This window comes from Aethalodelphis obliquidens, unplaced genomic scaffold (genome assembly GCF_003676395.1).
Source record: "Aethalodelphis obliquidens isolate GAN/ISIS:26980383/991018 unplaced genomic scaffold, ASM367639v1 scaffold6, whole genome shotgun sequence".
Classification (NCBI taxonomy): domain Eukaryota; kingdom Metazoa; phylum Chordata; class Mammalia; order Artiodactyla; family Delphinidae; genus Aethalodelphis; species Aethalodelphis obliquidens.
In genome coordinates this window covers 18,817,339-18,961,517 of record NW_020837950.1, presented here as the reverse complement: position 1 = coordinate 18,961,517, position 144,179 = coordinate 18,817,339, and the positions used below count along the sequence as shown (strand labels likewise).

At 34.6% G+C, this 144,179-nt stretch overlaps 1 pseudogene; it reads right to left on the bottom strand.

Annotated features, from left to right (window-relative positions):
- Positions 1-97,654: 97,654 nt before the first annotated feature.
- LOC113619241 (protein-L-isoaspartate O-methyltransferase domain-containing protein 1-like) lies at positions 97,655-98,624 on the bottom strand (annotated as a pseudogene).
- Positions 98,625-144,179: the final 45,555 nt, after the last annotated feature.

Genomic DNA, 144,179 nt, shown 5'->3' with positions numbered 1-144,179 from the left:
TGTTTGACAAACTAAAACTTTGAGACTTTTAAGTAATTGGCTCAGAAAAAAAAAAAATTCAGTAAGTGGCACAGGCTGAAATTCAAATGTAATTCTCTCTGATAAAAATCTTGTACTCTTACATGATTGGTTGTGCTTTGACAAACATTTATTAAATGCTTACCTTGGACTACAGGTTATTTTAGGCAAGAGAGCAATAAAGATGTGTTTGATATGAGTCTTGACTGCGGGGCAGTATCCTAGATACACATAGTAGTAAAAGAGAGCAATAATTTCTTAAGAGAGGAAAAGCAGAAGTGCCAAATCACTAAGGGTTAGAGGGTTCAAAAGGTCTTCACAGAAGAGGCACCCTTAAGCTAAATCTTAAAAGTTGGAGTTTGCCCTGTAGAAAATAGCTGCATGTGAAAGGACATTGCAGGCAGGAGGAGTAACACATAAAGTAAAATTAAGGACTCAAAAGGAGACTTATATAACTGAAGAATGGTATGTATTATTAGAACATTTTTCTGAAAAAAAATTATATATAGGGAGCTAGAGAGCCAGTGTCTTTGCAAATAATGGCAGAGTTTTAATTAATAATTGGTTGTTGATTCTCAATATGAGAAAGAATTTACTATATTCTTAATTTTTATTTTAAATATTAAAGAAGTCTGCTGTCTTAATTTCTTTCTTAATATGCAATTTATCTAAACCTCAATTTGGAAAAAGTCTCTCAGTTGGGTAGGAATGTACATCTGTTTTGTGGAAAGAGTAATAGATGACTCAAAGCAATCGATTACACAAATTGTTTGCAGTTTCAGGTTTGCTTTTTCTATGTATTTATTAAATGGCTTTGAGAGAATTTGTTTGACATGAAATCAAAAGAGGTTTGTGGAAATTGTATTATCTATTTCATGACAATGCATAATGAGCTACAGAATGAAGGATTAGTTACCTCTGTCACTGAATAGTTATAGGGAATGTAAGTTTATTTTGTTGTCAGCAAAACACATCAACTTAGGTGTTCTTTGCATATTTTGACATTCCAAAAGTGTTTTTCTTTTGCAGTAGATAACATCTAAATGCTTTATCAAAAGCCAAGATTACTCTTCATCTTTCCAGTTTGGCATGTATTTCTATTCAAGAATATTTTTATGTATACCAAAAGCCTGTTTGAGCAATTGCAATTATCATTTACTCCTCCTTGTGCCCTCATCCATACTTAAATCATCAACCCTTGTTAGTGAGCCAGTTATTTCCAAAGGGAGTGTTATTCTCCTCTTTCTAAAGATGGAAATAACAGGAATGATTAAATGCTACATGGTAAATGTGAGATCACAATTCAATGTTGCAATGGATTGAAATGTGTCGTCCCCCACCCCCCAAAAAAATTCCTATGTTAAAACTCTAGTTCCCCATGTGATTGTATTTGAACACAGGGACTTTAATGAAGTATTAAGGTTAAATGAGGTCATAAGCCTGAGCCTCTAATCTGATAAGAGAACTGTCCTTACAAGAAGAGAAAGAGACAGGAGAAGTGTTTTTCTTCCTGTGCACAGAGGAAAGACCATGTGAGGACACAGTGAGAAGGCAGCCATTTGCAAGCTAGGCAGAGAGATCTCACCAGGAACAGAATCAGCCGCCACCTTGATCTTGGACTTCGAGCCTCCAGAACTGTGAGAATAAATTCCTGTTCTTTAATCCACCCAGTCAGTGGTATTCTAGTATGGCAGCCCTAGGAGAGTAATTCAAATTGTTACTAGGCATTTTTTTTTTTATTGGAGTATAATTGCTTTACAATGTTCTGTTAGTTTCTGCTATACAATGAAGTGAATCAGCTGTATGTATACCTATATCCCCTCCCTCTTGGACCTCCCTCCCATTCCCCGCCCCCATCCCACCCATTTACGTTGTCACAGAGAGGCATTTTCTAAGATACAGGAATAAGAAAAACTTAACCTCCCACAATTTAGGAGCTTCAGTGGAAGTACCTCTGGCAGCATTTGCAGATGGGTTTATAACACATAGAATCTGTAAAGTGGGTTTAACTCTACAGAATTTGTCTTTGTGTAGTTTCAACAAAATATAGAGTTGTGCCACTCCAGACTGACCTCTGGTGTTCACCCTCTGAAGCTAAGATACATTAGCCTCTCGCCAATGAATCACCAGCAAATAAGTCCTAGGTGCAACTTATACAACTGTTTTCCTGTTCAAGTTGTCAAAGATCTGGAAAATGGATTAACAATTTTATAATGTTAAAAAAATGCTACCATATATAAGATATCAAATCATATCTACAATTATTAGTTTGACAGATTATTTAGCATAATTGATTGGAAAAATATAGTCAAATACTTGATTTCCACTTTCAATTTGTCTTTGAGAAAGTGATTCAGTAAAAGTTTTTTTATCAAAAAATTAAAGAAAATAACAATCACTACCTGGATTTTGTGATGATTAAATAAGAAAACTACATAAAGCACATATTAAGTATCTGATACATAATAAGAGGTCCATCAATGCTTAATATGAACCATTAAGAGAAATGTACTGCAATATACATTTTGAGGTGTGTAGGGACACATCATTATGTTTTCTTCTATTATGATTATACGTCTCTAGTTCTATGCGTTATTCTTTTATAAGAAAAATTCTAATTAATTCAAATTTCCTTAATGTCAATTTCTTATTCACCTTATTCAAATATGACATTAAGTAAAGCACCCCTCTGGAAAATAAATGATTGGTACATTTAGAAAAAAAATGAAAACACTAAAATCCTGAGGAATATTTACTTGGTTTAAATGTGCCATTAAAAAATACCACAGCATTGAATCTTATCTTGACGAACTCTATAACCAATAATCATAGTTCCTGAGATAATATTATTAAACATAATTATTTTCATATTAAATTAAAATCATGGACTCAAAGATTGTGGATGATTAAAATTATAAACAAATAATTCTATTAGTATGGCATTGATGAATTTTTCTCCCCATAGGGAGTGTTAATAACTACAGCCATAAGAGCCTTAAAATATTTAATACTTTATCTCATTTTGTTCTTCAGTCAAATTTATTTCCACTTAAAAAGTGAAGGATCCAAATCTAAGAGAGTGAAAGTTGCTATTATTAATAGATTAAACCGAGGTATGTTAAATTTTTAAGAGTTTCTTTGAGCAAAAATTGATTCGAATGGAGCAGCATCCAATCTAGCAAATAGAAAGGGGGTTTGTGGAGCTCCTCCAAAATGAAAGACTTTGATAGGCAGAAGGGAGCAGGAACAAGTTACACTAAGCAAACAAATGCGTCAGTGATTGCAAAGTTAGTTTCCTTTAGGGTATGGCAGGAGTCTGTCAGGCAGATTACTTAACTAGTGCTGATCAGACAGCTGATTGACTGGTTTAAGATTTCATTTCTGAGAGAGCCAAAACTGTAGTTCAGTCTTGGTCTGGTGACCTGGGCTTAGCACAAGCCAATCCATTTTGGGCCTGTTGTCTTGTTTTTGATACTGTCAAGGTTGAGAGAATTTTGGACTATCTCATCCCAATATCCATGCTCTTTTTACAGCTGCTACAAATTTAGATTTAATAAATTGTTTTTCACACACAATTCTTTTTCAATATGTGTTTTTTTTATTATTTTGATTCCATTTATTATAACTGACATTGAATTGCCTGTAAACAGTTTCAATTGATAATATATCTGAAATGGAAGCAAAATATAGTGATGTTAGCTCTTAGGAAAGTGACTGCAAAATTCTAGTGTATTAATAACATCATTTATAATACATGAGTCTTTAAAAATATAAAATAAATTATAACTGAGAAATCTTATTTTTAAGAGAATGAGTCTGGGTAAAAAAATACTGTTAGTGTCTGCAGCTCAGATAAAGTTAATATTTCTAGCATCTGGAATTACATGTTATATCTAAGTATAAGTGAACCTTAGCTGAGATTATGGAAGAAAACTAGAATTGTAAAGAAAACTCAGAGCCATTAATTTACTAAAGATAAAAAAGAATTTTTAGCACAAATTTTCTTCTGTTCAGATGATTATTTAAATACAATGTCAAAGATTTCAGATTTTACAAACTCAGATAATTAAAGTAGGTGACGCTGACACCATTAGACTGGGTTCTTAAGAGATTAGATATTAAAGTATTCCAAGAGATTCTCTTGTTTTAATCAATGGAAGACCATGCAAAAGGTGAATTAAGTATGGTATTATTTTACTTAGTTTACATGTGATTAACCTTTAAAGATAAGAAGATACAGGTTCAAGTATTTGCTTTCAAATTAACGAGCATTCATTTTTAAATCAAAGGAAGTTCTTTTTTAGGAATATGAATGGAATATTTATTTCATAAAAATTTCTTCTGAGGCTTTTATAACCACCACCCCAAAAATAGATCCTAAAAATATACAAAAATAAATGAAAATACATGAAATCGTGGATTAGATGAACAATTTCAGGATTTCTATAGGATGGCCACATACAATACCAGACACACAGTTACATTTGAATTTCAGACAAACAATAGATACTTGTTTAGTATAAGTTACAAGCTAAATGGTATTCCCCCCAAAATCATGCACTGAAGTGCTAAACCCCAGTACATCCTAATGTGACTATATTTGGAGATAAGGCCTATAAAAAGATAATTAAGTTAAAATGAGGTCATTAGGATGGGCCAATATGACTGGTGTCCTTACAAGAAAAGGGAATTAGGACATAGACATGTATAGAAGGAAAACCATGTACAAACACAGGGAGAAGATGGCCACCTACACGCTAAGGAAAAGGGACCTCAGAAGAAACCGGTCCTGCCAACCAAAGCCTTGTCTTAGACCTCTGGCTCCTGAACTGTGAGAAAATAAATTTCTGTTGTTTAAGCCACACAGTCTGTGGTATTTTGTTTTGGAAGTCCTTACAAATGAATGCAGTATATTTTATTTACTAAATTGGCAATCCTAATTACGAAAAGTTGTAATTGAATATAGTGAAGGCAATACTTGCAAAGAACCAGATAAGCACCTTAGCTTTTAATTTATTGTCATTAACATTCATGCTTGTAATCTTTTCTCCAGATTCTAATCTCCCTTTCATGAAGGGGAGAACTCAAGTGTTTTATATTTACTTATATTTTGTATTTACATTTACTTTAAAAAAATTCCATGGACAGAATTCAACTGAATTCCTATGTTCAATACTTAAATATAGTTCCGTACTCTCTGAATGTAAGATACAACTTTTTAGGACCTTTCTAACCTCAAAGTTCTGGGATTTTATGATATGGACCTGAAGGGAAAAAAATGTCCACTTTATTCATTTATTTGTTACACTGTTTCTTATTCTTTTAAATTCAATCTTTTCCTGTTCATAATAGACTGTAGTTTTTGAAGGAAACTTGTAATATGGAGAACAGAAGAAAGTAGAAAATAAAAATTATTGTTAATTCCACCACCTCAAAATAAGAATTTTAACATGTTTTTGATCATTTGCTTCAATTCATTTCATTGTATTCAATGAATGTTTTGTAGAAAATTATATTTTTATTAAGGGAGGTGTGTGTGTGTGTGTGTGTGTGTGTGTGTGTGTGTGTGTGTGTGTGTGTGTGTAGGTGACTATACATCCCCTTCAAATACCCCCAGCTCCCAACACATACAAATATTATGTGGAACCATCTATAATGAGAGAATGAAAACCTTTAACACTTTTATCTTCTGTAGTGACCATGAGAATGCACTTTTCAGATTTCCAACTGCAGAAAGAAAATTCACTATGCAGCCCAGAACTGAGCTCTTAATTCCATCACCTGATTGGCACCAAGGCTGTGCTTCCCTCTGGCTGCTTTCAGCCGATGATTAAGCATGGCACAGCTATGAAGGCAAGCCAATTTCTGGGGATCATGACCCCTCTGATGTTGTGACCCCACTGCAGCTAAGATGTTTCTGCCCAACAAATTTTCCTCCCTCCCTCCCCTCTCCCTTCCTTTCTTCCTTCTCCCTACCTTCTTTCCTTCTTTCTCTCTTTCCCTCAGGGTCCTGTTTTCCAGAGGACTCCAACTGTCACAGGAGTCACAGCCAAACTGCTTCAGGGGTTTAGACTTACTATTGGAAATGCAATGGTGAAGAAGGCAGACAAGGTCTGCCTTAAAACAGTTCATATTCTAATTAGGAGAAACAGATAATAAAACAGTTCATATTCTAATTAGGAGAAACAGATAATAAATGCATAAGTACATATAAATGTGCCAAAAATACTAGATAACAATAAACGCTATGGTGATATTATGGTGATTAAGGGGAAACTATTATAGATTGGGTGGGTAAGGAAAAAGTCTCAATAAAAGTGGCAGTTAAGGGAGATTTCCCTAATAGGAAGTAGCCCAAGTAGTCAGCCTTGTGAAGGTCGAGGGGAAAATCTTCCAAGTCAAAGATCAGGGCAAAGACCACAGGGCAAAAACTAGGTTGGCAAAATAAAGACCAGAAAGTAAGGCAGAGAGAACTGAGGTTAGAGACACAGGAAGGAACAGGACCAAAGAAGGCTTTACAAAACAGGATATTATATTTGGACATAAACCAGGATAATATGTCTGGATAAGGGATGAGGATCCTTAGGGGAATTTAAGAAAGGGAATTTTAAGGTATGATTTATGTTTAAAAAGACCATGTTATCTGAAAAGGATAATCAGAGGCAAGAATAATAAATAAAATATTAGAAGCCTATTCTAATAGTTCAGAAAAGAAAAGGTTGTGATTTCACCTGTAGCAATAGACAAGGTGAAAAATGGACTAGTTTAGGATGAGTTTTGGAAGGAACTTGCTGATGGATTGGATACAAGGGATGGCAAAAAGAGAGATGTCATGGACAATGCCTAGACTTGGTGTTTACAGATTGGCTGAATAGAGGTCCTGCTTACAGTGACAGAGGTGGGTAATATGTGTGTATATTTTGGACATACTTTCCCCCCTTGATACACAAGGAAATATATACTTATGACCAGGCACATGTTCTGTGGCAGGGCTAGGCTGCTGCCCGGGCAGAAGATAAACATCAGTGAAAGGGCCACATAGCAGGAGAGGTGATGCTTGTTCATACCAGGATGGAGCCAACATGAGAGTAGTCCAGTGTCCTCTGGCCCCAGGAGCAGCCTCAGAGCTCGAGAGCACACAGATAGATTGGCAGATGGCTGGCATTGCAGTACATTTGTGAAATTGGCATTGCTGGAGATGTTCCTGTTTGTACAGCTTGCTCTGCCCAACCAGCATAAGACAAAAGCAAATCTTTTGGCCACAGGGAAAGCAGGCTCAGCATGGAAGAATGGCTGAGTGGTGAGAAGGAAGGGGACCACTTTACTCATCACAGCATTTCTAAACGTAGCATAACATATATAGTCAAGAGTATGTAATAAATTTAGCATTAAATAAACTGTTACATATGCTAGATCCCAAAGAGCCTTCTCCCCTTAGTATATTATATTTTTAAAACTAGAAATTTTATTATAGTCAGGTTAAAATAATTCATCAGTTGTTGCTCAGAGAAGCAGTTTATGAGGTACTGTTAATAGTTATTACCTGGGCATGGGCAAAATTAGTCATGTGAAACACATATCTATGTAGTCAGCCATCAGCTGCCTTAGATTGTTTGCATTGCTATCACCACATATACATTTAAATTTAAATTAGTAAAATGCAATTTTACTTTAAATGTTTTCGAAAAATCACAGCATGGTGCAGTATTGAAAGAAGTATGAGCCTGGAGAAGAATGTCACAAACCAGGCAATGCAACGAAAGCCCGAATTTTTACGTCTTTCATAGTAGATCCCAGAAAAATCATGGCTAGAAGTCCGTGTTGGTATGTCTGGCAAAAGCATAATTCTTATACCGAATATCTGTTAAAAGCCTCTGGATGACTCTTAACACATATGTTTAACTTTTAATTATGTGTAGTTCAATTAACAGAATAAAGTGAAACTGTTTCACCTAACAGGAAATGCAGACAAAATCCTAGAATTGCTCATCTGCTTTGAAAATATGCCATGCATTTTAAAGAAACTAAAGAAGTCAAGGCCCTGAACAAGGTATAGAAAATAAAACCCATCACTGTGAAGTCTCAAGTAATTCAGAAGACTATTAAAACTTAAGAATTTGAATAAAATTTAAACTTGATTTTGTTGTTACTAACTGGAGAAGATACTAATGGGAGAAGTTTCATGTAGTAGTAGATTGTTATCTGGGATATTTTTTATGAAGTTAGGTATATTACATATAATATTTCCATTGTTATAGAATAAGAGCTACTTTCATGAAATAAATGTATTACTATTTATGCAAAATAAAAATATTATTTAAAAATAATAGGTTTTACAATACCTAGGATCTAAAGAACAATGATGATTCTGGACCTAACAAATCTATTGCTAAATCCCTGTGTGATTGGGGGTAAGGGACTTCATCTTTCTGACCTTTAGTTCTACATTCATACCTTCTACAAGGCTTATTCCACAGACTGGTGAATGAAATTCGTGAATCGTGAAACACTGAACACATTAACAACTAGAAAAGAGCCTCTCAGTAGCTGTTTAAATATTTCTGGTTATTAATCCTATGGTAGTAGCTAGAAAGTAGTGTCATTTTCTTATTGATATTTATTTAATGAAGTAATCTAACCTTTATTAATAAAAAAATGTTTTTCATGGAATAAAATAATTTTCTTTTAAAATTAAAAACAAGTAGTCTGTAAACCTTTTTACTTTTCCTGAAATAGCTCTTTGAGTAGACAGTTTCTTCTCGTTATACTGCCTTTCTCATTTTATATTCTTCTAGCATTTCCACACTCTCATATTCGTTAAAAACATGATTATAAAGGCTGCATAGTACTCTGTTACAGAGATGTGAGATAACGAGCATACATATTGTCTTGTTGGACATAGATACTGCTTTTAATTTTTACTCATTAATAATGCTTCAGTGAATGTTGATACACATAAATTTGTGTGGGTGTTCAATTCCTTGGGAAAATTAACAGGAATGTTATTGTATCAAAAGATATAAACATTTATAAGACTTCTGATACACACTGCTCCATTTCCAACAGAAAGTCTATTAGAGTTTACAGCTCCACCAGTAGTATCTAAGGGGTCTCTTCCAGTGAGTGCACCCTCATTGTGCCACTATCAACTGTGTTACCTTAAATATACTTTTAACATCCTCTGGGGGCTTCCCTTCCCTGGCGGCGCAGTGGTTAAGAATCCGCCAGCCAGTGCAGGGGACACGGGTTCAATCCCTGGTCCGGGAAGATCCCACATGACATGGAGCAACTAAGCCCGTGCGCCACAACTACTGAAGCCCGCGCGCCTAGAGCCCGTGCTCCTGCAACAAGAGAAACCACTGCGATGAGAAGCCCGCGCACCGCAACAAAAAGTAGCCCCCGCTCGCTGCAACCAGAGAAAGCCCACGCGCAGCAACGAAGACCCAACAGGCAAAAAAAAAAAAAAAAAACCCTCGAATTTTCTTGTCTTTTTTTAAAATAAATTTATTTATTTTATTTATTATTTTTGGCTGCATTGGGTCTTCATTGCTGTGCGCGGGCTTTCTCTAGTTGCGGCAAGCGGGGGCTACTCTCTTGAGGTGTGCAGGCTTCTCATTGCGGTGGCTTCTCGTTGCGGAGCACAGGTTCTAGGCGTGCGGGCTTCAGTAGTTGTGGCTTGCAGGCTTCAGTAGCTGTGGCTCGTGGGCTCTAGACCGCAGGCTCAGTGGTTGTGGCGCATGGGCTTAGCTGCTTCGTGGCATGTGGGATCTTCCAGGACCAGGGCTTGAACCCATGTACCCTTCATTGGCAGGAGGATTCTTAACCACTGCGCCACCAGGGAAGCCCTAATTTTCTTGTTTGAAAAATGAAATAAGCACTGCTTACTTCAACATAGTCATTATGGGCATTATACTAAGTAATATACTAATAAGTCATAACCCTCTGCTCTTTCTGTTATATGTCCCTTCTCTTTTGGATACCTGATCTGTTTTAATGGTTTCACATACACATCACCTTTTTCACTTTGCTGATATCTCCCAAGTCTCTCATTGAAATTCTTCTCTAATAACTTGAAATTGTTTCCTGGATATATTTTTTTGTATAGTCCATGATCACATGAAATACTAAACTTCAATTATTTCATCAGTTCTTCATCTTAGCTTTGTTTTCTCTTTCCAAATAATAGTTAAATTCCCAGTAGGTAATGCAAACCATAAAGCCATCTTTAATTCATCCTCTGATTATACCTAATGCATATTCTTTTTCTCACTAAATATTGATATTTATGATTTATCTTTTGAAATAGCTCTTTTATATTCTTGTAGAGTCTCTTTGTCACTAGTGTTTTCCAGGGTTTCATGGACTCATGTTTGGATGTAGCAGCATTTTTCTAGTGAGCAACCATAATTCATTCCCTTTCCATTTATTTATAGCTTTATTTATATATTGCCAATTCAAAAACAGATGTGTATTATTTTATCTCCCAGGTAAAATAAAACTGAAGATATAAGTAAGGACAAGTGTAAACTAATGAATAGTTTGGGGTGTTATATATGTATACTTTTTTTTTCAAAAAATCTAGGCTAAGTGAAATTTTAGATCTGAGAACAACATTTAGCTTTGAGTTATGGCCCAGACTCAAAACCTTCCAATTCACTCTGCACATAGTTTCAGGACAGAAAACTACCAGAAATGTTTTAAGTAATGTTGCTCCCCAGGGTAAAAATCTTCAATGACTCCCTTGTCCTATCACAGTAGTCTCAATTATCTAATTTTAAAGCTGCTTATAATTTGATTTCATACAATATATCTAACTTAATTGCCCACACACAACCATTACTCTCCAGTCTTGCCAATTTCCCCATTATTCCATGAGATTGCTATAAACTGTCATGCTTTCTTTTGCTTAATTTGTCACTTACTCTGGAATTCCTTTCACCTCCACTTTTTTCTTGGACTCTTTATATTTCAACATCTTTCTAGGTTCCTTCTAGCCTTACCACCTCTGCAAAAAATACTCAGACTATTCAAGCCTCCATTGGTTCCTTTCTCCTATTTGTTGATTCATCATGTATTTTTGAGGATCTATTTATCATAATGTAAAGTCTTAGTAATAATAACAGCAAGCCAAACATGATTTCTGCAAATCACATAGTCTATTGAATATATGAATGGTGTGTGTATATGTATATTACATAATCATATATATATATATATAAAAATTCAAGATATATAAAAATATACATATATATGTTCAAAAATTCAAAAATATATAAAAATTCAAAATATATAAAATTATAAGCCATAATTTAAACCATAAAGTAAGAAGACAAAGTACTATGATGGCTTATAATATAGACATCTTAACTATTCTTGGGGACCAGATACATCTTTCTTAAGGTGCCGACTTTTTAATTTTTTCCCCAGCACTGGCTTTTGAGCTGAAGTCTATCAGAACTTTTGTGTCTCAAGGCATTTAGGTACAGTTCAAAGTACAAGATAAGATGCTTAATAAACTTATTGTTTATTTATATTATGAAAAGAAAAAAATGCACATATTTCTGTTTTAACTTACTTAGAAACTAAAAATACTTTTAGAACTACATTTAAGATAGTAGTGATATTGACACTTCCAAAAAGGTTAGCTTCCTGGCGTTAAATTTGTGAAAGCTACACATTCAAAATGATGATTCCCAGAGGAGTTTACTGTGCAAAGGAAGAATTACACTTTATAGGGCAAGCATTGCCTGATTCTCTGCAAGGACTTTGGTGTGGACATTGGAAATGTGGAGTGCACATCTCACTTTAATTTGGATCAATTACAATACTAAGAGAATGATAAATGTGATATTTGTGAAGACAAAGGCCTGAGCTGGTTAACAGATGGCCAGAATGCTTAATAAGTTAGAAAAAGAACATCTCTCTTAGTTGGAAGCAACCAAGTTTGAAATTACAAAATTAATAGAAAGAGAGAGATGATAAAAATGAGTGAGGCAAGTAAGTAAGGATTGTAGAGAATCCCAAGGAGTGACAATATCAATAAAGAGGTAACCAAAATGATTAAAGAATATTACTCTAAATTAAAATAAAAGAAGATAGAGATGTTTCTAAACTTATAATACCTTATATAACACTGTGCACTCTAAGACATAACTTTGGTTAATTTAAGTGATAAAGAACTATAATTAAGATAATTTTAAAATTTATTGGTGTTTGCCTTTTGGAGAAGTGACCACAGTTTATGTTTATTGTGAAATATTGGCTCTATTTGAACTTCTTACTAAAAAGCATTTCTGATTAACACTGAGACAGCCAAGTATGAAAAATGGAAAGAGAAGTAGTTGTTGATAATTGAACAAATTTGAAAAGTTACAATTTCTATACATATTCTGTAAAAGATTAATCAGTTAAGATGTACTGATTGAAATGTGTGTGAGTCAGAATGCAGATTATTATAGGAGAAGTTTGTGCCACGTTGTCACAAAAGTAAAGATCTTACCTATCTAAGGTTCAATTTTAAATTAATTCTTAGGATTTTAGAATTTGAGGATAACATTAAAATTATGTGTGCCTATATCCCACATATACAAAAAGATATTTTAAAACTCAAACATTAAAAAAGAATAACTCAATTAAAAATGAACAAAGTATCTAAAAAGACATTTCTCTAAAGAAGATACACAGATGACTAAAAAGCATGTGAAGAGAGGCTCAATGTCATTAGCCATCAGAGAAATGCACATGAAAACCACAATGCATTAGCACTTCACAGCCACTCTGAAGGCTACAATAGAAAAGACTGGTGATCACATGTGTTGGCAAGGATATGGAGAAACTGAATCTCTCAAACACTACTGGTAGGAATGTAAAATGGCTCAGCCATGTTGGAAGGCACTCTGGCACTTCCTCAAACGGTTAAACTATATGGCCCAGGAATTTCACTGTTAGATATATAGACCCAAGAGACCTGAAAACATACATTCTGGCAAAAACTTCCACATGGATGCTTATAGCATTATTGTTCAGAGTAGCCAAAAATTGGAAAAGACCAAGTGTCTATTAACCAATGAAAGGATAAATAAAATGTGGCATGCCTACATAATAGAATATTGTTTGGCAATAAAAAGAAATGAAGTACTGATACATGCTACAACATGGATGAACCTTGAAAATATTATTCTTAGTGAAAAAAATCCAGTCACAAAGAACCACATATTGTGTAATTCCACATATGAAATGTCCAGAATAGGAAAATCTATAGACAGAACGTAGGTTAGTGGTTGCCTAGGGCTGGGAAGATGGGGGTTGCAGAGTGATAGCTAGGTAGAGTTGGGATTTTGGTGGGAGGGGTAAAAAATGCTCTAAATTGATTATGGTAGTGGGTGCACAACTCTGTGAATGTATTTAAACCGTTGAAATGTACCCTTTAAGTGGGTAAGTTGTATAGTATGTGAATTATATCTGAAAGTTGTTAAAAGTTGTGTTTGCATGACTAAAACAAATTACATCAAAAATAATTATATCCCATCAGATTTGATACCAGCTTTACAATTTAGAGTACACTTTTTACATAATATCGGAGAAAATGGTAATCAGTAAAGAACCAGTGATCGTCTCTCTCCAAATAGGAACAATAAGATTAAAATGGCTCTGCAGTAGCCCAGTTAGTTTAATCATAAGCAGAATAAGAAATGCCACGTTCAAAGTAGTATTTCAGACTGAATGAACTAGTGCAGGTTTTAAAATCGATCATTTTATTCTTGTAAAGTTCTCGATGTCCTGAGAAACTGTAGTTCAATGTGTTGTACTTGCCCTGATAGAAGTGATTCTGATTTTTCATACTTAAAATCTGTACCTTGGGATTTTAGGCACACCTAAATGATGGGCAGTGTTCTTTTGATAAAGTAAACTGGAAGTTTTCATGTGGTTTTTTAAACATTAATTTTAGTTTACAAATAAAGAGCAATTAAAAAAAAACTTTCCAGCTTCCTGTTATTCATTTCTAAATATTTTATTTTACAAAAGAATAGTGCTTCTGCTGTGGAGAGTAATGACCATTTTTAAGCTTGTTTTTGTCTTTTTCATTTTTAATTTGTCAAGTGAAAAAATGAGGATCTTGCTAAGCGTTTAATAGAATGTAGAATTTCCCTTCAATTTTGAATCAGTAAACTAACACAGTGGAGCATGTTCTTCATAACCTTGAGTCAATAACAGTGACTCAAATCTAACAGTCTCTTTTTTTTTTTTTAGAAAATGGAAGTATTCTCTGCTTGTGATTAGGATTGTTTTAAATATACCAAAAGACACCCGTCCCCATCACTTCTTGAATAAATATTTCTATTATTGATAGCTCTCCATAAAAATGTATATTTACCATGTTTTCTTCTTTTTTCCTTTTTCCTATTCTTTTTGGTTGGTTTGAAAGTTCTAGTTTCCACATCTGTTCTTCCTGGACTTTGCTCATATCTTTAACATGCAAACTTTAATTTCTTCAAGTATTTTGGAATTTGGTATTCTTTCACTTAGAAATCAACAGACTTTGAATAATTTTATGTCTCACTGGCATCCATCAATATATATTTATACCACTTGTAAATTCATGAATGTATAATTCATAAATTCAATCTATTATTAACATTTAGACTTTAAATGTAGTTTAGCTTTATTTTTATGTAGCACTTTGACAATATTTTCTCATTCTTCTTGTATCAAATATTGCTGATAAAAATACAATACTACTCATTTTCATTCCATTGTTAGTAATTTGTCTTTACATCTTGTAGCTATTAGAATTTTATTGCTATAGCCTCAAAGTTTATATGAGATTTACTACAGTGTGTCAATGTATGCGTTTTCCTTTTTCCTTTTTTTCTTCTTCTCAGTTACTGTTCAACACTTGCTGAGTTTTCTTGTACAAGAAATCTTCACTTTTTCAGTTCTAGAAAATTCTTAACTATCTTTCCTCCCATAATTTTTGCTTTTTCTTTTCTGAAAATCTTATTAGATAACTATTGCTAGTCTGGCTCATTGGACATTTCTTGATTTCATCTGTGCATATATTTGCCCTGAATTCCAGGAGAATTCCTAAGCTTGATCATTAGTCACCAGTTCTCTCATCAATGGTTCCATTCAGCCTATTTGCCTCATATTTTTAATTATTTCAGAAGTTATACCTTATTTTTAAGAACTCTTTATAGTTTATTGTATTGCTCCTTTTCCCTTTTGTCATAATTTTATGTTTTTATTTCATAATCTTCATTTATTGTTCCAAGGAAGTAATTCCTTCGTCTTTCTGAATGTTTGTTTGAAAAACCTGTTCAGATTGTTATATTAAGTATTTTTTTTGAGTGTAAGTTCTTCCATTTCTTTAAATTTATTTTTTATTGAAGTATAGTTGATTTACAATGTTGTGTTAGTTTCTGGTGTACAGAAAAGTGATTCAGTTTTTTATATATATATATATATTCTTTTTCATATTATTTTACATTATGGTTTATCACAGGATATTGAATATAGTTCCCTGTGCTATACAGTAGGACCTTGTTGTTTATCCATTCTATATATAATAGTTTGCATCTGATGCTCCCAAACTGCTGATCCGTCGTTCCCCCACCCCCCTCCCCCTTGGCAACCACAAATCTGTTCTCCGTGTCTGTGAGTCTGTTTATGTTTCATATAAATAAGTTCATTTGTGTCATATTTTAGATTCTGCATATAAGTGATATCATATGGTATTTGTCTTCCTCTTTCTGACTTACTTCACTTACTATAATGATCTCTAGGCCCATCCATATTGCTGCAAGTGACATTATTTCATTCTTTTTTATGGCTGCATAGTATTCCATCATATGTATATACCACATCTTCGTTATCCATTCATATGTTGATGGATATTCAGGTTGCTTCTGTGGCTTGGCTGCTGTAAATATACTGATATGAACATAGGAGTGCATGTATCCATTTGTTGAGTATTTTTTTTCCTTCTTTTCATTGTTGATCTTCTTCAAGTGTTCGTCATGTTGGACTATGCTCTTCTCTTCTGCAACATAATTCTTGCACTTGAACATGAGACTTTTGTGGTTTCCTGTCACGTGAATAGCCTCAGTGTTCCAAAATTGGGATAAACTCAGTTTAATATGAAGCTTCAATAACTCCTGCTTAATTGAGAGTAGAAGTGTCTTCTTAATTTCTTTTTTTTTTTTTTTTTGCGGTACACAGGCCTCTCACTGTTGTGGCCTCTCCTGTTCTCCCGTTGCAGAGCACAGACTCCGGACGTGCAGGCTCAGCGGCCATGGCTCACGGGCCCAGCCGCTCCATGGCATGTGGGATCTTCCCGGACCGGGGCACGAACCCGTGTCCCCTGCATTGGCAGGCGGACTCTCAACCACTGCGCCACCAGGGAAGCCCTGTCTTCTTAATTTCTGATGAAGACAGATTGATCATAGCAAGATAATACTTGATCATCTTCCACAGTATCTTTACCAAATGGATTTTAAACTGCTTATGGTTGTGGAAGTCCTTTGTAAGATATAAAAACAAGATTTAACACTTACTTGAAGGCTTCTGAAAATAATCAGGACATGAAGAGGAATAACTCTGCCAACAAAGCACTGACATCCAGAGTATATACATTGTATTCTGTTTGAATGTTTTATTTTTGTTTAGACTAAAGGCCAAAAAAACAAAAGCATGTCTGGCTTTAAAAAACATCTACATTCAGATATCAACCACTTTATACTTGCTCCACACTGACCTAAGGGTACAGTTTTGGGAGTGCTGTAGTCTACTTTTAAATTATTTACCTTCCAAAAAGAATAGTATAAAACCAAAAAGCTTATTGTGAAATGCTTAGACTTTTTTTTTTTTGCCTGTCAGAAGAGAATAAAGATAAATATAAACAGCTACATACTAGATGATACAGTATAAAATGCTAATCTTTCATTTTTCGAGATAAAATTGGAAAGATGTCAGATGTATTGAACAGCCATAGCTTACGTTTAAAAAGAAAATCACTAAACACAGAGCACATTAAGGTTTACAGCACATTTTAGTACATGTGAAATCCTGATCCTCTAACTCAAAATTTATAGTGTGGGGAGAAATATGCTTCTGCAAATAAGCTGAAAGCCAGTAGTCCATTCTTGTGTTTTAATTCAATAGCCAGCATCACATCAAAACTTTACAGAGGAAAACAAGGCATATAGCATCAACAATCAATATAAAAATAAAACCACACAAAAAATATTATGTGACTACACTTTTAGTATCACATGGGGAAAAATCATCATTATTTTGTCAATATAAAAAAATTAAAATTCCCATATATGCCTTAGAATTCTTAGAATTTCCGTCACTGTCAATAAATACAGCGGTAGTTAAATGGATGAAAGGCATGATGGCAAAAAAGAGAAAGAAAGGAAAGTTGGCAAACCACAAGCTGAAGGAATAGATTAATATTAAAATATTTACAGAATTTTGGGGGGAGTTTGGATAACAGGGGCCCAGATTCTACTAATAAAAACAACTTTTCCTCAAAATTATCAACCTCATATTAACCTCTACTTTATACATAAATTTTTATTTTATCATTTCTCTTCAATATTACATACAAAAATACTAATAAAGTAGGAGTAAACATTAAAGATAAAAATATAATAATCCATTTTGAAGAAGAGAGAATAGTAACATTAAAATCACCTTGTATACACATCTCAATCTTTTCTTTATCATTAACCATTAACTGAACGTGGGACTTATCATTTTAATTTATTTTTTAGAGGTTTACTACTTAGGTTTATATCACTAGAAAGTTTATCTAATTTTGGAAGTTTGGGGAACTTCATGAAAATGGAATAATTTGCCTTTTCTTTCAATAGTGTTTCTGATGTTCATCCATGTAGTTGAATGCAGCATTGATTAATTCATTTTTACAGATGTATAGAATTCTTTTGATTAACTATGTCACTCTATTTATCCATTATACTCATGATGGTTATTTCCAAGTTGTTTTCACCCAACTAGTGGGATTGAATATTTTTATACATGTTTAGGTGTGCATACATGTAAGAGCTACTCTAAGTGTAAAACTAGGTGTGACTTGCTTATGTAAGGGGTATTTATATATTTCATTTTATAAATTAATGCTGACTTGTTTCCAAAAGTAGTTACCTCAAATGATACTCACACCTGTGTGTAATTAGTAAGTGTCTCACTGCTTCATATCCTCTATAATACATTATTATTGTAGTTTAAAATTTTTGTCAATCTGGTGTTTGTAAAATGGTGCCCATTCTGGATTATTATTTAACATCATTGATCATTTGACTCTCCTCTTCTGTTTTTTTTTTCCCTTCCTTGCTTTTTTTGGTGATGGATTTTTTTTTAAATTTTTTATCTTATTTCATTTTCTCCCTTTACTCCTTTTCTTTTAATGATTATTCTAGAAACGTTAACCTGACAATTTAATATATCAAACTCTAAAGTTTTTAAAAACTTCATCCTTCCAGATATTTCAGGAATATTGGAACAATTTAATCACTCTCCCTCTAATTTATAAAATTATATTGTTATTAATTATTTCTATTATAGACTTTCAAGACATTAGTATATTATATAATTAATTGAATTATTCATATGCTTACCTTTATCCTTATCTTACTTTTAATACCTTTCACTGAAATTAATGTCATTTTGCCTAAAGTACTCTTATTTAGAATATTCTTAATTATTAAACTACATTTGCTTAAAATTTCTACACTATAGAATTTCCTGTTGAAAAAATCTGTTCTTGGCAACTCTTGGGTTTACCTGTCTGAAAATGTGTATGTTACTCTCATTTTTCCCTCATATTGAAAGTGTTGTTTTGTATTGTTTTGTTTTTGCTATTTATAAAATTCTGAGTTGACAGTCTTTGCATGTGTTGTGAGCTCTTATTCACTGGAATTTTACTAGTGAGAATTATTTTAAACCTGATTGTGAAGTAATTTTTTTCTATTTCTCAAGACGATTTATATTTCCTACTTACTGGACTGGGGACACTGACCACCCACGAAAATTTTAAACTAAGTGTTGCATTATTATTTTTTTTTCTTCCATATCCTCTATCAATTGTTACTTTAATTTCAAACTTGGCTTATAGCTAAGATATCTCACTGGAAGATTATTTTTCCATTCATTTATTTTTTTCCCCTCTACCACTAGCACAAGTGCCCAAGACAGGTGTACTCTTCCCTTCTTACCAACAGGTACAGGAACATGGGAGTTGGTGAATAATGTCTTTCTGCTTCACTCTTAGGCCAATAATAAATAACCTCATGGGGTTCTTGTTTGGGAGAAACCTAGGTTTTACCACCTGTGTCTTTTCTCCCAAAAGGAGGCAAAAACTAAAACTAAATATCACAATTGGGCAAATAGCCTCAAGGTGAAGGCTGACCTTATGGTTTACTTACCTCTGTGAGTTCACTTATATTTTGGCCTTAAGATTCCAATTTATTGGTCATTGATAAAATGAAAAGTTATTTTAAATGTTTAATAATCAAGGATTTTTAATGGTTTCAGCAGAAGAGTTAACAAATTGTTCATTGGTTATAGTCAGCTATAATTCTGGAAATAAAGTTATTGCCAAAATTTATATGCTTCAGTAAGAGTTTTTGTTTTCCAAGCCTGAGTGGTAGCAAAATAATGAGGGTTGAAAGTGAATCTTTACAAAAATGTGAACTTGTTGGACTCATGTTTGTTTCTTATGTTAAGAAGAGTGAGATACAGGCAAGGAAAGACTGAGAAGTAGACTTAAGACTTTTAGTCTTAAATCTTAAGTCACAGATTGTGACTTTTAGTATGCATAGTTTATTTTTCAGTATGAAAATAGGAAAAAGAAAGAATATACAATAATTTCACACAAAAAAATTTCCCCAACACAGACTTTATATGATGTGCCAATAGCTCCGCTTTTGAAAATAAAGGAGCTATGTAGATTTGCATTTAGAATAAAAAGTGGAAGAACTGCTGAGAAAAATAAGGATTTACCTGGGGAAAACCTGGAGTAGTTAAGAGTGGTGCTGCACATATGGTGGAACAGAATTGTGGATGCAGGCCAGAGCCAGGAACACTCACGAGTTTCTTTTCCTTTATTTTTCTTTATTACTGCTTTGCTGACACTAGTTATGGTGGCAGTAAAAGTAGCAGATCAGCAGGGAAATTAGTCACCAATGAACTGACCTCATTTATATATTTTTTCCACTATAACTAGGACGCACACTTTAGGTTGAGTAAATTATTAGCGTTCTTGAAATTTATCTAAATTCTAGAGGTATAGTGTAGTGCTGTCCCAGAAGAGTCAAGAATGTTATTTCTGAGACAGATGAGGTGTTTTATTTTAATATTAAGAGATTAAAATCTCAGTTTTGTATCCTTAATTGGACTGAAGGAAAAAGAGAGAAAGAAAGGATAAAGACAAAAAATATGTATTTAGGATGATTTAATGATGGCTTTGTAGCAGTGTATATGTATACATAGCAAAATGCATCCAGTCAATGGCCATTGTCCTCATGACTCATATATGTGCATAACCACTTTGCTAGGTTTTTGTTTTCATTTTTTTGCAGAACATCTGTAGGTCTGTTTTTTTTACCAATTTTCCTTAAGATGCTTGCTGATTTTGGAGCTACACATCTAGCTGAATGGGTGTAAAATGTTTTCAAAATTCTACATTTATTATGTTCTTTATAGGAAAATAGTGGAAAAAGCATAAGCAAAAACTGGGAGCAAAAATTGCCGTTGTGAAATATCTCAGAATTTGAAGGCCTTGATCCAATTATCTTAGGGAAATTTCAATGCTAAAGAATTTATCTTGATAAGATTTTCTTTTGACAATCAGCACTATTAACAGTAGAGCTTTTAGCTCTTTTGAGACACTGAAAAATATTGGGCAGTTTACATTTTCCTCATTTTCAAAGAGAAATCAGCTAAATAAAAGCCTTTCAGAGATAACATTATTTGTCAGTATGGCACAGGAATAAAACAGCGATAATACTTCAGATACGTATTTTTAAAAATACACTGGTTCAATTTTCAGGCTAACTTAGGTTAGATTCAAAAATTCAAGCAGAGTGGAAATGATCACAAACCTAATTCTTAAAGTGCCTGACTTCCTTTCTAAGTTCAATGTGACAATTCTATTCCTTGTGCGCCATTATTTATGGCCTATACTGATGTGGTACTGAAATATAAGGCATTAATAATAGATATATTTAAATTAAATGTATACATAGTACTGATATTTTACATTAGAGGGTTGTGTATTAGCTTGATAAAAACATGCTTTCTCTTTCTTTATATTAAGTCCTTAAAATTGTTTTTATGCACAGAATCTATTTTTAGTTCTTTCTAGAAAAATCTATTTTTAGTTCTTTCTAGAAAAATATTCATACTTATCAAAGAAACAGCTTATACTATTGATTTGGAAAAGGTCAGTCAGCATAGGCTAAATTACTCTGTAGTAACAAACACCCTCCAAAAATCTCAGTGACTTGAAAATCACAAAGTTGTGTTTCCTGCTGTTGATGATCCCCACTGAGGCTTGCTCAGTCACTCTACTCCTCATAACCACCTATGACTTTGGACACCATCTCAAATTTTACTGGTCACTATTTCAGAGTCAAAGGAAGTTACACATAAGCCCTTCCACTCACAACTTAAAAGCCATATCCAGTTCCGTGACTATACCCACTTAGAAGTGGGTTAAAAAGTGTATCCTACCAAATCCCGAAAAGAAGAAGAACTAGAAACATTTTCTGAACAGCACTTATATCTACCTCAGCTTATCTTTCTGCTCATCAAATAGCTCATTCACTCTCCTTTCTGCATATAATGTATACTTACTCGATTCTCAAACTACACAACCTGTAAGCACTAATTAATCACAATATTAGTCTAAAACCTGAGAATCTTTGGGTGATACATGCTGGTTTTGCATTCAAGTGATATGTGAAATCCTCTATCTTAAAATCAGAAATTACTTACCTTGATCCAGATAAATACATGTTATCTGTCCCCACAACCTGATATGTAATGGTCTAACAAATACTGGAAAACTGCAATCAATACTCTCATTTAGAAAAAGGAAGATGTGAGACACAGCATGTAGTAATATATAGCAATTCTGAAATCACCACTGGGCAAACTTTTTGAGGTATCACTACCCTAGAGGTAAGGAATGTTTTTTGAATATTCCCTGATTCTGCTTTGTGGAATGAGTGCTTTAGTCTCTTGTTCTCTATGGCTCTTTGCAGCTCTTTCAGAGATTTTACCCTTTGTTATCATTCTCGGCCACATCTGAAGTTCAAATTGGAAAAATATATCCTCCCGGGGGCTGAGTAGCATTGTCAGCCTGATTTCTTTCCGGAGAAAAATCATTTTAAGCCTTGGACAGTCAGTCTTTTTTTAGTCTAGGCTATGGCTCTTTTGGCACTACAACCCTTTCAATAACTTACCTTTTTAACAATTGGAGTCCCATCAGTGCCAATAACTACAGTCATAGTTCTATTTGGGACACCTTCTCTTGATTTAATCACAAAAAGTTTATCAGTTTTAGTGGGTATGTTATACCACTAAACCTTTTCCTAAACCATTTTCTCAACAGAAGAGATTTTCTGGGAACAATATTAATTCTTTCAGAGGTTTTAACAATCAGTGTAATGGTTCTCCAGTTGATGTGATCTTTCTGCAAGTTATACCTTAATTGATATTTTTGCTTATATTTCTCATTTTAATGTTCATCTCCTTAGGGTTGAGAAGCTGTAGCCACTTCCTACTTAAAATTTTCTCTATATCTGAAATATCTTTATACACCCTTTTATCTCTGCTTTCAAATGGCCTAATTATTTACTGAGGTCATTTATTAATTGCAATATCTTGTCAAATGCACCTAATAGCATCCAACATTGGCTACTATCATTCTAATGTCCAATCTTTTTTCTGAACACTACATTATTAACTATATATTCTGAATTTCAAACTATCTTGGGTGATCGATTAGCCAAATGTATTGCCACTACATTACATAGATTTCTATTTTTCAGTTTCCTTATCTTCAGATGACCCATCCTTAAGACACTGCATGTGTTCAGGTTTGTTTGTTTTCTTCAGAAACATCTCTCTTCTGGTTTTGATTTCTGTGTCATTCAGGATAGACTAGGTTATACTGTGGCAACAGTCAATCCTTAAATCATGGTGGCTCAATAAAGAAATATTTATATTTGCTCATTCTACATGTTCATCATAGATGAAAAATTCTGCTATTTGTGTCATTCTGCAACCATGACCGCCAGAAGGGCAAACACTTTGAATATTTCCAGTGACCTTGCCAGAGTGGAAATGGAGCTCTGAAGGATCTCACAATGAAACTTAAATGTTCTGCTCAGAAGTGACATGTTTCACTTATGCTCATGAATCTTTGGCTAGAAGTAGTTACAAGGCTTAACCCATCCTCACACGGGGCAGGAAATGATTCTTACTTACTCTGAGGCAAGAAAGAGGGAAAACTAAAAACAGAAACAAACAAAAAAAAAACAAACAAAAAAACATTTATGAGCAGCATTAATGTGAACTATATATGTATTCTGTGTTGGTCATGGGTGCAAAAATCACAGATAAGATTTTAAAACAGCAGTGAAATATGTACAAGATAGATAGCACATGCAAACATTTGTTTGAAACTGAAAGTTCTCCAACCCAAAAAGCATAAACTGGTAAAGTACTAGAGAAAGACACTGTTACCAAATTCATAAAATATTTGCAGTTAAATGATAAGCTGAAAAGTTCCTGTGGAGATAAAAGGCAGTGCTCCAATAGAGTAGGAGGTATTTTCACATTTAGATAGTTCAGAAAACCTTGCCAGTAACTAAACAGGGATCTTTTTCAACAGAATTAATACTTTGACATCAGTGATGAAGACAAAAATGCTGAAAGATGTTGGTCAAGATGGATACTACCAGCATGATAGTGATCCAGTTAAGCCAGTTAAAATTGGTCATTTAAAAGATTAGATACAGCTGTAAGCCATAGGCTGTTCAGCTCTTGGTAGCACTATATTTCAAGCACTTATTGATTCCCTGGGCATAAGAGTTTACTCTTTTGTTTCAATTAATACTGAAGGCATTTAATTCAATTCAATAGATATACTATTCTGTGTCTCAATGTTTTTTGTCTGGTGGCTACAAAACATCAAACTATACAAATAAGTAAGACCCTCAAGTAATTCAAAGACTAGTGTGGAAGTGGGGAGAAACACAAAGTGATATTAATATATAGAATGTGAGTGGTAGAAAATGGCCTGGGTATTCAGCAGTGAGGAATAGTTCAAAAGAATCAGAAAATGATTTCTGCAGGATGTATATTTTGAAACCAAAAATAAGAAATGGATATAAAATCAAGGCAAAGAGATGAACCTTAGTGTGGGAAAGAGAATCAAAGGCAAGGGGGCAAAGAAGCATTCCAGAGGTTGGGGAAATAGTAAGTAGGTTAGCTGGGCTGTAGAGAGAAACAAATATAAGGAAACAATGGTTCCAAAAAAGATGCGCAAAATCATGTATAGACCAGTTCTTTTCCTTGCTCAATATCTGAATAAATTTTCTATCCTGGCTGATTCTCTCCACTACCTAAATCTTCGCTGATCTCTTGACCACTAAAGTACTTACAGCACATAATTTACAATACAATTATGAATGGTGTTTGTACATGTGTATATGAATATTTAATTTTTGCCCTTCTGTTGGTTAGAACTCTATATAGATTTTCTTATATGCTCATGTTATATAGCACAGTATAAACTATTGATTAATTTTTTAAATGTTAAAATTGCTGTGTAAAATATAGTTCAGTGCCCACTGCTTATTATTTAAAATAGAATTTTATTGGAACACAGCCACATTCATTTATGTACTGTCCATGACTATTTTCATAATAAAAAAGGAGAGTTGAATAGTCGAGACCAAGACCATCAGATCTGCAAAGTACAAAATATTTACTATCTGGTTCATAACAGAAAAAAGTTCACCAAAACCCATTTATCTAGTGCATTTATAAATGTGATCAATACATAAAAAGTACTTTCACATACATTTTATATGTAAAAGTATTTTCTCATACATTTTTATCCTGATAACCAACAGTTGTTGATATTTCCATTTTATAGCTTCTGAAAACAAGAAAGATATTTTATGTATTGGAAATTATTTTGAATAAGTCTTTTTACCACGCAGTTTTTTAGGTCATTATTGTTAAAAGGAAAGCTAAGAAACTATGGACCTAACAATTATTTAATGAAAATAATCAATGTATATTTAAGATTTAGTTATCTAATAGGAAGAGAGTAGGATGATCAAATTGTTAAATGGTAAAGCAATTGATGTTTTGCTAAAAACTCTATTGGGATTTAAGATTCTATCTAGCCAACATGCTACCACATCTACTTGATTTTCCTCTGAGGAAAGAAAATATACTTCCAAATTTATTGATAAGGCAGAAAACCTTTTGCTTTATTAATACAGCTATTCTTACTGAGTTCAGCATAGCAATGGTAAAGATAAGCTGCTGGCCTTAAAATTTCTAGTAAAAATAGTCATTGTTTAAGAACTTCACAGATTCCCAGTAAGATCTTAAATCCACAGTGTTTGAGAGAAGTGAGATCTAATCAACACAAAATACAGTTGTAGAAACATTAGAACATTCACTGATGAGAGATTGCATGCACAGGCTGTAACTAATATTTGTAACTAATATTCTTTAAATTTTGCTCCACATTATAATGTATATTATAACAGAACATTATATTGATTTCATTTAATAATTAATTTTCTGTAAATATGTAAGTTAAATAAAGAAACCTAATGTTGATACCAAAAAGTATAATTGAAGGAATAATGTGCCAATATCTATTCATAGTTAATTATCACTCAGAAAAACTGTACTTTTAGACATTAACATAAGTAATATAGTGAATGGTTAAGTGCATAGGCTCTAGAATCAGATAACCCTAACTTAAAATTCTGGTTTCTTCTGCATTTAGCTGTGTAGCCTTGATCAATTTAGGAATCTTCTGAGCCTCAGTTTCTTCACGAATAAAATAAAGTTAATAATAAGACCTAACTCACTGGCTTGTAATTAGGTTTAAATGACATAATGAGCACTTGGGAAAGAATCAGCACTAAATAAATGTATGATTGTTGTTGTCATTTACATTGTTATGGTCTCTATCTATTTGGTGGAAGACTATATTAATTGGATTTGCTATTCCTAGAAAGAAATGAAATGGTTGGTTAAAAATAATAATAATAAAAAGCACAACATGGCAATGCACAGCATATTCATGCAAAGAGTTGGTGAGAGAAAACCCTTGTAAATAAGTAATCTTCAAGTTCATTTTCTTCTTATGCTTAATCCACTCATATTTTACTATTACATTATTTTCAAATTTTGTCACTGGTTGTACTATTATTTTTATCTTCTAAATTAAGCTTAAAAAATAATAATGAACACCTGATTGTAACCAAGGAAGCCTGTGAAATGTGCTACACACAAAAGATACAGCAAAGCAAAAACTAGTCTTTTAAATTTAAAATTAGGTTAATTTCTCCACAAGAAAACACATTAAAATACGTTATTTTTAATAACTACATATAATGAGACTAGCATATCTACTCTTTTGAGCAAATAGTGAAATGTACTGATATCAGTGCATTTCCAAAAATGAAAAAAAAAGTTAAATGAAAAAGAATATGCACTAAAGTTGATTGATTATAGTTTTTATCATGTGCCTTTTGAAGATTTTGAACAAAAGTCATGTCTCTGTATTACTTGAAATTGAAAAACATGAAACACCAAGCCTTTCTCACATTACAATATACCAAGTTTTAATTTTCTAATCTCTAATGAAAATAATATGATTACACTGAAACACTTATGAACAAAAGGGATAAATAGTTCAAAACAAAGTAATGTATTCTAACAGTACATGGATAAAACACACACATCAAATTGGAAATGTGCCTCTATGTAGTTCTCTTCTTTTCAACTGCTTGAAAATTAACAGATTGGAAACATTTTAGAGGATTAATTGGTGAATGCTCATAGTTCATCAGAGAAATATTTAAATATGTTCATTATGGTACTTTTGAACTTGGTGTCAATTCAATTTTCTTATGGGAATCACTAAATGAGGGACTACATTAAAATAATCTCAAATTCCAGTTTAACCTTTTCTGGATGGTGTATTTTGGAACGTGTTAATCACATATTAACAAAGAAGACAAGCTAACAAACAAAGAAACCCTTGTTGCATTACACAAGGAGCAAAAATAACTAAGTTGCAACCTCCATGAAAAATGTGTGTATGTCTGTGTGTACTTGAGTTGGGGGTGGGTGGTGTGGAGAAAGTGTCTATATACCTGATTTAGAGTTAAATTTACATTTTTTAAGTTATAAACTAAATCAAAGTCCATTTGATTTTCTCTTTTGACTTAGCCAAAGTAAGGGGAATAGTCCTAGCTTTATTCTAAAAGCTGTAAGTACATCCCCATTGGGCTAGAATTTTGTGAAGAAGATACAAAATATGTGGAATGTACCACCGACAGAGACAGCATCACTCTACAGTTACTTCTTTAGCCACTGGCAGGATTGAATATGATGGCTTCATTTCTGTCAGGCCTGTGGAAGAGGTGATGGCAAAATAACTATAGGTTTCTGTTCTGATACAAGGAAATCCTAAAAAAAACAAAAACAACAAGCAAAACAGAGTAGACAGCTTTCTATGTAATACGTTTGCCCTGCTATTGAGCAATTTTTATAGAACAAAAGTATCTGCCATTTATCTGCCATTCATTTGAATTATGAGGTTTTTTTTTTTTAACGTTTTTTTAAGACAATATTTTTTAGAGCAGTTTTAGGTTCAGAGCAAAATGAGAGGATGGTACAAAGATTTCCCATATGCTTCCTACCTCCCATACATGTATAGCCATCCCTATTATCAACATCCCCTACCAGAGTGATACATTTGTTAAAATTGATGAACCTACATTAACACATCATAATCACCCAAAGTCCATAGTTTACCTTACAGTTCTGTCTTGGTGTTGTACATTCTATGGGCTTGGATACACATATAATAACATGTATTCATCATTATGGTATCATACAGAATATTTTCACTGTATTAAAAATCCTCTGTGCTCCACCTACTTATCCCTTCCCAGGCTCAGTGCCTGGCAACCACTGATCTTTTTACTGTCTCCATAGTTTTGCCTTTTCCAGAAGGTCATATAGTTTGAATCACATAGTATATATCCCCTTTGGATTTACTTCTTTCACTTAGTAATATGTATTTAGGTTTCTTCCATGTCTTTACATGGCTTAATAGCTCATTTATTTTCAGCACTGAATAATATTTCATTATCTGGTTGTGCCATAGTTTATACTTTCTTCTACTAAAGGACTTCTTGGTTACTTCTAAGTTTTGACAAGTATGAATAAAGCTGCTATAAACTTTCATTTGCAGGTTTTTGTGTAGATATAAGTTTTCTACTCCCTTGAATAGACACCAAAGTAAGTTTTATAAGAAACTGCCAAACTGTCTTTGAAAGTGACTGGACCATTTTCTATTCTAACCAGCAATTATTGAGAGTTGCTGTAGTTCCACATCCTTGCCAGCATTTTACGTTGGCAGTGTTCTGAATTTTGGCAATTTTAATAAGTGTGTACTGGTGTATCTCACTGTTGTTTTAATTTATGTTTTTCTACTGACATGACTTGGAGCATCTTTTCATATGCTTACTTGTCATCTATACACCTTCTTAGCTAAGGTATCTTTTAAAGTATTTGTCCCCCTCCTTTTTTTTATCACGTTGTTTTCTTAATGTTGAATTATACTGTGGATAAATCTCCTTTACAAATGTGTCTTTTGAGCAAATATTTTCTCCCAGTCTGTGGCTTGACTTCTCGTTATCTTGACATTGTCTTTCAGAACAGAATTTGTTTTTTTTTTTTTTTTGGCTATGCCAGGTCTTAGTTGTGGCATGTAGGATCTTTAGTTGTGGCATGCAAACTCTTAGTTGTGGCATGTGGGATCTAGTTCCCTGACCAGGGATCGAACCCAGGCCCCCTGCATTGGCAGTGCAGAGTCTTAGCCACTGAACCACCAGGGCAGTCCCAGAATCGAAGTTTTAAATTTTAATAAAGTGCAGCTTATCAATTATTTCTTTTATGGATCATGCCTTTGATGTTGTCTCAAAAAGTCATTGCCATACTCAAGGTCATCTAGGTTTCTCCTTTGCTATCTTCTAGGAGTTTTATAGTTTTGTTTTTCATTTAGGTCTCTAATCCATTTTGAGTTAATTTTTGTGACAGGTATAAGGTCTGTGTCTAAATTCCTTTCCTTTGCATGTGGATATCCAGTTGTTTCAGTCTTATTTGTTGAAAAGTCTATATTTTCTCCATTGTATTGCCTGGGCTCCTTTGTCAAAGATCAGTTGACTATATTTATGAGGGTTTACTTTGGGGCTTTCTATTTTATACCACTGTTCTGTTTATCTGTTCTTTCACCAGTACAATATATACTGTATAAATCTTGATTTCTGTATCGTTATAGTAATCTTGAAGTTGGGTGGTGTCAGTCCTTCAAATTTCTTCTTATATAGTGTGCTATCTATTCTGGGTCTTTTGTCTCACCATATAAACTTTAAAATCAATTTGTTGTTATCCACAAAATAACTTGTTGGAATTTGATTGTGATTTCCTTGAATCTATAGGTCAAGTTGGAAGAACCTGCATTTTGACAATATTGAGTCTTCATACCTGTGAACATGGAATAGCTTTCCATTTATTTAGTTCTTTAGCTTCATTCATCAGAGTTTTATAGTTTTCCTCATAAAGATCTTGCCATATTTTGTTAGATTTATACTTAAATTTTATATTTTTTGAAGGTGCTGATGTAAATTTTGTTTTGAATCCATTTGTTCATGTTAGTGTATAGGAAAATGAATGACTTCTGAATGTTAATATTGTATAGTGCAACCTTGCTATAATCACTTATTAGTTCCAGGAGGTTGGTTTTGTTTTTTTTTATTTTGGGTTGTTTTCTCATCAATTCTTTTGTATTTTCTACATAGATGATCATGTCACCTGAGAGCAGACAGTTCTATTTATTCCTTCCCAATATTTTTGCCTTCTTATTTCCCTTTATTGCCACATTGTTTTGGCTAGAGCTTCCAGCACAATATTGAAAAGGTCTGGTGAGCTAGACACATTCTTGTCTTGTACCTGATTTTAGTGAGAAAGCTTCAAGTATCTCACTATTAAATATGATATTAGCTGTAGGTTTTTTTTTTCGTTTTTTTTTTTTTTTTTTTGATACACGGGACTCTCACTGTTGTGGCCTCTCCCATTGCGGAGCACAGGCTCCAGACGTGCAGGCTCAGCGGCCATGGCTCACACGCCCAGCCACTCCACGGCATGTGGGATCTTCCTGGACCTGGGCACGAACCCGTGTCCCCTGCATCGGCAGGTGGACTCTCAACCACTGCACCACCAGGGAAGCCCAGCTGTAGGTTTTTTGTAGATATTCTTTATCAAGTTGAGGAAGTCCCCAATATGCCCAGTTTTCTGAGAGTTTTTTTTATCATGAATGAGTGTATTTCATCAAATGCCTTTGAAAGGTTTAACTTTCTATAGAATATTTATAACAGTATTCATAAAATTAAAGAAAGAACATTTCTCTAAAAATGAAGAAAAATTTGTGATTAAATATGTGGTGATGCCCTTCCATTTTCTTCATATTTCTTTGTGCATATTTTGAGTTCAGTATATCAGGAAAAAATATCATTTAAATAGCATCTACTTATTAAAATATATACTACAAAATAACTGTTGGTTTCATAATAAAAAATCACCTTTTATTTAATTCTTACTATGCACTAAGCAGTATTCTAAACCCCATACATAAATTATTTCACTAACCTCTCATTACAAAACCATGAGATATGTATCTCTATCATCATCATCATCATCTTAGCCATTTTCAGTTTTTTAACTGTTTTAAAATTTTTATACCTCTTTATTGGAGTATAATTGCTTCACAATACTATGTTACTTTTTGTTGTACAACAAAGTGAATCAGCCATATGCATACATATATCCCCATATACCCTCCCTCTGGAGCATCCCTCCCACCCTCCCTACCCACTCCTAGCTCGTCGCAAAGCACCGGGCTGATATCCCTGTGCTATGCTGCTGGTTAGTAGGGGACTTTAACACCCCACTTACACCAATGGACAGATCATCCAAACAGAAAATAAATAAGGAAACACAAGCTTTAAATGACACAACAGACCAGATAGATTTAATTGATATTTATAGAACATTCCACCCAAAGTGGCAGAATACACTTTCTTCTTAAGTGCACATGGAACATACTCTAGGATAGATAACATCTTTGGTCACAAATCAAGCCTCAGAAAATTTAAGAAAATTGAAATCATATCAAGCATCTTTTCTGACTGCAACACTATGAGATTGAAAATCAATTACAGGAAAAAGACTGTAAAAAACACAAACACATGGAGGCTAAACAGTGTGCTACTAAATAACCAAGAGATCACTGAAGAAATCAAAGAAGAAATTAAAAAATACATAGAAACAGGGCTTCCCTGGTGGCGCAGTGGTTGAGAGTCCGCCTGCCGATGCAGGGGACACGGGTTCGTGCCCCGGTCCGGGAAGATCCCACATGCCGCAGAGCGGCTGGGCCCGTGAGCTATGGCCGCTGAGCCTGTGCGTCTGGAGCCTGTGCTCCGCAACGGGAGAGGCCACAACAGTGAGAGGCCCGCGTACAGCAAAAAAAAAAAAAAAAAAAATACATAGAAACAAATGACAATGAAAACACGATGACCCAAGACCTATGGGACGCAGCAAAAGCAGTTCTAAGAGGGAAGTTTATAGCAATTCAATCTCACCTCAAGAAATAAGAAAAATCTAAAATAAACAATCTAACCTTACACCTAAAGCAACTAGAGAAAGAAGAACAAAGAAAACCCAAACTCAGTAGAAGGAAAGAAATCATAAAGATCAGAGCAGAAATTAACGAAAAAGAAATGAAGAAAACAATAGCAAAGATCAATAAAACTAAAAGCTGGTTCTTTGACAACATAAACAAAATTGATAAACCCTTAGCCAGAATCATCAAGAAAAAAAGGGAGAGGACACAAATCATTAAAATTAGAAATGAAAAAGGAGAAATCACAACTGACACTGCAGAAATACAAAGGATTACAAGAGACTACTACAAAAAACAATATGCCAATAAAATGGACAACCATGAAGAAATGGACAAATTCTTAGAAAGGTACAATTTTCCAAGACTGAACCAGGAAGAATTAGAAAATATAAACAGACCTATCACAAGTAATGAAATTGAAACTGTAATTAAAAATCTTCCAACAAACAAAAGTTCAGGACCAGATGGCTTCAAAGGGGAATTCTATCAAACATTTAGAGAAGAGCTAACACCTATCTTTCTCAAACTCTTCCCAAAAAATGCAGAAGGAGGAACACTCCAAAATTTCTATGAAGTCACCATCACCCTGATACCAAAACCAGAAAAAGAGAGCACAAAAAAAGAAAATTATAGACCAATATCACTGATGAACATAGATACAAAAATCCTCAACAAAATACTAGCAAACAGAATCTAACAACACAGTAAAAGTATCATACACCATGATCAAGTGGGATTTATCCCAGGGATTCAAGGATTCTTCAATATATGCAATCAATCAATGTGATACACCATATAAACAAATTGAGGAATAAAAAGCATATGATCATCTCAATAGATGCAGAAAAAGCTTTTGAAAAAATTCAACACCAATTTATGATAAAAACTTTCCATAAAATGGGCATAGAAGGAGCCTACTTCAGCATAATAAAGGCCATATATGACAAAACCACAGCCAGCCTCATACTCAATGGTGAAAAACTGAAAGCATTTCCACTAAGATCAGGAACAAGACAAGGATGTCCACTCTCGCTCTTCTTATTCAACATAGTTTTGGAAGTCCTAGAAATGGCAATCAGAGAAGAAAAAGAAATACAAATTGGAAAAGAAGTAAAACTGTCACTGTTTGCAGATGACATGATACTATACTTAGAAAATCCTAAAGATGCCACCAGAAAATTACTAGAACTAATCAATGAATTTGGTAAGGCTGCAGGATACAAAATTAATGCACAGACACCTCTGGCATTCCTATACACTAACTACGAAAAATCAGAGAGAGAAATTAAGGAAACAATCCCATTTACCATCACAACAAAAAGAATAAAATACCTAGGAATAACCTACCTAAGGAGGAGAAAGACTTGTACTCAGAAAACTATAAAACACTGATGAAAGAAACCAAAGATGACAAGCAGATGGAGAAATAGACCATGTTCTTGGATTGGAAGAATCAACATTGTGAAAATGACTATACTACCCAAAGCAACCTACAGATTCAATGCAATCCCTATTAAACTACCAATGGCATTCTTCACAGAATTAGAATGAAAAATATTACAATTCATATGGAAACACAAAAGACCCTGGATAGACAAAGCAATCTTGAGAAAGGAAAACAGAGCTAGAGAAATCAGGCTCCCCTACTTTCAACTATACTACACAGCTACAGTAATCAAGACAGTATGGTATAGGCACAAAAACAGAAATATAGATCAATGGTATAGGATAGAAAGCCCAGAGATAAACCCACACAAATATAGTCACCTAATTTATGACAAAGGAGGCAAGAATATACAATGGAGAAAAGACAGCCTTTTCAATAAGTGATGCTGGGAAAACTGGACAGCTACATGTAAAAGAATGAAATTAGAACACTACCTAACACCATACAAAAAGTAAACTGAAAATGGATTAAAAACGTAAATGTAAAACCAGACAGTATAAAACTCTTAGAGGAAAACATAGGAAAAACACTCTTTGACATAAACCACAGTAAGATCTTTTTTAACTCACCTCCTAGAGTAATGAAAATAAAAACAAAAATAAACAAGTTTGGCCTAATTAAACTTAAAATCTTTTGCACAGCAAAGGAAGCCATAAATAAGACGAAAAGACTTCTCTCAGAATGAGAGAAAATCTCTTAGCCATTTTTAGATGAAAATTTATTTTTAGATAAATTAACTTATTTAAAGTTACACAAAAATAAATGGAGCATATTAGAAAAAAAACATATGCACATAATTTAAAATTCAGTGGTATTACCAACATTCATGCTTTATGATTCGGACTGTAGATGAATTTCTTCAAACTGTGGAGCAAGTTTCTATTTTGCTTGCTCCCCTCATGTTGCTCATGGTATTTTGCTACATATGAACAATGTGCGTTCAACAATGGCCTGTTAATTAATGGTCAGAAATACACAATTTTATTATAATTTAGAATCTATATAAGCCAGTGTAGTAGTAATTGTAAAAGTTTTTCCTTTTGTTGTATTAGGAGGGAAGTTTTGAGATGCAGTTTATTATTTTCAAAAATGTTTCTTTTTTTGTTACTGGAATGGCATTCTAGCAATAGTATTTAAAAGAAATGTTGGTTTATATATGCCCAAATTGATGTTTCATCACTTCTTATGTATCCCATGAGGACAGGGAGTTCACATGTCAGTGCATAGCTTGACCCATGTAACTGTATATTGGAAACTGGAAGTTATAGAAAGTCATTCTCATACTCACAAGCACTGAGAAGTAAAAATCTTCTCCTATTTTTTTTTCTTGGCTGCAGCAGTAACACCCTGCATGACAAATGTACACTCAAGTAGGAAGAAGATAAAGTCTAAATGACCAAAAAACAGCTATAACATTTTATTGAAATATTTGAAAAATTACTGAAAGTTGTATTTATCACAATTCCTTAATGTAAATTGACTTTAATAAAAATAATATATTTATCATTTAAATATCAATCAAGTATTCTTCCCCTTATAATGTTTCTTTTTCCTTTCAAAAGGACAATGAAAATAAAATGAATATTTTATATTTTTCCACTAATTATGACGATTAATTCTTTGTCATATGAATATTTTATTGTGAAAAGCAATAATGTTGCCGTTCAATAAATAGGATAATCATAGCTATTCTTAGGCAACTTAAGTCATTTGTGACAGTTCATACTTCAATGTAGTAGCTTTGAAAATACATGTAACTTCATTACATTTTAGTCAAAGTTTCTAGTAAGATTCTTCTCACTGATGCTTAGATCAACACACTGCACATGATTTTGAGTTAGTCTCCCTAAAGCCATATGATAAACCCAAGGACACATTGAATATTATGAATAGTTAGTTAGCTCTGCCTGGAATACTAGTCCCTCCTCTCATATACTACAGACCTAACCCACTCGCCCCCAAACTGGGTTCTGTAGAGCAATATTCCATGTAATCAGTAATGATAATGAATAAGGCTTAAACTGTGCTGTACCCATTATGTACTTCTTTTATTTCCTCCTTGCAGCAACCCTATGACATGGCTATTATCTCCCTTTTACAAATGAGGAAATCAAGAATGAGGACAGTAGTAAGAAGCAGAGCCTGCATTTGTGCTCAGTCTAACTGATTTCAAAACCTATGTCAAAACCCTCTGAATCTCTTCATTGCAACAAAATTAATTATAGCCTATCCACTAATTTTACACTCCTCCATTCTGAATAGAATAGAAAAATAATGACAATGTGAAAACATCTCTTAAAATATTCATAGCCATAATGCCTCATGTATCTCATGTGTTATTTACTTATGTATATGCGTATCTGTATGGGCTGTTTTTTACACATGTATCTAATATCAATTACATCTTTTCTGATTAATCACTTTTAATAGTTGGTAATTGTATATATGCTTTTCCTCAAATTATATGGTTTTTGTCAAAACTTCTTCATAATTGCTTTTGAAAACAGTAAAAATCAACTATAGTAATTATAATAACTACATATAAAATATTTATCAATATTATGTCTTGTCACTATGCTAAATACAAAGGTTAGATTCATATATGCCCTTGTAGTCTTTCAAAACATTCTTAAGGATGCTACAGCCAGAAGGATTTAATCTAGATCTCATAATCCCCCTGCCCCCAGTCTTTTTAATCTCTCATCCTCATTGTTTTACAGGAATGTGTACTCTGAAGAAGTGACAGTAAAGGGACTTAGTGACAGACTCAGATATTGAATCAAGACTAATTAACTCATTTTTTATAATTTTGCATTACCCTGTGCTATTTCTAAGCATTTTGATAAAAATATACTTATTTTACCCAATTTTTTTTCCTTACATTTAGAAAATGAATGCATAACTTGTTAACAATGGTATATTTTTAGGGTTAAAATATTTTCATCAAAAATGCATTGTTCTTAAATTTGGTAGATATAAGATGTTTATCTAGCTATTTTTTCTTTAATTTTACTGACAAATTAATAAATAGAAGAATGGGTTCAAGCTAAAATGAACTTTGTAGAACAGGTGCTTTTGAGTGAATATTTCCTTAGATGAAAGATAGCATACTTCTTAGTGAAAGGAGGTTAAATTATGTGAGAACACTAAGAAAAAAGCAATCAACAAAGTTTGGTGATAACAGAGGAAACATCATTTGGCAATATTAGTAATGATTTGATCAGAGGATTTTTTTAAAGCTTCACTTTAGATGCCAATAAGAGAGCCACAAAGTATATTGAATTATAACTTTCTCTTGGTTATATGCCTCTTAAGGAAAAATGATGGGTGGAAATTATTGTAAATTGTAGATCAATAGAAATGTTGAACAATGAAACTGCAGAAAGGCTAGAGACCAGGTTGTCCCCAAGTGCTCTGCTGTACAAAGCATGTCTATCTTCTTTTTGCTTTGCGGCACTCTCATTTTGTATCAACACAATTTTAATGTATGTGTCTTTTTGTTCATGCTTCAAATTACTAATGGATATAGAATCTGACTGGCTTAATTTACTCCAGGAGTTTTTATTCAGTTACCCATCACTAGCAGAGTGGATGAGAAATAGTCACTGGAGGAAACATTATGAGCCAAGCATTCACATTAAATTGTAATGCACAAATAACTCAATTTTGTTCCTTTTTATGGCTGAGTAATATTCCATTGTATATATGTGCCACATCCTCTTCATCCATTCATCTGTCGATGGACATTTAGGTTGGTTCCATGTCCTGGCTATTGCATATAGTGCTGCAATGATTCACTTTGGTGTACAACAGAAACTAACACAGTATTGTGAAGTAATTATACTCCAATAAAGATCTATTAAAAAAAAACTGTGATGCACAAAGCACTTGATGACTAAGTACTCGGAAGCAATATATAAACAATAAGTATGATTCTAACATGAAGGTGTGTAGTATATTAGAAAGGCAGACTCAAGTAGGCCTGGAGTATGGACGAAAAGTACAGGATGGAGCCTGCAAAGCCAGCTTCTCAGGCATCCACTAAGTACTACTAAGAAGGTAACTACACTCTTTCTATTCCTCACTTTTCCATCTGGAAATTGAAGATAATAACAGTACCCTGTAGTTTTGTCACAGGTTTGTGTGTGTGTGTGTGTGTGTGTGTGTGTGTGTGTGTCTGTATGTGTCTGTGTGTGTCTGTGCGTGTGTGTGATTTAATGAAATGTCTCTAAAGGCATTTTCACTCACTAAAATAAAGGTATTGTTTTCTCAAAAATGCTGAATGTATTACAGAGGAAAAATAGAGAGTTCAGGATTAGAATTCCTACTCGTCGATTCATTTTTAAAATAAGTAAGTAATTGGTATTAAAATTAGGCAGAAGAAATATCAGGAGATTGCAGGCAATGTCTTAAAATCATGATGATTCACACAAGCTGAGGCCCACTATCTTTGGATGTGCAAAGATTTGGATTTTTCTATCTCTGTCCTTGTACCTCTCTCGTAAGTTTTGGTAAAGGTAGTAATTTCTTTGGATACAGGAGTATATTGATAAAAATTGTAAGTTACTCATGACAGTATACCAGCATCTAGCTCAACAGTAAGTCTAACAAAATATAATTAGGTAGAGTAACTAAAGTACAGATGGCTTTTACATAACTGTGACCATATATATTTGAGCCTTTGCAATTCAAGTCTTGCAAATTATTTCCCAAAACAGTTTGTATGAACGTGTACCAACATTTACTATGCAGTAGCCTCCCTTAATTTGCCACGTCCTTCCTTCCTTCCTTCCTTCACATATAACTAGGTTGAAAGAATGTATGCAACTTCTCTCCCAGGAGTAAACACAATCATGGAGACTTCGAGGGTAGCAGGTCAGTCTATTCAAATAGGTCATTTTATTAATCAAAAATTAACATTTCTTCTGGAATGAGTTTAAATTGTTTGATACTATTAAACATGTGGGCAAAAACTATATTTTTATGACTGTCAATAATTCTCTCTCTCTTGTGCTCACTTTCTCCCTCCCTCTCTTTCCCTCTCATTCTCTCTCTCATGTCAAGTTTTGAGCAGTTGGCATTGTTCTGTGAAACTTTTCACTACAAACTAGAGAAGTTGAGCACAGTTTGTGGAGCAGAATTCAATTTAGTTTTTACTTTAGGATCCAGAGGCCAATATCTAATACTTCTTTCCTAACTCACCTTCTACAAACCACTTGTCTTAATTTTATAGCCAAAAATGTTTGATGAGAGAAAATCTAGAACAACTTGGAGCCACCATGTGCCAGTGAGTCAGAAAGGCCCTGGAAAAGAATGAGAACTGGGCCTGGCTGCCATGAAGAAAGCAGCTCTGTGGCTGAGAGCACGCCTGGCATCCTCAGGGCATGAGACCAACTTGCACTGGGCAGTGAGTTCTCTCTAAATCAGCCAGATCTGCTAGCCAGGAGGATAGAGACAACCAGGTCTTTGAAACCATTGCCTCTACTCGTCAGATGCTCCATCAGATAGTGTTGGGAAGCTAGAAGAGATTGCTTCTGGAACTAAATCCTTCTCACTCAGTTTTTTTTTTTTTTTTTTGTATTTAAGTCATAGTTATCTCTGTTTCCTTCTTAGTGCCCAACATTGAGATTTTTAATATAACAATTTTTAAGATATAAATTTATGTTTTTAATATAAAGTACTATATAAATATGTCAAAATAAATGTATATAATAAAGCTCAAAGATCCTTACAAGAGGGCTTCCCTGGTGGCGCAGTGGTTGAGAGTCCGCCTGCCGATGCAGGGGACATGGGTTTGTGCCCCGGTCCGCGAAGATCCCACATGACGCGGAGCGGCTAGGCCCGTGAGCCATGGCCACTGAGCCTGCGCGTCCGGAGCCTGTGCTCTGCAACGGGAGAGGTCACAACAGTGAGAGGCCCGGGTACCGCAAAAAGAAAAAAAAAATCCTTACAAGAGACCATATTTCTAGGTATGAATAAATAAATGAAAGTGATTTTCTTTTCCCCAGGAGAATGTGTCCTTCCTTTTTACCCATTCCAGGGCTACTATTACTTGTTTTGAGGTGCAATTTTACTAATGTTGGAAAGATGTCCTTCTCTGAAACTCAGTTTAGGCTGGTAATATTTTCAGCAATTCCACCACTTACAGATAAACATGTGAAATTAAGATACTAACCAATCAATGGCAGGGACCTTTTTCTATACACCTTGAGACACAGACAACAAAAAGTGTCCTTTGGAAGGAATGTAATTGTAAAAGCTGCTTTCTCTGTATACAAAACAATAAAGCCAGTTCATTTGTTAATATTTCTTTTCTCAAAGGACTACATGAGATCCAGCTGTGTGGAGGAAATAGGAGTTAATGAAGGGATGGAAATGGAATAGATTTAATTTCGTAGCCAGATATTTTGAAATAGGTCAGGCTGATGACAGAGGTCTTTGAATGGTCAGAAAACAAGAAGGGAAAAATGAGGAGCTGGGAGGTATGTGCTTAATCTTTATAACAGGAGATGAGGAAAGCTGGAGAGTGAGTAAAGCAAGGAGTCAAGAAGATGGATATTTTTCTTCATGATTTTGTAAAACCACCACACAAACTGTGTTTTTTTAAGGGTTCTATTGAGCTTTCAAACTGGGCCTATGTGGAGTTAGTTGTTGTTGCTTATGTCACCTCATGTGTCATACTCCTTCAAACCTGATCTGAAGGCTAAAGCATCCTGACTGAAATATTCTCAGTGGTGTCTTTAATATAAATTCATAGTATGGGCCTTAATCTCACCTAAGAAATGTAATAATGTAAACTGATAGCTCCTTATTAATTATGTTTTGTTGAGGTGGTTTTGTCTACCTGTCACTGCCTTGTTTTTCTTGTGAATGTAAAGCTTATTATGCAAAATATTTTTAGTGAGAAGAGCACTCATTAGTTTTCAAAAAGCAACAAGAAGCAAACACTTCGAATTTACAGTCCCCATCTGAATTCCCAGAGCCCCTCCTCCCATTTCGCTCAACCACATGTGCTCCATTAAACCTGAAGCAGCACCACAGGAGCCTCTCACATACTTGGGATTTTATATGTATTAGGTGAAGTCTGACCTAACGATAGCATGACACTCTGCATCTAGTCGAAGCTGAATTCATGATTCTGGATTTTATAAGTTAGTGAGGGAGCAGAATGATAACCGTAACAATGTCATCACAGAGTTGAGCATACGACACAGTCAGATGGAAGGAACACATGTACAGATTCAGAAATAGAAAGATTCTAACCATGTCTTTGCCTAGTTCCTTTGATCCCATCTATTTCTACTGGAAGATGAAAAATTTTCATGACCTAAAATTAGCAAGAAATAAGTTGACTTGATTTTTCCAATTATCCATCTGCAAAGTTATTGAAATACCAAAGAGGTGTTTTCCATGGTTAAAGTAAATAATGTAAAGCATCATTTCAAGTCTGCCTTAAAATAAAATAAAATTGTAAATCTACATGGCTTCATCATCCAAGGAACATGCTATTTCTGGGCTTAAAACCAAACAGAAAGTACTTCCTTGACACAAAAAAATGTCTCATAGGCTGACTGGAGCATTATATCAGGAATCCAGACTCCACCTGTCCAAGTTGCACCTGGCATGACAGGAAAGCAGAGTCAGCTGAAGTCTGATCTTCCATTAGGCTGCAGCAAATAATTAAGAGCACGGTCTGTTGTTCTAGGGTCAGAATGCATTACGTTTCTGCTTTTCTCTCCGCCTTCTTAGGTTGAGACTTTCTTTGCTAAACAGAAATAAATAAGACTAAATAGTCTTATAAACTATCTAAAAATTGGAAAAGTAGACAGACTAAAACCTGATTAGAAGGACCACCTCTAGTGTTATAAGTGAAAAGTTCTACACTTAGGGATGCTACATAGCTTATTTTCCTCTATGATGCTTCTATGTTCCCTGAGAATGCTGGCCATCCGTGACCTCCCTGTGCCTCTTGAAGCCCAGCACCCACATTCACTTGATTGTCAGGGAGGCAGATATGGCGCAGTCATTTAATCATTAAATTCTGGGGAGAGTGGAGAGCCTGTGGCTAGAAACCCAACAGAGCCCAGGGCAGTCAGTCCATACATCACTCTGTCAATTGCCCCAGGCCTTCCTCTGACCACTCCCTTCTTCCCAGCAGGCCTACCCTACTTGTCTCCTGCAAATACTTCATGGATTTTCTACTCCATTTATCTGATTCCATCTGCTTTCTATCCTCTAGGAATTTTTGAAAACAATGTTGGCCCATGGATGGTAATAGTTCTTATTTTCTGGCACTGCTGTTAATATATATTTTGAAAGAAAAATATTCTCTGTCATTTTGAGAGATGATATACATGCTAAGCCTGTAATCTTGATCCCAATCTCCTGCCAGCCTTTCTTTAATTCAATCAAAGTCAGGTTATCTTTAGTAATAAGCTCCTAGGACAATGGGAGGTTATGGAGTTCAGATGTTCATGTAAATAATCCCACCACATTTAAGCCCAGAATGTACCTTCTCTAAGTGGGATGGACAGCACACTTTTAAAGAGGTGAGGTTTATGATTTTTAGGGTTTCTAGAAGACAGAGACAATGAATACCTGGCTTAATATTAGGTTAAAAAAGTGTGTTTCTTCCCATGTTACACACAAATGTATATTTGAAGAAAAAAGAAATCCTATCTAGTTTCACCTAACCCCTTGTATGGACCGGTTTTTTTGGCCATGGGTGTAATTTTTATTAACATTAACATGAACTGCCTCTGGAGGGCTTGGCCTAACATTTCCTAAGAGATCATCCACACTGTTCAACACATTTTATGCACTAGGAGGCACAAACACAATTAAAATAGGACAAACTGATCAAAATTATGAGTGTGATGGTGAATGATCCATCAGTCTGAGGTTCATAAAGACTAAGTCTGACCAAGCCTACCTGAAGATTTCATCAAAATTACTAAATGGAAGAGAAATCTTATTAGACAGACATCACACAGACACTGGTAAACTGTTATTTTTTTTTATAAACTTATTTATTTATTCTTGGCTGCATTGGGTCTTCATTGCTGCATGCAGGTTTTCTCTATTTGTGACTAGTGGGGGCTACTCTTTGTTGCAGTGTGCGGGCTTCTAATTGCGGTGGCTTTTCTTCTTGTGGAACACGGGCTCTAGGCACGCAGGCTTCAGTAGTTGTTGCACAGAAGTTGGGCTCAGTAGTTGTGGTTCGGGAGTTCTAGAGCACAGGATCAGTAGTTGTGGCGCATGTGCTTAGTTGCTCCGTGGCATGTGGGATCCTCATGGACCAGGGCTCAAACCTGTGTCCCCTGCACTGGCAGGCGGACTCCCAACCACTGCGCCACCAAGGAAGTCCCAGGTAAGCTGTTAAAAATGACCATCAATTAAGAAGGTAAACAAACATTTAAATTATACATTTGTCTTAGTGAAGTTATGTTTTGAAAGGTGTGTGTATGCTTTCATACATGGGGACAGAAAATATATTAAAATCAGTACCATTTAAAGCTTTTCTCCAGTAATTTTTTTTTTAAATTCTAAAATGTGCATAATCTCCAGGATTGATTCCTAACTCTGATTTGCTATTATGTTAGATTAGCTTCCTTGTTTTTTTGAAATTCTTAAATGAATTATATCAAAGTACTTCAGAAATATTTTAGAAAGAATTGTGCTTGCTGAATCTAACAATGTTAAAATATTGGATCACTGAACATATTGAAATACTTTTCCTAATTATAGGAGGATTTCTACATTGGAATACTATTAATAACCATTTGGTTCTCAATTGTTTTATGTCATCTCTTTAGATTATAAATTTTCCCCATTGAAGAAATATTATCGGTAATTGTCCAGTTAACCCACAGTACCATTTATATAATACACATTGCTAGTATGGGTCCTAAGAATTAGGATGACAATGTTCTGTGCCTGTGTCCCTTTGAGGCATAAACCTCTTTTCAGTACTAGTAGTATTTAAGAGTCAAATCAAATGGGGGCTTAGGGAACTCACAAAACAGAGTCATGAAAACAAAATGGAAGTATGTGTTGTTGGCTATTTCCAAAGAAGCATGGACGGAGTCAAAATGGAAAAATAAAGCACTAGGCATTTCCTTGCATTACCATATCTTACAATTAAGTATCGTTTTTTTTTTTTTTTCCAATTTTCAACTAAATGTATTGAACACTCAATGAACTACAGGTTGGGAGCAACAATTACATAGATAAGCCATAGACATTTCCCTCAAGGGCTCACACATTACTTGGGAAAGAGACACGTAAAAATACTATACTACAATATGATATAGTCAATTAGTTCATATAAGTTACAAAGGTTTCTAACTGGAAAAATGTGAATACCTCTATGTGGGGTAGCTCTGGAGAGTTTCTGGAGGAGCTGATAAGATCATTGGAAATGAAAGGAAAGCCAGGTTGTTATCCACTGAGAAACAAGCCAGAAGGGAGGAACTGAAACCCAAAGGTGCAGATGGCTCTTTTAAGAAGCCTGGCTGAAGGGAAAGGAAGTCTTAGTAGGTTCTTGATTGTGTTCCTTTGTTTTAGCATTAAAGAAACTTAAGCACTAGGTTAGAAAGGAAATAGGAATGCTATATGATAGAATTTGATATTTCATAATTTGAACCCACCTTAAGAAAAGCAAATGAAAAAACATAATTGTTCAATTGTTTGCATTTTGTTTTTTATACTGACCATTTAAATTTTATTTCAAAAAATTCTGATTTAGTGAACTATTTTTTCCTTTAAATATAACAAATGATGCAAATACAGTGATCATCTTTTAAAGCAGCCATTTTATCAAACTGCTCTACTTAGAGTCCAGATTTTTAAAGAAAAACATTAAGAAGTACTTATTAAAGGAAAAGCAGGCAGCAGTTATTAAACTGAGGACTGCATTCTATCCATTATATACCATTAATAATTCTTAGGTTGTATGATAAAATTAATTTAATCAAAATAATAAAAGTAAATTATTTGTTGACTTAATTCACCATTGACTTTATTAATTAATTAATTTATTGTTTTATGGCTGAGTAATATATATATATATATTTTACATCTTTATTGGAGTATAATTGCTTTACAATGGTGTGTTAGTTTCTGCTTTATAACAAAGTGAATCAGTTATACATATACATATGTTCCCATATCTCTTCCCTCTTGTGTCTCCCTCCCTCCCACTCACCCTATCCCACCCCTCTGGGTGGTCACAAAGCACTGAGCTGATCTGACTGTGCTATGCGGCTTCTTCCCACTAGCTATCTATTTTATGTTTGGTAGTGTATATATGTCCATGCCACTCTCTCACTTTGTCTCAGCTTACCCATCCCCCTCCCCATATCCTCAAGTCCATTCTCTAGTAGGTCTGTGTCTTTATTCCTGTCTTACCCCTAGGTTCTTCATGACATTTTTTTTTTCTTAGATTCTATATATATGTGTTAGCATACGGTATTTGTCTTTCTCTTTCTGACTTACTTCACTCTGTATGACAGACTCTAGGTCCATCCACCTCACTACAAATAACTCAATTTCATTTCCTTTCATGGCTGAGTAATATTCCATTGTATATATGTGCCACATCTTCTTTATCCATTCATCCGATGATGGACATTTAGGTTGTTTCTATCTCCTGGCTATTGTAAATAGAGCTGCAATGAACATTTTGGTACATGACTCTTTTTGAATTACGGTTTTCTCAGGGTATATGCCCAGTCGTAGGATTGCTGGGTCAAATGATAGTTCTATTTGTAGTTTTTTAAGGAACCTCCATACTGTTCTCCATAGTGGCTGTATCAATTTACATTCCCACCAACAGTGCAAGAGTGTTCCCTTTTCTCCAGACCCTCTCCAGCATTTATTGTTTCTAGAATTTTTGATGATGGCCATTCTGACTGGTGTGAGATGATATCTCATTGTAGTTTTGATTTGCATTTCTCTAATGATTAATGATGTTGAGCACTCTTTCATGTGTTTGTTGGCAGTCTGTATATCTTCTTTGAAGAAATGTCTATTTAGGTCTTCTGCCCATTTTTGGATTGGATTGTTTGTCTTTTTGTTATTGAGCTGCATGAGCTGCTTATCGATTTTGGAGATTAATCCTTTGTCAGTTTCTTCATTTGCAAATATTTTCTCCCATTCTGAGGATTGTCTTTTGGTCTTGTTTATGGTTTCCTTTGCTGTGCAAAATCTTTGAAGTTTCATTAGGTCCCATTTGTTTATTTTTGTTTTTATTTCCATTTCTCTAGGAGGTGGGTCAAAAAGGATATTGCTGTGATTTATGTCATAGAGTGTCCTGCCTATGTTTTCCTTTAAGACTTTGATAGTTTCTGGCCTTACCTTTAGGTCTTTAATCCATTTTGAGCTTATTTTTGTGTATGGTTTTAGGGAGTGTTCTAATTTCATACTTTTACATGTACCTCTCCAGTTTTCCCAGCACCACTTATTGAAGAGGCTGTCCTTTCTCCACTGTACATTCCTGCCTCCTTTATCAAAGATAAGGTGACCATATGTGCATGGGTTTATCTCTGGGCTTTCTATCCTGTTCCATTGATCTATCTTTCTGTTTTTGTGCCAGTACCATACTGTCTTGATTACTGTAGCTTTGTAGTATAGTCTGAAGCCAGGGAGCCAGATTGCTCCGGCTCCGTTTTTCGTTCTCAAGATTGCTTTGGCTATTCAGGGTCTTTTGTGTTTCCATACAAATTGTGAAATTTTTTTTCTAGCTCTGTGAAAAATGCCAGTGGTAGTTTGATAGGCATTGCATTCAATCTGTAGATTGCTTTGGGTTGTAGAGTCACTTTCACAATGTTGATTCTTCCAATCCAAGAACATGGTATATCTCTCCATCTATTTGTATCATCTTTAATTTCTTTCATCAGTGTCTTATAATTTTCTGCATACAGGTCTTTTGTCTCCTTAGGTAGGTTTATTCCTAGATATTTTATTCTTTTTGTTGCAATGGTAAATGGGAGTGTTTTCTTGATTTCACTTTCAGATTCTTCGTCATTAGTGTATAGGAATGCCAGTGATTTCTGTGCATTAATTTTGTATCCTGCTACTTTACCAAATTCATTGATTAGCTCTAGTAGTTTTCTGGTAGCATCTTTAGGATTATCTATGTAGAGTATCATGTCATCTGCAAACAGTGACAGCTTTACTTCTTCTTTTCTGATTTTGATTCTTTTATTTCCTTTTCTTCTCTGATTGCTGTGGCTAAAACTTCCAAAAGTATGTTGAATAAGAGTGATGAGAGTGGACAACCTTGTCTTGTTCCTGATCTTAGTGGAAATGCTTTCAGTTTTTCACCATTGAGGATGATGTTGGTTGTAGGTTTGTCATATATGGTCTTTATTATATTGAGGAAAGTTCCCTCTATGCCTACTTTCTGGAGGGTTTTTATCATAAATGAGTGTTGAATTTTGTCAAAAGCTTTCTCTGCATCTATTGAGATGACCATATGGTTTTTCTCCTTCAATTTGTTAATATGGTGTATCACATTGATTGATTTGCGTTTATTGAAGAATCCTTGCATTCCTGGAATAAACCCCATTTGATCATGGTGTATGATCCTTTTAATGTGCTGTTGGATTCTGTTTGCTAGTATTTTGTTAAGGATTTTTGCATCTATGTTCATCAGTGATATTGACCTGTAGTTTTCTTTCTTTGTGGCATCTTTGTCTGGTTTTGGTATCCGGGTGATGTTGGCCTCATAGAATGAGTTTGGGAGTGTTCCTCTCTCTGCTATATTTTGGAAGAGTTTGAGAAGGATAGGTGTTAGCTCTTCTCTAAATGTTTGATAGAATTTTCCTGTGCAGCCATCTGGTGCTGGGCTTTTGTTTGTTGGCATATTTTTAAACACAGTTTCAATTTCAGTGCTTGTGATTGGTCTGTTCATATTTTCTATTTCTTCCTGGTTCAGTTTGGGCAGGTTGTGCATTTCTAAGAATTTGTCCATTTCTTCCAGGTTGTCTATTTTATTGGCATAGAGTTGCTTGTAGTAATCTCTCATGATCTTTTGTATTTCTGCAGTGTCAGTTGTTACTTCTCCTTTTTCACTTCTAATTCTATTGATTTGAGTCTTCTCCTTTTTTTCTTGATGAGTCTGGCTAATGGTTTATCAATTTTGTTTACCTTCTCAAAGAACCAGCTTTCAGTTTTATTGATCTTTGCTACTGTTTCCTTCATTTCTTTTTCATTTATTTCTGATCTGATTTTTATGATTTCTTTCCTTCTGCTAACTTTGGGGTTTTTTTGTTCTTCTTTCTCTAATTGCTTTAGGTGAAAGGTTAGGTTGTTTATTCAAGATGTTTCCTGTTTCTTTTTGTTTGTTTGTTTTTGTTTTTGTTTTTTTTGTGGCAGGTGGGCCTCTCACTGTTGTGGCCTTTCCCGTTTCAGAGCCCAGGCTCCAGAGATGCAGGCTCAGCAGCCGTGGCTCATGGGCACAGCCGCTCCCTGGCATGTGGGATCTTCCTGGACCGGGGCATGAACCCATGTCCCCTGCATCGGCAGGTGGACTCTCAATCACTGCGCCACCAGGGAAGCCTGTTTCCTGTTTCTTAAGGTAGGATTTATTGCTATAAACTTCCCTCTTAGAACTGCTTTTGCTGCATCCCATAGGTTTTGGGGCGTCGTGTCTCCATTTTCATTTGTTTCTAGGTATTTTTTTATTTCCTTTTTGATTTCTTCAGTGATCACTTCGTTATTAAGTAGTGTATTGTTTAGCCTCCATGTATTTGTACTTTTTATGGATCTTTTCCTGTAATTGATATCTAGTCTTATAGTGTTGCGGTTGGAAAAGATATTTGATACAATTTCAATTTTCTTAAACTTACCAAGGCTTGATTTGTGACCCAAGATATGATCTATCCTAGAGAATGTTCCATGAGAACTTGAGAAAAATGTGTATTCTGTTGTTTTTAGATGGAATGATCAATTAAGTCCATCTTGTTTAATGTATCATTTAAAGCTGTGTTTCCTTATTTATTTTCACTTTGGATGACCTGTCCATTGGTGAAAATGGGATGTTAAAGTCCCCTACAATGAATGTGTTTGTGTCGATTTCCCCTTTTTATGGCTTTTAGTATTTGCCTTATGTATTTAGGTGCTCCTATGTTGGGTGCATAAATATTTACAATTGTTATATCTTCTTCTTGGATCAACTCCTTGATCATTATGTAGTGTCCTTCTTTGTCTCTTCTAAAGGTCTTTATTTTAATGTCTATTTTGTCTGATATGAGAATTGCTACTCCAGCTTTCTTTTGGTTTCCATTTGCATGGAATATATTTTTCAGTCCCCTCACTTTCAGTCTGTATGTGTCTCTAGGTCTGAAGTGGGTCTCTTGTAGACAGCATATGTATGGTCTTGTTTTTGTATCCATTCAGCCAGTCTGTGTCTTTTGGTGGTAGTATTTAATCCATTTACATTTAAGGTAATTATTGATATGTATGTTCCTATTCCCATTTTCTTAATTGTTTTGGGTTTGTTATTGTAGGTCTTTTCCTTCTCTTGTGTTTCTTGCCTAGAGAAGATCCTTTAGCATTTGTTGTAAAGCTGGTTGGTGGTGCTGAAGTCTCTCAGCTTTTGCTTGTCTATAAAGGTTTTAATTTGTCCATCAAATCTGAATGAGATCCTTGCTGGGTAGAGTAATCTTGGTTGTAGGTTTTCCTCCTTCATCACTTTAAATATGTCCTGCCCATCCCTTCTGGCTTGCAGAGTTTCTGGTGAAAGATCAGCTGTTAACCTTATGGGGATTCCCTCATGTGTTATTTGTTATTTTTCCCTTGTTGCTTTTAATAAGTTTTCTTTGTATTTAATTTTTGACAATTTGATTAGAATTGTCTTGGCATGTTTCTCCTTGGATTTATCCTATATGGGCCACTCTGTGCTTCCGGGAATTGATTAACTATTTCCTTTCCCATATTAGGGAAGTTTTCAACTATAATCTCTTCAAATATTTTCTCAGTCCCTTTCTTTTTCTCTTCTTCTCCTAGAACCCCTATAATTTGAATGTTGGTGTGTTTAATGTTGTCCCAGAGGTCTCTGAGACTGTCCTCAGTTCTTTTCATTCTTTTTTCTTTATTCTGCTCTGCATTAGTTATTTCCACTATTTTATCTTCCAGGTCACTTATCCATTCTTCTGCCTCAGTTATTCTGCTATTGATCCTTTCTAGAGTATTTTTAATTTCATTTATTCTGTTGTTCATCGTTGCTTGTTTCATCTTTATTTCTTCTAGGTCCTTGTTAACTGTTTCTTGAATTTTGTCTATTCTATTTCCAAGATTTTGGACCTCTTTACTATCATTATTGTGAATTCTTTTTCAGGTAGACTGCCTATTTCCTCTTCATTTGTTAGGTCTGGTGGGTTTTTATCTTGCTCCTTCATCTGCTCTGTGTTTTTCTGTCTTCTCATTTTGCTTATCTTACTGTGTTTGGGGTCTCTTTTTTGCAGGCTGCAGGTTTGTAGTTCCCGTTGTTTTTGGTGTCATCCCCAGTGGCTAAAGTTGGTTCAGTGGGTTGTGTAGGTTACCAGGTGGAGGGGACTAGTCCTTGTTTTCTGGTGGATGAGGCTGGATCTTGTCTTTCTGGTGGGCAGGTCCAAGTCTGGAGGTGTGTTTTTGGGTGTCTGTGGACTTATTATGATTTTAGGCTGCCTCTCTGCTAATGGGTGGGGTTGTGTTCCTGTCTTGCTAGTTGTTTGGCATTGGGTGTCCAGCACTGTAGCTTGCTGGTCATTGATTGAAGCTGGGTGTTGGTGTTGAGATGGAGATCTCTGGGAGATTTTCACCATTTGATATTACATGGAGCTGGGAGGTCTCTTGTGAACCAGTGTCCTGAGGTTGGCTCTCCCACCTCAGAGACACAGCACTGACTCCTGGCTGCAGCACCAAGAGCCTTTCATCCACATGGAAAAAGAGGAAAAGGGGAAAAAAAATAATAAATCTTGCTCTCAAAGTCCACCTCCTCAATTTGGGATGATTCGTTGTCTATTCAGGTATTCCACAGATACAGTGTGCATTACGTTGATTGTGGAGATTTAATCCTTTGCTCCTGAGGCTGCTGGGGGAGATTTTCCTTTCTCTCCTTTGTTCTCACACCTCCCGGGGCACAGCTTTGGATTTGGCCCTGCCTCTGTGTGTAGGTCGCTGGAGGGCGTCTGTTCTTCGCTCAGACAGGACGGGGTTAAAGGAGCCGCTGATTCGGGGGCTCTGGCTCACTCAGGCCGGGGAGAGGGAGGGGTATGGATGTGGGGCGAGCCTGCGGTGGCAGAGGCTGGCGTGATGTTGCACCAGCCTGAGGCATGCCGTGCGTTCTCTCAGGGACGTTGTCCCTGGATCCCGGGACCCTGGCAGTGGCAGGCTGCACAGGCTCCCCGGAAGGGAGGTGTGCATAGGGACCTGTGCTCGCACACAGGCTTCTTGGTGGCAGCAGCAGCAGCCTAAGTGTCTCATGCCCGTCTCTGGGGGCTGTCAGCTGCAGCTCACGCCCGTCTCTGGAGCTCCTTTAAGCAGCACTCTTAATCCCCTCTCCTCGTGCACCAGGAAACAAAGAGGCAAGAAAAAGTCTCTTGCCTCTTCGGCAGGTCCAGACTTTTCTCCGGACTCCCTCCCAGCTAGCCGTGGTGCACTAACCCCCTGCGGTCTGCGTTCACGCCACCAACCCCAGTCCTCTCCCTCAGCTCCCAGCCCCACCCACCCCGGTGAGTAATCAGACAAGCCTCTTGGGCTGGTGAGTGCCGGTTGGCACCGATCCTCTGTGCAGGAATCTCTCCCTACTTTGCCCTCCGCACCCCTGTTGCTGTGCTCTCCTCTGTGGCTCCGAAGCTTTCTCCCTCTGCCACCCGCAGTCTCCACCCTCGAAGGGGCTTCTAGTGTGTGGAAACATTTCCTCCTTCACGGCTCCCTCCCACTGGTGCAGGTCCCATCCCTATTCTTTTGTCTCTGTTTATTCTTTTGACTCTGTTTATTTTTTATTCTTTTGACTCTGTTTATTTTTTTTTTCTTTTGCCCTACCCAGGTACGTGGGGAGTTTCTTGCCTTTTGGGAGGTCTGAGGTCATCTGCCAGAGTTCAGCAGGTGTTCTGTAGGAGTTGTTCCTCGTGTCGATGTATTTCTGATGTATCTGTGGGGAGGAAGGTGATCTCCGCGTCTTACTCTTCCGCCATCTTCCCCCTCTCTAACTATCATTTTTATTTTGATTTACCAGTGCCTCTCCCATCATGATTTTTAGCCAATAATCTCTTCAGTGTCTTGGACCTCTAAATGTAATCAGCCATGCCACTCAGAGGAGTGAGCTCACCTTTTCTTTGACTGCAAGAGACACCATCAGAGGAGTAAAGAAAATCATGCTGCTGGGCGAGGTAACTTCCTCCGTAAGCAAGGAGATTGGAGCTCTGAAAAGCACTGGCGAATCCTACCTGTTAACTTTCAAAAGAAGGGTGCTGCTCCAGCAGATGGGAGAAAAAACTAGAAGAGAGGAAGTGTGGGAATCAGGAATCACAAGTAATATGGATCTAGCAGAAGATATTCTCAGAACTGAAAAATAATCTGTTGTCAAATGAGGGTGCAGATTGTAGCCAGGAAGACAATTTTAGCACCGAAGTTAAAGGTAGAGACTCACAAACCAGATTGTCTAAATCCAGATCCTGGCTCTGCAATGTGCTGGCTGTGAGAACAAATCATTTAGTTTCTTTGAGCCTCAGTTCTTCATCTGTGAAACAGGGATAGTAATACCTATTTCAGGGAATTTTAGGAGAGATTGAGTTAATAGTTGTATAAAACAATTTGGTGTGGTTTATAATACATCCACAAAATCTTTGACATGCTCTGCAAAAGGTGGAGCATAAGTCCATTTTACTTGAGTGTGGGCTAGACTTAGTAACTCACTCCTAACAATTAGAATAAGGTGGAAGTGACAGGTGTGACTTTGGAGATGAGATCACCAAAGGCATTGTGGCTTTCTACTGTTTCTTTCTCTTGGATCATTGATTGTGGAGGAAGCCTGATCTCTTTGGAGAAGATTCAAGCAGTCCTCTTGAGAAGTCCGTGTGATGAGGAACTGAGACATCTTGCCAACACACAGTGAGAAACTGAGGATCCTTAACAGCAGCCATAAGAACGAGCCCTCTTGGAAGCAGCTCCTCCTGTTCCAGTCAAATGTCCACATGACTGAAACCCTGGTCTTTGTTTTGTCTGTCACCTCATCAGAGACTCTAAGTCCAAAGTTGACAGCTAAGCCTCTTCCATATTCCTGACTCATGGAAATTTTGGGCGAATGAAAGCTGATTGTCCTAAGCCACTAAGTTTTGTGAGTAATTTGTTATTCAGCAATAGATAATTAATACACTTTTTAAAGGGATCCTGGCTTATGATGAGTGCTATATAATTATTAAGCACATTATTATTATAGATCATTGGTTGAGAGTTTGTGAACAGAATAGTAAACTACTAGAAATTCCCTATTATTTTATCTCTGTGATCTATTTTGGGATGTTGTTTTTGTTGAATCCTGTTATGGTTGGATCTTCACTGATGTGCTGTTACTTGTATGGACTTTTGAATATTATTTTCTTGTAGAAAAAATGAAAATGGTGAGGGATAGAAGACGATACAGGGTAAGAAGTGGAAAAGAGAGGCAAAGTGAAGGATCTTGGAGAAAAGGACTTTTGATAGTAAGTGGAAGAGAGAGGAAGAGGTATGAGTGGTTTACTTGCGTTTTTCATCTGCAGCTGGAGAACTGAAAAGTCAATAAACCAAAACATAAATAAACAAATAAACCCTACTGACATCAGCCTCATAAATAATATGTCTAAAATTGATTGTGAGAGATCAAAAATAAAGAGTATTCTCACCTATATATTACATAAATTATAATGCAATTCTTGACTTTTCCTGTCTAGTGACTTTTGAATTAGGCACCTTCTTAAACATCTTCAATGCAGAAAAAGTGAAGACCAACCAAATAAGAAAAGCTAAGGAGATTTATTCTGAGTTTGCTATAGTAAGAGGTCAGCCACCTTCCCCTGTATTTTGGCAGAGACTCAAAGGCAGGCAGAAGAGTGAGGAAACTTTATAGTGAAAAGGAGGGCAGCCTTCAGGTGTGTCCTGAATGGAGACTTGGTAGGGGAAGCTGTAGGTAGGCTAACTAGAAGTAGGGAATCTTATGTGATTGGTTAGGGGAGCATAATTGGCTTTCTCTGGTTGGTCTTAAGTTGGAAGTGAGTCAAAAATTAAGGCAGTTGTCAGTTATTAATCAAGTACTGGCCATTTTGGGCCACTTCTTTCAGAATTATTATTTAACTTCCTGGATTATCACTAGAGATAGCAATCTGTCTTCAGGCAAATCTGATTTATAGCAGGCTTGCCTCCTGGGTTGTTTATTATAGATAAAGGGTTGGTTTCCTGGGCAGATTGCTGCAAGTTCTGGGTCCAAGATCCAGTTTTATGTATGGTCTGGCTATAATCCAATTGTATATTAAGTTTCTCATCAAAAATACACTATTTTTTACACTGGTACACTGATTGTAATTCCTTCTCCTTTGTTTCCAGTTTCTAGCACTGTTCTATCCCATTTCCATTTCAAAGTGCTGATAACATTTCCATAAACATTCTCTGGTTTCATGAAGGACTTTAGTTTCTGCATATGAATAATAAAATAATCAGGAGGATTATATCTTGGCAGAAAGTTTCTTTCTCCTCTAATAGCAGACCCAAGCAGAGAAAAAGAAAATGAAACAATAAACAAAAACACTGTTTAAAAATCAACATGCTTTTGTTAGAAACAGGGAGGAAAAGGGGAAGAGAAATTGATCAAACTGTTAGAAGAGACGCCACAGGCACATTTTTCTTGCTTCCATTAAATTGTTTCACATGTAGTATTTGATGATTGTTTATGCCAGTATCCTTCTTACAAGTCTATAAACGATTCTATATATATTCAATACAGCTTTTTATTTTTTACATTGCAATTATTTTAAAGTCAATGTTTACTATTGTGACTGGCAAGTTGGATCAATAATCACTCTATTGGTATAAATTGTTTGGGACTAGAGCCAAAAAAAAAAATCCATTAGCATGAATGTGAAAGGCAGAAAAAGCTTATTATATTTTTGGAATTCCTGAATCCCATTGTTCTTGCAATGACCCATAAGGTCCTTAGTTGTTTCCTTCGTATTGGTCATGAATAAACTGAGTTACGCAGAACCTGTACAGTACACCCCTGACATTGACTCAAACATTCAAATGCCTACTGTGGCCTAGGCAGGTAATTAAAAGTAGATAGACAGTAGAAATTTATTGACTCACTGAATACATATTTGTTTAAAGCCTACTTTATTCCAGGAACTGTTCTAGGTACTGAAATTGATTTTGTACCAATTATCTTGAGAAATATATTCCCCCTTGGTCTATGTTTAGTGTCTACACATTTGATAGGAGCGTGATTACAGAGAAATGTTTCCTTTCTATGAATATAATGATAGCAAGACTGATGATAATGGATAATGGGTCCTGCAGTGATGTCAGGAATTCCATAGTGGGTGGTAAGGATTTTAGTGCACTGTAGTGTCTAATGACAACAATCAGTTGTTGACACACAGAAAAAGGCAAAGCCTGTCAGATCATCTTGTATTATTTTCATATTTTTTGAGAAGACAGACCTCCAGATTTCTTTTTAGGTGAACCAACCAAATTTTCTTCATGCTGTCTAATTTTTAAAGAAACACTGAAAATGAAATGACACATGCCAATCCATTTTATTGCCTGACAGTTTGAAACATTTGATCTCAGTAGAATTAATTCAGTTACATCCAAAAATGTATACGATGCAGAGCACAAGCTGTTTAATTAGTCCAAGGCTATTAGTTAGCATTGCTGGCAATGATAACTTTAATAGATGAGTTTAGGCTTAATCTTGGATATATGAACCTTGCCATAAATTCTTTGTTTCTGTTTATTTCCTAACTCTCTGAATGCTCTATTTCATTTGTCGGTTATTTCCCTACTCCAGTTCTTTGAATTAGATATTTCCCACTTTTTTTTAATCCTTTGCACTTATGCTCTACCTTTTCTCTTTCTCTAAGCTATTAATTCACATATTTTATTAAAACCTTTAGTGATTCCCATTTACACATTGAACAAAAGGCAAATTCCTCCCAAGTCCTCCATAATCCAAGCCCAAGCAGATTTTCCAAACTTTTCTTTTTTTATTCTTTTTTTTTAAATTAAGATATAATTGACATATAACACTGTATTAGTTTAAAGTGTACAACATGTTGATTTGTATATCACAATATTATTATGTATATCACAATATTATTACCACCATAGCATCAGTTAACATCTCCATCATGTCACAAAAATATCAGTTCATTTTGTGGTAAGAACATTTAAGACCTAGTCTCTTAGCAACTTTCAAGTATATAATACACTCTCATTGACTATCATCAAAATGCTGTGCATTAGAATTCCAGAATTTATTTATAACTGAATATTTGTACCTGTTGACCAACTTCTTCCCAATTTCCCCAATCCCTAGCCTCTGGAAACCAGAATTGTACTCTCTGCTTCTATGAATTTGACTTTTTAGTTTCCACATATAAGTGACGTCATATAGTTTTTGACTTTCTCTGTCTGATTTGTCCCAGAGGTCCGTCGTCCATGTTGTTGCAAATGGCAGGATTTGCTTCTTTGTCATACCTGAATAATAATATTCCACTGTGTGTGTGTGTGTGTGTGTGTATGTATGTATATATATTTATATATATATATATATATATATATATATGCCACATCTTCTTTATACACACTTACCTGGTGTTAAATTGTTAAATCTTCTTGCACTTGTGTAGCTTCTTTTTTAATTATCCAGAACTGATTAGTTAGCACGCTCTGCACTTTTTTACTCTGTCTTTCACACAAATCCCTTTACCTAGAAAGCACTCTCCTAAGGTATTTGTCAAAGTTCAACCTGTCTTTACTGGTATTTTCAGTATTTACCATTACATGCCTTTTTTTTTTTTTTCCAGATTCCTCAGTTTGAGTTAAACCTATTCACTCCTCTTTTCTTTTTGCAAATTATTAGAATAACTTTTACAGGAAAATCATTCTCCTATTTAAGTTCATTGATAGCTATCTATCTCTCCAGATACAGTTCGAACTCCTACTGACCTCTATAGGTGGATTGTTGTATAAAAAATAACTAGTAATTCCTCATAATAGACATTCAGTTTATGTTTGTTAAGGTGAATTTTAATTAATGCAGTCCCAGATGTTGAAATGAATGCTCCTTTATTGATATGATTCATTTTGAAAAAAAGATCTGTAACTGAAACATTGAGAAAAAAAGTAGGCTATGAGAAATAATAGTGAAAATATTTGTAATTTGCTCATAAAACAGCATATTTATTGCTGCCTCCTCTGTGTTGTCACAATTAATTTTTATAATATTCTTTTAAAACTTATCTCCATGGAATTATATGTTTATATTTCTGTATCATCCACTAGACTATGAGTTACATGATAATAAGTATTCTGTTTTATTCAATTCTGTATTGAAAAATCTTGCACAGTGCTTGACCCATGGTTTGTATTCAGAAAATGCTTATTAAATGATGAATGAATAAATGTACAAACAAAAGACTCAAATCTGGAATTTGAGATGCTTGCATTTCTCAAAGGAAACCTAGGAATATTGTGGTGGTGTTTAAATTTGTGGCTTGAAAATGTATAATTGTTTTACTCCCGTTATTCTTTCGATACTGAAAAGAATGGAATAATTACCAAGATAATTACCCACATTTTCCTGAATATTGTCTTCAATTATATTAAGAGACCTTCAAATTTTTGTTGCACAAATTATTTTTCCCCAATTATTCTAGAAGGCTTCAGAGGATTCGCTTTGTTATATGAGCAAGTCTTTCAGCTACCATGTGACTTTCTTATTATTCTTCATCAACAGTCATGTCCCTCTTTGGCTACGCAAGCTGCTGGGATCTCTGATGTCTGAAAAGCTGGATGAAGGTGTCTTATCTATATCTGTGCCCACAACTGAGCCCAGGAAGGCTAGCCACGGAGACTAGTCCTAGGGAAAAACACTTTGAATGACTAAGAATTTCCTTAGGTCAAGTCAGGGGAGCATACCTCCTCTTTGGGAAAAATTAGTTTAAAGCATCTTAGGAGTTCATTAAGCCCCATATAGATAGACTACAATAGACAAACTATTAAAATTCTCTGCACTTGTACAATAACAGTCACCGACACTTTTAATATTCAATCTAAAAGCCCTCACACATACATACTAAACTTATGATTTTAACTATTGAGAAATTAAATTAGACAACGTTTAATGTTCTTTCAAATCAGAGACCCTATAGTATACTCATTCAGGCATTCATTCATTCACTCATTAATATTATAAAGTTTTTCTAAGTGACTAAAATGGTTCGATGCTAGGTAAGTGCTAAGGATGAGTTCAAAAATGCAAAAATAAATAGTGGAAAAAGTGAGTCACTATCCTTGCTTTGCAACATAACATTTAATATTTGAAAATTTTACTTAAACTTTTTGATTCTTGTATCTTCTCTGTAAAGTGGGAATAATAGTAACCTTATAAAAAGAAAAGAGGAAAATAAAAATAAAAAGAAGTGGCGTAAGAGGTAGGATAAGAACCAAGTGTCTCAGGTCGTGGGAGCTAAGGGAGAAGAGAATTGATGTTACCTGTAAAACGTTACAAAATAAAGGAAGTATGTCATGTAGGATAAAAGCCACATTGAGGAGAAAATGGCAGCCAAAGAAATCAACCAATTCCATTATTTAATAAATCTTTATTGATTTGATTTTTTTTGTTCTAGTCATTGCAGTAGGTGTTGGCAATACAAAGACACATGCAAAATAGTTTCTTCCTTAAAGAAACTACTTTAACTTTAGAAGGCATTGAAGTCAACTAGGCTGCTTCCTAAAACACTTCACCTCCCACCGCACATAGTTTTAAACTTAGCTAGTGTGAGATATTGTCCAGAAAAATAAATTTTTTAAACCAGCAATATATATGATTATGAGGGGGAAACTGGTGGACTGCTCTTCAAAATAGACAGCTCTGGTGACTATGCATAGAATTTTCTCCGAGCAGCATAGCTGCAAAAGGAGCTTTAAATATGAAATTGTCTTTAATTTAAAAAGTTCTTTCAGATTTTTGAATCAAAAAGTTAAATTAGGGCTTCCCTGGTGGCGCAGTGGTTGAGAGTCCGCCTGCCGATGCAGGGGACACGGGTTCGTGCCCCGGTCCGGGAAGATCCCACATGCCGTGGAGCGGCTGGGCCCGTGAGCCATGGCCGCTGAGCCTGCGCGTCCAGTGCCTGTGCTCCACAACAGGAGAGGCCACAGCAGTGAGAGGCCCGTGTACCGCAAAAAAAAAAAAAAAAAAAAAGTTAAATTAAATAGACTCGAATTTCTTTCATGTATCATCTTGTCTTCCATTTCACTGTTCAAGATCCTGATTATCAACTGTTACATGGCGTTTCAGAAATATTTAAGGAAAATTTTTTTGTTATCCTGAAAAGTGGAAAATAAAACTGAATCACTACATTCATTATAGGCAAAGATTTTATGGAAGACATAAACTTATATAACAGAATTGAGAAGATAGTATGGAAAAAGGAGGGTTTGGGTAAGGTATAACCTAAAATAAGAATTTTTGGCCATAAAGATAATCAAGTAACAGGACAAATTATGAAGAGTCGCTGAATAAGCTCAGTTCCTGTGTGTAATGGAGGTAGAAGAAATAGCCATCCACCATTGTTAATTTAGGTATTGCCCACTTGATATCAGAATTTGAGTGTAAGACATTATTGATCCTAAGGATGTTCCTCAATAGGATTTTATGCATCCAAAAACAGGAGGAAAATACCTACAAAGACAGTTTCATGAATCTGACACCCTATACATCAATATGTGTAAGTCAAGTGATCTCAGCTGCATCACTTGTGTTCAGAGAGGTCTAAGCATGTCTTGCCAACTGGGGTAGGAGAGTTAAAATTTGCATGAGAGTTTGCCATAAAGGGTATAACAAAATGCTCACACATAAGGAAGTTCCCCCAAAAAGGTTTCTTACAACCTGTAGTGCATGTTTGATATATTTGGGCCTTGGCCTGATTTCCTTGATTCTTAATGAAACTCCCGGCTAATGAGATGGGTAAGCTGAAAAAAGTTATATTTACTAAGACTCCAGTGAGAAATTGGGGGTCTGGGCAATATTGCTCTTAAGTTTAGGTAAGAAAGTGGATGCAAAATTAGAGACAGTCTCTTCAATGAGGCATGGTTTTGGTCAACAGAAGACTCCAGTGTATTACTTCTGTTGGAAGTTTTAGCACAGTGACAATGAAAAAGCAGGCAGAACAGATCTGTTCTGCACATGAGGTTGTTTAGATTGTTAACACTTCAGCAATGAAGGTGACTAGGGTAAGTGAGAGAATACCATTGGACAAAGAGAAAGGTTGTTCATGAGAACATATATGACACATATTAGTAACATCTGGAAATTATAGAATAAGATATGTCAGGATGGTCACAATATCACATTACTATTTGGGGAAGGGTAACTACAGAAAGCATGAGTCACACATGACATTTTGAAGACAACGGTATCCCCTTATAATAAAAGTGTGATCTGTGTTCATACAACCTGAGATGAAGAGTTATTGTCTGCAAGGATAATGCCTATCCTTAGACTATGTTGAATAATTTATTACCTAAGAAAATGGTGTGAAATCCAGTGTGAAACATTCATTCATGTATGATTAAGTTTTCATCAGTTTATGGTATAATTATAGCAAAAAGCAAATCAGAAATGAATCTCATCAGTTGGATATACAGACTTTATCAGTCAGCATCCCAAAAGGAAAGAGGATTCACCCCAGGTGTCTAAAATGTTAGGAACTAAAGAGGCATGGACAAAGTTAAAAGAACAAACAAGGAATGGTGAGGATCTCTGAGACTACAAATCAACATTGGGGAAGCATTTCTTCCACTGAGATTGAAGTACCCAGGAAAGGAAATAGTGTTACCAGAGATGAGTGATATTGGGAGAGGAGGAGAGGTTACCAGGTGATGTTCTAAAGGAATGCAACTATTGCCAGAAATATGAAGGCAGTGCTGACAAGATAAACCTATCTCTTCTCCTATCCAATGGTCTGCTGCTTTTGCCTCCACCAACAAGAAGCCAACTGGCTAGGTAACTTGGACGATGTAGTCCACAGGCGTCAACCATACTCCATCTTCGTCTCAAGCACAGAACAGAAAATAAAAGGGCAGAGCATAGAGATATATCCTGTGGGTGGAGAATGAGAATAACCCAGAGAAATGTACTGAATGATAGTAGTTTAGACAGGATGATTGAAAACTTCTGTTCTCAACTACTGGGTAATTTCTAGGCTATTCCCTTTGTACAGGCTACAGTAAGGGTATAATTTTAATGCAACCAAGCTAGATACACAATAATTATGCCTTATTCAATTTCATAGAATTGAAGATTTAGTTCTTTAAAATTGGTAAGAGTTGACTTGATTGTGCATTATAGTTTCTTGATTGAGTTAGTTAACGAAAGAAGTATTTTTTTAATGTGAGAATATCATTTAAGAGTTTTGTATTATATAATGTAAATAGCAGAAGTAATGAAAGAAAGGACTTTTTAGGCAAGTGTTTTACAATTCCCTTTAATCCTAGATGTATTATAAATACATCTGTGTTCATGTTCTAAGTGTAGACACTGTATTTTGCATATTCAGTGTCTTGATCTGTGCTATGCATGATACCATGGTTGAATTTACATCCACCTACTTTGCTCAATTAGTGTCTTTTTAAATAGCTAAGTAAACCTCTTTATTTTTAAAACACAAAAATAGCATCCTGTGAAACATTTGGATCCAAAATAAAATCTATGTGAAACTCAAAAAACCAAAATAGAATCTCTACAACTCCTCCAATCTAAAGCACTTGGAAATAGCTTTACTGGGTGTGACACATCCATCACTTTCTTACTGATTTAAGGTCACCTTTTAGTTTTTATCTATAGACTACTTACACACACATGTGCACACTTGCATGCACACACACCCCTCCTTCTGTAGTGCTAAATATCTAGAAGTTAATATTTGATTCAACAATCTCTAGCTTGCACACTAGAAATGAAGTTTGTGGATGAAGAGTAGGGTGCGTGTCAGTGTTAGAAATTGGTTATGTGAACAGTTAGTGGATATTGGCTTAGTTAACCTATGTTCTCACCAATGCGAACCTTCTCTTAAATCATACCCATTTCTAACATGAGAAACAAAATGCAGTTTCTTGAGCTCTCTGTGAACAAAAGTCACTAGGGTGCTAACTTCTAGGGAGATACAGGTTTCTTTCCCTCCTTTGTAAGGTCGTAGACTTCCACTCACTCTCCATTGTAAGAATCAGCAAAGGCACCTTCATACTCAGAAGACCCATGTTGAAAACTTGTCCTGCAGAATTAGATAGTGAGTGTACAAAGAAGAAGTATGCAAAGAAGGAAAAAGTAGAAAGATTAATCTTATACTAGCAGCTATCATTTACAAAATTACTATGTACTCATTCCTTTCCCATCTTTAGAAACCTGTATTGTTGGTAGTCTCAGTGCATGCTGAGGGGAAAAAAGTATATGCGTGTGTGTGATATTCCCATTCTATCATCTGTTAGTTATGTGAATTTGGTCAAGTTTTTAAAACTCCAAAAACTTAGCTTCTTTTGGAAAGTGCTGAATAGATTGGCTATTTTCATTACAAAGTCAGCATTTTATACTTATAATCTCTAATCTTCACAGTTATCCTTCAAGGCAGTTAATTAGAGTTTCCCATTTTATTTTCATTTTTTAAATGTATTTATTTTTTGATGTCAGAAATATAGTTCTTTTTTGGAAGTAAATTAATTCAGTTGACCATGCATGTAACAAATTCAAATGATAGAGACGTACACTAGACTAAAAATTTTTAGTAGGAAAGAAAATATTTGCAGGTTTCATCAGTGAAAAATTACACTGAGCTTCTAAGTAATGGTTAATTACATAAAAATAAATTTGCTATTCTTCTCTGCTTCACAGTTATCCAGAAGATTCTATCCAAACTCCTTTTTTAGGTCACTTCAAGGCACAGTACAGCTTATTAAATAATACTAGTTCTCTAAAAAGAAATTAAATATATTGTTATGGACTACCAAATTAATTAATATACATGGAGTTGACTTTTAAAATGTTCCTGTTGAAATAGTCCACCATTGTTTGTACTAAAAGCCCCTCTAACTATAATTAAAAATAAAACTTTAAAAGATAAATGCTGAAAGAAATAAGTCAATTGATAGTTACCTTTCTTATTAAAGTACAGTTGATTTCCAATATTATGTTAGTGTCCTGTGTACAACGTAGTGATTCAATATTTTTATAGATTATACTCCACTTAAAGTTATAAAATATTAGCTATATTCTCTGTGCTGTACAGTATATTCTTGAAGCTTATTTAATTTATACATAATAGTTTGTACCTCTTAATCCCCTCCCCCCTTCCCTCTCCCCCCTGGTAACCACTAGTTTGTTCTCTATATCTGTGTGTCTGTTTCTGTTTTGTTATATTCATTTGTTTGCTTTATTTTTTAGATTCCAAATATAAGTAATAGCATACAGTCTTTGTCTTTTTCTGTCTAACTTATTTCACTTAGCATAATACTCTCTAGGTCAATTCATGTTGTTGAAACTGGGAACATTCATTCTTTTCTATGGCTGAATAATATTCCAGTATATATATATATATATATATATATATATATATATATATATATATATACCACTTCTTTTTCCATTCATCTGTTGATGGATACTTAGGTTGTTTCCATATCTTGGCTACTGTAAATAACGACAATGCTGCTATGAACATTGGGTTGCATGTATCTTTTCCAATTAGTTTTTGTTTTCTTTGGAAATATGCCCAATTACTGGATCACATGGTAGTTCTATTTTTAATTTTTTGAAGAACTTTCATACTGTTTTTCATAGTGGCTGTACCAATTTACATTCCCACCAACAGTGTAGGAGGGTTCTCTTTTCTCCATATCCTCACTGACATTTGATATTTGTGCTCTTTTTTCTATGATAGCCATTATGACGATTATAAGGTAATATTTCAATGTGGTTTTGATTTGCAGTTCTCTGATGATTAGTGACATTGAGCATCTTTTCATTTGCCTATTGATCATCTGTATGTCTTCTTTGGAACAATGTCTATTCAGTTCTTCTGCCCATTTTTTGATCAAATTGCTTATTTTTTTATATTGAGTTGTATAAGCTGTTTATATATTTTGGATATTACCCCCGATCAGTCCTGTCATTTGAGAATATTTTCTCCAATTCCATAGGTTATGTTTTTGTTTTGCCACTGGTTTCCTTTGCTGTTAAAAAGCTTTTAAATTTAATTCGGTCCCATTTATTTATTTTTGCTTCTATTTTCTTTGCCTTAGGAGACAGACCCAAGAAATATTGTTATGATTTATGTCAAATAGTGTTCTACCTGCTTTCTTCTATGAGTTTTATTGTTCCATCCTATATTTAGGTCTTTAATCCATTTTGAGATTTTTGTATATGGTGTGACAAAGTGTTCTAATTTCATTCTTTTACACACAGCTGTCCAGTTTTCCCAGCACCATTTATTAAAGAGACTATTTTCCCCATTGTATATTCTTGAATCCTTTGTCATATATTAGTTGACCAAAAGTGTGTGGATTTATTTCTGGGCTGTCTACTCTGTCCCATTGATTTTTGTCTCTGTTTTTGTGCCAGTACCATACTGTTTTGATTATCTGTAGCTTTGTAGTAGAGAACAAAGTCAGGGAGCATGATACCTCTAGCTCTGTTCTTTTTTCCTCAAGAATACTTTAGCTATTTGGGATTTTTGTGGCTTCACATAAATTTTAGGATTATTTGTTTTAGTTTTGTGAGAAATGTTATGGGTATTTTGATAAGGATTTCACTAATTCTGTGGATTACCTTAAGTACTATGGACATTTTAACAACATTAATTCTTTCAATCCATGAACACGGATCTCTTTACATTTCTTTTTATCATCTTCAATTTCCTTCATCAATGTTTTGCAGTTTTCAAAATATAGTTATTTCACCTCCTTCATTATATTTATTCCTAGGTATTTTATTCTTTTTGATGCAATTTTGAGATTGTTTTCTTGCTTTCTCTTTCTGATAGTTTATTACTAATGTATTTTCTGTATATTAATATTGTATTCTACAAGTTTACTGAATTCACTTATTAATTCTAATAGTTTTTGAGTGAAGACTTTAGGGTTTTCTATGTATAATATCATGTCCTCTGCTAATAATGACAGTTTTACTTCTTCCCTTCCAATTTGGGTGCTTTTTTTTTTTCCTTTTTCTTGTCTGATTGTTGTGGCTAAGACTTCAAACACTGTGTTAAGTAGAAGTGGTGAGATCGGGCATCCTTGTCTTGTTCTTGATTTTACAGGAAAAACTTTCAGCTTTTCACCATTGAGTATGATATTAATAATAAACATCCTTTATTATATTGAAATATATTTCCTCTATACTAACATTGATGAGTATTTTTATCATGAATGATGTTGAATTTTGTCAGATGCTTCTTCTGCATCTATTGGAAAGATTATGTGACTTTTGTCCTTCCTGGACTTTTGTTTGCTGGGAGATTTGATTACTAATTCAATTTCACTGCTAGTGTTTGGTCTGTTCAGATTGTCTATTTCTTCCTGATTCAGTCTTAGAAGATTGTATGTTCCTAGAAATATATCCTTTTCTTCTAGGTTTTCCAATTTATTGTCATATAACTGTTAGTAGTATTCTATTATAATTTTCTGTGTGGTTGGTTGTAATTTCTTCTTATTCATTTTTTATTCTGTTTGAGTTTTCTCTCTTTGTTTCTTGATGAGCCTGGCTAAAGACTTAACAATTTTGCTTATGTTTTCAAAAAACCAGCTCTTGTTTTCATTAATATTTTCTTTCTTTCCTTCTTTTTTTGTCTCTATTTTATTTATTTCCTCTCTGATCTTTGTTTCCTTCCTTCTGCTGATTTTGGGCTTTGTTTGTCCTTCTTTTTCTAATTCCTTTAGATGGTAGTTTAGGTTGTTTATTTGAGATTATCTTGTTTCTTAAGTTAGGGCTGTATCACTATAAACTTTTCTCTTAGAACTGCTTTTGCTGTATCCCATGTATTTGGAAAGTTGTGATTTCATTTTCATTTGTCTCCAGGTATTTTCAATTTCTCTTTTGATTTCTGCATTGACCCATAGCTTTTTAGTAACATATCTTTTAGTCTTCAAGTGTTTGTGTTTTTCCCATTTTTCTTCCTATAATTTATTTCTAGTTTCATACTGTTGAGGCAGAAAAAAATGATGGATACAGTTTCTATCCTCTTAAATGTGTTGAAACACATTTCATGGCCTAGCATGTGATCTGTCCTAGAGAACATTCCATGCATACTTGAAAAGAATGTGTATTATTTTGATTTTGGATGGAATGTCCTGTAGATGTCTATTAAGTATAACCAGTCTAATGTGTCATTTGACACAACTGTTTCCTTATTGACTTTATATCTGGATAATCTATTCTTTGATGTACATGGGATGTTAAAGTCTCCTGCTATTATTGTGTTATTGTCAACTTCTCCCTTTATGTCTGTCAATATTTGCTTTATATATTTAAGTTTTCTATACTAGATACATATATTAACAAATATTACATCCTCTTCTTGTATTGATCCCTTTATTATTATATAATTCTTTTCTCTGTCTTTTGTTACAGACTTTTTGTTTTAAAGTCTATTTTGTCAGATATGAGTATTACTACCTCAGCTTTCTTGTCATTTCCATTTCTATGAAATATCTTTTTTCATCCCCTTACTTTCAATCTGTGTGTGTCTTTAACTCTGAAGTGAGTCTCTCTTAAGCAGTATATAGATGGATACACCTTTCAGAGTTCTAAACCACTCCCCATCTGCTGTCTTCATGAGCACCAATGATGGCCACCTTGCTCTGTTCAGGTGCAGTATTGGGTCCATGCTGGCTCTTTCCATCTCAATTGCACATTCTCCTTGGTAACAGCAGCCTTTTCCCTAGTGAAGAGCTAGTGGGAGCTAGAGAATCCAGATCAGATATTCTATGTGAGTCAGGGCACATGCTGTGCAGTCATAGGAAACCACCATAGAAGTTTCAATCTGCTTCCTCTGCCTTGTTTCTGGAGTAAGCAAGCATGTGCACAGTCTTCATAAGCAGAGTTTATGTTTCTTACAGCCTTCCTATTAATGCCACTGATTTTCAAACCAGCTAAGCAGACTCATCTTCCTGGTGTTGGACCCCAGGGCTGTGGAGCCCAATATGTGGTTCAAACCACTTACCCCTCAGAGAGGATCTGCTAGCACATGTAATCTCCCCCCTATTGTTTGTCCCCTCCTTTGGGCACTGGTCCTGACCTGATTGCTTCTCTTCCCTTCCTATCCAGCTCCATGTGGATGCTTCTTTACAACATTGTTTGTATAAGAGTCTTTCTGCTAGTCTCCAGTTTGTTTTCAGTGAGAATTGCTTCACATGTAGATTTTTATTTTTTGATGTGTCATGGTGGCAAGAAAGCTTCGTGTCCTCCTACTCCACCATCTTGATACCCTACCTTTATAATTTCCCATTTTAGAGATTATAGAACTGAGGCTCAGAGAATTGAGAAACATGCTCAGGATTATGTAGTCACAAAGTGACAGACTGGAACTTGAACCATCTTTCTTAGTGTTTTATTCTCTGATGTATGTGTATAATATCAGAGTAGTGCAGGCTGGGTCATATAGGTTATATTAATAATTTTGATCTTTATTTTAAGGAAACAAAGAAGCCATTCACAAGATTTTAAATAGAGGACTAATTCATCTAATATGATTCATTTCAATTCAGTTTAAAAGATCTCATTTTATGTGGAGAATAAAGAAAGATTACAGGAAAGCATAAATGTATCTGAAGAGCTCAGTATAGTGGGAGTGAGTGGTGTTTGCTTGGTGAAATTGGAAAAGAAAACATAGAAACAGCTGAGATATATTTATCAGGAAAAAACTTACCAGATAGAGGAAATGGTGGGAAGAGAGAAGAGAGCTAGAAAAATACAAATTTAAGTTGGAGACCATTAACCTCACCAAAGTGTCAGTTTCCTTTGGTCCTCCCTTTATAAAGAATCCACCCATTGCTGGTGTAGTGTGCATAAAGCATTTTTTGTTTACAAATGAACATATACATATATGTGTGTGTATATATATGTATCTATATCTATACTAGCACTTTAATTTATTTTCTAAATCATCTTTTTTTTTCTTTGCTACCTCCTATGTTTATGCTTTTATAAGATCTACGTTTTGAATACCTATGACTTACATGTTGGCCTTCTAATCTACTTTCATTATCTGATTGATGATATCTTGTTTTCATTTCATATCTAGATAAGTATAGCATTTGGCAGATTTGCCTTGATGAGCTAAACTTTTGTTAGTGGCAATTAATCACCATTATTCCTCTTTCATTATATTCCAGATAAATTCCCTCTCAGCTTCTGCCCTTGATCTATCTAGTGATCCTAGTTCCTGCTTTACATATGAGTTAGACGTTACCCATAGATTGAAAAATCTAATATTGAATAGGTGATGCTTTTCATTTTCAAACTAAAAGAAGGTACTTCCATTGAATTAAAATGGAAAAGTATAAAAGTGTTTTTTTTTTTAATTTCACTTTTAGAGTTTGCTGCTAGTTATTTCTCATGAGTAGTTCTATGAGAATGAGAGTTTTATTGACATTATATATGGTCCTCCCTCAGTACCAGCTAATACTGTTTTGGTAAATAATTTTGGGTTTAGATTCAGTTATGATTTTGGACAAACATGTAACAAATAGCACAATTACACACTCATATTTTATAGGAGACTGCATATGATGTCACACAAATGTACAATAAATCTAGTTTCAGTCTAAATCAGATGAACTTAAATATATCCATTTATTTTCCATCCATATACTTGTCAAATAAATGTGAAATATACAAAAAGTACATGATTTTTCCATTAGTGTTTTCAGCCACAAAATAGAATTGTATATTTTAAAATTCATGTTTTCTAACAAATTTCTTCAAAATACATGCATAATAGGGAATGAAGCTTTGTGTAACAGTCTATATCATAGCATAATGTGTTGGGTGTAAAACAAATTGTACTTCTTCAACTGTGCCTGTTGTGGACACATACACACATGGAGGAAAAATTTTGAGTTTGAGCTAGGTGTTCTGTAGTATGACAAATAGGGTCAAATCGCTAAGGTTTCAGATAGTCATTTCCCTTAATTATAGCTTGAAGGAAAACAAAAGAATTTTGGAAACAATTCACTACCAGTTATGTTGGATATCAGATAACATGTTACATTTGTCTTGTTCTGCTGACTTGAACTTATCAAGACTTGAGTGTACCTTTTTATTTTTTTCCTGAAGCTCTGCTACACAACAGATGGGATGTCTAACATCCTTTTCTATTTAAAACATACAAGTTCTAATCAACAGGAGGGTTTTAGAATGTTAAACCAGCCAGCCATAAGAAATGTGTCATGCAGTTTCCTGTCATTCTAATTAATTAGATAGCATTATTTGTTGTCCCCAGTGAAGCTAACTGAGCTCAATGCTGGGATAATAGCTTCATTCTTATCAAAGGTTTGTTTACACATTATTGGCTTAGACTGAGCAAAAAATCAAATATTCCAAGATTACGCCAAATGCATGAGAACTATGATTTATATATGAGACTGACATGTTTAACCTTCTCTGAAGATCACATAAATATTTTAACAATTTAGAATTATTTTACTTGGAAATTATACTTTCTCTAATATCATATCTCTCTCATTTTCAAAATGTATTATAATATTTTGTGGCAAGGTTTTTCTACTCTGTTATAGTTTTCAATTATATTTATCAAGACAGTATGTTCTCAGTACTACAAGTGGCCTATTATTGTATGCTATTCATGTGCTTAAACTACTGATTCAAATAAATGTTATGTAAATTGTTAATTAGTGTGCAATCCATAAATAAAACATAATTTATGGAATTTCTGCCTTAATTACTGGGAAACAAATGAACACAAAATAGTGAAAATCAGGAGACGATTTAGTAGACAATCTAAGTTAAAATATTTAATCGTATTCTGAAAGATATCATTATAAATTGGAAGAGATATGTTAAGTAAAAGAATAATGACAATAGATAATTAAGCAAAAGTGAGAATACTAATTCTAGTATATGATTCCCACAAATATATTTGGACCCTTGAACATTATGAATATTTACCTATCATTATCACTTTTAAAATATCTACACATCCAAAACCTCTCACTAATTATGTTTTTTCTTTTCTCCCCAATAATTGTTTTGAAATTTTCTATGAATTTATTAAAATAAACACTTCAGTTAAACTAATTAAATTTATATTTAGAAAGTCCAAAGGCATATACCTTATAAAGAGTTAACATAAGCCCTTATTTCTGTAAGGAAAAATATTAATGCTGATTTTAATGGTTGAAATAGTCTCTAATAATAAATAAGTTCTAGCACACATTTGATAAGTCTCTAAGAAATTGGTATACTAATCACAACATCTAGAAGTAACTGGCTCCTGTAATACAGCTTAAAAGATACACGAAAACTCCTTTTATTATTGCCTGGAAAATCTTCATTCCCTACGGGGCCATAATTAGGTATGCATTTGGTAGAGATATGTGCTTTGTCTTTGTTAGCATTTCAAAATTATCAGCAACCAGTGTTCTCTCTTCATTTCTTTCAGTTGAAAGCCTACTTGTTTTTCAGAGTCCACATAAATTTTGCTCATAGAATCTTCTTCCATTCCTACAGTTTTAAGTAAACTCTACCTTGCATAACATTTTCAAGCCCGGTTTTAACATTTTGTTTGTTCTTGTATTTCAGTGCTGTAATATCTACTAAGAAAGGGATTGGCAAACTTTTTCTGTGAAGGATTGGACAATGAGCATATTAGGTTTTGCAGGCCATATGATTTCTGTCACAACTATTCAACCTTGTCATTGTGGACTGCACAAGCATCCACAGAAAACACATAACATAAGAACAATGACTGTATTCCAATAAAACATTAATTTACAAAAATACGTGGTGAAGTAGATTTGGCCCACAGGCTGTAGTTGGCTGACCTCCATATTAGACTGTAAGCTCCTTGGGGGAAGAGACCATGCCTTCATCTTCTTTACCACATTGTGTTTGTCACAGTAATTGCCACATTTTAGGGCCTTGAAAATTCATTATTGAATTAATGAAAGGACAGACCCATGACTACAGTGTAGAGTTTGGACAGTCATTTGTATAAGTGGTAAGGAGTAGAGAAAGTGAAAGACAGGAAAGTGAAAGAAAGAAAAGAAATCAGAAGAGAAAAAAAAATCACCAATTTGCCATTTTAAACTACTTTTCTTGTTCAGAAGTAATATCACAACCCCAAAAATGATTTAACAATGATTATAGTGTAATTTACTATGTTAATGAAAACTCAAGGTCCTTTTCATAAGGAACACACAATAGGGCTGGGTAGAAAAACTTGTTATCTTAAGTGAATTTATTATGTGGTTAACACAGATCCATTGTAACACAGCAAAGTACGGAGTACTTCTCCTGAGTTTCAAAGAGGAATTGACTTGTGCTCCAGTTCTAAGGAATGAGAAGATTCCTGAAGATCAGCACAGTTAGCCTTCAGGATTATAGAAAGTAGGCCTCTAACATTAAAAAATATTGAAATAACTGCTGTTTCCGTTATTCACAGTGATTCTTACCAATTTACTTGAAAGCAAAATTTGACCAGACTATGCTAGAATAAGGATACCCCTCTGATGATGAAGAATTTGATATATTTCATAATTATCTTGTCATTTAATAAAGAACAAATATAAGCAGATGATATGGAAAGAAGATTGGAAAACCTCAAATTTGTAGACAAAGGTAAATTTAGATCATTCCCTCAGGGTAGCACAGATTTTCTGGGATAAGTGGCAGACTGAGATTTTTTTTTTTTATAGTATAGTGCCAACATTGAGATAGGTATATTCTTACCATAGGATTACACAAAGAGAGATAAAGGCATAGTCAGGAAATGTTGAAAAGCATTTGATACTTGCCTTAAATTTTTTTTTCAAAGAATGTATCTATTAAAATAATTATGTTATACTACCTTTGACTATTTTTGACACCAACTGTGAATTGATTCACTGACAATAAAACAACCCAGACTGCTTTTTATACCTTTAGAGCCCGGCATTAAGACCAGCATGTAGAAATACAAAGTGGGTAGAGTTCCCTCATATAGGTGGCAAATAGGAGATGCATTAGTTTTCTATTGTTTCATAACAAATGATGACAAACTTAACAATAGCCATTTATTAGCACACAATTCTGTAAGACATAAGTTTGGCATGACATGGTTAAGTTTTCTGTTCAGGATATCACAAGCCTGAACTCAAGATGTTGTCCAGGCTGAGTTGTTGTCTGGGAGGCTCTGGGGAAAATTTCACTTCCAAGTTAATTCATGATTGGCAGAAATCAGTTTCTTGTACCTGGAGGACTGAGGTCCCCATTTCCCTGACAGCCTTTGGATGAGGATTGCTCTTAGCTGATAGAAGCTGCCTCTTTCCATTAGCAACTTAGAACCAGGATGTCTGCTTTCTTCCAGAGTAGGCAAAGTGTATCTTTCTGACTTCATCTCTGTGATCAGTTGGAGGAAACTCTGCTTTTAAGGGTTTAAATATGCCTGTGAATAAGTCAGGCCCATCCAGATAAATTTCCTAGTTGAAGGTCAACTGAGCTTCATAACATAACCTAATCACAGGAGCAAAAGCCATCAAATTCACAGTCCCAGGGGTTGTGCAGGGTGCCATTCTAGATTCTATTTACCACAGGGAAGAAACACAGGACTTTGGAGTGGAGCACTGGTCTTTACATCTCAGCTCTGCTGATTTATAATAATGTGATGTGGAGAAAGTCATTTGATTTATCCTTTCCTTAGCCTCATTGATGGTAAAATACTGTTGCAGTGATGAGTTATTATCGTTATTAACTCTTCAATACATGTTAGCTATTTTCGTTAATTTACAAGAATATCTAGACATGTTGGAGAAGGGGTGGTGTGAACGAATGTTTTGGAATCAACCTATGCCTTTAAATAAGCTTGAGATGAGGTAAATATGTTTGTTCTTCTCTCAGTGTATTTCAGTTCCCTTGACTCTACCCTCCATGATGGCAGTATCTCGTAGTCTTAAAATTTTACAATTAAAAATACACATTTTTGTACAATTTAACATCTAAACATCAACAAGGCAAACACTTCACCTAATATATCTGAAGAAACAGTGCTCTTTTATAGTAGTGGAGGAAAAACTGGCTATTGGATTTATTGAGGAGCAGCACATCCATCCCCAAAGGTTAAAAAAATAGAACATTCTAAGGGTAACAGTAAGTTTATCTGAAATTTACTTTATGCATTAAATTTATGTAATTGTGCCTGGATAAGATTTATCTTCACTTATAAATTGATCCATCTACACAAGCCAAACTTGAACAATTCAGCAGCCCGATCATTTTGACCACATAAAAATGCATTTCTATAGCATCAACTACTGCAGTCATCACCTGTCTTTCCACTCTTTCTTTCAGAATTGACCCTTCCCAACTTTATAAAACTGGCTGCTTGTCTGATCAAAACATGTGTACTTTTTTAGTATCCGATTATCAGTTTTCTTCAAGGAAAGCAATTTCTCCTCTCTACTGAAGTTCTGCTTTATTCTCTGTGACTCCTATTCCCTACTGTGGTTATAGCCTGAGGGAGTTTAAAGAGCATGAGATTTGCAACTAGAAACCTACGGGTTGGAATGCTGTTGTGTCTAAACTCCCCTTTCTCTATTCCAGCACCAGAGCCTTGACTTGATTAGCTGGTGAGCTGGGAATTTGTGGCCTGTTGATAGTTAACCTTGATGTTGATTCCCAGCATCTGTTGATTTAATAATAAAAATTTGGATAAAGAATAACTGCTCTTACATCTCCAGTTGCTAAACTCTATTTTCCCTGTTAGGGTACCCTCTTTCTATCTATGGTCAGTTCATATTTTTTAGGGTGCCAATTTCTCAATGCTAGATTAGATTTCTCCAATCTGTTTCAGCCAAACACCTTGTCCTATCCCAGGGGATGATTTGCCATCACCTTTCAGCCCTGCTAGGCTCTTTAGTCCATTGTTCTTATAGATGTTGTGCATATTTTTGTCTAGAGAAGGATTAATAAATGTAGCCTAACTGCACACAAATTAAAGAGAAACAATAGTGACACAAGAGCAGATAAAACTATACTCTGCATTATTCTCATTCATTGGTGAAACACTAAAATATTTTGTTTGTTAATTGGGGGAGCTGTTAAATAAAACTTTCAAAATAATTTGTGAAAACTTATCATTGAATTCTGTTAAAGTGTACTAGAACATTGCATAGATTGTATTTTCAATACTGTTGGTTTTGCCCTAGAGTTATGACTAAAGAAATGATTAGCCATTGATATGATTTATATTAAAATCAAGAGGATCTCTGTGTAGGCACAGGAATTCTTGGCTACATTTCTCAAAATATTGTTCACAGACCACCAGTGGTAATGAACACCTAGAGTGTTTTTAACTTTTTAATGCAAATGTTCAAGTCCCATTGTATTCATACTGAATCATATATTTGGGTTTGGCTAGATCACTAGTTGATTAATCTACATACTACTTAGGACTATATTAGAAAAAAATTCAACAGTCCTGTAATAAAACATTGGAAAAAATATAATCCTGTACTTCTGCCTGACTACAAGTCAATTAATTTGTTACTGCATATTATAGAAAAAATATAAGGTGCAAATTACAGTCATTAAAAATATTCTAAATTTTCAGGAAATTCTTCTTTATTCTGAACAGTTATCTCTGTTTTATTATGATGTCAATCATACAAAATAGGAGGTTTTTATATAGATTCCTTGAAAAGGAAATGAAAACATTTAGATATGGCTTGGGTCATGACATAGAACTTTCTGGGTTGATCAAAGTTCAAATAATCATATCCACTGGAAAATGACTGTTTCAGCAGTGAGTATCATCCTGTGATTTCTTTTGCTTGATTTCAAAATCATACATAAATGTATGTCCTGAAGCCCAGGGTAGAGCTGACCCTGCCTGTGAGCATTAAGTCTCTCCAACTATAGGCAGAACTGTGATGTGAGGGTAGTATCTTATTGAAGGATTCAGAAAAGATAGGATAGGAATGTATTGCACCATTATAGGTTAGTTTGCACAGAGGAACAAAAATATATACACAGAGCAAACTGTAGCATGAGCAGTTACATAAATCATGCTGATCTATCAAACTTCAAACAACTGAAAGCCAGACCCTTATCTTGTCTCGAAAGGCTTTCTCTGCTTTGGGTTGAAGCCCTCTTCCCAGGTGGAGTTGACATGAGATTTCTCTCCAGCATTAATCTCCAATAGCTAGATAACAAAGGTAAACTCATTAAAGACATTACTGTCTTCCTGGGGAATTGGAGGGTGAGCCACAATGCCTATGCAGCAAAGCTGAGTAAAACAGAAATAAGAAAGATAAACAATCACTGGATACATTCTTCCCCCACAAACACATTCTCATTAAATTGCTGCAGCCACAGGATCCCAAAGGAGGAACCGGCAAGAAAAGCACAAATGAAAAAATAAAACCTATTCACAATTTCAATGTTTGTTGAGAAAAAGTAATTACAAAGCCATCAGGCCCAATTACAAAGCACACAGAGTCAATTGTCATAAAGTATTTAGAAAGCCAAGTGGAGAATCCATCTGACCAGTGTCCTTCCATCCAAGGCAACCCAGCTCAGGGGCCTCTCGCCCCTTGTTTGTAAAAGTCACACAATGCACTCTATAATTGCACTGCTTGTTCACTCTGCCCTTAAACATTTATCACAGAGAATTAATTTCTCCAGGAGACCTTCTCTTGCTACTCAGAAAAAGCTGATTGTTTTCCCCATTCCCATTTCAGGGAATTCCCTGTTCTTTCATAACCCCACTCCTATCCTTCTCTTAACATTTTGACCTATGCACATGCCAATCTAAAGTTGCTGCATGAATTTGCAAAAACTAAATACATCATTTGAAATATCATGTGCATTTAGAAATTGAGAGTGATATTAGAAGATGAATTTCAAAACTCCAGCTCCACCCCCATGCTTAAAATATGTACATGTGATAGTGTACATATTTTATAAAATAAGAAATGTATATTATTAGTATAAAATATATGTAAATAAAATAAATATATCTATAATATAACTAAATATTATAGATAAAATATATATACTCATGATGTGTGTATATATTATATATATGCATATATATTATAGTAATTACACTGAAAGCTACATTTTGCAGGTTCCACCTGTTCTGGAATCTAACCTCTAAATAACCTGGAAATGGTTAAAATAAATATAATGAAGTATTGCTTGCAATAATTTATTAGTGCAGTCCCTATTTATTGATATATAATTTTTCTTATTGCTTTCTAAATAATGCTTCAATGAACCACACTATTTCAATTTTGATAGACTTATCTTAATATTAAGTAGGTTGGGTTCTGCCTCTTTGTTTTTTCTTTTACAAAATTTTCTTTACTATTTTGGGCTGTTTCTACATCTTTACATATTTTTCATTTCAAATTTTAGTACAAATCTCTGTCTACATTTTGATTAAAATTTTTATGAATTTTACATTTATAACTTAACTAACTAGAAAGGAATTTAATTCTTCCCATAAAGGAACATGATAAATCATCAGTATTAATTCAGGTCTTCTTTTATAAGCTTAAATAAAATGTGTATTTTTACTTACTTTTTTTGGTCTTGATATGTTCTTATTTTTAATATACATTGCCGAGTGAAGTTTGCTAATAATTTATTAATTTTGTATCTATGTTCAGAAGTGAAATTGGCCTATAATTTTGTGTTCTCAACAAACTTTCTTGTCCCATTTTGGTTTTGAAAGTCATAATCCTCTAATAAAAGGATTTCTTCTTTTCATAAGACAAGGTCCACTTCTTTCTTTAAGGTTCAATAAAAGTTTCCAGTTAGCACAATCTGGGAAACATAGATGTGGAGAGTTATTTAACTTCTATTTTAGTTATTCAAATGAGTATTGATTATTTTTTTTAACATCTTTGAGTATAACTGCTTTACAATGGTGTGTTAGTTTCTGCTTTATAACAAAGTGAATCAGCTATACATATACATATACATATACATATATCCCCATATCATCTCCCTCTTGCATATCCCTCCCATCCTCCCTATCCTACCCCTCTAGGTGAGCACAAAGCACGGAGCTGATCTCCCTGTGCAATGCGGCTGCTTCTCACTAGCTATCTATTTTACATTTGGCAGTGTATATATGTCCATGTCACCCTCCCACTTTGTTCAAGCTGACCCTTCCCCCTCCTGGTGTCCTCAAGTCCACTCTCTAGGTCTGTGTCTATTCCTCTTCTGTCCCTTAGTTCATCAAAACCATTTTTTTTATATATTCCATGTATATGTGTTAGCATACGGTATTTGTTTTTCTCTTTCTGACTTACTTCACTCTGTATGACAGACTCCAGGTCCATCAACCTCACTACAAATTACTAAATTTAGTTTATTTTTATGGCTGAGTAATATTCCACTGTATATATGTACCACATCTTCTTTATCCATTCATCTGTCGATGGACACTTAGGTTGCTTCCATGTCCTGGCTACTGTAAATAGAGCTGCAAGGAACATTGTGGTGCATGACTCTTTTTGAATTATGGTTTTCTCAGGGTATATGCCCAGGAGAGGAATTGCTGGGTCATATGGTAGTTCTATTTTTAGTGTTTAAGGAACCTCCATACTGTTCTCCATAGTGGCTGTATCAATTTACATTTCCACAAACAGTGCAAAAGCATTCCCTTTTCTCCACACTCTCTCCAGCATTTATTGTTTACAGATTTTTTGATGATGGCCATTCTGAATGGTGTAAGGTGATACCTCATTGAAGTTTTGATTTTCATTTCTCTAACGAATAGTGATGTTGAGCATCCTTTCATGTGTTTGTTGGCAATCTGTACATCTTCTTTGGAGAAATGTCTATTAAGGTCTTCTGACCATTTTTGGATTGGTTTGTTTGTTTTTTTGATATCAAGCTGCATGAGCTGCTTGTAAATTTTGGAGATTAATCCTTTGTCAGTTGCAAATATTTTCTCGCATTCTGAGGGATGCCTTTTCGTCTTGTTTATGTTTTCCTTTGTTGTACAAAAGCTTTTGAGTTTCATTAGGTCCCATTTGTTTATTTTTGTCTTTATTTCCATTTCCCTAGGAAGTAGGTCAAAAAGGATCCTGTGGTGATTTATGTCGTAGAGTGTTCTGCCTGTATTTTCCTGTAGGAGTCTTATAGTGTCTGACCTAACATTTAGGTCTTTAATTTTTTTTTTTTTTTTGCAGTACACGGGCCTCTCACTGTTGTGGCCTCTCCCATTGCAGAGCACAGGCTCCGGACGTGCAGGATCAGTGGCCATGGCTCACGGGCCCAGTCGCTCTGTGGCATGTGGGATCTTCCCAGACCAGGGCACGAACATGTGTCCCCTGCATCGGCAGGTGGACTCTCAACCGTTCACCACCAGGGAAGCCCCCCTTTAATCCTTCTAGAGTTTATTTTTGTGTACGGTGTTAGGGAGTGTTCTAATTTCATTCTTTTACATGTAGCTATCCAGTTTTCCCAGCACCACTTACTGAAGAGGCTGTCTTTTCTCCATTAAATATTCTTGTCTCCTTTATCAAACATAAGGTGACCATATGTGTGTGGGTTTATCTCTGGGCTTTCTATCCTGTTCCACTGATCTATATTTCTGTTTTTCTGCAAGTATCATGCTGTCTTGATTACTGTAGCTTTGTAGTATAATCTAAAGTCCTAGAGCCTGATTCCTCCAGCTCCATTTTTCTTTCTCGAGATTGCTTTGGCTATTCGGGGTCTTTTGTGTTTCCATACAAATTGTGAAATTTTTTCTTCTAGTTCTGTGAAAAATGCCATTGGTAGTTTGATCAAGATGGTATTAAATCTGTAGATTGCTTTTGGTAGTATAGTCATTTTCACAATGTTGATTCTTCTAATCCAAGAACATGGTATATCTCTCCATCTGCTTGTATCATCTTTAATTATTTTCATCAGTGTCATAATTTTCTGCATACAGGTCTTTTGTCTCCTTAAGTAGGTTTATTCCTAGGTATTTTATTATTTTCATTGCAGCGGTAAATGGAAGTGTTTCCTTATTTCTCTTTCAGATTGTTCATCATTAGTGTATAGGAATGCAAGAGATTTCTGTGCATTAATTTTGTATCCTGCAACTTTACTAAATTCATTGATTAGCTCTAGTAGTTTTCTGGTAGTCTCTTTAGGATTCTCTATGTATAGTATCATGTCATCTGCAAACAGTTACAGTTTTACTTCTTTTCCAATTTGGATTCCTTTTATTTCTTTTTCTCTTCTGATTGCTTTGGCTAAAAGTTCCACAAGTATGTTGAACAATAGTGGTGAGAGTGGACAACCATGTCTTGTTCCTGATCTTAGAGGAAATGGTTTCAGTTTTTCAACACTGAGAATGATTTTGGCTGTGGGTTTGTCATATATGGCCTTTATTATGTTGAGGTAAGTTCCCTCTATGCAAACTTTCTAGAGCGTTGTTATCATAAATGGGTGTTGAATTTTGTCTCAAGCTTTTTCTGCATCTATTGAAAAGATCATATTTTTTTTCTCCTTCAGTTTGTTTCTATGTTTGATCACACTGATTGATATGTGTGTATTGAAGAATCCTTGTACTCCTGGGATAAATGCCACTTGATCAAGGTGTATGATCCTTTTAATGTGTTGTGGATTCTGTTTGCTAGTATTTTGTTGAGGATTTTTACATCTATGTTCATCAGTGATATTGACCTGTAGTTTTTGTTCTTTGTGGCATCTTTATCTAGTTTTGGTATCAGGGTGATGTTGGCCTCGTAGAATGAGTTTGGGAATGTTCCTCTCTCTGCTGTATTTTGGAAGAGTTTGAGAAGGATAGGTGTAAGCTCTTCTCTAAATGTTTGATAGCATTAGTCTGTGAAGCCATCTGGTGCTGGGCTTTTGTTCGTTGGAAGATTTTTATTCACAGTCTCAATTTCAGTGCTTGTGATTGGTCTGTTTATATTTTTTATTTCTTTCTGGTTCAGTCTTGGAAGGCTGTGCTTTCCTAAGAATTTGCCCATTTCCTGCAGGTTTTCCATTTTATTGGGATATAGTTGCTTGTAGTAATCTCTCGTGTTCCTTTGCATTTCTGCAGTGTCAGTTGTTTTGTCTCCTTTTTTATTTCTAATTCTGTTGAGTTGAGTCTTCTCCCTTTTTTTCATGATGAGTCTGGCTAATGGTTGATCAATTTTGTTTATCTTCTCAAAGAACCAGCTTTTAGTTTTATTGATCTTTGCTATTGTTTCCTTCATTTCTTTTTCATTTATTTCTGATCAGATATTTATGATTTCTTTCCATCTGCTAACCTTAGGGTTTTTTTGTTCTTCTTTCTCTAATTGCTGTAGATGTAAGTTTAGCTTGTTTATTTGAGATTTTTCCTGTTTCTTGAGGTAGGATTGTATTGCTAAACTTCCCTCATAGAACCGCTTTGCCTGCATTCCATTGATTGTCGTGTTTTCTTTGTCATTTGTTTCTAGGTATTTTTTGAAATCCTCTTTAATGATCTCTCAGTTATTTAGTAGTATATTGTTTAGGCTCCAGATATTTGTATTTTTTACAGTTTTTCTTTTTTCCTGTAATTGATATCTAATCTCATAGTGTTGTGGTCAGAAAAAGTACTTGATATGATCTATCCTGGAGAATGCTCCATGAGTACTTGAGAAGTGTCTTCTGTTGATTTTGGATGGAATGTCATATAAATATCAATTAAGTCCATCTTGATTAATGGATCATTTAAAGCTTGTGTCTCCTTATTTATTTTCGTTTTGGTTGATCTGTCCATTGGTGAAAGTGAGGTGTTAAAGTCTCCTACAATTATTGTGTTTCTGTTGATATCCCCTTTTATGGCTGTTAGCATTTGCCTTATGTATTGAGGTGCTCCTATGTTGAGTGCATAAATATTTACAGTTGTTATATCTTCTTCTTGAATTGACCCCTTGATCATTATGTAGTGTCCTTCTTTGTCTCTTGTAATAGATTTTATTTTAAAGTCTATTTTGTCTGATATGAGAATTGCTACTCTAGCTTTCTTTTGATTTCCATTTGCATGGAATACTTTTTTCCATCCCCTCACTTTCAGTCTGTATGTGTCACTAGGTCTGAAGTGGGTTTCTTGTAGACAGCATATATACAGGTTTTGTTTTTGTATCCATTCAGCCAGTCTATGTCTCTTGGTTACAGCATTTAGTTCATTTACATTTAAGGTAATTATCAATATGTATGTTCCTATCACCATTTTCTTAATCGGTTTGAGTTTGCTATTGTCAGTCTTTTCCTTGTCTTGTGCTTCTTGCCTAGTGAAGTTCCTTTAACATTTGTTGTAAAGCTGGTTTGGTGGTGCTGAATTCTCTTAGCTTTTGCTTGTCTGTAAAGGTTTTAATTTCTCCGTTGAATCTGAATGAGATCCTTGCTGGGAAGAGTAATCTTGGTTGCAGGTTTTTCCCTTTCATCACTTTAAATATGTCCTGCCACTCCCTTCTGGCTTGCAGAGTTTCTGCTGAAAGAGGCTGTTAACCTTATGGGGATTCCTTTGTATGTTATTTGTTGTTTTTTCCTTGCTGTTTTTAATATTTTTTCTTTGTATTTAATTTTTGATAGTTTGATTAATATATGTCTTGGCATGTTTCTCCTTGGATTTATCCTATATGGGCCACTCTGTGCTTCCTAGACTTGAGTGACTACTTCCTGTCCCATATTAGGGAAGTTTTCAACTATAATCTCTTCAAATATTTTCTCAGTCCCTTTCTTTTTCTCTTCTTCTTCTGGAACCCCTATAATTCAAATGTTGGTGCATTTAATGTTTTCCCAGAGGTCTCTGAGACTGTCCTCAATTCTCTTCATTCTTTTTTCTTTATTCTGCTCTGCGGTAGTACTTCCACTATTTTATCTTCCAGATCACTTATCCATTCTTCTACCTCAGTTATTCTACTATTAATTCCTTCTAGAGAATTTTAAATTTCATTTATTATGTTGTTCATCATTATTTGTTTGCTCTTTAACTCTTCTAGGTCCTTGTTAAATGTTTCTTATATTTTCTCAATCCTATTTCCAAGATTTCGGATCATCCTTACTTTCATTATTCTGAATTATTTTTCGGGTAGACTGCCTATTTCCTCTTCATTCATTTGGTCTGGTGGGTTCTTACCTTCTCCTTCCTCTGCTGTGTGTTTCTCTGTCTTCTCATTTTGCTTATTTTACTGTATTTGGGGTCTCCTTTTTGCAGGCTGCAGGTTTGTAGTTCCTGTGGTATTTGGTGTCTGCCCCCAGTGACTAAGGTTGGTTCAGTGGGTTGTGTAGGCTTCCTGGTCGAGGGGACTGGTGCCTGTGTTTTGGTGGATAAAGCTGAATCTGTCTTTCTGGTGGACAGGATCATTTCCGGTGGTGTGTTTTGGGGTGTCTGTGACCTTATTATTATTTTAGGCAGCCTCTCTGCTAATGCGTAGGGTTGTGTTCCTGTCTTGCTAGTTGTTTGGCAGAGGGTGTCCAGCACTGTAGCTTGCTGGTCATTGAGTGGAACTGGGTCTTCACGTTGAGATGGAGATCTCTGGAAGAGCTTTTGCAATTTGATATTACGTGGAGCCGGGAGTTCTCTGGTGGACAAATGTCCTGAACTCAGCTCTCCCACCTCAGAGGCACAGGCCTGTTACCTGGCAGGAGCACCAAGACCCTGTCAGCCACATGGCTCTGAAGAAAAGAGAGGAAAAAAGAAAAAAATAATAAAATAAAGTTATTAAAATAAAAAAAATCATTAAAAACAAAAAGAAATTAAAAAATAATATTAAAAAACAGAAAGAAAGAATAGAGCAACCAAGCCAAAAATAAACAAATCCACCAATGATAACAAACACTAAAAACTATACTAAAATCAAACAAACAAACAAAAATCTGACAGACAGAACCCTAGGACAAATGGTAAAAGCAAAGCTATATAGACAAAATCACACAAAGAAGCATACACATACACACTCACAAAAAAGAGAAAAAGGAAAAAATATATATATATATTTAAAAAAAAAAGAACAGAGCAATCAAATCAATAAACAAATCTACTAATGATAATAAACTCTAAATACTAAACTAAGATAAAGAGAAAACCAGAAACAAATTAGATGCATAAAGCAAACCCCAAGTCTTCAGTTGCTCCTAAAATCTACCACCTCAATTTTGGGATGATTCATTGTCTATTCAGGTATTCCACAGATGAGAGTACATCAAGTTGATTGTGCAGATTTAATCCACTGCTCCTGAGGCTGCTGGTAGAAATTTCCCTTTCTCTTCTTTGTTCGCACAGCTCCTGGGGTTCAGCTTTGGATTTGGCCCCATTGCTGCATGTCGGTTGCCTGAGCATGTACGTTCTTCGCTCAGAGAAGACAGGGTTAAAGTAGCAGCTGATTAGGGGGCTCTGGCTCACTCAGGCTGGGGGGAGGGAGGGGTACTGTATGCGGGGCGAGCCTGCGGTGGCAAAGGTCAGTGTCACATTGTAATAACCTGAGGCACACCGTGTGTTCTCCCGGGGAAGTTGTCCCTGGATCACAGGACCCTGGCAGTGGCAGGCTGCCCAGGCTCCCAGGAGGGGAGTTGTGGATAGTGAGCTGTGCTTGCACACAGGCTTCTTGGTGGCTGCAGCAGCAGGTTTAGCATTTCATGCCCATCTCTGGTGTCCGTGATGATAGTCATGGCTCGTGCCTGTCTTCGGAGCTGGTTTAGGCGGTGTTCTGAATCCCCTCTCCTTGTGCACCCCAAAACAATGATCTTTTGCCTCTTAGTCTGGGAAAAAGTCCAGACTTTTTCTCAGACTCCCTCCCGGCTAACTGTGGTGCACTAGCCCCCTTCAGGCTGTGTTCACATAGCCAACTACAGTCCTCTCCCTGGGATCTGACCTCCGAAGATGGAGCCTCAGCTCCCATCCCCCACCTGCTCCAGCAGATGAGTGGACAATCCTCTCATGCTGGTGAGTGCTACTCCACACTTAAGGAATCTCTATGCTTTTCTCTCTGCATCCGTTTTGCTGTGCTCTCCTCCGTTGCTCTGAAGCTTCTCCCCTGCCCCCTGCCCCCCGTCTCTACCAGTGAAGGGGCTTCATAGTGTGTGGAAACTTTTTCTCCTTCACAGCTTCCTCCCAGAGGTGCAGGTCCTGTCCCTATTCTTTTGTCTCTGTTTTATCTTTGTTCTTTTGCCCTACCCAAGTATGTGGGGATTTTCTTGCCTTTTGGGATGTCTGAGGCTTTCTGTTCATGGATCGGCTATGTGTATCAGTGATGTCTCTTAAGTTTTTTGTGCCTCTGCAATTGGAAGGGTAGATTTGCCACAAATTATATTGTATAATCATATAATAATCTATTAAATCACGGAATCATAATTTATGTAACCTACCCTCATTATTTTCAAAAGTTTCTGTGCCATTATATTTTAAGCGTTCCTTGTTAAAGTATAGAGTTATACTCTTTTAAGGGAATAGCATAATCTAATAACATTTGTTTCAGTCTCTATTATATTTAGACTTATTTATGCTTTGCATGCTATTCTTTGCTTGTATTCTTTTCTCTGCGACTTATATTCAGTCAACAAAAGTTTCTTCTTTTTTTCCCTCTGCTGGCTGTATGTTATATTTTTCTAAGTTTGCTTAGCTTATTTATTTACTATATTTATTTACTACATTTCACTAATTAACACACTAAATTAAAGCTTACACACACAAATTCCATAATCAAAGCATGGCCTAAAGTTGAAGTATATTTTCCCTAAGGGCAAGTAGAGGTGCTATTACTAGAAGTGGGAGTGGAAGAAAGTTGAGCAGGAGGAAACATATGTAGTGTTTTCTTTAATCACATCAAAACAATCTCTTAAAGTAACCACATATCATATTTAACTACAAAATTCCACTTTGAATCTGCATAGAGCACAATCATGATTGCTGTATTAACGTGTGCATGGATAGCAAATATTCAGAATCTTTTCCATGTTCCACAATGTCATTTAATTAAAATTCTTGTGAAAGACTTTGAAATAGACCAAAAAGTGTCTTTTCATTGAAAATAATGTATGGAGTTTGTGCCTTTCATTGTCTGGGTTATTTAGTTTTTTTACTACTTTGTAAGATGTAGACAATGAATAGCAATGCAAATTATCTTTTTCTATAGATATACAAATGAATTCGTGTGTTGGAAGTGTAATTTTTACCCTCCCTACACACACACAAAATTTAGTTTTGCATTTATAAAGCAATTTTTTTCCAGATTCCTGATTTCCTATACATGTATTGGCTTTTTGGAATCATGGTGAACAAATTTTTCCATTTTACTGGCTTCTTCATTAATCATTTACTCAAATAGTTATCTGAAATGTGTTAAATTTATATTTGTACTGGAATTACAATTTTAACTGTAAAATTCATTATTTAATAATGGATACTTAAAATAGAGTTTGGGTATAAAATGAAAAGGTTTTCAGTTTTGTGTTTTTCAATCCTAAATTAAAGGTTATTGATCTGTAATTTTTGATCAGCCAGCATTGCAGTTGAAAATTCTGTTGGGATTTTTGTTTTTCATATATAAACTTTCTCTTTTTTGGAAGCTTTTATCATTTCATAATTTATAAGGTTATTCTGTCAATTATAATCTATGCTCTTTGACACATAGCATGTTCTTTATATGTGAAACCTCAGTTTTTCCAAGAAATCAGAGAATTATTTTAGCCCTTTTTCACTTCTTAGTTTGTTTCATTCTCTACCTATCCTCAACTATATAATTTTCCTTCCATATTTCTTGGCATGTGTTTTCTTTAGGTTTAGGTAGACTTCTTCCAGACTTAGAGATATTGGATAATCTCTCCAAACTCAAAAATGGTGAAAAATGACAGAACTGGAATTTAGAATCAGAAGCTCTTCCCTTAACATCAAAACTTTTAGGTTATTTTCTGTATTGTCTTATAGAACCCAGAACTACAGTCTGGAAGTTTATGGTCGTTAGTGGACTTTAAAATCAATGATCTATCCTATTTTTATCATAGATATAGAGATCAAAAATCTGAGAAAAGTGGAATTTCTGCACCTGTCCAACTCAGTTTACACTTTCACATTTTCTCATTTTATTTTCTGGAGAAAACAATTATAACATGTGCTCATATAATTCTTCTTATGTAACTACATCAAAACTTAAACAATAACCTGGATTACCTAAATAGAAGATTATTTAAATAGAGATTTGAAATTGTGTGTCTACTGCACAGAAAATTGCTGATGTTTCAAAAATATAACTACCAAAGGAAACACAGATTTAAACACTGAGGTCTCCAATTAGAGAAAAAGTACAAGTGACTCAGGCATGACTATAGCATATTGGAGGTACTTAAGTACTTCTTAGGAATCAATAAAAGCTCTTTTATTAAAAGCTATTACTTGTGCAAGTGTACAAACAAAACTAAACCAGGGTAATTTGAGTGCTGAAGCAATAAGCCCAAGTAAAATGTAAGCCACAGTATTTGGAAAATAAGTAAAATATTGTTAACAAGATCAGAACCATGTTCTTAGCTATGCCAGTTATCGCTAGATGCTTAGTGAGAGGAAAACTTGTATCTGCAGTGAGAATCTTGTGTACATCCTTTATGTTTTGTGTATAAAAGTATGTGAACTACACTTGACATTACTCCTCTTATAAATGTCAGTCCAGTCATTCCTTGGGTAGTTCTTGAAAAGCTCTTCATAGAGAAACACAGAAAAAAAAAAAGCCTACTAATTTAGGATTACAAGTATATAGTTCTCTATCTGTTTATACCTGAATGGGTTGGACCCCACATGACACTAGAACATACAAAAGCAGGGAAGCAGTGGAATAATTTTGGAGAATTCTCTTGAACAATCTTGTCTTAATGTGTCACATATTTCTCTTTGTGTAGTTATTACATTGACATAGGACACATTTTAAATGTAACTACTATCCTTTTGATTATCAATTGGTATGCAATATGTGATTTACTTTTATGTAAAACCACAAGAAACTTTTTCCATCTCTTTAAACTACAAAAAACATCTCCAGCATGGGGCTTTTGACAACATCAACTCAGAGAGTTTTTGCTAAAAGTAAAGGAATGTAAAAGTAAATTTATAATATTTGCACTATGCAGGATTAAAGTTAACTCACTAAAAATTTACAGGATAAGTCTGACATGATCTTCTAATGGGTGTTTAGTTTTCACATGTGGGTTTGAAATTATCTATGACAAAGTTTACTGATAACTTTGAATTATTGATAATTACCGATTTCTTTATCAAATTTGGATTTTTCTACGCCTTTCCTTTTTCTCTATCTTTCTCATTTCCTTAAATCTGTTAACTTCTTCTCAAGGACTGAAGCAGTCAGGAGGTGAATGTTCTATCTTGGTTTAACTAGCCCCACAGGAGTACTTCAGAGGTAGAAAAAAAGAAGCATAAGACTCAGTGAAGGACAAAGGGAAAAAGGACTACGTGTGGTGAAAATCAACTTATGATCCCTGGTCCCTTGTGATACATTATAACACACCTTACTGAAGACTAATAGGAAATGTTCTGAAAGTTTCAATTTTTGTGTTCCTACTAAGCCAAAATTCAGTTCTTAAAAATACTGCTAATACATCACATAGAAAACACACAATCCCACATAATTTTGTCACTTGTTGGGATGTGGTTCATTACTTTCTGCTGGTTAGGATTTAGTTAGTTTCTTAACAGTGGGCCATGTTTTAAAAGTTTAGAATCGGGCTTCCCTGGTGGCACAGTGGTTGAGAGTCTGCCTGTCGTTGCAGGGGACACGGGTTCGTGCCCCGGTCTGGGAAGATCCCACATGCCGTGGAGTGGCTGGGCCCGTGAGCCATGGCCACTGAGCCTGCACGTCTGGAGCCTATGCATCCAGAGCCTGTGCTCGACAACGGGAAAGGCCACAACAGTGAGACGCCTGTGTACCGCAAAAAAAAAAAAAAGTTTAGAATCTAGTAATAGAAAAATACAGGATTTGCAGCAGCAGTTTTATTTTAAAAATTCATACAACTATCCCAGCTTTTTCTTTAGTTTAATAGGGAATTTTATTAAAAATCTTCACTATAAATGTGGACAGGTAATAATATTTAGCAAATATATTTGAGTTAATTAAAATGTTTGTTTGCCAGATATTTGTAAGTCTACTATGTACAATGAGGATAAAATTAATCTTTTTCATTTGGTATCCATAATCTAATATGGAATTTTTCATTCTCTCTCTCTCTCTCTCTCTCTCTCTCTCTCACACACACACACACACACACACACACACACACACAAACACACTCAACTGTTATTCAAGGTCAAATGAGAAAAATCCCTTAAGAAAGATTTAACATAGTTTGAATTAGGTGATTTCAAGTTGAAGTTGTTGTTGAGGATGTACATAACCCTTGATTTCCATGGAAATTTGAGGAACAATTAAAGAAAAATCTTTTCAAAGTTTTAAACAAGCAGAACAGGAATTCTACCTCTGTTTCAGGGATTTAAAAAAAAACAGTTGTATGCTATTTTTAAAATAAGATGCTCTATGAAAAAGATTTCAGTATAAAATATTCAAGCACATTAAAATGACAGCAAGTCATTTTACATAGCAACTTCACAATGATCATTGGTTTCAATGGATACATCATCTGTAATATCAATTTATTATGATTTTTGTACGACTGTTAATCAGTCTAATTGAAATTTCTATCAGAAAGAGGCAAATATCAATCATAGGTGTTTTCAACTGCTTGTTCCAAGTTCAAAACCAACTGATAAAAAATGTACATGACATTTTATCTAGGTGAGTACATCAATGTCATAGAACCTAGAAATATTAAATTGGAACAGACCTTGAACCAAACTTCCCGTAAGTGTGTTAAATGCAGGCAAATGGAGAGTACGTGACTGGTGCAAAATCCTTAGGTAATTGGTCACATGATATGCCCTCAAGGAATATTTCCCAAATCCCAGCCTATTGTAATCCAATTCAGAAAGAGAATTGGAACACCATGGGGAGAAAAAATTTCCTTTTCCAAATATGTCTCTATAGATCAACTTAAAAAAGATAGACAGATGTGTGAAAATTAATCTTTATATCATATTTGTATTAGTTATTGGAACGGATTTAATGAATTTAAAAGTCAAATATTTTCTTCCAAAGATAAATGGTAATCTTGAATTACTGATTATTTTTGTCTTTTTTAAATAGAAATGCCTTAAAGAGACCTAAATGTGTATGAAATATAATCATCCTCTGAAAACTTTTTAAATACAAGGACTTAAGACAAAATAAAATTTAAAAGAGATACAAAATTTATCATTGACTCATTAAAATGAGTTCAGAAATATAAATGTAAAACTATTAAAACTCACCGCTTGTAGGAATGTGTTACCAGTTGGAATCATTAAATGAGGAAATATAAGCTCCATGTCTTTAGAGATTTTGGTTGGAGGGAAGGAGCACATAGGCCCTGGAACGACTTGCTCTTGGATTAATTAGCAGCTCCATTATTTTCTAGTCTTGTGACCTTGGGAATTTTTAGTTCTCAAGTTCTTCATCTGAAAAATGCATAACTTTCAATTATAGCTCTTGTGAAGATTAATAAAATATTCCCTATGAAGATTTTGGCACAGTACTTGGCCCATGTTAAACTCAATAAATGACACTTATTTAGGGGTTCATCAAACTCAATTATTGAAACACTTTAGGATGTGTAAAGTGTGTTGAAGGCTATTCCCTAGACACTATAGTCAGCAGGTCTGGAAAACAAGAAATTAGAAGAGACTGAAAAATAAAATTATCCTTGTGGAAAGTAATCTCATACATAAAATCCACATCCTTAAATGATCAGAGAAACAAATGAAGTTTATTCTGATTATGACTAAGTGTGTTCACCTTTGCTTAAAGAAAGAGAACCGATGAATTTTAGACAAAGTATTTGTACTCTCTCCTTTATTGATTTTGACCTACTACTTCCTACTATATTGCAATTTGATTTCCACCTCTACCCCACTGCTACAATTATTCTGCCATAGGATGGCTACACCTTTTAATTACCAAAACAACAGATCATTTTCTCTACTGCTGTAACAGTATTTGCATACAGTAATGACTGTCCTGTTTTAATCTCTCTCATCTCAGGCACTTTACTTATCCTATCTGTGCATCGAGTTTTCTTCTCTGTAAAAAAAATGAAATAATAGGACCTACATGAACGTCTTTTTTAATTATTAAAGGAGTTAATGCTTATACAGTACTTACACCACCTGAAATATTAGTAATCACTCAAAGTGTTGCTGATTGACGATTTCCTACTAAACCACTAATTGTTGGTTCTTCTCATATCTCTTTGACCATTCATTCTTTGGATAATCTTCATCCATATGATAAGAAAGATGTAGTGAACCCTGAGGTTATGTTTTTACTCTTTTCTTTATTCTGTTCTTATGTGTATCTGTTTTCCTAAGTGAACTTGTTTTCTCCTAATTCTTCTTCTGTACTCCATATATTGTTGGTTACCATGGATACAACCACTTCCCGGTCCACATAACCAAACCTCTCAGTTGAACTCTTAATCTTTATTTCCATCTGATTTCTGCACACATATGACTGTATATCTCGTGGAAATCTCATACTCAATGTGTTGAAAATTACATCATTGTTTCTTGATCCAAACCCACTCTTCCATTTTAGCCATTTATCATTTAATAATGGAGTCATTTAAGTCATAATATTCAATAATTCTTGTTTGAAGATATCATATTAGTTATAATTATAGCTAATATAAATTGAGTGTTAGCTCTAGACTAAGCACTGGGCTTAATACTCACATGGTGCCAGGAGTTACACATATCAAGTTTTAGTTTTTCACATCCTAAAAATATCTAGCTTCTAAATTACCTGTTAATAATCTCTGTCACTGTCACTTTCTGCCCTCAACTCTTCCTTCAAATCTTTCTCTCAAATCCATTTTATACACTTCTTACTAAATTTGTGTTTCTAAAATGTACATTTGGCCATATCATCCCATTGCATGAAATTCTTCAATAGATTCACCCCATAACTTACACCATAATATTAATAGGCCCAGTAAGTAGTCCTTCACCTTTGGTCCCTGCTTATCTTTCTGATTCATTCTTTCCATTCTTTACTGTTCCTCAAACTCCTGCCAACCAAGTAATTACTGTTTCCCTGAGTGTACTATAAACTTTTCTATATCTGTGCTTTCCCTGTGAGATTTCTTCTACATAGGAAATCTTTCTCTTTCTCATATAATAGTCCTCACCATTACAGCCAACATTTATCAAGGGCTTAAAATGAGTCACACTGTTCCAAGCTCTTTACATTGATTAATGCATTTGTCCTAAAAACAATATTATAAGGCAGGAGCTATTGTTAGCTCTACTTTATAGCTGAGGAAACTTAGAAAGATTAAATACATTTCCAAAGTTAAAGAGCTTTTATGTGATAGAATCCATGCTCTTAATCACCCCGTTTTTCTTGGAAATTACTTCAGTCTCACCTCCATGGCATCCTGAGCTTTAAGCTCCTTTACCTAAGGTTTTCGCATAGCGTTTAGGATTCATGTCTAGTAACCCTGCTATTGTATTTATGTAATGTGTCTACCTTACCCTTTAAACTCTCAACAACCTGAAATGGTGGAATATGTCTTTTAAATGTATCGAATGAATGTAATGAATTTTCTTTTATCCAAACAGGGGTTTCCCTGGAGAGTGAAGAAAAAAAAGAAATAGATTTTGTACTGGAGAGAATATGAAAACAAGATAACATTCTTCCTACTTATAGAGTTTTGAGGAAAAAGTTATTAACTAAATGGTGGACATCTTACTGACCATAAATGCTTGGTAATAGAACACAAAAACAAACATTTTCAAATAGTGTGCACTTATAAATGAAAGCTCAGGAATACGAGATTGTCCTATGCTTTGTTTATACTTGAAAGGGAACATGATGCAGAATAGCCACATTGACTGGGAGGAAAAGGTGGATTGTATGGAAGTATTGGTAATCAAAGCAGGAACCATTTCATTTTAGAAGTCAAACAATTAGCTATAAAGGAGGACTGATTCTGGAGCAGCAGGGTGTTCTGAGGAAAAGCACTGGTCAGTGTTCAAGGATATAGAGGTAGTACCCGAGTGAGGGGGCACTCTGACCAAAGGTAAGCAAGGCCAAGATCTGCAAAACCTAAAGAAACAATAGATTAAGTTGAGAGAAAATGTTCCAGCAAAGGAGAATATCCAGTTAAGTGACTGGAGAACATACTAGGTCCAAAAGAAACAGGAAGCACCACAGAAAAACCAACAATGCACTTCGGAGTCTTCATATGGTCACCACAGAAAACTCAAAACTCTTGCCAGATCCTGCAGACATGGAAATTTATTTACTCTGGCAAATTTAATATTAAATGATTATGGGATCAAGTGATACCATCTTATCTGTTAGGGAAGAAAAAACAATATGGCGTGTTTTATGAAATCCCTATGTGTATGTATTCATAAAATCACATAGAAGAGTTTGATTGAAAATTTTAAATAAGTCACAAAGGCTGAATAGTATAAGAAATAATAATACACACAGCAATTTAAAAGAACACAACTGTGACTTTTTTCAATGTTGCAAGAAATTTCCCGTTTGTATGATTATTATTAAAATAATATTAAAACACTAAACTCACTGCCCAGCAGTTATATTCCTTTAAACATTAAAAAAGAAGAGTCCAGGGACTTTGTTTAACTATATAATTGGCATTTAAATTTAAGAACACAATTCTGACATTTTAAATATACTCTTGCTAAATAGTTATAAGATATAAAGAAACTATGTGGATAATCATGCCAGCTTTGAGATAATTCGTATTTAGGGAAATGACAATGTGCTAAACTAAAGGAGAGAGAAGGATAGTAAGAGAGAGAAGAAAAAACTTGGATTATTTTGAAAATTATTTGACTTTTATTTACTTTAATAAATAAAAGTTTGTTTATAATCTGCTATTTCAAAGCCAACCTTAATAATTATGAAGCAATAAAGGATTAAGCATATTTAGTCTTTATAATAAGCTATAGTATAATTCAGCATTACTGAAGATGGAGAGGAAAGAAAAATTAACAAAAGTAAACATTTAGCTGCATGTAAAAAAGTGACAACATACATCATAGTTTACATATATTTAACTCTAACATTTTTTCCCTTGATCAATAGATGATGTAGTATTTAAAATCTCCACTTACCTTTTAAAATTTCAGCACATATATTGGCTAAATTTAGTGTGCATTGGAAGAGTTACAGCTATTTTCATTTTGCGACAAATTAACAGGACCTAAGACAAACAGAAACTGAATAAATTCATCTCTTCTCTTCTACATCATGGGATATTTTTCAGTCATCTTCATCACATGGACATGGGAAAATATTTACAATACATTTTTAAGCAAAGAAACATGTTATAAACTAAAATGGAAACAATGATAACTTTCAAGTATTGTTAATTGAATGTTCTTCTCTGTTTGTACTTTCCATGTGCCTTCCAGTATTCTGCCTTGTATTACTGATGTAAAATAAAAAAATAAAAGTATCTACTAATTTTCTGTTTAGATTTATTTAGGTGAAGATACTAGTCTAGGCCACATGAAGGAAACAAAGATAATTAACATGGAGAGTGCTAATTCTCATCTCAAGGAATTTAAATCTAGAAGAAGAGGAGTCAATAAGTATAATTAAAAACACAAATAAATTATGTTCATATAAAACATTTGTACATACACAAATATACCATTATTTGTTTAAAAGAAGACAAGTGTAACATTTATATTAATTATTCCTATAGCTTGTTTTCTTTTTCTTTTTAATTTTCCTTGAAGTTTTATCACTATCTGGAATTATATTGCTTGTTTGTTTGTGTTCCTGATCTGGAAGAGTTTCATAAGTTCAGTGTCCTTATTTGTCTGATTCACTATAATGTCTACACCAAATCCTAGCTTCAGGTCAATTTATAGCACACAAGTGCTCAATAAATATTTGTTTAATTAATAAATGAATGTTTTCAAGGATTAAATAGATAATCCATATAAGCTCTCAGTACAGTTGTGTACACAGTAATCCCTTATAAATATGAACTATTTATTGACTTGCTATTATTTTTAAATGATTCAGAATGTTATTAACAGGGAAAGTTCAAAAACAAAAATGTCACTTGAGCTTGTTCTTAAAGGTCAATATTTCAGCAAATGGGGAGATGGGAAATTTAAGGCAAAGGAAATGTCAGGATGAGTCAGAAGGTAGACTATGGAACTGAATTTCTGGAGTGCAGATAGCAATGCAAGTTAATATGTTGGCACTAAAACTCAGTAAAGAGGGTTTAGTTAAATATAAGTGAAACAATTTGGACTTGATCCTAGAGAAGCAAAGAACTACCAATTTGTAAATTTCTTGAAGGAAATCATACACCTTTTTACTCTTGATATCAACCACCAGGACATAATTCTGCCCCATAAGGAGCAGGCTGGATGGATGATTAACTAATGAACAAATTGTTGAAAAACACTATCTGGGATAGTAACATAATATAAAAATTGTATTGGGAATATAAAACTGGTTATGTTTAAGATACAGTTGATTGGAAGAGATTGAAGTACTGAAGACTAGATAAGAAGGTTGTTTAAACAATTCAGGCATGAGGTAACAGGGACCTAAATTGTGACTGAAAGAAAGGAATTTGACTATGAGAAATAATGTGAAGAAAAACATGTTCACTTATGTACTAATTTACCTGTTTTTAGTATATCATGTAAGACCCTCCATAACACTATTTCTAGTGCTTTATCTCTCTTTATTTACGTTCATTAATTGATTCTTACACTATGACTACTGTGTGTGGTTTTTTGTTGTTGTTTGGTATTTTTATTTATTTTTTAGACGTAAAAAAATTACTTTCTAAAAGCATATGTAAATGCTTTACAATATTATATAATATATATTTTATATTTGTAATTTATATAATCTTAATTCCTGCCTAGCAGAAAACATTATCTGGTCTTCTAAACTTTTAAAGCTAATTTTTTTCCCCTTTTATTTCTACTTCATTTAAAGTCAGTTATAAAGTCACAACTGTAAAATAAATACTTTTAAAAATACAAAACTTACATTTCAATGACAAAAAAATAGGCAATGATCATGAAAATCTACTGTACATTTTGCCAAGGTCAGCAAAATGAAAGACAATATGAAAAGGTCAATCTGCAAATACATCCTTCACAAAAACTCTCTCATGAATAGAAAAATCATCATTTAAGAATATGTATGTTTATAAATCTGGACACTAAAAACAAGATGGGGGCTAGGGGTGCTAGATTTAAATATGTGGGCACCAGGACCTCAAGATTAAACTTCTAAAACTAGCATTTAATTCAAAATAAAATGAATATTTCTAGCAGATAACAATTGTATAAAACTATTTTTTTCCTTAATAGAAATGAGATGGGGCATTTCTTAACAATAACAACTTAGTAATCATCTAAGAATAATTGTGGCGATACCCCCATCCTCCAACCTCCAAATCTAAGCCCTAGTCACTGGTATAAAACAAATACCTTCCATGAAATTATCTTTCACATTACTAAAATACCCTCACTTACTTGGAATAATTCATGCTTAGAATATTTCACACACTTGTTTTTAGATATGTGGAATTACCTGAGCTGAGAATTTTGAAACCGTCTATGTATTACTAATAGTTGAATCTTTGCTGAGAGATAATAATCTTTTTACTATACATTAATTGGATGTCCTTAAGCATACTTGATCAACCACTGTAACAGTGATGCTGGTGGTAATAAGGGTTACTCTCAAATTTTTCCTTTTAAAAAATATATAATCCATGTAACACTAAGTAGCAAATATGTTACATTGTATTACATTGTACACTTTCTTAAGAAAGGATAACTGTTTCTGGCCCAATTTGGAAGAAAAGAAACAAACTAATAATGGTACTCATTACCTGTTTTATCACTGATTAGCTACGACTAACTTTGTGGTACGCGGGCCTCTCACTGTTGTGGCCTCTCCCGTTGCGGAGCACAGGCTCCGGACGCGCAGGCTCAGTGACCATGGCTTACGGGCCTAGCCGCTCCGCGGCATGTGGGATCTTCCCAGACCGGGGCACGAACCCGTGTCCCCTGCATCGGCAGGCAGACTCTCAACCACTGCTCCACCAGGGAAACCCTTACAACTAACATTTAAATGATAGTTTATGTGATATTAAGCAAAAACTGAAAGTCATTATAATTCTACCAAAAGAAACAGACAAAAAAAAAAAATGGGAAGCATTTTTAAATGAGCACAACGTAGGTCCCAAAGATTACACTATGATTTTGAATTTTCAAAGCAAAAGGTTTCTATGTATAATTTCTGTGAATATTTCTTATACTACAAAGATTAATTTCAAAGTAAATGTAGGCTAGCTCAACCCTACCTTTTCAAAGATAAATAGCAGATGAACTAGAAGTTCCCTTTGCTAAAGTGCACCACCTGAGCAAATCAGCTCTGGCCCAGCTACTGAGCTTATCCCAAGAGAGCGGCTATCACTCATGCTTATTCACTCACTGTCTGTACCATCAGCAGTCAAAAAGAACAGTGTTTTTTTTTGTTGTTGTTGTTTTTTTAAACCAAATACTTTATAGAGTGGACTGTAGAAAAAACAATCCTAAATATACTCTCTTCTAAAACTCCAGAGAGTAAGATAACCTCATTATTTTTAAATATTGAAAATGTAAAGGGTCCACACAAATTAAGAGTTCTATTAAGTATAGACTTTTTACTTTACTATTCACTTGATGTGCCCTTAAATTCTCTATGAGAGAAGCAGATATCTTCCCCACGTCTTCGGGCAATAGATTCAAAAGCAAGAGTAGCAGTGCTATTGAATTCCATGAAACTTTTTTAAAAGTTAAATTATTCACTCTCTGTATGATTATTGCACTCATATATTACCCGGAATACATCTATAGCAACTCAGCAATAGTGACTGCAACAAAATTAAGGGAAGTGGGAGTACAAAGGATTTTATTTCCTTATTAAATAAGAAAGTTTTTTTGGAGGAAATACAATCAACTGCAATTCAAATCAGATTATATATGCTTAACAGTTATGTAACCTTACATAAAATTAAATCTGGGCTTTCCTGGTGGTGCAGTGGTTGAGCATCGGCCTGCCGATGCAGGGGACACGGATTTGTGCCCCGGTGTGGGAGGATCCCACATGCCGTGGAACGGCTGGGCCCGTGAGCCATGGCCACTGAGCCTGCGCATCCGGAGCCTGTGCTCCGCAATGGGAGAGGCCACAGCAGTGGGGGGCCCTCGTACAGAAAAAAAAAAAAAAAAAAAAAATTAAATCTAACTCTCACCACTACAAATCTATAAGGAATCAGAACAGGATTTACATTACACAAAGTCTGCACTACTGTTGCATTCCACTCTTGAAGTCATCCTGAGTTAAAACAGCCATTTTTCCAAGACTTAAAGAAAAATATATTTTATGAAAGGGATTATTTTTAATCACTGAATACATCATTTTTATTACTGACGGAAAGAAGATACTTTTTTCTACTGTAAGTTCACTCTGATGAAAGAAAACATTCTCTCTCTTTTTAACTCCTAACAAATGCCACATTTTAAAGACTAGAGGAATTATCAGTAGGCATTCTTTCTTCTTGATCTAAGTTATTTTTCTCTAAAATATGTCAAGTAAGCTTTTAAAGATTCACGAGGGGGGGGAGTTTCATAATTTTTTCTCTCAGTAAATTCTGAGGTGGCTCTTTTAACTTCATTGTGGTCTTCCACTTCCTTTTCTTTCTCTTCTATTTTTTTCATCCTCCTCATTGTTGAGAGGCTGAGGAATAAGCAGATTACCTACAAATACCTAAGTGTAGCTCTCTGTTTAACTCTTTCTTTTGGGTAGAGCCCTTTAAGGGACCCCTCCTTGGCCTGCATCTCATTACTTATGAAATGTCTCCGTGTGCATTGAATGTAAATAAAAGCAAGTTCTGTATATTCCAGACAGCGTGGGTTTGTGTGTGGGGATGTCCCACAGACTCTGGTTTGCCATTATCCTTCTTACTTGGTTGCAAAAGGGGAGCAAATGAAACAGCAAGAATATTTTTACTTTCCCAAGTGTTTTGTTCGCGTCTCATAATTTGTGTTAAATGATCTTCTACAGGCATAACCAGAATGCCTCCCACTTTTAGTAATATTTTCATGTAGTTCTCATAGTATTTCTGGACTCCAGCTCCACAATAATCTCGATAATACTGATGACCCTCAGCTGCTTTCCGGGAGCAATTACCAACCACAAATGTGGGCTCACCGAACTCAAATCTTAGCAGTGCTTTTCTTCATATGTTCATGTTGGAATATTTTCATCTTGAGACAGATGATTTTGTGAACAGCAGGAGCTGTGCCAACTTGCTCATATAATTATTCTGATAAGCTGCTGAGAGATCAGGGTGACCTAGCCATGCCATGCACCTTCCCATTCAGACTGACAGTACAGGTCTAGAAGCTGATTATCAAAGCTATTACTTTTTTTGATCAAACTCTCCAGGTTTTTCTTCGCATATTCTACCACATCTGAATGAAGCTCAATCCCATAATTTATTCCCTCCAAATCTCTTCTACACATGAGCCAGTTCATGTTTGAGGGATTGAATGTTTTCAACTGCACATGGAATTTGTTTACTCTGAAAAATGCACTGCAGCAAGGTGGTCGGTCGACTCGCCGCAAGGGGGTGCAGGTGAGGCCCTAGGCTGGGTGGGTCCGTGGCGGTCACGGCCTCCGCCAGTGAAGGTTCATATTTTTATCATTCAGGGCTGAAAGATGGGTCATGTGCATTCATGTTTTGAGTCATATTCACCTTAGTGACATGTAGTATCAAGAAGAGGGGAAATCCAGACTGGAAAATGATAAATGAATATTTTTTAAAGGCAATAGAAAATGATAGTGGTCTTTAGAACCACATTTGTTTTAGTGTGTAAAAAACCAAGTCTAAGAAAGTTAAAAATCTATTAGAGCTCTATCTACAAATTGACTGAAAACATTTAAAAACAATGCAGTGTCTGTAATTAACGGACAATACCGTCCCCGCCCCGCCGCCAGCCCTTCCACAGCCGCAAGAGTTTCCCACTCATAACTGACAATAACGTGAAATAAGCTGGCTCGGTCTGAACGGGTGTCACCCCAAGCAAGACAGGAGACGTTATACAGTCAAGGCCCCTGTGCTGTTAACAGCTATCACTATAATAAAGTAGAATAGTACATTCTTAGCATACCCAAAGGCCTTTCTCATACCATTCTCCAGATTAAAAACAGAAAAACAAAAAAGCCCTCCAAAATATAGTATAAGGAACGGAAAGTAAGAAAGACTGAGAGCAGTGGAATAAATTATGAAACCTGTGGTAGTTTCTTACTCTTTAAACTTTCATTTTCTTTCTCTACCTCTCCCTGTATCTCTCTTTCTCCCTCTTTTTCAAGAACTTGATTTGAACGTTTATGTCTGTAAAAAGAGAGGAGAAAATTTTAGCTTTCAATGACACCAATGCCTGAAGACAGTTATCAAACCACTCTGCCTGTGTCCATTTAAATTCTGTCTCTTCCTTCAGCCCTTTTCTGTCAATCTTTTATACACTTTATTATGTGATGATTTATTAAGGTGATAGATGATATATTACTTCCTATTCATAGCATCTATTTTCCAAATATTGTTCAAAATCTCTAGATCTCTTCTTCATTAAAGACTCATATCCATGTCGGTTATCATTTTTCTCATTCATTTACCAACACCAATGGTAACATAGTCTCACTTGCCCCACTCTACAAAACCGAAATCTTCCATCAAACTCTGTTGCCCTCTTGAACTACTTTTCTATTTCTTCTTTCATTGTCAGCATTTCTAATAATGGGCTTCAATAAACTAATAGCTAATATGTACTGAGTATTTATGAATCTGGAATTAGGCTAAGAAATTTTACATGTGTCATTCGACTCAATCCTCATTATAAGCTTTAAAACTGATGCTATTACAGCTAATCTACATGTTGGAAACTGAGGCACAGAGAAGGTAAGTAGGTATTTTAAAGTTTCACTTTCAGTTGGTCCTGGTGCTGGAATTCTAACCAAAATCTGATTCTGGAGGCTGATGTCCAAATTCAGTTTCACCACACACCTAGGGTTAATGACTTCTCATTTGTTTTTTAATAAACACCCTACAGAAAGCAAAGTTTCAAAAATTCCAGTGTAAAGGAAAAATAATTTTCCTTCTATGTTTTTGAACTCTTATCTGGGATCCTGTAATAAAAGTCATATTAACAAGAGAGAAATAAGCAAGTTTATTAATACATATACCCCATGTATATATGAAAGTTTCCTAGGGAAAAGTGATTAACTCCCTGAGATGGCTTAAAATTCAGAATTATAAACCACCATAAGAGGGAAGGGGTGAGGAACTGTAGACCGTTTGGGCATGATGTCAACTTCTAATCTCCTCTCTTATGAGAAAACTAATCTTGCCTGGTTAATGAAACTTCCAGGGAAGGGTTATGACAATTGAATTGCTTTTTTGGATCTATCTTTAAACAGATAGTGGCATTCCAAGAAAGCTTCTCTCTGTATTTGCTGTTTTTCAAGTGTCTACGTCTCAAAAAATCAATATGCCAAAGCAACATATTTTAGGGTGGCATGTCCTGAACCTCTACAGTCATATTTTGGGGTGGCATAATCTTCTACCCTTTACCAGTAAATGCGTCAAAGACAAATTCAGTGATATTTTCCCATTGTACATCCTAGCTCAACTTTCTGTATCCTTGATCAAGGTTTTCCTTCATGGCATTTTGTGTTACTGATAATTCTTCTAACATTAAGTATGCTGATACTATGTATCCTTATAATAAGGTTGTTTTTTTTTCCCTCAGATTCCTCTTTCTCTTTATACTTATTTCTCTTCTTCAGGCCATACTTAACTGTATCCCCATCATTCTCTATGCATTTGAGCTTGTGATTTCATTGGCATTCCTGATTTAAAATTACCTACACTGTGATAATTCTGAAATGTATTTCTCAATCTCTTATACATTTTCTGAGCCCTAATTTTATTATTATTATTATTATTATTTTAGCTTTTTTAAGCATCTGTAACACAGAGTAGGTCTGAAAGTTTCCTAAAGGCATGAATCTCACTCTTGTCTACTTGCCTTTTCCTTTGCCTCAACCAACCTCGCTTTCAACTCTTGCTTACCTGGCTAATTTCAAATTATTTTCAAGAATCAACTTTAAATGAATGTCTACCACTAGGCATTCTCTCATACCTGACTCTCTGTGTCAAGACCTCTAGTGGTCCCACAGTATTTCCCCTTGATCCTTACTAATAAAAGCCCTGATTTTTCTGTGTACAAATGCCTCTTGGGATAAAATGTACATTTCCTGAGCTACTTTCAAGTCAAGGGAGGTCATGTGATGGCATTTGAATTAAAAATATGCAAGCAGACATGTCCTATGTGAGTTCTTCAAAGCTTCTTTCAGTTTAATCCTCCCCACAAATCTTTGAATTTGGACTGGCCCCTCTTAGTACCTTTACCCTTCTTGTTGGCTAGAATGCAGTCATGAAGGCTAGAGACAGAGCAGCCATAATGGGTCATGAGGCAGCAGCCAAACATGGCAGAGAAGCAGATGTTCCACCATATCCTCTCCGTCATCTTACATGCTTTATCTCCTTAATTTTTAACAAAGTCTAACATTCTAAATCAGGCAGGGTAAGCCTGTGATGGCGCCACAAAGTGACCCAAGAGTAATTAGGTTTCCTAAACAACATAGAAATTTATTTCTCACCCCCAAAATAATTCATGATGGCAGTCCAAATCCAGGGCAAACCCTGCAGTTATTGGGTTACCCTAGGTGTACCATGGGTAAAATCCTAGAACACATTAATATGTGCCAATTTGACCAATGCAGTCACAACACACCCATTTCCAGGTTTTTCTCACCAGACCTGAGAGACAGACTAATCTCTGTTTACCATAGTACAAATGGGTCATATAGATGCACCTAACTGCAAGGGAAACTTGAAAATACAGGGTCCATGTATGCTCAGGAAGAAGGCCGGTGGATTTAGGAACCCAGCTAGCTGTGGGTTATTGTGTGATATATCCTTTGATATATCCTTGATTGTGTGAATTGTGTGATATATCCTTTGACTTATTTACTTTATTTTATTTTTCTTTCACTTCGAATTTGATTGAGAACTCCACAAAGGCAGATAATTCATTCTGTTTTAGGTAGTGGACCTCCAGTGTCTAAAAGAGTACTAGATACTTAGTAGTTACTCAATTGATATCTGTTATATCAATCAATCAATCAATTAATTAATACACTGTCCAGATTTTTCAATGTTTTGGGCACCTACATACTGGAATTTATTTATTTATTTATTATTAATTTTTATTGGAGTATAGTTGATTTACAGTGTTGTGTTAGTTTCTGCTGTCCAGCAAAGTGAATCAGTTATACATATACATGTATCCACTCTTTTTAAGATTCTATTCCCATATAGGTCATTACAGAGTATTGAGTAGAGCTCCCTGTGCTATACAATAGGTTCATATTAGTTATCTATTTTACATATAATAGTGTGCATACTGGAAATTAAGCATAGTAGGTTTAAGTTTCAGAGTCTAAGAAAATGGATGGACTCATAAAAGTCACTTCACACATCTTAGGTTTAGAGATATTTTCATATTATGGTCTCTCTTTTGGTTGATGCATTATGAAACTAATCCTCTTCTTTAGAACATCCTGAACACTTTGATAGCATTAAAATTCAGGTGCTTTGATATATCCATTATAAGCAGCCTTTTAAATTGTATTATAACCCTCTGGAAACATATTCTAATTGAATGAAAAATGTTTTATTGTATTCTTAATTTATACTATCCAAAAAAAAAAATGTTTAGACATTAAACTGCTAATGCTTTGTTTCCCAGAATTGCTATTGTTATTTATTATCAGAGTAGACCCTCAGTAATTTACACTGAGAACTGAGAGGCTCACTAGAGATGACTGAATTTGGCACATTAGTTAGTGAACAGATAAATATGAAAAACATCAACACTGCTGTATCACAAAGTGTGCTTTATTCATTATTTTGATAAGTGTAGTTTAATTATAATCATCTATGGTAATGTTTCACAGTATGCTAATAAACACATTGCCATATTTTATGAAATTAATAAAATCTTAGTGGAAAAATTGTTTGCTAAATTTGTCCCAGTTTTCGGAGAAAAGTACAAATCTATGATTTAGTATGTTTTGTATAACTCTTAGTCCAGAAAAAAATATATCTCTTACATATGATATTGTTTTAGTCATTCCTGTTGCTTATTGTCTGTAACCCCTACTAGAAAATAAGGTTCATGAGAATAGATTTCACACACATTGTACATGTTATGCACAGATATGTACTTAAGTATATGTTGTGTATGTATTTAACTTTTTAAATGGAAAGATTTCACATACAAATTTGGAAGTCCTACTAAATTTGAATATACATTTTGATCTCTGTGTCTGATCTCCTATGCTTTTAGAGGCCAAAGGGGAAAATTAAATATTTATTTCTATTATTAATGATCTCTGATCACTTCTTTTTTAATGTCAAGTTACCATATTTAAAAATACTAAAAATAATAGCTAAATTATGAAAGTGCTGGTCAAAATGACCAAAAAAGTTTTGATGTTTGTTTTCCATTTTGTTTTGTTTTATTTTGTTTTCCCTGGAGTACTACCAGTGTACCAGTAGCTTTCAGTCACACCTGATAATTCCTAGCTTAAAAAAGGATAATTGTGTTTTTATGAACTTGGATTTATTGATTGATTGGTTCAGTCAACCAATAAATATTTAAGAGATTACCATTAAGCTCTTATTTAATATGATAAGAAAACAGAAGAAAAGAAAAGAAACATAAAACTTTGGCTTCATGGAGCTTATTTTCTAGTTTGGGAGACAGACAACAGATAACATATATAGTTAATATAATTACTGGTTATAGAGTAATATGTGATGAGATGAAAAATAAAGCAAGGAAGAAAATAAAGTGGATTGGGGACAATTTTATGAAAGGATGCCAGTGACAAATGGCCTGAAGGGAGTAAGAGAGTAGATTATGCTTCAGTCTGAAAGAAACTTCTAGCCATAGCCAAGCAAGGGTGAAAGCCCTGAGGAAGGAACCCATGGTGTGTTTGAAAAAACAGGAGGCCAGTGTTACTGGAAACTAGTGTGTAAGAAGGAAACGAGCAGGAGATGAGTCAATAAAATAACAGGAGTCAGAGTGAGAGTTATAGAACCTTATTTGTTCTTAGAATAGTCTGATTCTGAAATTTGTATAGAAATGCAAATGAACTGGAATAGCCCAACAACTTTGAAAAAAGGGATCAAGTTTGGAAGGACTTACATTATCCAATTTTAGCACTTAGTATCAAACTATAGTATTAAAACACAGTGACAGACAAATAAGTGGAACAGGGTCCAAAAATAGATTTACATGTATATGGTCAATTGATTTTCGACAAAAGTTCAAAACAATTGAATGGATAAAGGACAGTCTTCAAAAAATGATACAAAAACAATTGGATAGTAATATGCAAAAAGAAATCCTCAGTCTATACCTCACATTACATAAACATCAGAAGCCAGGCTATTCCCCAATAAATGTAAAATGTTTATCATAATGGGTCCAATTTGGAATCTTTATTGATTTTGCTACTATGCTCCAATTGGTACAGTGGAAAAAAATAAAAGCAAAAATCCACACAATTTTATTTTACTTTTATTATTTGTTTTTATGAAGCCTGAGAGAAGCAATAGCTTCAGAAATTGAGAGCAAGGCCCTGATCATTCCAGCACACTGGCATGCAGAATAAATAGCTTCTACTGCATGGATCATACCAAAGATTATTAAGGGAATCCTTGAACCTGTAAAAGTGATTAAGCTTGAATATCAAAAGCTAGTCTCAGTTATAACTAAGACACAGTAGGGAAGATAGCTGACTGATTACATGGTCACGTAGTGGGAACTCTACTGTCATAAGAACCCAGTTATAAAAACTGACAGAAACATTTTTTTTTTTAATTGTGGAAGGTGCAGCTGAGTTTGAAAAGGCAGTCAAGTTCCAAAATAAGAGAAAAGTACACTCTTGCTAAAGAATGATAGTCAGCACTTTGAATGCAAAATTTATATGAGGTGGCAACTGAAAGCAACTCTGTGAGGTGACAAGACATCTAAACAGGTGTAAACTATGTCACAAGCCTCCAGACTTCTTTGGCAAGCATGTTTCTGTGAGACCGTGCAGTTTTACCACCGGGACTGAAAGAGGTTGCAGGTGCCATCTTAAGTTAAAGAAAAAGACAGATGTTGGCATTTGTGAAAATAATTCTAAGGACGTATACTGCAGAGATTTTCCCTCCCATCCCCCATTCCCTCTTGCTTTTGAAAGAGGAAAAATTATACATTATGAAGACATTTATTTAACAAGTCTCTAAAGATGTTTGGATCTGTAGCACAGATTTAAAATACTTAGTGTATTGGTTTATTTTCTATTAACTGAGCAATAGGAGGAAATAATACTTGTATATTTACAGTTGGAAATCGAAAAAAAAATTTGCACCTTAGTACTCTGTAGACTCCAAATAGTCTAGGAAAACTAATATTTTTTGATTCCCTATATACATCAAAAACTCAGAAAGTACCTCTATTTTACTCACATTTCACCAGTGTCCACACTCCTTTGTAACGCTAGCAACATTTCAGCAATACTGTCATTCTTATTGAAGAACACTTCATAAAACATAATGAACATAAACATAATAATAATAATGCAAACATTAATATTTCCTGAAGTTTTCAACTTTTAAACATAAAATAATATGTATTTCAAAACCAATTTATTTCAAATACTTTCAAAGATCTAAAGTGCAATAATATAATAATCTTCTTTTGAGGTTAAAAGAATATTTGATTACATCACTTTACCATTCCCGGCCACAGTCTTCTATCAGCCAGCAAGTCACTTCCATGTTTGCTTAAAATTCTTTGGTACCTGGCTTATGGTATTCCCTATTACCTCAATTCTTACCATCATCCTGGACAACATTTAGGAATTTTAAAGTGTTTTTCTTGACCTGCATTTATCTATCTTACCTTTAAAAATTGAACTTTGAGCATCAAAGTTGGTGATGATGGTTTTCCATTTTTCTCCCTGCCTCATGTGTTATTCTTAGCCCAGCATAGTTATGGCATTAGTAGGAATTTCTTTACCTTGGCTTCTCTAGTTTATCCTTTTTATGACTTTTCCCTGGCTTTACTTTGGTCTTTATTAATCCTGGACTCTTTGGTCACTGCCTTGCTTACGCCTCATGGCCTTTGCTTCATGTTTCTCGATCACAAATAGCCCACAGATACTTTGTTCAGGATTCATTTCTCTGCATTCTCTTCTCCTATAATTGACATCCTGACATAGCTAGCACAAAATAATCACATAACCTCAAATATTGCTATTAGAAGAAATTCATTGTTTCTTATCTTATCTGAGCCTTAGAAGCTTTTGAGGAATTATTTCATATTCTCTCACTCAACTTCTTCTCTTACTCTTCACAAAGCAATTTTAAAACTTCCCCACTGTCCTCAGCTTCCTTATCCCACTAAACCATCCTCAACCTCTGTTAATAAAATTGCTACAATTTCCCAGGTATTCAATGTGTTGAACAATCTACTAAGCCTTTGACAAATATCACCTCATTTTGTCCTCTCAGTAGTCTGCTGAAGCGGTTTTATTATTATCATTGTACTGAGAGTAAACTGAAGGTGAGAATGATAAAAAGTAATGTCAAGCTTCTATAATGAATAATAGTTTAAGCTTGAATTTGATCTTGGAACTTCATGATCTTAAATGCCTCCTTCAGCAGAAAAAATCTAAACTTGCCCCTTTCTTTAGTAAGAATTGAGAATCAATTAGATGAAAACTGTCTTCTTTCTTGCATTTGCATTTTAAATGCTTTTGGTGGTTCCTGTTTTGCATTTTCTCCTGATATTGTCAAAGTTGTTCTACTTTTTGAGTTAGTGAGCACCTAATATTATCCCCTTCTGCCTACACTGATGCTTCTCTTTTGTATAATCCACTTTCTCTTCTATGGCTTCTGTAACAGGAACCATTTTTTCTTAATTGCATAAAATCTACTGTGAATCTTGAATTTTAGTTACACACATGTGCAAATTCACATACACCCAAAGGTCTACTGAATCTGCTTCAAGTAGTAGAATACTTGTGTCTAATTACCTAGTATATTCAGTAAATTCACACCTTTTTATTTGTTGTGCATAATGTAATTTCAGTTTGTGAAATTTTGTCAAGATAGTGTATTTGAGCTATACTGAACCATGTTTTATACACCACCAGGATTCTTCTTGAGGATATCTCCTTGTCTTAATATTCACATCATCTGAGCCAGGACTGCCCAATAGAACTTTCTGTAATGATAGTTATATTCTATGTCTGTGCTATTTAAATATGGTAGCTATTAGCTACATAAGGCTAGTGAGAACTTGGAATGTGGTTAATGTGTCTGAGGCACTGAATTTTTAATTTGTTTGATTTTAATTAATTTAAGATTAAACAACCACACATCGTTAGTGGTTACATATTGGACAGCACACAGCTCAACTTTTAAGCACCAGACTTCTTACGGCTGGAAATCATTGGAACTTGAGTTGCTGTAACTTGATTCAACAGAACTAAAATTAAAAATACATTTATCAACTCTCCTTTGCATGTTCAGCATTGTGCTTACAGCTGCAAAACAAAGACGAAAGCACTGAAAATCACAGTTTCTACCTTTAAGGAACTGTGGCCAAATCCAGTCTGCCACCTGCTAGTGCGAATACAATATTGCTGGAACGTAGCCACATCCTTCCTTACATATAGTCTATGGATGCTTTTGTGCTAAAATAGCAGATTTGAGTAGTTGCAACTTAGACTGTATGGACTTCAAAGCCAAAAATATTTACTATCTGGCTTTTTACAGAGAAAGTTTGCTGGGCCTGATCTACTGGGTCACAGATATGAAAACAAGTATTTACAATAAAATGAAACAAATTTAACAATAGAAATGGGCATACAGTGAGAAGGCATTAAGGCAGTGCATGATTGATTCTGGCTGAGTTGTTCAGGAAAAGAATCAGGGAGAAGTGATGGCTGAGTTAATTCTGATGTATGAATAGGACATTTTCAGGACAGAGGGTGGAGGCAGTGTTTGATGAATCTCTTTGTATTTAGTGAATGGAGAATAAAATAATCTTACCATTTATAAATAAATAAATAAATAAATGATAAATAAATCACATATATCTATATCTATCTATCTGTCTAAATATTCATTTTCCTCACCATGGCTATTTAATTAAAGTTGACCTTTTTAAAAAAATTCTATTTCGGACAGTGCTTAAATCTCTTAAGACTTGCATATTTACAATTACTATCATTTAATGAAAAAACAAAGTGTTTTACATTCATCTATATATTTACTAGAGTTAAAATTGAGTATTAATTTTTAATGCTCTTAATATTCAAAAGGAAGAGTTTTGAAGAGCACACTATAATTGTTCTTTTACGGTGTGCGAAGGAGTACCTGAATGTAGGCACTCCATGGAAGTTATGTATTTTTATGTCATAGTCTAAAATTTGGAGAAGACCCATGGGGAGATGCTTACGACTTGGGCAGAAAAAGTGTATTATAATTTCCAGAACCTGGACTACACAGAATTTTCTAGCCTAAAACAAACATATTGAGTTCAAATTTGACGCTTAAAGGAATCCAGTGTCAACACTGGAATAGAGATTTAAATATCAGCATAGGTTAGATTTCATGCTACTTCTTTTAAAGAAAATGAAATTTCTCACAATCAGAATCATTAGCCTATACTTTTCGGATCCTGGGCGAGGCATTTGCTTTTCTCTGCAGCAGCTATTTCCCATTTCTTCCATCGGGTAGTGTAGTAGGCTGGCGTTTTGGTGGTACAGTGAGGGTGATCACATTCCCTTGTCCATGGCCACTGGCTCAGGAAACCTCAATTTAATTTTACCTGTATATGACATTACCTGAATGTAGATATCCCTGAAGGGTGGTTCATTCAATGAAAATAGTTTTTAATAGTTGTGACTGAAAACACTTTCTCTTCGTATTAACATGCATGAAGAAGCATATCGCCATTTGGTGAATGTGAGACAGCCTAAGAATGAAGCCAACAGGTAGAAGTCTAAGTAGCTAAGAAAAAATATAGGACCAACCAGAGTGTGTGTTTGTGTCTGTGGGGGGGTTGTTCTAGAGAGGAAATAACAAAGTAGAAGAACAATACTGAAGTAAAAAGCAAGTTCCTCAATGGAAAAATTTTATTAATTCAGTGTTTTCTGTAGGAAAAAGTTAATGACTGCAGAGAAATGCTCTAATTTCTAGGCGCAAATAAGAAATACCCAACAATCTTTTGCACCTGGACTTTCAAGAGTACCATGTCTCTAAGAGGAATTTAGAATTACAGAACTTAACTGCTAAAGTCAAGTGTGTTTTAAAATACCTCTTAATTTTCCATCCTGTCAGTGCTGTTTTCATCTACATGCATCAAAATTGCCTTTTGTAATATCATGTTTTAAAATGTATCATTATTAGTATCATTTTTATTGTTTGATTTAACTTTTCAGAACATTGTTATTAGATAAATTATGGAATTGTATTCATAGCAGAGGTTGAAGATTAAATGTAAAGTTATCAAATAAAAGGTATATAGCTAACTTATTTTTAAATGTTTTACTCTATATATAGGACATCTGTGTGTCACATACATTGACAACATTAATACCTTTTTTGGTATAACAGTCATACATTAAAGAAAAAGCAATATCAACATCCTTGAAAGTTGTAAAAGGAAATATTTTACTTACAGCTATCAAGAGGGCAATCGTGAGAGAAAACCTACCTGTATATCATAAATGACTCTTACATGCACTGTTAACTTAGTTGCATTTTTTAATAATTTTATTTAGGATAATTACATCTATATTTGCATGTGATATTGATTATAAACATGGTTTCAAAGTGACTTTTGTGGATTGGTGATCATACAAAGCTCATGGTACAAAAGGTGATCTAAATATTTAAAAAATTGTACATATGTTCTGTTCTTGGATTGCACAACACACTGGCATGTTCTCATAAGGCATACAATAAAGCAAACTGTTAAACTTCTTCTAATACAACATTGCCTGACTTATTTGGTTAAGGAAAATTTTTTGTTACCTAATTAACACTAATATTTATAACTTGAAACTATTATTTCACAAAATAGAATTTGAGACATGCTTTCCTCATGTTTGGTTGGTTATTTTAGCCATTTCATTTTGGATAAAAATATTTTCAGTCCCTTGGTCTGATTTTTCTTGTGAGGCCCATTGACTCAGTTAGTTACACTTTACATAAATATTAATTTTCTTAACTTACGCTAACCTCAACGTTAGGTTTGCTTTCCTTGGCTTAAGATATGTACTGCTGCTGTAAACAAAGGTTTCTCTTTGTTAAGGTAATAACATCCTCTGAGTTCCAAGATAGTTATTAAATGACAATATTTTCAAAAGGTTAGAGGACACTAGATCAATTCTTTTGATTTTTATTAATATTTGGACAAAGATTTTGCTTAAGTAGGTTTTCCTACTATATTAAAACTTGTACTTTAATATAAAAGGTAGTTGTAAATATATATGTATATGTTTAAATATATATATATACATATATATATATATTTAAAGTATTCCAGAGTTTCTCCAACCAATGTCACCAATAGAAATTTCTTACATAATTTTCACATTATTTGTTCCCTTTAATTCCATCACTTTCATACTAATCCAGCATGAGTGTTGAGATAGCAAGAAGTATCTTTGTGTAAGTCTGACTGGATAAATTTAAATAATTTGAGAATGTAATGCTGAATGTTAGAGTCAGATTACACCAAAGTCTTGAAATTCTAAAGCATGGTTTCCTCAGTAAGATACTGTCAGTGTAATGAATATCACATTATGGTCTTCATTCTGTAGCTACACATGACAAAACATTTTCACTCAGGAAATGTCATGCACATTTAGAAAGAAGATTGATAAATTCCATCACATGAAGCCTTTTTTGAAAAACAAGGCTGAAGAGCTCCTAGATCCTCATTGCAAAGTAAAATGGTCTGCTTGTTGGGAAGAAAAACAATACAATGAAACACTACCTGACATGCTACAATCAAAAATACATATGGCTAAATAACCAATAACATATATGTTATAGTTCTGCTCAATAATCACAGTTTAACAAAAAATAATATATATGTGTATATGTATGTACATATATATGTGTGTATATACATGTATGTATATATATATTTCTCACTGACACTCTTATTTATTCTTTGCCCTTGAGTTCCACTTTACAGAGTACAAATTTGTGCAATATTAAAGAAAAACTGTGGAAGTAGACCATCAAGGAAAAGTATTAACTTCTGGCCCTTCAGCTTTTGTGAGGATTAAGAAAAATGTTAATACACCAAGGTTGGATGTAATGCTAGCTCATTTTCCTCTTTTCCTTTTATTCTTTACTATTGGTCCATCCAGATGAGTCTGGAGTTCTTTATATATTGGCAACATATGTTTATGCAAAATTCTAAGAAACTTGCAAACTCATTTTCATCCCTTTCCTCTTCCTTTCCTTACTCAGTTCCTCTGCTGCAGAGTAAAATAGTGTTCAGTTTATTTGTTATATAATAAAAGTATAAGTTTGGTTTCAAATATTTTATTGGATATGTATCAAAAATGAAATATTTAATAAGATTATGTAGAAATCACTTATGTCTACAGTGATACTCTAAAGGTAGTATTTTTAAAAATAAGTGTTGTATATCATTGTGCTTACATTATATGAATGCATTCTAAATATGTCCCTTTCTATCTCATTGTCTTCAACTAGATTCTGTGGTACATGCTTTGGTCAAGATGAAAGCTGACATCTGACCCTGACCATGTGGTCTTTTCTCTCATTTGAAAGGTTTTCACCATATTTTATAATGATGAAGTGTTAGACTTTCAAAAATACATTGTATGAATATCAGTTACCATCTTAATGGACCATAAATGTTTCAGATATCACATGGAGGGAGGCATTGATCTATATAGAGTTGATGTGTGATTGTTGAAACTCTACAATAGATTTTTTTCAAAATCACATTAACTGAGCTTTAAGTCAAAATATACAAAACTTCAACTAAATGAAATAATATATTATATCATATATATGCTATTAGTTACCAATGTAACAGTAGTTACAGATTAATATAATTATACAATATGAGCATAAAGGAGGGATTATTAATTTAGCCTTTGATTTAGGGTATTTGGAGAGGAAGTCTGGAACAGTTACATAATTCGTCTGTCCAAAATTTCTTGACTTCGGTCATTTCAAGGCTTTTAATGGAAAATTGAATATTTCCACAATTTCATCTCCTAGGGACTAGTTTTTTTTAAATTCTTTTTTCAGAATTGCACCCAATCACCTGGGAAAATTTGTAGTCATAATTTGTCATGTACTAAAACACTGAACTGTATTTAGCAGACTTTTTGGTAGTATTAATTACACTTGAAACTTAATCCATTATCTAAAGAAGATTTGACTCAGTTCAGATAGGATATAAGAAAGGATATTAGAAATGAAATGAATATATCTAACACAAACTCTTTGTTTTACTGACTAAGCAACAGAGAATTAAGGAAAAATTTAGTAAATAAATGATACTAGAAGTTATCCCTTTCTTTTTTTAATTCCAATTTAGAATGTCTTTCTTGTGTATTTATTTAGTGCTAACAGTTTATATTTTTGAAGTTTCCAAATTTGTGGCCAGCATCTTTTATCATCATAAATGGGTCTTCTAAGAAGTCAGTTAAGTAAACTGTATAGCCAAGCAACAATAAGGTGAAAATTTCTGTTGTGCCTTAGAAATGATGACTCATTTCTACTTAGAAATCTCAATTTTCCATATTTGTCAGTGATACTACATTAACATTATTTGAATGTTAATGACCACTAATTTAGGGGAAAAAAGATAAATATTTTTAAAAACTAATGCTATTGCAGTATAACTATTTTCCAGTTATTCTTTCTTGTAATTTGTTTATAAGACTGGATGATATTTTCTTTTAAATTGAGTGAAAGAAATAACCAGAAATCTTAAGAAATCTTAACTTAGTATGGAAGAACAATTCTAAATCTGTGAAGGAATTTTGATAGAATTTCTTCTATGTTCATTTGAAAAGTATAGAAAGAACTCTCTGTTTCTTAAAATTTCTAGGCAAATAACAGATCTGGGAGATGAGGTGTAAAGTCAAACTAAAGTAAAAAGTATATATATAGGTGAAAATACCAGTCAGACTCTTTTAAGTTATTTCATCTGGGCAGTATTTATGGGGTCCAGTTTTCATTATTTTTTTAATGTAAACTTATCTATCTATCTATCTATCTATTTATTTATTTATTTATTTATTTATTTATTTATGGCTGCGTTCCATCTTCGTTGCTGCATGCCGGCTTTCTCTAGTTGCAGTGAGTGGGTGCTACTTCTCATTGCGGTGCGCGGGCTTCTCACTGTGGTGGCTTCTCTTGTGCAGCACAGGCTCTAGGCACGTGGGCTTCAGTAGTTGTGGCACGCAGGCTCAGTAGTTGTGGTTCACGGGCTCTAGAGCGCAGGCTCAGTAGGTATGGCGCATGGGCTTATTTGGTCTGAGGCATATGGAATCTTCCCAGGCCAGGGCTCGAACCTGTGTCCCCTGCATTGGCAGGCGGATTCTTAACCACTGCACCACCAGTGAAGTCCCCAGTTTCATTATTAGTGAAATAGAACCAATTATTCCTGCCACAAAGAGGTATTATGAAGTTTGACTAGGATACTTTTTGCAGAAATGTAATGTTTCATAGACTTATATAATAAACGTTTTTAATATTTTAATATTAACCAATATTAGACTTGGTGTGACTCTTGGAGGTGATATCACACAATGCTTTAGCATGTGGACCATTCTCTCTCTTTTTAATCATTAGTAGTCAACAATTTATTTCCAGTGTGGCATGTATCATTGAGCCATTTGGTAGCTAATTTGATATATTCAATGATCTGTGTATGTGTGATTATTATCAATGATATTATTTTGCTGAATAATGAACCTTTATTTAGGATTTTTATATGGCTTACTAATGTACCCAAAACTTTAGTGTAACTCGTATTATAACTTTGTTTAATAATGTCTTTTTACTAGAGTAAAATATTGGTGTGTTAATATCATGCCTCACTTATCTTTGTATCTCCTAAATCATCACAAAGCTTGGCACGTAATAGGTGCCAAACACTTGTTAAATTAGATAATGTCACAATCTCTTTACAAAAACAGTATATAAATCATAAAGAATAAACAAGTTTTTGCTTTTAAAAAAATACTAATAAGATATTTTTAGATATTATTGATCTATGTTGAAGGACAATATTAAAAGAAAATATTTACATTATGGAATCAGTTACAAATTCTTTCTCATCTTTCAGGCCTAAGATGGACTCCTGTTATACTGAATTTCATGCAGCAATATGTTGTGATATAGCAGGAGTCCAGGATCTCATGGGTTCCACATATTACCTTAATGGATTTTCTGCCAATTATCATTAGTGCTCATGTGTCAAAATTTTCCAGAATTTTCCTTCTATGTTATCATCAGAATGTTGTAAAAATATTGTAACTTCAAAATCCTTTGCATAGCAAATTTAAAAGTAAATACCATATCAATGATTTTAAAATATGGGGAACAGGAGAATGAACCATAATAAACTTAAAATTTTGAACATAATACATAACATGCATCCCATGTTTTATCCTGGTATACACTGCTTTTCTTTTCTTTTCTTTTTTTTTTAGATGTTGGGGTAGGAGTTTATTAATTAATTTATTTATTTTTGCTGTGTTGGGTCTTCGTTTCTGTGCGAGGGCTTTCTCTAGTTGTGGCAAGCGGGTGCCACTCTTCATCGCGGTGTGTGGGCCTCTCACTATCGTGGCCTCTCTTGTTGAGGAGCACAGGCTCCAGACGCGCAGGCTCAGTAGTTGTGGCTCACGGGCCTAGTTGCTCCGCGCCATGTGGGATCTTCCCGGACCAGGGCACGAACCCGTGTCCCCCGCGTTAGCAGGCGGACTCTCAACCACTGCGCCACCAGGGAAGCCCAGGAATATTTTTTGCTTAATACTTATATCAAACATATACAAAAAAGATAAAAGAAAAAGGAAGTGATCATAGGATTTGTACAATGGAACCAGAGACACGAGGTATACTTATATAAATTAGTGAGAGAATATGCCTATGCCAAAGTTATACACGATCAAGGAAGTGATAGAGTGGTGTCTACTCCCAGCATAGTGAATATAAGTCACTGAACTACAAGTAATGCTATGAACAATTGAATGATAAAGTAATCTAAAGGCTGAATCTTGCTTAGATCTGGTTGACCAGTTCATTCAGGTTAAGAGTACTCTACCTGGACCTGTAGTCTTTCTTTTCATTTACACAAATGACATTTCTAAAACTTTGTAGCGTCCTCATTAGATATATGTCAAACAGCCTGGCAGTCACATTTCTTCACCTCATCTTTAATGAACGTCTTCAATACAACAGTGTGGTTGAGTATCAACATCAGATGTACCTGGAGTTGAACCTCACCTTGGACTCTTCCATTTTCTGGCCTTATGCCCTTTTTTAGCAAGTTATTTGACCACTGGAAACCTCTGTTTCTACCCAAAAAGGAGGACTTTAATATGTGTGTTCTTGATTTGAAATCTGTTTTAAATAATATTAACGTTTTTAGTGGAGGCCCTGTTAGTGTAAATAAAGTGGTCAATATATTGTATCATGATGGTTATTGCTGGTTGCTGTTTTTATTTGTATTGCTTTTTTTTTTTTCTGGCTCATGCTAGTTTTTGAAACATAAGCAAAGGTCTTTCTGATTACATCTTCCATGCTGAAATATCATTACTAAGGCACCTGCAATTTACTCTGCAATCTAGGGTAACTCCTTAATTACCACAGTACTCTTGATACTCCATGTGTGAATATATAGCCTGGCTTCTTTCTGAGATAAAACCCAACCCATTCATAATCAAAAACTGTTTTAAAATAATCATAGTTTATCCTGACTCAGGGAAGAACACTATCTACTGACTCTCCACATTGTTTTCCTGGAACACTCCAGGGTTTGGTTAACTTTGACCTTCCATACTATTTTGTGGATTAAGACCACAACCAAGCTGAATTGGCAATAAATCAGTGGAAGCAAACTCCCTTAAATCCTAATGAAAGAGTATTAAGGAAATTCAAAATCCAGAATATTATTCTGCAGTAATGTCACTTAAAATATTTTTAATCTATTAAACCTTACTTTATTGTACCCATTAACTTTTTTATACGAGGAAGAGTAAATGGCATTCACTTTTATTCTTTGTAATTCATTTCAAGAAACTGATTTTTTACATTCTATCAATACATTGCCTTGACTGCCTGTCTCTTTTGTGGAAGTGGTGTGTGTGTCTGTGTGTTGTGTGTGTGTACCCAAGAGTAGATCTATTATTATCAAAAGGCCAGCAGCACTAAGGGATTGAATCAGTGACCTGAAGGTTAAATTCCACTTTGCGGTAATCACTAAGCTGTGCTCCATTATAGTTGCACTAAAAAAATTAGAACTGCTGACATCTGGTACCTCCCCATCTAAAACCTTTTAAACCACTTGGGGGAAAAAAAAAAGGCTTTTATTCAGGGAGTGAACAAAACTCTAGGTGTGTGTCACTTAAAGATCTGGAAATTTCCTGTAAGACGCACAGTTCAAAAGTGGTCAGAATATATCTTTACTGGAATAAAATGTTAAGCCACACTTTTTCACTTTTACACATCTTTTCTTGACCTATATAAAGATCATGAAGAATGCATGTGCAGAACAATCAAGTTTTGCTCTATTTTGAAAATCCCCTCATAAAATAAACATATTTTGCTTTGACTGTCAACATCTTAAATCAAAATAACAAAAATAGTGTAAGATAAAATATATTAATTTATATACATAAATTATAAGCAATGATTCTTTTGTTATATGTATAAATAGTTTAAATAATTTTTTTTCTGGTATCCTATGCACTTAATTTCAAAAAAGTTTTACTAAGAATATATTTATTAAGTGTATTTGCAAGGATTAGTATTCTTATCAGCAAACACTAAATAATCAGTCATGAAAACTTACAATGTATTTCTCAGTTTAAGATAAAGATGCAATTTATTAAAGTTAATTCAGTATGTCACTATTAATATTCTATGATGTTATGAAGATTTGCCATTTTTAGAAAATTTTACAAACATTTTAGAAATTTATTATAGAAGTCATGGCTCTGGAGATAAATTTCCTCTCCCACCATACACTTATACATAACATATACATAATTTTTCAGCTTTCAGGGGCTATTCTTCCATTTTCCCAAGGGAGGCTAACAATATACATATACTCTCACTCTTGTGTTGTGAAATACAGAATAGATGTCAAAAAAACACCCAATAAACAATAACCAAAAACTCTGTCGTGCCCTTTATGAAAATACCAGCACTTTGCAGGCAAAAAATATACATGCATAAATTACTTAGGACTACTGACAGAAGCAAACAATTGACAAATGCCAAGTAGAATATGGTCCAAAGGAGGAAATAAATCCAGTTATCTGCTATTTGTGAGAGATATATTCAAATGATTTGTGTAGGTTGGATCCTATTCATTTCTTCACTCATTTAACTCTTTTATTGAATAGTGATTATACGGAAATTTGGTTAGTGCACAAAAACATCAATTTACCCTCAAAGAGCTTACATTAAAGAATTATAGAAAGTTCATTTAATCTGGTGCTAAAAGATCAGAATTTGATTCTTGGTTTTGCTACTTACTAATTTGGGGATCTAGGCAAATTTACAAATCCTCTGAGCTAGAACTAATAAAATTAGTATAATATCCCCCTCCTCATGGGGTTGTTGTAGATATAGAATAATATATATACATAAAGGCTCTTATATACTCAGGCATTCTGTGTATTTAAGAGCTGTTATTGTTTTTGACATGAATAATTACATTAGAAAGTAAGGTATATTTTAAAAGAGACATAGTAAAAATGCAATGTAGAAATTGTCAGGGTGGCAAAATCTTTCCCATGAAAAAGAAAAGTAAATTCCTCATAGAGAAGGAGCATTTGAGCTGTGCTCTGAAAGATTTCTATTTACATTTAGCTTCAGGGAATGACTACCATTAGGAAGATTATTCTAGGAGAAAGTTATTCAAACAGAATTTTGAATGAGAGAATTATGGCCTATTTCATAAAAGGAGTACAAAATTAGATTTGATGTAATATCATGTTCAAAGGGTCAAGAGAGAATCTAGCAAGTCCTGATAAAGGAATGGCATATAAATATGCCTGGTTGGATATAAAGGCACCATATACATCCCCACAAATGGATTGAGACTGAAAAAAATAAGAGTTTACTCAAACTACTTTAGAGGAAGTTTTTTTTCCTATTTTTCTCTATTGGGCAATTTGACAACCATTTGTAAAAATCAAAGGTAATCACAGAGTAAAATATAATAGTCACCATTTGCTCTACTAGAAATATTCGAGAGTTTTGGAGTGGTTGGGATATATATTTTATAGGTATAATGAATGAAGAAATTCTTGAATTCTATACTTTGTCCATGATAAAGAGAAGAGTGAAAACAGAAGAATAAAGGAACTAGGGATCACTTGAACATACACCTTTGAATATTTTCTCTCAGGAATCAGTAGATGATCCTTGTGTTACCTGTTCTATTTGGCCAGTTTGTAGCACTCCTTCCCCATCCCTCACTTTTATTAAATTTATTCAGTGGCTTTGACTGGTATGAGTCGCTCATTTCCCTAGGCACAATTGGACTTGGGTGCAGTTCAATATCACTTCTTTATTAATACTCATCTCACTCAAACTCAGTTTATTTACAGCTGCCACTTCCTCAGTAGAGAAATGATCATGTCTTATGCCTTATTAGAGCTAGATCTGTTTTATCTCCAATGCCTCTCCACGGTAGTCATGAAGACGTGCAGCTCTATATCCTTTCAAGAGAACTTGCCAATCAGCTATAAGGATTTCAGTTATCTGACACCATAGAATTGCTGGCTTTCAAGACCTACCAAAGTACTTGAGCTGAGGCCATCTACACTTTCTCAGGCAGCCTTCAGGCAGTCTGAGCACAATGGAGACACCAAGATCTGCTCATTTCTGCCCTCCATGATTCTGTAGGAAATCATTTTGCTGAGGCTCCCCTTGGAATTGTTGAGAATCTCTCAGAGCAGCTTCACAGGATGAGGTTTTTCCTTTCTTCTTCCTCTCTTTGCACAGATGTCATACTGCACCATGGTAAAGCCTTTTCCTGTCTACTCCTGCCCCCTCCTGTCTTTCACAGGCATTTTCCCTCAATAAATTTCTTGCAATTCTAATTCCATCTGAAGACCAAATTGACACTCTCAGAATTCCTAATACCAGAGAGTTACTTAAAATTATTTGTGGAATAAATGGATAGATGGATGGATGGATAGATGGATGGATGGATTGATAGACCAGGAGAATTAGCTAGAAGTAAGTGTAAAGTTTTGTTGTTGTTTTATTGAGCTCTTTCATTAAGACATATAACATTATATTAGTTTTGGTTGCATAATATAATGATTCGATACATGTGTATACGGTGAAATTATCACCACAATAAGTCTAAATTAACATCCATCACCACATACAGTTACAATCTTTTTTATCTTATGATGAGAATTTTTAAGATCTACTCTTTTAGCAGCTTTCAAATATGTAGTACATTATTATTAACTATAGTCACCATGCTGTATGTACATCCCCAGGACTTATTTATTTTATATCTGGAAGTTTATACCTTTTGACCACCTTCACCTGTTTCACCCAACCTCTGGCAACCACCAGTCTGTTCTCTGTATCTATGAGGTTTTATCTTTCTTTTTTTTTAAGATTTCACATACAAGTGTATTCATATAGTATTTGTCTTTCTCTGAATTATTTCATTAAAAGTAAAATTTTACACATGAAGAAGAAATAAAAGATCAACTTTATTTACTTTCTAAACTGGAGTAAAAATTATTCCATTCATTAAAAATACCCAGTCCCTGTCACTAATGTACTACCATCTATTCTTGACAGAGAGCTGGGGTAGTAATTCATAACATAAAATATCATAAAGAAAATATTATATATATTATAATTTCCCCATACCTTTTGCAATTTATAGCATGTTATATGGCATACATATGTGCCATATAACATGAGATATAATATAATCCACACAATACAACTGGAAAGAAATTGAAACTCAAAATGCTTAAATAAGCTAAAAGTAACACTAGTATCACTAGCAAGTGGTAATAATGAAATTTCTCTCTTCTTCTCTTTGATCCCAAAGATACAAGGGCAAGTCTCTTAGTAAGTCACATTTTGTTACTTTATGGTTTAAGTTAGGAATTAACCACAGTAGAGGAGATTAGGGTATAATGATAACTACATGTGTTGACTTTCTTTCATTAGACTGCAGGGGCTCTCATCTCTTAAACAGAGTTGTAAGAGAAAGTGATGTTATTTTCTTCATTTGCTGCTGGTAACACTTTAGTGTCACTTTCATTTAGTGGTAAGATATTTTTTAAAATTTCCCCCTACTTATCTCGTTTCTGTAATGTGACAAATGTCGATGATCACATTTCCACTTCAAATATCCCTACATTTGCTTTGGAATACTGCATCCCTAAACAAACACTGAGGAATTAAAGGACAATGTGATGGATGGCAGTTGTCTCTAAGTAAAAGAGTCTTAGAGCTCATGTAATTACACAAATGCTCATTTTGTTACACCCTGTATCCTAAATTTTTGAACAGATGCAATAAATGGTCAATTACTTCAGTGACTGGTAACACCAAGAAGCAAATAGGACCAAACATGTACTGTGTTTCCCTAAATAGACCTCTGCCTCCAAGCTGAAACAAAAGGCAGCAGTCTTGCCCTATCTACCATTTTTCAATTAATCATGAGCTAATCGACTTAGCACGAAATGTGCTGGCTGTCTAACTCATTTTGAATTATCTTGCCAGAGCTGCCGGTGAAGCCACAGAGCTCTTCCCCATCACACACATGCTTGATAAATCAGTAAGTCAGTAAATGTAGCCTTGCTGGCGACATAAATCTGTCAATTTTCTCCATGTTGTTGTAGACAGACACTAAGAATCTGAGCAGATAAATTGGTTTAAAAACACAGGATACTGGTGCATTTATTTTCAGAAGCAATTCCTTTTTCTGCCTCTGATTGTATTTGACTTTAAAAATAGCAAAATCTATTGAATGCCTGATAATGAAGGGATGTTGCTGATTACAAACAAGAGATACCAGTTTTGTCTCTGTTTTGTGAGTAGCACAGTGCTATTTATCTTCATATGCCCCGCTTAAATTTGAGAATTTTCTATTTCTCCAAATTAGTCACAGATGGTGGCAGGCAATTACATGATGCTGGATTTTCTTGAGCAAAGTCTTGGAATGCCAAACCTTACCCACTGACTTGCTGTGTGATTCACCTTGAAAGACCATTTTTACTTTATTTATTTATTTATTTTTTTATTTTTATTTTTTGTGATATGCGGGCCTCTTACTGTTGTGACCTCTCCCGTGTGGAGCACAGGCTCCGGACGCGCAGGCTCAGCAGCCATGGCTCACGGGCCCAGCAGCTCCGCGGCATGTGGGATCCTCCCGGACCGGGGCACGAACCCGTGTCCCCTGCATCGGCAGGCAGACTCTCAACCACTGCACCACCAGGGAAGCCCTGAAAGACCATTTTATTTGATGTTCTGCAACCCACAGCCTTGACATGGTTATAATTCCCACAGAGTCTCATGGCACCAGGAATCTGTCATTCATGGCAGCAGTAGTCTATCTTGGGCTATGTTAAGTCACATTCTTCTCTCTCTTTTTCTCTCTCTCACGTTATTTTATGAGGTAAAAAATATAATTGAGCTCAGAAGAAAGGTAATTTCCAGTCTGTTTTATATAGTTGTGACATCTATATATTTTTCAGAAAGTTAAGTGACAGAACATGATTGAAACCAGTGTTAAAATAATTTATTGTAAGCAGGCTACTTTGGATAAAGGATGAATGACATCAAAACTGATGATTTAAATGCGTTGTTCTTTAATGTTTCTATCTGGGGTGTGCATGCAAAGCCATGCTCACTAGAGGTGTCTTTGCTTACAACAACAGACTCATTTTCATGTGTAATTACAAGGAGCTACTCAGGGTTTTAAAGTGGTGGAATACATTGATTAACCTAAAGAAAAATGGGAGTACTTTTTTGCAATATAGTTAAGCATTTCCCATAGTAGTTTATGATAGATGCATTTTAAAGGAATAAAATCATTTACTTAATTAACTAAGCTGAGCACCCTATTCACTTGCTGCTAAGGGTGTAACGTCAAGAGGGTAAATAATGCTTTTTGCCTTTCTTTAACATAAAATCTGTCAGCAGAAAAAATATATGCATGCAATTGCCAAAAACAAACATAAAACTAATTCAGTGGACCTGATAGAGTTCAGTCTATTTTGAGTTAGTCAAGGAAGGCTTTGAAGAGAGAGTTGACGATGGATAGAAAAGATAAAATAGAAGTATTGTGCTAGTGACCCACAGGCAAAATCTGGCTTGAAGATTTTAAGATATATACATTTCCTGATTTGTACATTTTTACTGAAAATTTTAAAACACTGCATACTAAGTGTGTGTGTTTGTGTGTGTGTGTGCATACAGATATTTATACAGATACATGCATAAAAATTGTGTGTAGCAGATCAGATATAAGATGTAAAAGTAATATGGAAAAAAATTCCAAACTTGTATCTTCTTCCAGGCTGATTGTTGCCCTATAATAGAACAGTACCAATACTACCAAACACTGAGTTTTTATTTTTATTTTTTAATTAATTAATTTTTTATTGAGGAATAGTTGATTTACAATGTTGTGTTAGTTTCAGGTGTACAGCAAAGTGATTAAAAGATATTTATTTATGTATTATTTTTCATATTCTTTTACCATATAGGTTATTTCAAAATATTGAGTATAGTTCCCTGTGCTGTTGAGTAGGTCCTGGTTGTTTACCTATTTTATATATAGTACTTTGCATATGCTACTCCCAAATTTCTAATTTATTCCTCCCCCCACCCCACTTTTCCCCTTTGATAACCATAAGTTTAGAAACAGAGTTTTAGCCACAATCAAGGCCAGATCTCATCTGTAGGCCACTATTGTAGTCATCTCTATGTTTTTTTTTCTTTTCTATTTTACAGTTAAGAAATAAGTTAATAAGAAGTACTATTATAAAAAAAAATTAACTTGCAGAAAAAATTGGCTTCCAATTTTAGAAAGATTGATTTACAGAAGATATCGACCCTTCTACTGTAAAATCTGTGTAAAGAATTAACATTAATTGCAGTTTGGTATAGAGTTGTAGCATGCACAGTGAGTAAGGGAATGGATTCAGGAGCTAGAGAATCTGGGTACAAACCCCAGTTCTACCCCATGCTAGATTTGTGATCATGAAAAATGATTTAATTTCTCTTTCCCTCTTACATACAATGGGATAATAATGGTAGCTCTCATAGGTTTGTTCTAAGTTTAAATGGATTAACCTGCTAAAGGGAGAGTGTCTAGATCAAGCATGTCTTTGTGAAATAAATATACATCTCAGAATCCTTGATGTCCACATAGATGTTATGAATCTCCAACAATGGGATGGAGTGTGCACTATTTCTTAAACTAGTCATCCATATAGTGTATTTTTAGGTTACTAGATCATGAATCACAGATGTTCTACTGTACAAGTTGGAAATACTGGGAAAGGGGATAAACCGAGATTATTTCTCAGTTTTCTTCCAAAATTTCTTCTAGAAATCTGTGAGACAACCACAAATGTAGCAAAGGAGACATCAGTAACAGAATGTGATCAAATATCAAATAAATTGCAACAGATGGTAACAGATGCTATAACTTTAAGCACCAGTACTATGTTTCTCCTTCTCTCTAATTTGTATTATTTTTATTGAATTAAGAACTCCTGACACCAAGATTCTTATAGCAGACCTACTTACCAAGGTCCCATGATCAGAATATCAAATGAGACATTATCATTTGATAATGATAAAATTAAAGCAGGCAAATTAAAGCTTCTACTTATCAGGTGACCACAGGCAGTCTCTGCAATGCTTTTGTCTTCCCTTTGCATGTTCCTCTGGCACAAAGAATTCCAAAGCCTGGGTGTCTAAAGAATGGTTAGTATTTACTAATAAAGCTCACTGTGTACATACCATATATATCATCATACCAATAAAAAAGTAATCATTAAAGAACCCAAATAATATAAACTGTGATTCACATTTGAAGGGTAAGTGTTTCATAAGATGTGTTCATTCCAGGACAGGCTGATTGAGAAGCACTATTCTGGCATCCAGGTTTGAGGAGACACAGGAATTTTAATGGATAATTTTGGTAAGCTGAATTTTGAAAGAAAAAAAAAAAGTATAATTGAGGTAGGCAGAACACAGAAGAGAATTGGGTGCTTTGAAGAGAACCGAATTACAAAGGTAAGAAAAATAAAAGTTTGGGAAAGTAACAATAGACAACTTGTCCGGAAGTGGAGTGTTAATATAGAATTGAAGATAACTGTGGTGGTATAAGTACTTAGAGTCAGAGCACAGGTTCAATATTAGTATTTATTTGTTCCCTAAATTTTTATAGTTTTGAGCCCCTGTTATGTGCAAGGCACTCTGCTGGAAATTTTATAACACCCGACATCAGGTGTTGCAAATGCAAGAATTTTTTATCCATAGCTCCTAAAAAAACCCAGCAATTCACAGCAAATTTACCTTGATTTGGGAGAATCAGATTCACTATTGTTACTGTATTTTAGATCATTACTCTCTTATGTTCTGATTATGTTTGATTTATAAATGTGGGTGAGAAACACTACAACAGAAAAAATTTTAAAATTAGCTCAAGCTGGTCATGTATGTTAGTTAGACAATCTCTGGTCAAGGTTTCAGTGACATAATAACATTTACTCTTCATCAATGTCAACCTGTTGTCTTCATGCTCTCTGCTGACAACATTCATATTTCATTGTTACACTGACCTTTGGAACATTGTTTGTTCAGCAGGCATTACTCTGAAAGTGAGGTTGTCTCACCTCTTGGGGTTGGTACCAATGTCTCAATGTATTGACTACCTTTTCATAGGGTGTCAAAAGCTTAAATGGTGAGAAAGGGCAGAGTTCTTTCATACGTTAACCTTGGTTTACTCTGCTCTTTTTTCTCGGTTGCTAGTAATTTTGATGCTATTGGTAACACTGTCATTATTCCAGTTTGGGTAAGGGAATTCAAGGGTAGCTCAAATTATTTATTTTGAAAATCTGAGTTTTATTAACAGATAAATTTTACTTGTATGTTTCATGTTTCTGCCAAGTCTGCTCAGTAGCCACATTATAATTCAAAATATTCAGTCAAGTCCTCATGGGCCACATGTACAGTCAGAGTAAGTTAAAATGTATACCTCTCCCTCCCCTGATAATTTGAAAGGCAATGGAAAAATGAGCCTCAACAATATTAGGACAAGGAGATTTCATACTGATAAAAGATAATAATGTGCTTATCTTTGAGAGTGGTGTGCAGAGAAAAAAAGTAGAAGAAAATAAAAGCGATTTTTTATATTGGTAAGGGACACACATTAATTTCTATTAATAAATTGCCACATGCTGGTTCTCTTAAACGTCATTTTATAACTTATAACTGCCATTATTGATGGCCAAAGAGGTAGTTACTTTATTTGACAGTTCATGGATCTCCTGAGCCTTGCTGAGCTATCCATGGTGGGTAAGCAGTCACTCAAAGACCCTGTCCCTGGGGTTATTAAAATTTATGCTTTTCCAGGAGAGAATGTTTTCAGTATAAAGTTGAGCGTTACTGGCTTACATGGACCATCCTTCGCTTCTACAATTAATGTTAAAACTGGAAAAGATTTTCAGAGGCACATATATACAATGGAATATTACTCAGCCATAAAAAGAAATGAAATTGAGTTATTTGTAGTGAGGTGGATGAACCTAGAGTCTGTCATACAGAGTGAAGTAAGTCAGAAAGACAAAAACAGATACCATATGTTAACATATATAAATGGAATCTAAAAAAAACAAAAAAATATGATTATGAAGAACCTAGGGGCAGGACAGGAAAAAAGACGCAGATGTAGAGAATGGACTTGAGGACATGGGGAGAGGGAAGGGTAAGCTGGCATGAAGTGAGAGAGTGGCATGGACTTATGTACACTACCAAATGTAAAATAGCTAGTGGGAAGCAACACAGGGAGATCAGCTTGGTGCTTTGTGACCACCTAGAGGGTTGGGATAGGGAGGGTGGGAGGGAGATGCAAGAGGGAGGAGATATGGGGATATATGTATATGTATATGTATAGCTGATTCACTTTGTTTTAAAGCAGAAACTAACACACCATTGTAAAGCAATTATACTCCAATAAAGATGATAAAAAAAAAAGAGTACAGATAAGAAATTGCACTGGATTAAGAGTCAGGAAATTTTATATAGAACTAAACTTTAACCAGGTTTGTGACCATGCATGTGTATTTTAAGCACACTGGATTTCACTGTCCTTATTTATAAGCTAAAGAAATTTTAAAAGATATAATTTTAAAATCTAAAATTACGTGACATGTCTGTTATAGGCCAAACTGGAATTGACCGACCAACATAACATAATTTGGGGTCTAGAGAAACACAGGAGCTCCTGCAGCCCCATGGGTTATCTGGAAATGAGTTGGTGCACACAATTTGGCATATAATTAAAGGCAAAGGCAACCATCCTAAGGTTTCAGTCGCTCATCCAGGAATCAGTAGACTCCCAAAGACTGGCCTCAAACTAGTTATGGCCTGGTGAGCTGTTTTGAAAATGTATTAATCTCAGAACAGAGCAAAAACCAGATTCTGAAATGAACTATGAGAGAGCTGAGAAAACTTATTTTCTTTCTGAATTTTTATTTTCTAAGGTACAAAGAACAATAGAAAATTATAACACATTTTCAGAGAACTATAAACCAGATTTAAGTGAAAATTAAAGTCATGTAGTTATCTTCATTTTTTTAAAAAAATCATGTACAATAAACATTTCTCTTATAGAGTTTCTGTTGAGGTAAAGTTCTATGCCTCTGTTTATAATAGTCAAACATGAAAACAAAACAGAATGGAAGAAAAAGAAAGGAAGGAGAGGGAAGGAAAGAAGGAAGGAGACTAAAGAGAGGGAGGAAAGGAAGGAGGGGGGGTGGCAGGAATGGAGAAAGGGAGAAAGAGAAAGAGAGAAACAGCAAGAGAGAGAGAGAGAGAGCAGTTTCAGTCTGCTTAAAATGAATCTTATTTGAAATTTCTTACCCTGTATATTAATGTGAAGAAAGTGGATCTCTCCTTTTACCAATAATAAAATTATATTTTATTTTATACATATAAATAATTAAGGAAAAAATAAAATCACATTTTACCTCTGGTAAATATTTGCTTAAGTAAACTATATCCATTAAGCTGTATTTACTGAGTTTGCTGTATTCAGAACACTTTAAAAGGCAGAGTGCTGTAATGTTCAAAGATTATTGTAGTGTATTGCATTTTGCATTCCCAAGATAGAATTTTTTCCACAAATGCCCTTTTTAAGCACAGCATATGTTCTGAGGGCCCCTGTAAGAATTTAAATGAGAATTCTTCAGAAGAAATTGTGTTTCAGAGTGTTAACATTTAAACCTCTACTAATCCCTGAATAGCACCAAATATCTTTTCTTTTGAATCAGGATACTGTATTATGCTCAAAGAAAGCAAAAATGAGCAAGTAGCTTAGAAGCCATAAATATAAAGCATTTAGGTAATTACAGATTTCTGGTCTTGTCACCAAAACAGAAGTTACTCTAGCTGTAGGATTTTTGTTATAAATTCTGATTTTCCTATGGAATATAGCCTGAAAACTACTTTTATTTTCAACTGAGATGAAAATTGTCATAAAGGAACTTAATTAATAAAAAATGTTTGATTAATTTCTACTCTGCTGTTTTTGGCAGGTAGGGGGACTAATTCCTAAAATTGAGTTTTAAGCCATTTTATGAAAATAAGTTACTAAAGATTAAATCCTTTGTGGTGTTTACCTTTTCTTATTACTTAAACATGGATTCTTTTCATGAAACAATGCAAAAAAAATTTTAATGGTCTTATTTTATGAAGTTCACTAGGAAATGCTTATATTTTAACACATAGAGATATATAAAATATTTACATTATTGAATAACTTTGATAGAAGCTATTCAGTAAATGGCTTAAATGCATTATTTTTTCTCATTTAGTATACTACAGTACAGAGGGAACCTTCTCCCATCAGTATTTTAATTTCTTTTTTTTGCAGGTGTACCTTGAGATTTGGTGAAATAACAGGAAACATTATACATATTTATGTTTCATTTTTCTCAATGTCATCATATTTGATATGCAACTGACAAGGGATAATGTCACTATGCAGGAATAAACAACTTCATGTAATCATACTACGATAGGAACAGAAAATATATGCTGCAATTTCTGTGCTATTTCTCCATTTGACAATGGCACCAGCACTGAGATCAAATTCAAAGTGAATGCTGTAAGCAGAGTTGAAAGTTTTACAATGCTTCCTGAAATAAATGTCACAAAATTTGATATATGCAACACATACTACTCATATGTAAATTAGCATATGGGGAGTGTATGTGAATCACTGTTTCTGACATTTATTTCATGATGCTCTATAAAATCTTTCAACTCTGCTTATTTTTCTTTTTTATTTCCTTCAAATGAACAAATCTTTCTCAATTATAAAGAAAAGTTCACATTAAAAGTACTGCCAGGGCTTCCCTGGTGGTGCAGTGGTTGAGAGTCCGCCTGCCGATGCAGGGGACACGGGTTCGTGCCCCGGTCCGGGAAGATCCCACATGCCACAGAGCGGCTAGGGCCGTGAGCCACGGCCGCTGAGCCTGCACGTCTGGAGCCTGTGCTCCGCAACAGGAGAGGCCACAACAGTGAGAGGACCATGTACCGCAAAAAAAAAAAAAAAAAAAAAAAGTACTGCCACACTGGGTATCTCACTTATTTGAAGTGGTCTTAAAAGAATGCCCTAGTTTTCATTTGAATAATTCTATGTCTCTATTTAAATAATTTTAACTTTTGGGCTTCCCTGGTGGTACAGTGGTTAAGAATCCGCCTGCCAAGGCAGGGGACACAGATTTGAGCCCTGGTCTGGGAAGATCCCACAAGCCACGGAACAACTAAGCCCATGCGCCACAACTACAGAGCCTGAGTTCTAGAGCCCATGAGCCACAACTACTGAGCCCACGTGACACAACTACTGAAGCCCACGTGCCTAGAGCCCGTGCTCCACAACAAAAGAAGCTGCCACAATAAGAAGCCCTTGCACTGCACCGAAGAGTAGCCCCAGCTCGCTGCAATTAGAGAAAGCTGTGCACAGCAACGAAGACCCAATGCAGCCAAAAATAAATAAATAAAATAAATACATTAATTAAAAATTAAATAAATAATTTTAACTTTTGACTAGTTATCACTTTTAACTCCCCTTGTTGTTTCAACATATAAAACTGTGTCATTTTAAACTTTATTCCCTATTACCCTCCATTCTAATCAAAATTCCATTTTAAAAGGAAATTTTTCTTTGTTTTTCCCTTAAAAAATTAATCATCTCACCATTTCCTACATATTAATTGACTGTATTTTATTCAATTATTTAAGGTTATGTTCCAAAAAGTTTTGTGACTGACTTCTTTACCTAAGACCTTATGTTATAAGACAGAGAAGGCTTAAATAGAAAGGCAAGACATCCCGTTTCTTCAAGGATCTTGAGATCCCTTCTAGGAAATTAGAAAAATATTTAAATAATAGAAAAGAGGAAAGAACATCATTTATTTTCTAAGATTATCATAGTGAATTGAGTGGTCTTAAAGTTGGTTATTACAACTTTAAATAGCATTAATGCAAAAATAAATAGCATTTTATGTGTTATTTTTTCCCCTAAAATATAATAAAGTCATCGTGGTAATAAAATTCTGTGAAAAAACTGTAAATAAGAGAATAAAATAATGCACAATGGCTCATACCATGAATGTGTATAAAACTTTAAAATAAATCTTGGGTGGTACATAAGATACTATCATAATATACTATTTTGTTCTCTTTTCATTCACCATAACTTTGTTATGACCATTTCCAATGAATGGGGCTTCAGAAGCAATGAATAAAAGATGTTCTAAGTGAAGAAAAAATTTAAGCAATGTTCAGAATACAGGAAATGTGTTTAGAAAAGAACATTTAGGGGGCTTCTCTGGTGGCGCAGTGGTTGAGAGTCCGCCTGACGATGCAGGGGACACGGGTTTGTGTCCCAGTCCGGGAAGATCCCACATGCCACGGAGCGGCTGGGCCCGTGAGCCATGGCCGCTGAGCCTGCGCATCCGGAGCCTGTGCTCCGCAACAGGAGAGGCCACAATAGCGAGAGGCCCACGTACCGAAAAAAAAAAAAAAGAAAGAAAGAAAAGAACATTTAGGCTAGTTTGTATAAATTGAGGTGTGGTAAGATTTAAGTGGAGAGGAAGTTAGGGAGGCTCTTAAATCTAGTACAGGTAAAATTATGTCTAATACAAGTAGAGATGGAGAGTCAATGAAAGATTTCAAGTAGGATATATTAGGAAAAAAGTATAATTTTGGAGATTTAATATGACAGTGATTTTTAGAATTCATTTGTTCACCTGAGAAGTATGAAAGCTGTTACGCAGCTTTCAAGAGTCCAGAAAAGAAGCCAGAAGATGAACTCAACTTTGTGGTTGTACCATAAATGGAGAAATGAATCAGTTTGTCCTGTGTAACAAGGGAATTTTAACAGTATCTACTTTAGTTTTTGCAATGATGATATAAGATGTTTTAGAGAATGTTTTAAAAATTGAATAACTGGCACATGGAAAATAAAACATAAAACTTCCCTTCATTAAAAAAAATTTTGTTCTTGTTATTTTAATAGTTATAATGATAAAGAAGGTTATGGTGATTTTAGGATTAGAAGAAAATGGAGTAATACTTTGGTCTGAAATTGAGAAAAGTGAAAGAAAAAAAAATGGCTGCAAGTCTGTGTGGGTGATTAAAAGAATGTGCCATTAACAAATAATGAAGATAGAAATGGGCCTTGTTTTAACGATGCAGTTCAAACGTTAATTTTTTTATATGTTAAGTTTGAGACAACATAAGTGAATAGAAATAGAGCTTTTTATCAAGAGTAGAAATGTGGATCTTGTAGACACTATTACCTTTCATAACAATTCAGAGCTCCTCCACAAAAGAGGATTATACATTCTAGCTTTGTTGAACACAGACTTGATTTCCTTTGGCCTATGGATTTTGTGTAGAAGTGACATGTAGTGGCCTTGAGTGGAAGCTTCAAGAACCAGCATATGCTCTTCTTCTTTCCCTGTTCCAGGTAAATGATGCTCTACCAACTCTAGTTCCTAAATTAGACTCACATCAGAAAGACCTACAACTGGATCAGATGGACATATAGCAAAAGTAGAAATAAATCTGTGTTGTTGTAACCCAGTAAGATATTGGAGTTGTTACTGCATCACAACTTAGCCTGTCCTAACCAATATATGTATTCAGGAAGAGGTAGATAAGAAATAAAAATTGTAAGAAGGAGATGATCAACATTGTCAAAAGTTGTCTACTCTAAAAGGATGAGGTCAGAAAAAGATATTTAGCATGTACAGGATACCAATCATCTGATTTTTCATTAGTCACAGGGGTGACAGATTGCAAGTGTTAAAGAATGAAAACATTGTCGTTCCTCATTTTCGTTGTTATTAATTAGAAGGCAGGTGCCATTCTGATACTTGCTTCTTGTCTTGCTTGATTTTGTCATACATTTCTCTGGAGCTTTGAAGATGTTCTTTTGGTCTGCAATGTTCTTAAATTTCATAACACAATTTGCTTTGGATATATTCCTAATATTCAGACGTTGGAATTCCAGAGCTAATCCTCTAAATTTGTTTTAAATAGTATTTTATGTTATATTTTGTACTTCTTTTTCTGTTTGTGCTCTATTTCAGTTAATCTTCCCTCAATTATATCTTCTCACTTATCTGCTGCATTATTTTTCAGTTGTGCTATAATCTTAATTCTACGAAGTCTTTATTTTAATTCTCTGAGAGATGTATATATCATTCTTCTTTCTTAGAGGTAATTTATTTAAGATTCCTCAGAATCTTAATGACAGCTTCTGTGAAATCATCTCTGTTCTGGGACGTGAGAATGAGAAGAAGATTGGTCAGAAGTCTGAATACATTCTACTGAGCTACACCTTTTGGCCACTAGTCCAGATTTCCTTTATTTGAATGTTTCCATTTATCTCCAGGAGCATATGTGGAACAGCTCCCCAACAGTGATGAGCTTGGGAGGAGATCTGGGTATTCTTAAACTCCAAAACATTTATTTAAATTTCAGACAACTTCCCTGACTTTTCAGGGTATCCCAATTCTTCTACTTCCTGAAGGTTCCATGGGTAAATCAGTTTACTTTTTGGATTTCCTCATTGCTAACTCAGATTCAACATCCTTAGCTCCACTGAATAATTTGGTATTGTTGACCTGCTTTCCAGATCCCAATAATTTATTGTAAATTATTTTTCTTTGCCTTTAGGGTTTATAGAAAAACAAGTTAAAACTTCATTTTTTGAGAAATTTCAAGAAGTGATGGTCCAGAAGTTTCCTTTTTTCTTTATTTCTTTTTAAAAACAATTTGAGATCTAATTCATGTATCATACATTTATTTATCAAATCAAATCATTGGTTTTTAGCATATGCATGGAGTTATGCAACCATCACCACAATCTAATTTTAAACATTTTTATTAGCTATTTTTTTATGGAACATTTGTATGTGAGTATAAATATACACACACATAGTCTCATATTTATGTATTCATACATATACATGAATAAACACTGATATATGTACATATGTGTATCTATGCATATATGTAGAGAGACACAATATACTTGTGTATGTATATATAGAGACATTTATGTGTATACATACACACTCATTTATTCCAGTGTCAATAAATCATTTTAATCTCAGTAGATTTTATTAGCCAGCCATTTCACTCAGTAAACAATTTATCCCATATTTCAGTTGTACTCATTGACTTTCAGGAGTGCAACTTAATTTTAAATTTGACTGATTACGTTATTTTAATGTCCTGACTTGTATTTCCATGTGTATGTGCATATATATATATATATTTATATATTTAATTATATATATATATAAATATACATATATAAAAATATATGTATATTTATAGATATATTTAATTTTAATTGTATATATTTAATTTTTCTGAGAAGTTTATGTTCATTTATTTGCCATTTATACTAAATTTTTTTCCTCAAAATTGTCATATTTGTTTCATTTTTAGGACAATCTTTTGGTAATAGTTTAGATATGAGCTATATTTCATTTTTTTATAAAATAAATTTATTTATTTATTTACTTTTTGATTTTGGCTGCTTTGGGTCTTCGTTGCAGCACACGGGCTTTCTCTAGTTGCAGCAAGTGGGGGTACTACTCTTTGTTGTGGTGCCTGGGCTTCTCATTGCAGTGGCTTCTCTTTTTGCAGAGCACAGGCTCTATGTGCGTGGGCTTCAGTAGTCATGGCACACAGGCTTAGTTGCTCTGCAGCATGTGGGATCTTCCCGGACCAGGGCTCGAACCCATGTCCCCTGCATTGGCAGGTGGATTCTTAACCACTGCACCATCAGGGAAGTCCCCTATACTTCATTCTTAAGAATCTATCCTTTTCATAAATGTTTAGAAATACTTTACTAATATTGGTATTAAATCATTACGTTATGATATCAGCTTTACACATTAATTTTTATGATTTTTCAGCTTATTTTGGTTTATGACATGTAAAAGTTAGCAATGAATTCTAAAATATTTAGCAAAGTTTATTTTTTCTATTTTTTCCACAAATCACAAATTAATTTAATTTAGAATATAAAGTCAAATCTTCCATTATTTAAAGAATCTGTATGTTAGTTAGCAATTAAAATTTCCTGTGTTCAAATAAAGATATATACCTCTTTATATAAAATGACTCATGCTAACAGATTCTATTACTGTTAATACTTCAGTATATTTTATTAGCCATGTTTTATAGCATATATGGCCTCCCATATTTTTGTTGTCACCAGCTGATTTTCAGACGGATAACTTAGGTTTAAATCTAACTGATAGTATTATCTGTTTAATATTGTGATTCATATGTCCTGTTGCAATCCCCCCTCCCCACTATTGTATTCAATGTAACATACTATGTGGAACCCTAAAGCTGGAAAATAGATTATGACCAAGTCTCTTTATCTACTTTATAATAAGAAAAACTTACATAAGCTTTGGAAAAATAATGAAGTAATGAACTCGTGCTTTAAACTTTTAAATTTAATTTAATTTTAGTATATAAGAAAAAATCACGCAGAAAGAGCTGATTTGCCCATCCTGCATGCTCTGGATACTTGAGTTATGGCGATCATGAATGCAACAGTCAGGAGAATGACTGATTACATGGTTTTCTATACTCTTTCAAAGAAAAGAATTTTGAGACCAAAATACAAGTGATTAATTTGGAAAAGTTATCTATTTATAGAGTAATAGGGCAATGTGTGGAACAGAACATGATATTTACTGCCCTAACATAATTTATATATTTTTATTACTAAGAACTTAAAATGGAAGGATAAGAAGTGTTTTACTAAGGAAAAGGTGCTAGAATAAACTAATAAAGTGTAGTGTACCATATCAAAACATTTAATAGGCAAGTAGATACTAATTTCTGGTGTGTATATTTTTCTAGAAACAGTTTTTTCACCATATATCCCTAATCTAAATTTGTTGATATTGTTCATTTTAAACTGGAGGGGAAAATATATGCCTTGTAAAATCTGTCTGATTTGTGACTTAGTATTTAATTTAAATCAAGAGAAAACAATATTTATAATCACCTACTAATTGTAGGGCACAATGTCGGTATTAAATTACATTTATTTAATGAAAATGTGTGTCTAAATGTAAGATAGTTGTGGAGAAGCGTTAAACATGCATAAGTTATAGTCAAAATGCAGACTAATTTTATTTTAAGAGATATTCATACTAGTTTTTAAGGGATGATCAAGCATGGTCTGAATACATTAGAGAGAATAAACAGCCTGCAAAACTCATTATTCTTCAACTTCATTCTAAATTTTAATGTTTTTATTGAGTACTAGCTGTATTTCTGAAGTTCAGCTTCTGGAAATTCCATCAAGAGTCACATCTGTGTAGTCATAATATATGTTCATTGAAGGAAGAGATTTTTAGAAGACTCATGAAGCTTTAGAAATTTAGCACAAAAGTGTCCCTGATGGTAGAAATGCACTCTTCATAAATGAGCACTATGAGTGGATGAAACAGTACATCACAGAAGATCAATAACCAGCATGATGTACTGTCTCATGGCAAACTTTCTCTTCTCAGTGTAACATACAGTAAATCAATAGAAAAGTAATTCTAAGCAAAGAGTCACTGACAAATAATTATATTTGAGTTATTTCCATAGATATTTTCCCTCTAGTATTTTAGTTCAAACACCCAGAAAAAAGCAGAGCAATAAAATTTAATCAGGCAACGGAGAGTTTGGAATATACTTGACCTACCTCCCCTGAAAATACTAACTTAATTATTTTGTGTAAGAGGTTCTCCCTTTCTCACTCTTGATAATTGTGTTTTCTTAGTCAGTACCATATATAGACCAAGAACAACAACCCAACGGAATATGATTTCCTTTCAAACTCTACTCAGTTATGCGAAACACATATATAGAACCCCTCCTTCTGTTTTAGACTTAGTGTGAAGTGCTGAGGATACAAATAAAAAAGAGATAGATAGGCATCACTGTTTTCAAGGTGTGGGTACTCTAGGGGGCGATACACCGCTAGAGGGTGCAGCTAGTTGGCTTCTAAGCATTAAAAATGACTTTAGAAAGGAGAGAAAGTCTAAAGTGGTATTAGAAGAAGGAATGAGAAGTCAATGCCAGGTATATTCCAAGAAGAGTGGAAGATAGAGGGGACAGTAAGGGCAAATGCACATACTGGCAGACAACTATGTTATAGAATACTGTTCATGTTGTTTATGCTAAAGGTTCACCAAAACTAAGGAACTACCTTCTTAATAAAGCTCAGAGAGGAGTCAGTGAGGTCTTACCTTTCTCGTAGTGAGATACTGGCATATCTGCCACACTTCAATCATTGGAAGAAAATTGTGATTGGAAACAATTTTCTTAATTGTATTGGAATTGGACACTTGTCATATGATTGATCACTCAACATCAAAATAACTTATTTGGAAATTTCTCCACTGTATGAATCTTTTGGGGAAGCAGACTTCATCTCTCATGATAATAGCTCCTTCAGCCAAATCTTCATGTTTGGTGCAAGCACATGACATGACTGAGCCAATAAGACACTGCGACCTAGCATGTTTATTCAATAGCTAATGACACAAGAATAAGGATGGTGGACAATTCATTGTAGTGGTAGCTGTGGAAGTGGTATTACTATTAAGTTATCAAGAGTTCCTTGCAAATGGTGCTCTCAAGTACTGGCAGCATCTAGAGTAAAAGCTATGGTATGTGGTATCCAGCAGTGGCAATGGTGGTTCTCACCAGATGGCTCTCCCTGGGCTGATTTGTGCTGGAAGATTACCTTCCCAGCCATGTTCTACATCTGTCTAATTTCCCAAGCCTGGTTCTTCACCACTCCCACTGATGTTCTAAACCACCATAAATCCTTTCAAAAATTTATTTTATTCTTTAAAATGATCAAAGATAAATATTTATATCTAAAAATCTGACTTATTTAAATCTCACAGTGTGACTGCTGACACAAGTGCTCACAGCTTAATGGTGCAATTTGATTGAATTGTAGCATACACAGTCTTTATACAAATGCTTAATCCCATTCAAACGTCCCTGCATGGCCCCCTTCATACTGATTCTCAAATGATATCACACATGATATATAAAATCTTCCCTATTTACATTATTTTCTCTGCAGTATCATTGGGGAAGAGTCAAGTACACACTAGCGTTTGTTCAGGTAAGAAAGGTGGATGAAAGCCACCACAAATAATAAAGTCAGTTGGATTTTCAACCTAGCAGATCAGAGTGCTTGGAGAACATAGCATATAAGGGTAAGTCACTGGAGATAAGGCTGGCAAAAGAGTTAGCAAGGGTTAGATCAGGAGGAACAGTTTTAGGCTATGAGAATTGGATTTAATCCTGTAGACCAGTGCTTCCTAAAGCTTAATTGACTATAAATCTTCCACAACTATAAAATTTTTTCAAAGTAACAAATCATTGAATCTCAACTATGGTGATTAAGATTTAATTAAGATTATGCACAGAAGTATGCATTTAAATTAAGCACCTTTAGTAATTTGAAATAACTAATCTAGTAAAACATATTGAGGAACTTCACTTAGGTTTTATAACAACTCACTTATCCATTCATTTATTCAGTCATTCAAAACACTTTTATTAAAATCTTAGTATGGTTCTAGGCATTGGAGATATGGTAGTTAATGCATTAGGCAGACACCAGCCCTTGCATGGCTTACATTCTAGTATGTTATGTGTAATGGCAGTAGGGGGGAGGGGAAAAACAATAAATAAATTAAAATCTTAAATGTTTATACTTTATAGAAAAGTAAAGCAAAGTAAGAGTGAATTGGATGGTGGACTTAATGTTTTAGGGTTAATCAGAAAAAGAGCATCTTTATAAAGATTTGAGAAAAGATGGTAAATGTACAAGGGAGGAAACCATATACTGGAGAGAAGAACAAGTACATATGCCTGCAATTTGGAGCATGTTTGGTGAGTCTGAAGAATAGTAAAAAAACCCAATGTGACTACAAGTAGACAAATATAAACTGCTAGCTGGGGACCAGATCTGGTCAGCACCCCTTGGGAATATTGGGGTATTTTGTCTTTATTTTGATTGAGATGGGAAATTATTGGAAGATCTCCATCAGAGGGTAGACTTGATTCTACTGTCACATAATGAGACCAAGGACACTCACTATTTAGGCCACATGATGCTCAAATGAAGAGTGTGGTTTGAGGAAATGAATATAGTCTTTCATGGTATGGGAGAGAGGGAAAACTTATGGATACAGATGAAAGTGGGTTAGTAGATAGAATTAATGGGATCACGTGGACATGTTCTTCTGAATGGTTCCCTTTTCTCAGTAAAATAAAAAACAGCATTACTATTGAGTGTGTTACCCCCGAGACAATGTTGAAGAGAGAAAAAAGTATAAACTTCTGGTTGAGATAAATGAGTTAATACATGGACTAAGAGCATGCAGTAGACTTGTTGGGCAACACTAGGGTGAGCTTGTAATTTGACATCATAAATGTTAAATGGGGTCAGTTAGCATGTATGTGATTTCTCCCCATCAAACTCCAACTCTGCTTCTACTGGCACAGAGTAGACAAAGACCTCAATTTAACCTGAGCAATTTTTTTTCCCCAGATGAGGTAAATGAAGGGAAAAAAGTACAAAAGGAGTTGGAACATACATAAAAATTACTGAGTTTAATAATAAGCCATGAAATCTTTTAAGCTGGTTTTAAAAGGAATTGAGGACATCATAAGCTGAGTGACATAGAAAATGAAATAGGATCCATATACTGTAGGTGCTGGTGAGTAAAATAATTATAGAATTTAGGATTCTGGAAATATCAAACTGGAAATATTTGAGGTGTTGGATTAAGATTCCAATGTTTAAATATTAAATTATGAAGAGACTCCAGTTACTATGGATGTCAAAGACTCAGATATAAATGTGGAAATTAGGGGGTGTAAAGTAGAACACAAAGTCATAGGAGGAAGACTTCGAGTTAGTGAATGGCCAGGGTAATTGAGGAATCATCTATGTGAGTAATGCAATCACCAAGAATTACCAAGAATAATGACAGGAGTAACATTAGAGAATGAGACACTGAATTAGAAGAAAAAAAATCAAGGAATGAGGCATAGTGACCAAAATCTGTAGACAATAGCAATATGGAGGGATCCATATTGCAAAGAGAATAATATATGCAAGCTTCATATAATTTCATTAATTAAGTTCATTTAAATTATAAAATGTTACTGCTTTTGAAAATGAGGGATTGAACACCTTCCAAAAACATTTCTAGCTCATCAATGGAATACTCAGAAAATATTTTTATTTGGGTGTGGGCTTGGTAAGGGGAGGGTAAGAGGTGAACAATTTAATAGTCTTTAGAGCTTAATGGAAGTACCTGTTTATGGAATAATTTATAAATTTATGGCTTGGTTTTTCTTGAAGAAATTTATCACTAATATTTCTCTCATGATTACGAGTTTCAATAGAAATAGTTATTCAGCTGGAAAATTAATAAAGAGAGAAAGGAGAAAGGAAAAGATGGACAAATAGAGAATGTGAAAACAAAGAGTAACTATAAAAAGATAACGAAAGGAAAGAGGAAAGTAAAGAAGTAGGAAGGAAGAGAAGAGAAGAGAAAGAAACGTGGTGAAGGTAGATGATGAAACCCAGGAAAATGTGAAGGAAACAGAAGGGAGGTTTCCCATAGCTTATTAGACAAGAATTGAAAGAGACAAAGAGAGGAGAAGGAGGGTTAATTAGTATTCAGTACTTTAGAGAAAGGATTTTCTGAGGTGGAATTATCTGAACCGTGAGCAGTGAGAAGCAGAAGAAAAGTTGTGCACAGCATGTGTGTGATGCCAGGACAGGCACACTGTGGGAAAGTATCATTCGATCTGACAGTTTCCACTCCTGGCATGAGACTGCACAGCCAGTCCAGGACAGCTTAATTGTCATTGTCTATACCAGGGTGTTCCAGCACAACACTGCACTAGGCTGGGAGAGGGAGACCATTGAGAATTGACTGCAGGATTTCCACAAATCAGGTTTTTGTAACTTCACAAAATGGTTCATATAGTTGAAAGCTTAATATTCTTTTTCATTAGTGTCAATACGAGTTTAAGTAGAACAAAATTAAAAGAATCTATGCAATAGAAATTACTATAAAACTGTGCATTCTCTAACATCTTCAGAGTTTATATATTATCACAATCTGGCATTGAGAATATAGTGTGATTCTTCTTAATATTCAGTATGATACATGACAGAAATTTTACAAAGCAATGTCATACTCATTTATGACTTTGTATTTTAAACATATTTTAAATTGTTTTTGACATCTTCCCCATATGTAAGGTTCATACATGTGAATCAAAAAAAGAGGGGAATGCATTGAAAATTCATGCTAACTATGCAAGAAATAATGGTTACAATTCTTAGGTAAATGATCCTTAGCATGATTAAGACTGAAATAATTTAGAAAAAGAATGGACTGAACCATGGAAGAATCACTTAGGAAATATATATCACCTAGGCTTTTTGTTTGCAAACTCCAAAAACTGGATTGCAACTTGCCTAAGCAAAAAGAGAATGGGGGCAATTCACAGAAAGAACACAGAGCTCAAGAACCAGGTTTATAGATGACAGGAGCTTGGATGCTTTGGGTGGCCCACATTACATCCCCTGGGCTAATCTGTGATTTGTGTCACAGTTTTGTGTGATGACAGTGTCCTGCCTGAAGCTAGTACTCCACAAGTGTCTTCACTTTTTCTGTCTCAGGGCTTTCTCTAAAGTCTTGGGAGTCTGCTCTGTCTGCAGGTGTAGTCTAAGTGGGCAGGGAAATGAATGGCCTCTGGTGCGGCCCTCAGCCAATAGGGAGTAATTGCAGAGGATGAATATCCTAGCCTTCAGACACACCAGTGTCTAAGGTATTCTCCATACTTCTCTAGCATCCACTCCTATGCCTAATTCAGAGACGGAGATTAATCTTGCTTCTTCATCCGTGCTATATGCAGAAGTAACAAACGTTCTTCAGAGTATTATCACAGATTCAATTATTGTCATCCTTGAGCGACCAAGTTAATTATTCAAGGAGTAAGTGTCCTTTTGCTTTAGCTTGGTCCGTGGGTCTGCTGATTAACTGGCAAAGGGCTATATTTGTTGCTTATTGCTTCTGTAACAAATTACCATAAACCTAGTGGCTTAAAACAAGACAAATTTATTACCTTCTGGAGGTCAGAAGTTTGAAATGAAGCTTACAGAGTTATAATCAAGGTGACAACAAGGCTGCATTCCTTCTGTAGATTCCAGGAGAGAACTGTTTCCTTGCCTTTTCTAGCTTCTAGAGGCTACCTGCATTCATTGGCTTATGGACCCCACCTCTACCTTCGAAGCATGTCTTTGCAACCTATGCTTCCATCTTGATATCACCTTTTCTGATTCTGACCCTCCTACCTGTTTCTAAGTTCTTGTGTGACTACATTGGCCCATTCAAATATTTCAGGATAATTTTCCCATCACCAGATCCTTAATCATATCTACCATTGCCATGCAAGGTGACATATTTCTGGCATTGTCCCATCACCAGATCCTTAATCATATCTACCATTGCCATGCAAGGTGACATATTTCTGGCATTGTCAATAGGGACAACTTTGGAGGGGATTATATTGTCCATAAGAATGCAGTGCCCTGACTGACAGTGACAACAGATTTCATCCAATATGGAGAAGATATCTCTCCCAGAACACATGTGGGGTGCTGACAAAAGGATGGTGGAAATCACAAGCAATAATTGTCATTACAAGAAATATTGGCACTTATATGTGCTTTATTTTTTCCCCAGCCATTCTTTTGAAAACACTAATTAACAGTCTACCATGTCTCAGTTATTCTGCTAGGCCACAGATGAGCCTAACATTATCCCCTCCCTCTAAATATCTTGCAGCACATGTGTTAAAAAAAATAGGCAAGGATCAAGTTTCAAAATGCATCATCTTTGTCTAATAATAAACTGGAGTTTGTATTAGACAATTTAAGTAGAAATCTCAGAGTCCAGATACAACTTTCTTTATATAAACTCACACTTCTCAAATTTCACAAATCCTAAACACAACTCACCACCTGACCCATGCAAACGACACTCATACGGTACTGCACACACATGCACATGCTTCTATACTTGAGTATTTGAAAGCACTCAGGTTTGGACATTGTCTGAGAATTATCGAAAAGTATTCTCTAAAAGAAAAATCTATCATAACTCTAGAACTGCCTATTTTTCTAACATCCTACATTGTTTCTCCCTCAACTTCATTGTTTCTTCCTCAACTTCACAAACACTTACAATGGAACATATCTATTGTAGTTGTCATGGACTGAATGTCTGTGTCCCTCCTCCAAATTCATATGTTGAAATTCGAATCCCCAATATGAATGATATTAGGAGGTGGGAATTTGGGAAGATAATTAGATCACTAGGGTAGAGCCCTCATGAATGGGGTTAGTGTCATTATAAAGGGGACCCCAGATGGTTCTCTTGCTCTCTTTTCATGAAGTGAGGATAGCAAGCACTTTGCAACCCCAAAGAAGGTCCACACCAGAACTCAATCAAGCTGGCACATAGTCCCATAAGTGTGAGAAATAAATTTCTATTTATAAGTCACCCAGTCCATGATACTTTGTAATAGCAGTTTGAACTTGCTAAGACAGTAGTCAACCAAACCTATAACAAAATTCTATTCTATTTAATCCACTATCACAATTTGCCGCCTCTCCCAGTCCACCACATATCTCTTCAGCTTTTCAGCTAAGGGCCATTTTCAGTCCCTGCCTCCTTTTGCATTTGCTTGGTAAAAATATTTTAATTTTTTAACACACAACTCAAAAGTAGCCTCCTATCTGACTTATTACTTGTCTCCACAAAGGAAATAAGTATTTCATCTCCTTGTAACCCATGTGACATAATTACATGTATATGTTCATCATGTATTGTAATCCTTATTTAAACATACACAACTTTTACTGGAGAGTTCTCTTAGATCAAGATCTAACACACTGGCAAAATATATAGTTGCAGTAATGATTTTAATAAAGTGCATTGAAATGAATTGAAACTAATTGAAGTAAAAGATAAAATGTGGTCAGATTATAGACCATTTAGCAATTAGGCTTTTTTTAAGTTGCAAAGAGTGATCAGAGAGATTTATAGCTCCAAAAATATTAGTCTGCAAGTGGTGTAAATAGAGAAAAAACAGAAAAACTGGAATTTGAAGTAAGATTCTAATATAATTTAGGTGAAGAGAAGTAAGAGACAGAATTAGCACCATGGCTCTGAGAATAAGCTAACTTTGAAATTATCTTTCCATTTTAAACTTTTACAGACTATAATTATTCTTGAAAATATTTGCATAGGTCAACTTGTTCAAGAAAAGTTGTATCCCAACATACGGGGGAAAAGAAAAATGTTATCCAGATATAACTCTGCACAGCAGCAACAAAAGAATATATCTGCTGTTACTATGCTTAATTTTTCTTCATATGACTCCAATTACATCTTCAAGTTGTTTAATTTAGTCTAATCTTATGAATTTAAAGTTCTTTCTGGAAGTCCTCTAGGCAATCTCATGCAGTCTTTTGTAACTGATGAGCTATAACAAAATCATTTGTTGTTATAGGCGACAGGATTTTTTTTCAACGTATTGTTAGTCCAGTGAAGTTATCATATTTTGATTATTTGATTCCACTTGGTCCTTGAGATTGTTACCATGGAGATAGGAAAAATATTTTGATTGGCTAGGAAAGTATGTAGGAGAGATAGATTCTTTCCAATTTTGGTCTTCAGCCTAAAAATGATAGAAATAGTTCTTAGCACTTG